Source organism: Schistocerca piceifrons, chromosome 5 (genome assembly GCF_021461385.2).
Source record: "Schistocerca piceifrons isolate TAMUIC-IGC-003096 chromosome 5, iqSchPice1.1, whole genome shotgun sequence".
In the NCBI taxonomy this organism is placed as follows: Eukaryota; Metazoa; Arthropoda; class Insecta; order Orthoptera; family Acrididae; genus Schistocerca; species Schistocerca piceifrons.
Window position 1 is genome coordinate 373,294,757 of NC_060142.1, and position 144,179 is coordinate 373,438,935.

Here is a 144,179-nt window from a genome sequence, read left to right on the forward strand (position 1 = left end):
AGCTTTAATCTATGGATTCAAATTAGTAATAACGGTACCAACGAAAATCAGTTTACCGAAGGACAATGTTAATTGTGATCGAACACTCTGTGTGTGGACAAGTGTTAGCTAGAGAAAATGGAGGATATGAAAACCCGAGTTAACTTAAAAATGTGAAATTAAAATACTTGTAACGAAATTAGTGTTCATATTATAGCAGAATTTTCAGCGGAAATTCGTGGATGGATTTTTTTCTGAGGAGGGCGGAATTGTAATGGAATGCAAAGTAGAGTACAAAGTGGAGCTGAAGATTGAGCCTAGGGCAGTAATTGGGCTACAGTTCGTCATCGTCACTTGCAGTTACCAAACCCCACAACTGTAAACTAACATCAATAAATAAGTCTATTGTCATTTCAGCAGGACGTCGTTCTGTTACACCTGCCTATATCTTAGCAGAAAACCACCGCCCACAACCAGTCACAATGTGATCCCATTATAAGTTCAATAAGAACAAGTCTTTTACCAATGAATTGTAGATACCGCTAAAATGACCCATGTGTGAATCTGGACATTTATTTATGGGATCTCTTTCAATTTTAACCAGCTTTACTTCTTGTAGGAATACGATGCACTATTGTTATTAAACACAATAGCTGCTAACACAGCAGTGATCTGTTATTTTTTAACCCCAGTCTTATGAGGTAGAAAAGGTGTAATATGTCTATGGCGTTATCCTGACAGTAAGCAATATGTGTACCAAGTCTGAAATTTTCCACGCATTCGACAGTTATAACTTACTTGTCACGTCTTTCGGTCCCCAACTAACTGCCTTGTGTGTCCGTTGTTATCACTACAAATACCGCTAAGTCCAAGAACCTCGAATCGAAGGGATTCGACTCTACTATTGCCTTAGTTTTTGCTTAGTTCTTGGTTACTGTTACATTTCAGTTCCTTCCTGACCCCATCCCCATTCGTGGCAGTGCTAAGTGTTTGAACTGTTACTTCCGTCTCTTCCTCAGAGCTTCCATGGATCGTGCCACCTCTAATTCGCGACCATTGCGAATTTCCATATAATCTTAGCGATTTGCGAGACATTACGTGACCCATGATTCAGCCGTTTTAGTCGAAAACGTTCATTGGGAAAAACATACTAATTACATGCCTTTCTAGTATTAGAGTACAAGACAAAGATTACCAGCAGTGGTTTCTCCTGCGAGATAAGGTTGAAATCGTTACTTCTCCTTCATCGCTAACATACGGCTTGTAGCAATACAACTGCCTTCAAAAAGTTTCAGACTTCCGACCAGTAGAATAGTGAATGCAGGTCAGTCTTTTTCTCCTCCTTTTCCTGGGGTTACCCGTGTCTTCACGCGGTCGGCATATTAATCTTTATGTGCCTACGTTTGTGGCAGGGTGTAGCCGCAAGCTGTTCTTGTCGCCCTCCCCCTTCCCCTCTGGCGTCTACCCAATGTAAAAACGTGAAAATGTTTTTGGTTTCCAATACCGTAACTGATGCTGGACGTAGGTACGAGCCCTGTCTCACCTAGTCAGACGTGAGAAATCGCGTAAAAACCACATCGACGTTAATTCGGCGAATGGATTCGAATCGGGGCGGCGCGTCTCCAGAAATCCCGGAAGTTGGGGGCTAACGCTTGCGGTCGTCCGGGCGGATCTTTAATGCACACCGATGCACACCAATGGTTCCTATCAACTACCGAAGATAATTTCCACCAAAAACAAAACGTTTCAATTTCCTTATGGAAAACACAAAATACCACACTTTAAAGTTTCCACAGAATCAATCGTTATTTACTGGCTTCAATGAGACGTCACCAAATCTGTCTCTTTCAATAAACACCGCCGCTACACAGTTGAACTTCAGGCATCTGCTACTGAGAAAATGCACATTCGTTAAAGTGCAACTCTTGCTCAGAAAACTGGGAAAGACTCAATCAGAATCCCACGCCCGGGCACGAGAGGGAACTTCCGAGTCTTATAGGTTCTCCGTATTTGAGAATTTCAACCAGGCCTAGCGACAGAGCTGGAGATAGTTGACGGGAGGGTGTGACATTAAGCGTAAACATGGAACGCTCGGAGACGTTTCAGTGCAACATTGTAAACGCAGAAACTCCTGGCATTTCTTTTTGCAGGCAAGGCGAAGTTGTGACATGTAGCCATAATTCTGAAGCGCATGTAACAATTTCAATCAGACTTACTGTGTGCATGATTTGCTGTCTGGAAAGACGTATTGCTATAGTGAGACACTCCTGGCAAACTTAGAGGTGAAGTGACAGGACAACGTCGCCCATTTATCTGGTTTCCATGAAAAAATTAATATTTATTCCATGTGTATAGACTACGAGTATTAGCATAGTAGCATCATGCTTTCATTCCCAGTGTCGATCATCCAGAACAGTAACAGAAAATGGACAATTCCCTTCAAGACCGGATTCTCGTCAATAAAATCATCCATCTGCGTGTCCGTGATGGAACCGACCTTAAAGGTACAGTTTCAGATAGCCTACATTTGTATGAACTCTAGTGATGTACTATGCTGTGCAAGTGCTTCTCAGTTCTTGCCCCTCCGTTTAATACATCATAAGACAGCCGTTATCGGCAAAGTGTTCATGGAACGACAGAATCTGAGAGGAAGACGTTTAAATACAATTGGCCTTTTGTTCGGTGATTGGTAACTACAGTTAAATGTTACAATCGTCATCGCGCAAATGAAAGTTTTACGTGCCTCCGACATTTCTCTTGCTACATAATGCCACCGATCTGTTAATATCGCAGATTTATATGCAACTGCCGTTTTCTGCCAGACGCGTATTGCGGGTTACTCCGCCTCCCCATTTCAGATCTCTCATTTTTTTCCCCCTGCACTGTCCTGCACGTATGGTAATCGACGAATTTGCCTCTGTTCTTCATATGTTTACTCTGGAAATGATATGTAGCTCTTTCAATTCCAAAACGATTACCATTGCTGCTTCAATTCTGATTTCTAACGATACAGCAAAATTACTGTCACAAGCCACCATATATTTGTTTGCACGTCCTTTATCAGGTGAAATGTGGCATGTGTGTTGTGTTATGACTCTGGACTAACCTGTGGCGTCTGCAGTGATCGCAGGCTTTTTTCCCCTGTCATGTTACAGTACATACAGCACCATACTTCCAAAATAGTGAAGGAAAAATATTTTGTGATAGGTATAGCGTAGTGGTATTTTACTGTAATATGTGATTTCCTGAGCACGCTTAGTACAAGTACGCCGTCTCATATCCTATACTTTTACACATTAAGGGGAGCCGGAGGTGCCTATGCTGCCCATGTTAAAATCACTAAGTTTGAGGAACATTTATGAATAAACTACCAAATAAAAATATTTGAATTTTTTTTTTTACATATAGAGTGGTTTAGTATTGCAGTTATGACAGAGGGATTTTGGAGTATCTTTTCTAGTTTCCTTCCAATTATTTTTTATTAATGACCCAATTTTTTTTACAAATAATTGCTTTATAATTAAACTGAAATGAAACTACTGAATATATTGCCAAATGGCTGTGCTACAATGTAAGTTTGACCACAAGGAGTGCTGTATAAAAATTTCATCTCTCTAACTTGAGTGGATTTTGAGAAAATGTTCCTTATATTCGAAAAATTCTAATTTACAGGAAATGGCTATCAAAGTTGCTCAATACATTCTTGCACTATAGGATGGATTATCAGGGTCTTCTTCTTCATCCTCCAAAAGTTTCCTCTTCTGTCTTCTTTTCTGGCCTGTTGTTCCATCACACGTCACATGCCTTTCTCTTCTTTCTGCTCCTCTTATCCTTTCTCTGTCAATATTTCTTAGTGCTCGTACAGTGTTCACCCCAGCTGTAAATCCTAATGCCTTCAGAACTTCACACTTCACACTGTTACCTTGGTTGCAGGTTGCTATTGCATCATAAATGCCAAAGTGCAGTGTTTTTATGCGTACAAACACCCTTTTAGGAATCACTTTCCAAATCAAATTGTTTACGGTCTCATTAGGATTCTGCGTCTTTCTGTGTAGACATTTGTGTAACAATTCTGGCTGTGCTAAGTCATGAAAAATAGGTTTTATTGCATTTATCACAGCTGCAGGCAAACCGTGTTTGTGATCATAGTCCTCTTTTGCATTATATTTGCACCAGGAATCTTTTTGGCACAGGCTGTGTTGAGGGTATTCATTGGAAGAGGCAGTATGAACGAACAATGCCCACACTGCTTTTCGCATGTCACTAACATTACTAGTATTTTATCTTATAGCATACCCATAGTAACTCGTAGACGTTCAATCACCTCATCAGTAAGCCTGCCTCTCCCTCCTATTGTCTTTCCATCACTGAGCTTACTTGAACCCAAAGTTTGTTTGAGCCTTCAAAGCCGTGCACCCATACGCTTTTGCACATGCCCAATGCATTCCAACTTTTCAGCTACAAAATCATTTCCATATGGTTTCAGTTCCTCTATAGTCTTGAAACCTTTGGAGTCATCATCCCCAAGGTAGTATTTGTACCTAACGTTGTATCTGGGAACTGAACTTTCAAAAATTTGTTTCACTCCATCCACTTCCATTGCTCCACTTGATCCACTAAAATTTGCCTCACAGGTTCCATTGTGCACTCTTTTGATTTTATTTTTGCACCTACAATGTTTTGATAACATTGCAACATCTATCACTTTTGCACTATCACCACAAGTAGCAGTTACAACCCCATTCAGGGATTTATGACCCCTCTTTTGCCAGGAACCATCTAATGCCACTACCAAATCCCTATAACCACCGTTCATTTCTACAGATTCCTCCACTGCTTCCTTCATGGTTTTCAAAGCCACATCTTCAACAGAGGATCCTACCAGTTCACAGTAGTACCCAAATTTGCTTCGAGGCGATGGCAAGTTCATAATACCACAAAACAGTTTACCAGCAGCAGACCCTTTTCCAATGGATCGAAGACCATACACAAGTCGAACATTCACATCAAACACTCTAGATCGTCCATTTTCACCAAATAGACTGGCATTTGAATTGTAGAAAGTCACTTGATACTTGCAACATGCACAGATTATCTTCATCCCACAAGCTAAACCAAAGTGCTTTGTTATCTCTAGTCCCACTCCTACACTTGAACACATTTTGCACAGAACACTTTCTTTCAGCACAGAAGATAATAATCCAATATTCAGTACTTCGTTAATATCATCACTGTCACTAACATATTCACGAAATCTGTCACTTCCACCAGTCAGCTTCTTGTTAGAAGATGTCACAGGGCTATGGCCGGCCATGTGTTGCTTAGCAGAAGAACGCACTGTTTCAGTAATTGTAGTATCGCAACTTGGTATTAGTGTTAATTTTCTTTTCCCTACGTTCTTCATCTTCTTATATACACGGTTACTAAAACGTGGCATCGTAACCAGAACAACGCTTTACACAAGAAGTATAATACTACTAACAACAGGCGCAACACTGAACTAATTCGAAACGGTAAACAGCAAAGAGACGATGTTCCGCGCTCTTAGCGCTTCATTTGTCACAGAAAACAATGTAGACAACCCTTACACACTCGCTGTATGCGTAACATAAGGCGCTGTGTGCGTAACAGGCCGAGAAAATCCCAAGAAGTTCGCCAGGAAGTCACTAGAGGGTGTTAGATGCATTCATCAGCCGCCCATTTCCTCTGCAGGCGTGGGGGAAAATGGTAATAACTCCACTTATAGGGCGAGTAGAACAATAATTCAAAGTTTACATTAAAGAGGAATGTTCCAATTCATATTCGGTAGCAAAAAAAAATCGTAATTTTTTGGATTTGACCACCTCCGGCTCCCCTTAACTAAAAGTATTATATCGTTGTAGATGGTCTATCAGTTGCCTGTTGCCATGTTATTTGTTATGAGCGTTTGTGTGGCGTATACTGAAATAGTCCTAGCTGGTGTATCATCCATATGAGGTAGTCTAATAACAACTGTGGCACGTATGAGAAGGTAAACGGTGTGAATAGATACTACTTTGCTTAGAACGGCGGATAAAGTTACCGATATCAATTTTAGTTAAGAAATCTTGGTCTTCAACTATTTCCAGGCCATATGAACCAAGACGACTGGACTGTTTTTTCACGGAGCCGTATACTTAATCGTAAATGCAATAAGGAGGAACTGTCATACATGGTATGCCCAAACCATGTCTGCGAAGCTATTCGTCGAATATAGGCAACTTCACATTCATAAGGACGTACGTAGTTTCGTAGCTTGTGAAGCTTAGCTAATTTACTATGTTCACTTTCCAAGAAGTGTTACCACACACACACACACACACACACACACACACACACACACAAACAAACAAGCTTGAACGAGTAACACAAGTAGTCACATCCAGCAGCTACGTCAGTCAACTCTTATGTAACACGACTTTTTCCGACATTCTTGACCTGTTCCGGCATCATAGGATTTATTACCATATTTCACACTTGTTCTTCCGTCTGGTTTACATCTACTTGCTGCTTTTTTCCTCTTCTTTCCCTCACACGTGACTCCCTTTAAAGTTTTATCAGAAGAAGCTTTCGCATTAGCACACTTTCAACCACATGTAACCCGATACCATGCTCTGCACATTCATCTATGGTTGCAGTTTCCGAACATTCAATTGGTGCATCACACAACAATTCTTTGCTGTTGGAAGTAAACTAGCTGGTTCTCAGTCAACTTTCTTAAGAGTTCGATGAGTTGTATCTACAAGGTTTTTCAGTTTTCCCGTTTGCAATAAACACACACAAGACGGCCTCTTTAAAAGAAACATTGCGCACAAGCTGAGGTATTTTCCACTCTCTCTTATATCGGGTTGTTCAGATACATTTAGAGATGTCGCAATATTTAAAATCTACCCAGTCGAATCAAGATTACTTTCCAAGGAAACAAGACGTCGTAAGCTCTCTCAGTGCCAAGAACGGCACCAGTATAGCGACAGGCGGCTGCAAGGCGCTTGTGCCGTTGGCGGGCGGGCGGTGGGCTGCGGGCGTCCTTGCAGAACTGGGGAGCGACCTTCTCCAGCACTGCCGTTATCCAGGAAATGTGCCAGTGGCTTCGGTGGAACAAAGAAAGTTTGATCTGCAGCTCACCACTAAACTGGAACAGTAAAAAAGACGTATCCAGCACTGGTTTAACAAACTCTCGTCAGTGACATACACACATCTATCAACAGAAGAACTACCTCCTGCATCTAGAGAACACATCCAGAAATATACTCTAAGCTCTGTTAAGAGATCATAGCTTATTTCTCTGACATTTCATAACGGCCATTCCTTGCAAACCCGTTCTAGGGAAACTTAAATCGCCATGTCTGATCCGGAATTGTTCTTGTTGTTGTTGTGGTCTTCAGTCCTGAGACTGGTTTGATGCAGCTCTCCATGCTACTCTATCCTGTGCAAGCTTCTTCATCTCCCAGTACCTACTGCAACCTACATCCTTCTGAATCTGCTTAGTGTATTCATCTCTTGGTCTCCCTCTACAATTTTTACCCTCCACGCTGCCCTCTAGTACTGAATTGGTGATCCCTTGATGCCTCAGAATATATCCTACCAAACGCTCCCTTCTTCTAGTCAAGTTGTGCCACGAACTCCTTTTCTCCTCCATTCTGTTCAATACCTCCTCATTAGTTATGTGATCTACCCATCTAATCTTCAGCATACTTCTGTAGCACCACATTTCGAAAGCATCTATTCTCTTCTTGTCTGAACTATTTATCGTCCCCGTTTCACTTCCATACATGGCTACACTCCGTACAAATACTTTCAGAAACGACTTCCTGACACTTAAATCTATACTCGATGTTAACAAATTTCTCTTCTTCAGAAACGCTTTCCTTGCCATTGTCAGTCTACATTTTATATCCTCTCTAGTTCGACCATCATCAGTTATTTTGCTCCCCAAATAGCAAAACTCGTTTACTACTTTAAGTGTCTCATTTCCTAATCTAATTCCCTCAGCGTCACCCAACTTAATTCGACTAGAATCTATTATTCTTGTTTTGCTTTTGTTGATGTTCATCTTATACCCTCCTTTCAAGACACTGTCCATTCCGTTCAACTGCTCTTCCAAGTCCTTTGCTGTCTCTGACAGAATTACAATGTCATCGGCGAACCTTGAAGTTTTTATTTCTTCTCCATGGATTTTAATACCTACTCCGAACTTTTCTTTTGTTTCCTATACTGCTTTCTCAATATACAGATTGAATAGCATCGGGGAGAGGCTACAACCCTGTCTCACTCCCTTCCCAAGCACTGCTTCCCTTTCATGTCCCTCGACTCTTATAACTGCCATCTGCTTTCTGTACAGATTGTAAATAGCCTTTCGCTCCCGGTATTTTACCCCTGCTACCTGTAGAATTTTAAAGAGAGTATTTCAGTCAACATTGTCAAAAGCTTTCTCTAAGTCTACAAATGCTAGAAACGTAGGTTTGCCTTTCCTTAATCTTTCTTCTAAGATAAGTCGTAGGGTCAGTATTGCCTCACGTGTTCCAACATTTCTATGGAATCCAAACTGATCTTCCCCGAGGTTGGAATTCTACCAGTTTTTCCATTCATCTGTAAAGAATTCGCGTTAGTATTTTGCAGCTGTGACTTATCCGGAATTGTAACAAGCTTTAATTGGTAAACAGTCGATCTAAGTTGTGACTAACGATAATTTTACCGCAGAGCGAGACGAAGAGCTCAGTCGCCTACAGGCCCTCTTTTACCAGGTGGCTATAATTAAAGGACAGCTAGTCACGGAGGTCCAGTATGGGCTGTTTTTATGCTATGACAGCGAAACCTGATAAATATACTAATGTGGTAACATGAAATCGATTTACACTGAAAAACATTTATTTCCAATTTGGGCCAGCAGGTTCAAAGCTGTCGACGTAACTGGTGCTCTTATTGAAAATACTGAGTAAGGGACGGTTAATAGTAATATTAGCATTATGCCCTTCTCACTCGTTTGACCTCTTCTCCCACGCCCCGTTCCTAATTCATTACATGTGGAAACATTTCTATGCGACTTTTTTTCATTTTCAGCGTCAAATTTGATCCTGGTGGCAAAAATTGGAACTAACTTTTTTCTTTTTCGGTCGTAAATATGTTATGCATTAACGCATCAGAATAATTATTAAGTTTCGCTGTCTTACGATAATTACAGCGCACACTTGACCTCAGTGAGTAGCTGCACTTTAATTATAGCCACCCTATTTGTAGAATCTGATAGAAGTATGACAGGGTGTATTCCAGCACAGGTTTGACTGTTGCCAGATTTCAATGATGTCATCGATGATGTCACTATGCAATGCAGCTGGTCCCCTCCCCTCTCCCCAGCCCTCCGACGCCACTGCCAATTACCAAATGTATCAACTGACAGGAACTTCTAAAATGCTGGGAAATCAAAAATAAGCCAATTGTGCTGAAGGGTTTGAGTCACTTCTGTGAGGTCACAGTGGTACTAAGCTATTTGTATTAAGTACGAAATAGTGGAGCATGCAAAAATCCAAGGGAGGCAAGTGTCCTATTGGTGGGAAATTAAAAAATTCTAAGTAGTTAGACCTGGAGATAGAAACAAAACCGGCATGGTCGCCACATAACTTTTACTACTGGATTTGCCCCAGCCCTGTGGTGTAACAAACCATGATGGTGGACCTGGGCACACAAGCATGCCTGTCATGTCTGCCAAGTCGCTTGCGCTGAGTATATAATTCAGGATGGCGGACCTGGGCATACAATCACAGGTTTTGTGGTTGCCTCACGACGTGTTCAAAATATGAACTTCAAGGAGGCCGCTTGTAAAACTGACAGCACAGTCCCTTGTCAAAACCAGGAACTGAGTTCAAAACGGTGATAACTCACATGTCCGAAGTTAAAAAGTTAACCCTACCGCTTTCATGTCACTAACAAAGTTGGCATGTTTAACCATTTCCCCCGCAACATTTCCAACCCTCTTGTCCTGTTTAAACATTCACCAAATGTGCAGCAGGATAGGAAAGCGAGGTACAGCTTTATTTAACAAATGCCATGCCAGGAGACCCCTTTTATGATCACAAAGTTGATGAGCGCCACTCTGCATTGTGCTATCATCTCCCGTCCTCCATGCACTGCTGCCACGAAGTCCCACAAAACGTGTGGTGGCCAAGCCACACCAATAACCAACTCCACTGAATTCCATGGGGGCAATATTCCCATCTGTCTAAGGAACGTGTCTCAGAAGAGTTTATCACTACTGACAATCCTACCACTGCATTACTGAATTCACAAGTGACTCGGAACTCCTGCAGCCTGCCCAACTGGGAAGTATACTTCACATGATTCTGTCGTCAGTTTAAGACACATCAAGACTCGGAATAGAAGAATACCATATCATGCAGTATGGAATGGAGCCAGATGCCTGTCGCCACATGTTTGCTATTACTAGTTTCAGCAACAGCAACAGAGCTTCCACGAAACCTTAATCTCATCTAACTATGAGGAACCCGAGCCATTGCAAACCTTCGAGGGACTATTGCCACGACACATCAAGTAGCAGTGCAGTTGCATTATAATTTCAAACCTAACCCAGCTCAATTTCTAAATGTACAACAGCTATTACGTACAGTTTGTGACCACCAACAATTCGTGAGAGTATCCATCAACCTCAGCACTGAGTCTGCCCAAACCGATCATACTGATATGAATCTCTTTCCAGTTGTCGGAATGAAGCACTAAAGCACTAAAGCTACACCTCCGACTATTGGAAATCGATGCTGTTTGAAGCAATATGCAGCCCCAAGTCAGCTGCAGAAAGCACAACCGTTCAACTTTCTAGCAAGACACTCAGACGATAGATATTTGAGCTATTTCCAACACTTTCTTGCGATATGCAGCACAGCTATTCATAGCAATATTCGCTTCCAAGCAGACGCCAGAACTCGTACGACTCAAAGTTAGCTTTTTTGTCAGGAATGCGTATTAGTGGCATTATTTCTTTGTAGTCGCACCTTTAAATTTTAGGAACTACTATGAAAATAGCATCTCCACTGTGGCTGTGTTGAAGAACCATCGGTAGATGATAGGCTCTGAGGCAATGATATGCCAATTGTATCAACTGTCCTGCTTAATTACTACAAGGCGTGCAAAGCTACCATATTAATCCTGGTGAAGTAGTAGAAGTGTAGTGCAACAGCGGGGAGGGACAGGGAATTCCTATGTTGTTGGCCCACGAGGGTATTGATTTGCAAATGGTTGGAAGCGACGCATCGGAATAACAAACATGTCATTAACCAGTATAAATACACTGCTGGCCACCGTAAATGCAACACCAAGAAAGACAAGAGGTAGCACAACAAGATTTATTTTGTAGGTAGCATGTTGACCAAGTATCAAATGATTACGTTTACAGACGTCTGTGACATGTGGTTACTGCCAGGATCAGTAGCCAGAGTAGCCGCCATTGTTGGAGATCACCGCTGCCACACGTCTCGGCATTGAGTCAAAGAGACGTTGGATGTGTTCCTGGGGTACAGCAACCCAAGCAGCTTCCACACGTTGCCAAAGATCATCTGGTGTGGCAGCTGGGGATGTAATCTGGGTCACTCGTTGAGCAATCATGGACCACATGTTTTCTATCGGCGAAAGATCCGGAGAGCGAGCCGGCCAGGGAAGCAATTAAATCTGGTTATTGACGAAGAACCTTTGGACAATGCGTGCCACGTGTGGTCGCGCATTATCCTGTTGAAATATGGCTGTGGCCGAGCTCTGAAGGTAAGGAAGGACAACTGGCTCCAGCTCCTCGGATATGTAGCGCCGGTTATTTTAAGTACCGGCAATGCGTACTAGAGGCGTGCGAGAGTAATATCCTATACCGCCCCATACCATAATACCCGGTGCAAGACCAGTGTGGCGGTGCATAATGCAGCTGTCCAGCATCCTCTCTCCACGGTGTCTCCATACTCAAATCCGACCATCGTGGTGCTGCAGACAGAAGTGAGCCTCGTCAGTAAAGACAACGTCATTCCATTCTGCCGTCCACATCCGTCTGTCATCACACCATTGGCGACGGAGACGTCTGTGGTTCTGCGTCAATGGTAGACGAAGCAATGGACGTCTTGCGGACAGACCACACTGCTGTAAACGGCGTCGAATGGTACGCGCAGACACTGGATGATGCGTTACAGACGCAATGTGCTGTGCTATGGTTCGGAATGTCACTGAGCGATCCGCCACTGCCATGTGCACAATTTGCCTATCAGCATGTGCAGTGGTGCACCGAGGTGAATGCGATCGACCACGTCGGTCCGTCGTACCCTCCTGCATCCAACGGTCACATATCCGCATTACAGTTGTTTGGTTTCGTCCAACACGACTAGCGATTTCTCTGTATGATAATCCACTATCTCGGTAAGCCACTATCCTTCCTCTGTCGAACTCGGATACTTGATCAAAAGATGTTCGCCGTTGTCTACGAGGCATAACTGATCGTCTTGTGAAACAACCACAAGGTAAACACACGTGCCGAACGTACACTCGTCGAAATCGCCAAGCCTTAATTGGCGCTATGAGGTGGCGCCACAGGCGCGCGTGATGTGCGTCTGCGCTGAAATTCTAATCAGTTGCATATCTCATCGCTGCAAACCCATGGTGTAAAATTCACTTGAATCGGATGCTTCCTTCAGGGTGTTGCATTTACGGTGGCCAGCAGTGTACTTCTTGATATTAGCAGAGATATGTGCAACCTGGCAGCAATCACTATGACGCGAGGGTTTATGTCAGTCACCACATTATGAGTCAACTAGCGGCTGTCTCCGGACATGGCCATCACCTCTGACGAGATCAGCTGCGAGTGCTATGTCCGCCACAAGTGTACTTGGTGTTGTCCGACAGATAAGCTTCTCCTAGCCTCTCTACAGCAGCAGCCAAATTTATGGCTTGGAGGGCAGTGGTGCGTAGACAGGGCGGTATGGGCTTCCATGCTCAGCCACTTGGGCAAGGGTTCCGTCACATGCCGTTGTCCTCTGCAGGGGCGAGGTCTTCTTCCAGATCCTGACGTCTCCGAGGGAATTCTGGTAGACATACGCGCCACTGGCACTTGTTGCATGCTGTCACAATGTACAAAATGGGATGCACATCGCTGACTGGGCAAAACAAGTGCCAAAAACGTTCGTTACAGACATCACAGCCAGACATGCCATTGGCTGCTGTGTTCCATAGCGGCCGGTGAGGCCTCCACATCAAACACCTGAGTGCACATGACCACAGCGTCACTGCGCTACAAATGTTGCAGCGCAATATGTATAAAAGAGTTTTATCTTTCAGCTGCAGTTTCCCAGCCGCCTGCAGTCAGCAGCACCATCTCCATCCGCACTGCACATCAACGCCTATGCTGTATTGGTTTCTCACCCTAGACCTGCTGTAGTTTGATGTCAGAAGTTGTCGGCTGGCGGCTGGTACCAGAAGCAGAGTCGACCCAATAATGATTTGGGTAGTGAAAGAGTTTCCAATTCATAGGAATCGAAAGTAATTACAATCATTTTTGGGTTTACCAAATTATTACAAAAAAATTGCTGAGTTGATACGACCTGTTATGTAGACATTAAGTGAAGGTGTAAAGTTCGAGTGGACGAATAGATGCTAGGATCCATTCGAGGAATTGAAGAAAATACTGAAAAGGAGTCCAGTGATAGTTTTTGCAGATTTTCGTTTTTTGCTTCCATGTGATACTTCCCATCAGGTGTTCGCGTGTGTTTCGAATTAGGTGGTAAATCGTAAAGAATATCCAGTAGGATATGCTTGACAGTTGAATACGTTATTCATAAAGGAACATATCTGAGGTGGTAATTGAACACGCAGCTTTTAAATGGTTATTAGGACCTCATTCTCTTGCTACTAGGCTCACTATATTGACGCTAAGACTGAGCGAGTTGGAATATGAAGTAGTACACAAACGAGGTAAAAAACACAGGAATATGGATAGTTTGAGCAGAGATGGCGCTAATACAGGTACTGGGTCACAGTTTTGCACATTGGCAAGTGGTGCAACATGTTTATGCTGACTACAAGCTGTATGCAGCACCTGTAGTTTCTTATATGTGACATCCTGTTAAACCTGTTATGTAAGGCAGCAAGTTTGGGGATTCAAATGGCAGCGTAAGCTAAGTGGAAGAAAGAAGAACGAGGTAACCGATGACATACCGTCTAGGCAAGGAGAACTTAGAGCAACGTGTAAGAGAGTGGCAGAAGGCTACCTGTAAAGACGAGAAGGAAGTTGTGAAGCCGTATATAAGAAATTATGTACAAGATGTGCAATGAGCAGATATGAACTCTAAGCTAGTATCACTGTAAATGTTGCCAGAGGGAACTACACATTTTCAAATAATTTAGATGGATATCTTGGGACCAATAACCTGACTCCTGCAGGATACTGTTGGGTGTTATTTTACTGGTCACTTTTATCGGTACATGGAAATGATAGCCATTCCCAGTCATCAAGCAGCAGTAGTGATGCAAGCATTTGTTAAAAACTGGTTGCTTCAATTTGGTGTGTTGGGAACTATAATCATGGTTTGGAAATTAAGGACTAGTCCACTGCATCCACAAACTAAGCTAGGACGAAACCTGTGCATCGTATCATTGGTAGGGCAAAACTTGTGCATCATATCATTGGTAGGATGTTGTGTCAATATTTAAACCCACACCATAAAGACTGGGACACATATTTATTTTATGGCCGCTTATAATTCGAAGGTCCATATTAGTACTGATATATCTGTATCAGGTGGTTTATGGAAGGAATGAGCCTTCACCATTTGACAAGATCAGCCTAAAACGCAGTACAGAGGCTGTTAACCAATTTGCCCAAACATTGAGAGAGGTATGAACGAGTGCGCAGGAGCAAATATTGCAGCCTTTGGACGTCAATAGCTGGTAGGGAATCATATGGTAAAGTTATCACAGTATAGCTTACGACAATGGGTAACGTTATCGAGCTCAAAAAAATTTGTTATCAGGTACTGGGGACCGTATCAGGCAGTTGAAATGTCACCCCCTAACGGCAATCTTCAATTAACGACTCATACAACGATAGTTAATGTTGGATGCGTTGGAGAACGATTGCCTTCCACAAAGAGGAAAGTGAGGGGTAGTAGGAAGAAAGTTGAGAACAAGAACCTCAAGTGACCTGCACATGAGGATAGTTTATTTAGTGTCAAACATGGTGATGTGTATAATTCAGGGTTCAGTTGAACTATAGTAATTGAAGTGCTTCTTCGTTAGTGTCAGGTAGTTGATGTGTTTGGGTAGCAGAATGTGGTTGTCACAGTATTGCTTTTTTGTTTTTGATATATATTATTTAGATAAATATGTATTTCTTTATGTGTTTGCTGGACGACAGACCTTTCAAAACGAAGGAGTGGGAATGACTACAGTTCTCCGTTCTGACGTTGCTACATTCCAGGGGTAGAGATGGTTGTACATTGTTTAATCATCAGGAGGGGAGTATGGACTCGGCAATTACAACCGACTCAGAGCTGAGTGATTTACGTTAGATAAGAGGTTGTAGTTATTAGCAGTCATCGATTGACGCTGGAAGTAACATTAAATGTTGTAAGATGTTACTGGAGCTGCAGAGCTATGCCAGCAGAATCTACCGTTGTACGACAACACAGCAGCAGCAGAGTCTAAGACCGACCATGTGGTGACCTACCTACTCGTCTCTTATAGGGTGCCTAAAGGACGCTGCTTTCTCGGATAGCTATATAACAATTCAAGGAAATCACATTAATCGTTTTTATTGCAATAAAGTAGATCGACAATATCTAACTTTGGATCGCAAGCAATTGGCGACACAGCGCCGGTAGCGGTGGCCGAGCGGTTCTAGGCTCTTCAGTCTGGAACCACGCGGCTGCTACGGTCGCAGGTTCGAATCCTGCCTCGGGCATGGATGTGTGTGATGTCCTTAGATTAATTAGTTTAAGTAGTTCTAAGTATAGGGGACTGAGGACCTCAGCTGTTAAGTGCCTTAGTGTTTACAGCCATTTTGAACCAATTGGCGACACGCAAATAATCAATGTACTTCGCTGAATATACAATGACCATACAAGTAATACACACAAGTTCATATGGGTCACTAATCACGGCCCTTCTAGTACCTCTCTTCTAGTGCGTGGTTTCTAATCCGGGTCTGCTAGTGCGTCTGCTAGTGAGAGTCTTCTACTGTCGGGCCGAGGCTGGCAGGAGCGGCCCTTATATTATCTTCGGATAGAGGCCGCTCCAGTCATGGTGCGGTCCTGGTCAGCGTACTACTGGCTGACGTCGTCTCACAGCCTCCTATACGATTACATTCTTGATCTTCATGCCGGTGCTTATCGTTACCCCGGAAGATTCCTCCCCCCCTCCCCCACCCCACCCCATCCCAATAGCGACGGACCGACATCGTATAGGGAGTGCGACAACGGCATGGGGGGGGGGGGGGGCAGGAGTGTAGGCGCATCACTGGACAGGAAGCTGTGGCTGCAGGGTCGCCAAGCTTCCAGTTGTACCCCACAATCCGGCCTTCTCTCGCGCGAAACGTCCCCCAGAAAACGATCGCAAGGGCATGCAGACACCTCCTGATGCCATGAACCAGATGAAGGCAACGCCTGCTGCGGCGTGGGCGGGTCCAGCTCCATCGGTAGATCGAGAGGAGGTGGAGGAGGCGAAGGCTCTGTCTTCGTGGGGTCGTCCCGCGGTGTCGTGATGACACCCTCTAGCGGCTGCTGTGGTCGCGCTGTCCTCTGGATACGTGAATCTGGAGGAAGAGACACTGAAAGATTATCGTGCACATGTCAGAGGCAAAGTTGATTTTGATGGCGCCGCTGCAAGCCATCTGGACCTGAAATAAGATACATGCAAGCGCCAAGTCGACGGACGATCTCGCCACGCACCCATTGTCTGCTCCGCTAAAAACCCAGTAAAAGACAATATCACGCAGCGCGAAGTGATACTTGCGGCATTCCTTCGGCGCCGGATGCTGAGGAGGGTGGAGCAGGTGCAGCAGTGTCCGATGGCGGTGGCCGTGAAGCAATTCAGCCGGCGATAGTTCATCTCGTAGATGTAACGATAGGAGGCGAGAAACAGTTGCATTGCTTGATCCCTGGTGTATGTGGAGCGATGTTTGGTCACCTGCCGCTTGACTGTGCACTAATTTGATGCTGTATGCCGTTGCGTTTACAGAATGTTTCAAACTCATTTGACGTGAACAGAGAGCCGTTGTCTGACACTATGACCTCAGGTAAACCTTCGAGAAAAAACAGAGGACAACACATGAATTGTGCTACGTGACGTTGTCGAGTTCATCGACACAGCAAAAGGAAATTTGCTATACGAGCCAACCACAATCAACCAACGAGTATTCCAAAAGAGCACCGCAAAGTATATGTGCACGCATTGCCATTGTGATTGCGACTTAGGCCATGCAGAGATCTTCTTGTGGCAGAGCAGACTGATTTTCCGCACATGTATGACACTGTGACGTCATCTGTTCTATTTGGGTGTCCATACCCTGCCAAGTACAGTGTTAAAGCACTAACTGTTTCGTACGAACAATCTCTGAGTGTCACTTTTTAAGGAAATGCAACACTTCCTTTTGCAAAGTTTTAGGGATCAACACACGTCACTGACCATTGTCATTTTGAAGGCTATGCCGACGGGCAAAGTATCGGCCATCGGCCCACTACAGAGTTCTTTATGCTACGCAAGGAACGAGGCCAAGATATGCAAATGTATGTTAGCAAAATGTTCAAATCTGAATCAGCTTCCATGGCGTGTGCAATTTTCCTGTAGTTCAGCGGAAAAGATTGAAGTAATTCAGTATCGTGAGCATCGAAGTGACAACAAGATGCAGGAGAAGCGTCAGAGTCTGTATCACGGCCAATCGGAAGACGTGAAAGTGCGTCCGCATTACGATGTTGAGCCGTCGGTCGATACACAGCCCGGCCGCTATGGCCGAGCGGTTCTAGGCGCTTTAGTCTGGAACGAGGCCAAGATGTGCAAATGTATGTTAGCAAAATGTTCAAATCTGAATCAGCTTCCATGGCCTGTGCAATTTTCCTGTAGTTCAGCGGAAAAGATTGAAGTAATTCAGTATCATTGCTCACTGAGCAATGCATCTTTAAGTTTTTCAAAACTACTTGGCACTCATTTATCCAAACAAAGTGGACAGTCTTGTGACGTAAGCTATGTAATGGAGCTGCGATTTGTGCAGCATTCGGTATGAACTGAATATAATCGTTCATATCCCTAAGACTGACTGCAATTCCGTGACACTGCCAGAAACTTGCAAATATCGCATGGCTAACAAATGCGACTGAAGAGGATGTACATCTTGACTGTTTATGACATGACCAAGATACTGCAACTCAGATTTCAAAAAGTCACACTTGTCCAGTCTACTCTTTAGTCCCGCATCAGGTAACATACGAAACAAAGCACGCAAATTTGCAGTACGTTTTTCAGGTGTAGGGCTGCTACGACAATATCGTCCAAACAATTTGAACAGTTTGGCAGTTGTGTAGTCAACTGATCCAAATACCGCTGGAAAATGCCAGGTGCGGAAGCACAGCCAAAAGGCAAACGCAAAAATTTAAACAAGCTCAAATGAGTGTTCATTACACACACTTTTTGAGATTCTTCATCGAGCGGTATTGGGATATACACGTCGCGCAAATCAGTTTTTGAAAAATAGCGTCCAGCGCCTAATCTGTCCTTGAGATCCTCTGGGCGTGGCAATGGATAAGTATCAACCACAGTTTGTGGGTTGACTGTAGACTTAAAGTCAACACAGAGGCGAATGTGACCTGAAGGTTTGGGGAGCAAAACCAGTGGACTTGCCCACTGATTAGCTTGTATGGGCGCAATAGTTCCGCTATCTTGCAATTCCTTAAGTTCTGGCGTGGCTTTGTACCGTAATGCAATGGAAACAGTTCTGGTTTGGCAAAATTTTTGCTGGGCATTGTCTTTCAGAGTAATATGTGCAACAAAATTGTTATCCTTGCCGAAACCTTCAGAAAAGAGTTCCAGGAATTCTTTTAGCAAGCTAGCTACACCGTCTTTGGCATGGGAAATGGAGACACTGACAACACATTTCCTGAATGTTAAAGCCCAACAAATCAAATGAATCAAGACCAATTAAGATCTCACAATCGTGTGAGTGTAGCACTGTAAAAGTCACTGTTCACGTATGCTAGCAACACATGGCAGGCAAGGAGCACTTTATCTTCTGGTAAACCTTGCGGGATGTAAGGTCGTGGTCCATGAAACTCTTCAGCTCCTAACGTTTCGTCCAGTGCTTCGCTGGACATCTTCAGAGGGGTGTTTCTCCTCTGGTGAGTCTTGCCGACTGACGGGTCGGACGTCTGAGAGTGACTTATGTATCGTAGAAAGTGGGCGTGACCAGAGTTACACGTGATATGCAGAGATAACCTTTGTCAGAGATAAAACTTAACTATCGATCGTAATCTTGTCACGGATAAAATTGTCTAGCAATTCTGTAGTGCTACTGTCCAAATATCACTAAGTTTCATGGTCTCTTCTTTTCGATTAAAATTATCCCTATGTTTATATATTTCAATTGCTTCTCTACAAAGCCGTGGGTAATAGTTCGTCGTCGTAGATAAAATTTTTGTTTCGGAAAACTTCACTTGATGATTTCATGGCTGAAAAGCGTGTTCTGCTACAGCCGATTTATCGGTTTTTCCTAATCGGCAAAGACTTCTGTGTTCTTGTAACCGTGTATTTACGCTTCTTTTTGTTGTTCCAACATAAACTTTACCACATGTACACGGAATTTTATATACGCCACTGGCTGATAGAGGAGCGCGTTTATCTTTTACAGACCGAAGAACATGACAAATTTTCTTCGTTGGTCTAAAAACAGGTCAAATAATGTTTACTTAAAATCTTTCCAATCTGATCCGTTACTTTCTTTATAAAAGGGAGAGAGACTGTATTCTTCCATCGTTTTTCGGACTTGTCCTTAAGCTTTTTGTTGTTTGGGTGCAGAATTCTGCTTACTTCTTTCTTTGAGTAGCCATTTCTCTCAAAAGCGTGCTTCAGATGTTTTAATTCGTCGTCTAGATACTCCGGCGTGCAAATCGGTCTGGCTCTGTCAACGAGACTTGTAATCACACCTCTTTTTTGTTTTGGATGGTGGTTAGAGTTTTTATGTAAGTATCTGTCTGTGTGCGTTATTTTTCTAAAAATCTGTTGTTTCAAGCTTCCATCCGTCTGTCTCATAACTAAAACATCCAAAAACGGTATTTTGTTATCATTTTCTCTCTCCATGGTAAACTGGATTCTTGGATTTATATTATTAAGGTAATCAAAAAGTTCGCCTAAGGCTTCTCTACCATGTGGCCAGACCACAAATGTATCGTCTACATACCGATACCAGCGAGATGGTTTCTTATCTGCTTTTTCCAAGGCTGACTGTTCGAATTTCTCCATGTAGAAATTAGCTACTGCAGGACCCAATGGGTTACCCATTGCTACGCCATTAAGTTGTTCGTAAAACTCATTATTCCACTGGAAATGACTGGAAGTAAGACAGTGTCTGAAAAGAGCAGTCAGATCTTCTGGAAAAATATCCGTTATAAAATCCATAACTTCATTAACTGGAATCATAGTAAATAAAGATACTACATCGAAACTTACTAAAATATCTTCAGGAGTCACAATTAAACCTTCAATTTTCTCTATAAAATGACGTGAGTCCTTTATATATGAGTCCGTTTTTCCTAAATATGGTTGTAAGCAAGTTGTTAGATATCTTGCTATTTCGTACGTAGGAGAATTGATAGCACTAACAATCGGTCTCAGAGGAAGGTCCTTCTTATGTACCTTGGGTAGGCCATAGAGTCTAGGACACATAGCTTCAGTCTTCAATAAAGCTCTTTTTTCTTCTTTTTGAATAGAAGTGGCCGATTTTATCAAATTATTTGTTTTCCGTAGTACGCTGGCTGTAGGATCTTTCTTAAGTTTTTTGTATTGCCCTGCCGTTAAAAGATTCAAAATTTTGCTTTGATAATCTTCTGTATTTAAAACGACCGTAGCATTCCCTTTATCAGCAGGAACAATCACTATGTCTTCATCTGCATTTAAATCTCTCAGAGCCTTTCTTTCGCCATTGGTTAAATTACTTTCCAGAGGTTTACTGCGGCATAATACTCTGGTGGTTTCGATCCGGATTGCATTTGCAGTTTCTTTGGGGAAAGTACGTATACCTGCTTCTACATTTGCAATAATATCCTCAACAGGAACTTTCGGAGGTGTTATAGAGTAGTTTCCTCCTTTTGCAAGAACTGAAATTTCGTCTTGGGATAAAACTCTGTCTGACTTGTTAATAACAGTTTCGGACATCACTATATTATTTGTAGATTCTGCATAAGTTGGTAACTTTTCGAACTTCTTCTTATGCCTTCTAGTAGTTGTTTCCATCATGGTTTCCATAGATGGAAATGTAAGGCAATCTATTTTATTCCATAGGGCTCTCTGTATCTTACTAGCAAGGAATAAATGTAACTGCAGTAACTTACGGTCAACAGAATCCATCTCTCGTCTTGTATAATGTATCCTCTCTCGAAGTAGTGCTGCTTCTGTATAATCAAATATCCGATGAACGCAGGCTGTCTGAAACATCCTCTTCAACTTTAGAAAATTCGGTATGGTAGACGAATCCCTACAACGCAACAAGAATGTTAAAGTACAAATTAAATGCGCTCTCTTCTTACGTAAAATTTCCAGGCGTCTAACTGATTTTGAGAATTGCTCCCCGTAGAGTCTTCTGATCATACTATGAAGGCTTTCACGACCGGATGACATGTCTTCTGGTAAACCTTTCGGGATGTAAGGTCGTGGTCCATGAAACTCTTCAGCTCCTAACGTTTCGTCCAGTGCTTCGCTGGACATCTTCAGAGGGGTGTTTCTCCTCCGGTGAGTCTTGCCGACTGACGGGTCGGACGTCTGAGAGCGACTTATGTATCGTAGAAAGTGGGCGTGACCAGAGTTACACGTGATATGCAGAGATAACCTTTGTCAGAGACAAAACTTAACTATCGATCGTAATCTTGTCACGGATAAAACTGTCTAGCAATTCTGTAGTGCTACTGTCCAAATATCACTAAGTTTCATGGTCTCTTCTTTTCGATTAAAATTATCCCTATGTTTATATATTTTATCTACGACGACGAAGTATTACCCACGGCTTTGTAGAGAAGCAATTGAAATATATAAACATAGGGATAATTTTAATCGAAAAGAAGAGACCATGAAACTTAGTGATATTTGGACAGTAGCACTACAGAATTGCTAGACAGTTTTATCCGTGACAAGATTACGATCGATAGTTAAGTTTTATCTCTGACAAAGGTTATCTCTGCATATCACGTGTAACTCTGGTCACGCTCACTTTCTACGATACATAAGTCGCTCTCAGACGTCTGACCCGTCAGTCGGCAAGACTCACCGGAGGAGAAACACCCCTCTGAAGATGTCCAGCGAAGCACTGGACGAAACGTTAGGAGCTGAAGAGTTTCATGGACCACGACCTTACATCCCGCAAGGTTTACCAGAAGATATGTCATCCGGTCGTGAAAGCCTTCATACTATGATCAGAAGACTCTACGGGGAGCAATTCTCAAAATCAGTTAGACACCCGGAAATTTTACGTAAGAAGAGAGCGCATTTAATTTGTACTTTAACATTCTTGTTGCGTTGTAGGGATTCGTCTACCATACCGAATTTTCTAAAGTTGAAGAGGATGTTCCAGACAGCCCGCGTTCATCGGATATTTGATTATACAGAAGCAGCACTACTTCGAGAGAGGATACATTATACAAGACGAGAGATGGATTCTGTTGACCGTAAGTTACTGCAGTTACATTTATTCCTTGCTAGTAAGATACAGAGAGCCCTATGGAATAAAATAGATTGCCTTACATTTCCATCTATGGAAACCATGATGGAAACGACCACTAGAAGGCATAAGAAGAAGTTCGAAAAGTTACAAACTTATGCAGAATCTACAAATAATATAGTGATGTCCGAAACTGTTATTAACAAGTCAGACAGAGTTTTATCCCAAGACGAAATTTCAGTTCTTGCAAAAGGAGGAAACTACTGTATAACACCTCCGAAAGTTCCTGTTGAGGATATTATTGCAAATGCAGAAGCAGGTATACGTACTCTCCCCAAAGAAACTGCAAATGCAATCCGGATCGAAACCACCAGAGTATTATGCCGCAGTAAACCTCTGGAAAGTAATTTAACCAATGGCGAAAGAAAGGCTCTGAGAGATTTAAATGCAGATGAAGACATAGTGATTGTTCCTGCTGATAAAGGGAATGCTACGGTCGTTTTAAATACAGAAGATTATCAAAGCAAAATTTTGAATCTTTTAACGGCAGGGCAATACAAAAAACTTAAGAAAGATCCTACAGCCAGCGTACTACGGAAAACAAATAATTTGATAAAATCGGCCACTTCTATTCAAAAAGAAGAAAAAAGAGCTTTATTGAAGACTGAAGCTATGTGTCCTAGACTCTATGGCCTACCCAAAGTACATAAGAAGGACCTTCCTCTGAGACCGATTGTTAGTGCTATCAATTCTCCTACGTACGAAATAGCAAGATATCTAACAACTTGCTTACAACCATATTTAGGAAAAACGGACTCATATATAAAGGACTCACGTCATTTTATAGAGAAAATTGAAGGTTTAATTGTGACTCCTGAAGATATTTTAGTAAGTTTCGATGTAGTATCTTTATTTACTATGATTCCAGTTAATGAAGTTATGGATTTTATAACGGATATTTTTCCAGAAGATTTGACTGCTCTTTTCAGACACTGTCTTACTTCCAGTCATTTCCAGTGGAATAATGAGTTTTACGAACAACGTAATGGCGTAGCAATGGGTAACCCATTGGGTCCTGCAGTAGCTAATTTCTACATGGAGAAATTCGAACAGTCAGAATTGGAAAAAGCAGATAAGAAACCATCTCGCTGGTATCGGTATGTAGACGGTACATTTGTGGTCTGGCCACATGGTAGAGAAGCCTTAGGCGAACTTTTTGATTACCTTAATAATATAAATCCAAGAATCCAGTTTACCATGGAGAGAGAAAATGATAACAAAATACCGTTTTTGGATGTTTTAGTTATGAGACAGACGGATGGAAGCTTGAAACAACAGATTTTTAGAAAAATAACGCACACAGACAGATACTTGCATAAAAACTCTAACCACCATCCAAAACAAAAAAGAGGTGTGATTACAAGTCTCGTTGACAGAGCCAGACCGATTTGCACGCCGGAGTATCTAGACGACGAATTAAAACATCTGAAGCACGCTTTTGAGAGAAATGGCTACTCAAGAAAGAAGTAAGCAGAATTCTGCACCCAAACAACAAAAAGCTTAAGGACAAGTCCGAAAAACGATGGAAGAATACAGTCTCTCTCCCTTTTATAAAGAAAGTAACGGATCAGATTGGAAAGATTTTAAGTAAACATGATATTAGACTTGTTTTTAGACCAACGAAGAAAATTTGTCATGTTCTTCGGTCTGTAAAAGATAAACGCGCTCCTCTATCAGCCAGTGGCGTATATAAAATTCCGTGTACATGTGGTAAAGTTTATGTTGGAACAACAAAAAGAAGCGTAAATACACGGTTACAAGAACACAGAATCCTTTGCCGATTAGGAAAAACAGATAAATCGGCTGTAGCAGAACACGCTTTTCAGCCAGGAAATTATCAAGTGAAGTTTTCCGAAACAAAAATTTTATCTACGACGACGAACTATTACCCACGGCTTTGTAGAGAAGCAATTGAATTATATAAACATAGGGATAATTTTAATCGAAAAGAAGAGACCATGAAACTTAGTGATATTTGGACAGTAGCACTACAGAATTGCTAGACAGTTTTATCCGTGACAAGATTACGATCGATAGTTAAGTTTTATCTCTGACAAAGGTTATCTCTGCATATCACGTGTAACTCTGGTCACGCCCACTTTCTACGATACATAAGTCGCTCTCAGACGTCCGACCCGTCAGTCGGCAAGACTCACCGGAGGAGAAACACCCCTCTGAAGATGTCCAGTGAAGCACTGGACGAAACGTTAGGAGCTGAAGAGTTTCATGGACCACGACCTTACATCCCGCAAGGTTTACCAGAAGATATGTCATCCGGTCGTGAAAGCCTTCATACTATGAAGGAGCACTTTCCAAGAATGGGAATGTCTTGCCTGTTATAAGCCATCAGTTACGTGCTAGTTTTAGACAGGCATAGGGAGCCTAACAGTTCATATGTGTGACGATTTAGAAATGTGATGGAGGCACATGTGTCCAACTGAAATTTCACATGTTTCCCACGAAGATGTAAATGAATAAGAAGTTTGTTTGGTTGCCATATCCTGATGAAACTGCTCGCACACCTCCATTGGTTGATTAGATTTCTGGCTAGCAATACTCAAATGGAAAGTGTTTCACCATTCACCCTTACCCATTAATGCGGAGTGGGGGAGCCTTTTGGGAAGTTTGTAAAGTTTGAAGCAGGGGAAGTATTGCTGATTTCAGAAGATGGGGAACAGCATTATTTTGTGTAATCCCTATTACATCAAACAAGAATGTAAATTCGTAACATGCTAATTGGGAACGACTCTGCAATCATCACGAAACGTTATACAGGGTGAATTAATTAAAATTTGCACCGCAAATATTGCGGAAGTAGAAAGTGCTGTTGATTTGGGGTTGTCACAGAATGGATTCGTTATCAGTCGCTCGTATTTCTAGCTGATCAACAGATTCTGAAAATAGTTAGAAAAAATATTTTTTGTGCAAATAGACACTTTTTACAAATGAAACAATGCCTATTGACATTAACAAACTAAACTTAGATTAAATGTCAGTGGTGTTTGTTGCAGGATTCTAGAACGAGTCGTTTACGAGATATCGTATTTTGAAAAGTTCCCACACTGGCAAATGTACAATAATCTGTGGTAGCACACAATAAAGAAAAACACCAGTGCATACAGTAGTTATTTCGATTCTGAGCAATAATGAGACAAATGACCGCCGCTGCTGGTGGTCATTCTGAACAAGTTGTGTTCATAATAACCACTAGCTGCGGCAATACTTGCTTCGAGCCTGGTATGAAACGATTGCTGTACACATGCTAGTATGGCACTGAAGATGTCCAAGCCGGCTGCATATCATCGCGTGTAGATAATAAGTCTCCCAGGTCTCCCCACAGAGAAAGTCTACAGCTGTCAAATCCCAGGAATGGGCTTACCTAGGTACAGGTCCTCTGTATCCAATCCAACGGTCTTGAAACAATTCGTGAAGACATGCTGTAGTAACTGGTGCACTATGGGCTGGATAGCCATCATGTTGGTGCCACAGGTTCCTCCTAATCTGAACAGGAACGACTTCTAGCATCCTTGGAAAATGATTTGTTAGTAGGCTGCGAAACTTGTGCGCGTTTAGTGTTCTGTCTATGAAAAACGGGCCTGTGAGCTGATCGTTCACCATCCAACACTACACGTTTACACTCCATGGACGCTGACGTACCACCTGGCGAAGCCAAAGGGGATTGTCGACAGACCAATAGTGCATGATTTGGAGGTTTACCTCGCCATGATTGGTAAATGTGGCTTCATTAGCAAATAAGATACTTCTGGAGTATCCTGTCCTAATGCCCATGTAGAGAAGTTAACACCACTCTCATGTTTCCATGCAGCTCTTGATGGAGAGATGTGTGATAGGGACGGAACCTTTATCGATGAATAATACGTTGGACACTTTCGTGACTCATGCCACTTTCTTGTGCGATTCCACTCAAGAAACACACAAATTCACTCTAAGCAAACGCAACAACATCGTACCTAGCAACTATGCAGGTTAATGGCACAAAGAATTGTTGGTGTGGAAACAGCACAATATGCTGTCTCGTAAACAACTGGCAGTAAACTCCCATAATAAACGTTCTAATTTCCCCTATTTTTAGTTTGCTAGTGTCAATAAACATTGTTCCATTAAAAAGTGTATTTTTTGCCAGAAAATACACTTCCTAAGTATTATTGCAATGAGTTTATTGGCTAACAATATGAACACATGACTAACAATCGATTTTGTGAAAACCACACATTAATAGCACTTTCCTGTTTCACAATATTTGCGGTGCAAGTTTTAGCTGATTCACAGAGTATACATATTATTATTTGTTACCATTAACACCACGGAAATGATACAGCAGTGCGACAGAAATCAGCTTACATGTAAAAAAATTTATCTGTGACATTAGTCTACACCCAAGATTCTTTTGTACTTTTCGTTCTTCTTTTCATGGATTCTGAACAGAATATATGTAAGTGTTATGTATATTAGTATTATTATTTGAAATAATAATCATTGTCTGAGGTAAAACAAATTTCATTTCAGTCTTGATCATAATAGCATTCCTTTCCTGAATGGAAAATGAAAAGACAATATTTGGCTATTAGAGATCGCACGTTTGATGATGCAATAGTCAGGCACCTTCAGCACTTTATCGTTAAATGTTCTGTTGCTTAAATTGAACATGCGTTTTCTGCAATATCCGATAAAAACCTTGGTAAGTACTTTTGCGTGTGTGCGGTAATATTGGTTTCTTATGTGGTTAAGTGTCATGCGCACTTCCGATCGTGACTGCACTTTGGACGGTACTACCTGGAACTCACAAAATTTAATACTGGGGATTAACTTAACAGGAGATATTTGAAGTAAAACCATATATTTAAATGATTGCACCATTCTGTTCATCAAAGAAAGTTAGTTACATAGAATGAAGCATTTCCTTTCGATAGTTAATTTAAATTTCGTAAATTTGTTAAAAGCTAACTTCATGAAAGGAACGCTTCAGCTGTCGACCCAGGTGCAAGGTCTCGGTTTAGGGAAACTATTGACTTATTTGTATGTACAACAGTTTTCATGTCACATGAATATAAGTTCATGTTCTATGCAACCTACTGAGACGAGTTATTTGGGAGCTGTAAAATTGAAATAATGAATAATATAACAATAAAATACCACAACGGAAGAAAAAATGAAAATTTTAATAAAATTATTTTTCAAGGATTTGCATATGAAACTCTTTTACAGTACTGAAGGTAAGAAAATCATGGTTTAGGTACTTATCTTCGTGTGCTATAATTTCGTGTCAGCATAATAGGTGATTCATAGTCGGTAGTAATTTTCAAACATTTTTACATGAAAATTGTGATTAGTAATTACGTTAGATAGCGAGCTGATAACTAGAAAAAGACTGGCTTCATCTGCTGCATGAGCAACATGGAGATGCATAGCACGTTTCCTGTTAAAAATTCTGAGTAAGAGTTACTTACTGGTTTACGAACCTCGCTGGAGTGGAAAGTAATTGATCAATTGCCACCAAATAGGGCATAGTAAATACAGGAAAAATGGCACTCATAGAACATATCGGACATAGTGGTCATGAGTCACCAGCCAATGGCAGAAAATTCACTGATCAGGTGATACTTGATCAGGAAACTTCAGCTTGTGAATTGATGAGAATCCGTCTGCGGAATTGTACCAGCACTAGAGGCAATGACGAAGCCCTATTTCAATAATTTATTGGGAAAACCGCGACGAATATTCTCAAACCAAGATGAAGTTATATCTGCTCCGGACTGATTTAAGTCAAACCAAGGCGAATTTACGTTCAAACTGAACAAGCTTCCGTCCAGGCAGGATGCATCAGAATACAGGGTGTTACAAAAAGGTACGGCCAAACTTTCAGGAAACATTCCTCGCACACAAAGAAAGAAAAAATGTTATGTGGACACGTGTCCGGAAAGCTTACTTTCCATGTTAGAGCTCATTTTATTACTTCTCTTCAAATCACATTAATCATGGAATGGAAACACACAGCAACAGAACGTACCAGCGTGACTTCAAACACTTTGTTACAGGAAATGTTCAAAATGTCCTCCCTTAGCGAGGATACATGCATCCATCCTCCGTCGCATGGAATCCCTGATGCAGCACTGGAGAATGGCGTATTGTATCACAGCCGTCCACAATACGAGCACGAAGAGTCTCTACATTGGGTACCGGGGTTACGTAGACAAGAGCTTTCAAATGCCCCCATAAATGAAAGTCAAGAGGGTTGACGCCAGGAGAGCGTGGAGGCCATGGAATTGGTCCGCCTCTACCAATCCATCGGTCACCTAATCTGTTGTTGAGAAGCGTACGAACACTTCGACTGAAATGTGCAGGAGCTCCATCGTGCGTGAACCACATGTTGTGTCGTACTTGTAAAGGCACATGTTCTAGCAGCACAGGTAGAATATCCCGTATGAAATCATGATAACGTGCTCCATTGATTGTAGGTGGAAGAACACACTGACGAAGCTAAAATGAACTCTGACATGGAAATTAAGGGTTTCCGGACACATGTCCACATAACATCTTTTCTTTATTTGTGTGTGAGGAATGTTTCCTGAAAGTCTGGCCGTACCTTTTTGTAACACCCATTCTGGATGTGACTAAAAAGTTAACCAATGCCGTTTGTTCTATGCAGCACTAACAGACTAATTTAAAAGGCACTGTACAGCTGCTATCATAACACGTTAACAGTTTTTCTGCTGAACAGGAGAGGAAAATAAAAGAATGTTTAGAAATTCAGAGTCACCAATTTGCATATGATTTTTCGAGGTGGATTGATGAAAAGGATAATTAAATCAACGAAAAGCTGGACTCTGAACTAAAGGTAGTGCTACAACAAGCAGGTACTGAACCTTTATCACAGGGAGGAGATGTAGGGCAAGTAATCCAAAGGAAATTAAATTAGATTAAAGAAAAGAAACACTTAGTAAAGGTATCCCCAAATTCCATAACGAAATAATTACCAAGATTAATGCAGTAGGAAAGGAATTATCTGCGGTACCAGATGTAGTGCATGATACACCACCCCATAGTCCTAGGGAAGGTGACACATACAATGTCAATAATCAGTTTGAACAAATAAACACAGACGAGATGGAGCACTGCAGCTTGCCTTGTCACCATCATGTAGCGTACAGGACAACAACTGCTCCGACTTTAACGTCGATCTTGCTAGAAGAAATTTTTCTCAAATACAGGCAATTACACTATTGTTCGCTTCATAAAATATCGGCACACCCTGTTCATTACCCAGAACATGGACCGACGAAGAGAAAACATAATTCACGACAGCTTACATTCAAGGAGATCCATCATTATGGGCGACGTAAACCGTCGAATTTTATCAAACGCGCGAGCGATTTGAAAGAACACTCTTGGCAAAATACTGGTCAATATGTGTGCAAGGATGACTGAGAAATGAATTATTTAACTCTGAGGCAAATAATAGCAGGGAGGGTACTTTGCGGAAATAGTTTGAGAGTTACTTGAACAAAACTCTATATTTGGACGAGCTAGTTTCATATCGTGATGAACAAAGAAGTTTAGAAGCCAAATTACCGTATGGTAACAGACAGAAACTCACAAACTATTAAGGAATATTTCATATTAATATAAGAACAAAGTGACCTGATGCGAGAGGACTCGAAGACAGGTAATGGGAATGACATTACACATGGCATAATTGAAACAATCACCAGCACATTAACTGTGTGCCACAGCCAGTATAAAATATCACAACTAAGTGTATACTAGATGGCCACAGTTCTCCGCACTTTGGAATAAGAAGGTGCCAGCGTAGTGGGGTAATAGGTACACTCCTGATCACCAACCAAATAATTCACATAATCATAAGAATACGTGGGACCACAACCATCATAGTAGATGGAATCCTAATACAGCCCCCCCCCCCCCCCCTCCAACACCGAGATGAAATTTTCAACCATGGCAATCATCATATGCCAACTGGCATGACTGCGTCAATCTGGCATAAACAGAATCTAGCAGTAAGAGTAATCGAAGTAGCTGAAGACAGCTGGTTTGGCAAATTAAAGTCAAACCCAATTAACTCATGAATGTTGGTCACGGGACGGAGAGAGAGTAACAGAAAATGAACCTTTAACCTGTTGTCATGCAACGAAGGTACAGGGATTAGAGAGGAACTATGTACTAATTCCGACATATGTGATGAGCAGTGTGGGAAGCGATGTTGTGTTCCCAGTGCGTGTGAAATGCTAGCGTGAGGCATACTATCGTGGAACACTACCTGTTTGAAGAAGAGTCGTGCGTTTGGCTCTGACGTCACAGGCAGACAGGAGGTTCAAGCCTCAAATCAAACGTGTTTCATTATTGGTTGTGAGTTTTCCTCATCTATGCTTGCATCATATCACACCCCTGGTGTTAGAACAACAAAATGACAATTAATGCCACTAAAATTCGTGTGCTCAAGTTGCAAGAAAACAAAATATGCTCTTCTTCGACTTCATGAAGGCTGCAGGCCCACAGGAAAGGAAATTGTCGAATAAAAAAGTCGCAAAGTGTTCGGATACAAGCACAAGTTATTATAAATATGGTAAATGGAAGCGTGAATTGCACGTCCCTTTTAATAAAAAATTTAACTATATGTTGCACTCTATAGATTGAGTTTTTATGAGTAAGGAGGGAAAACATCGACCTCTCGAGTGACACGTGCTTCGTCTATACTAATTATAAGGACACTGTATTGGACTTGATAAGAAAAAAAGCCAAGCATGGCAAATTCTGTCAGAAATTCAAGGTCAAAGCTAATGGGACTAAACCCTAAAAAAAGCAGCCATTCGTCTCATCCAAAAGATACAGATCAAGAACTAATTGTAGTGACATCCATTAAACAGAGTTCATATTAATGAGAAGTGTTCTGAAACCCGAAGTCTAAATCTGTCGCAGCAAGCAGAACTAGTTCGTATGTTAACAAGATACACAAGTATAATTGCTGAATGGCATGGCATTATTAAAGGTTATAAGTACCGCATAGAGATAACACCTCATGTAACATACTGTCATACCAATTTCTCTGCCTGTGATCAAACCAAGATGAAGTCACAAAAGTACACAGAAAAATAATAATAATCAATTTTTTATACATGTTGTACAGTTATCACATAGATATAGAAGTATTTATCTTGCACTAGATTTATTCATGTTTGCAGTACCTAGACGAAGTTCCTAAACTTCAGAAATGAATACCAGTATGTAAATAATGAAAAGTAATTAGTTTATGTTAGCATATATTATGTAAGACACTATCTGTAGAATCTTAATGGAAACTCAAGCCTAACGAGAACCATAAGCCATATGTGTCTCTTAGCAGTCAAATTACTGCTAATAGTACTGGTAAGCCACAAAACAAAAGTTTAATGTAAACTATAATGTATGCTGGGAAGAAATCTTGACCACTCCTGATTTAGACGTTCACCTTACTGAATGAAAGCACTGTCACCTCTTGATAATGTCCATCATAGCATTTGTCTTGCGTTTCGCTTGGGTTTGGACATTGTCCATTTGTCCCCAAATGGAAATGAAATATATTGCATAGATTACAACTTCACTCTTTACATAGCCGGCCGGTGTGGCCGTGCGGTTCTAGGCGCTTCAGTCTGGAACCGCGTGACCGCTACGGTCGCAGGTTCGAATCCTGCCTCGGGCATGGATGTGTGTGACGTCCTTAGGTTAGTTAGGTTTAAGTAGTTCCAAGTTCTAGGGGACTGATGACCACAGATGTTAAGTCCCATAGTGCTCAGAGCCATTTGAACCACTCTTTACAGTATGTACATGTTATGTAATCAAAACAGATTCTCACTTCTAGTCATTTCTGTGACCGTTTTAGTTTGTCTTTGACCTGTAAGCGCACTGCCCTGCTTTACATTTACCCCACTGCCACACCATGCTCTCTGGGCAGAGGAGTGGAAAGAGGGAAAAACAGCGAGCGCGCCGCATTTAAATAGCAGTACAGTCGTACTGCATATTACTTGGTTTGATATTTCACATTTCTCAGCAACATACGTAGATCACAAGAAAAAAAAGTTTTTGGTATTAATTAATAATTGTTGGAACACTGAAAGCATAATACAATTTTTATCTGATACAAACTGCCGGCATACGGACAGACGCAAGCAATTTCAGAGCTCCGCACTCAAGTTGCCACGTAATTGTGACTCAATTAGTTTCATAATCGAAACAAGATCTTTTACACAAATATTTCGGTCGAAATATTGTAGCACTTTTGCAACCACGTTATGGAGACTTGGAAAATCTACCTGAGAAAAGCAATGTAGACGACCTGCACAATTTTAAAGTAAAAATATTTCTAATAGAAACTGGAGTTATCTTGCACGTCAACCAGTTACATCTGCATACGCACAGGGGCGCTTTCAATTGAAATGGCTAATGGTCTCGAGAACAGCTCGAAAACAGATATAAGATTGATATGTCCTCAAAACCTTTATAAAACCATCGTTGTGATTCTAGCAAGACCACAAGTAATTCTTCAAACCAAGCTCTTTCTTTAAAGTCAGTGAGCTAAGGGAACTGGATTGTCTTTCACAAAATGTGTTTCTTCTACAAAGCTACTTTTTTAAATGTATGTCCATCAAATCAGAAAGCAGTTGCCTTACAGTGTCTTACTGTGGTTAGTGTGCAGTCAAAGTTCAATTAAAATACGAAGTCTGCAATCCATCCGAGATGTTCTAATTTTCGTTCCTACACTCTTTTCCCCTTCATAGAGTCAACAATAGCGAGATCCGCATTGAAAAATCGTTCCGGGCATGCCCCCTGACTTATCAAACGCATTTTTCAGTAATACATGAAGTCTCCATACTCTTCATTCATTTCCATTGCAAAATGTAGCAACTGGAATCGGAATAATGGGTGTAACTTCAGAAATTTTACTATTCATACCACCAGTTTCTTCAAGCGCTCTATGCCTGCAAATTTAGCACTGAGTGCTTCTTTATACATGGAACAATGAACCCCGTTGGTCGATGGTTGTATTTTCTTTTTTTTTTTTTTTTTGCCCTTTCATTGTCACCTAAAAGTTAAATTCTTTCCGCATGCTACTATAATGTCGTTACGCAGCAAATAAGCAGTACCCGTCGCTTATGCGAATTGAGAATTCTCATCCGTCTCTTCTGTCATTCCCATTCATTTTTAAGGATTGTGACGATAGGTTGCTAGCAGCCTCATTTCGTGTAAACACCCACTGGACCAGTGAATGTCGTTTATACCACAACGAAATAGTGAAGTGTAAACAGGGCTGACACCACGATTCTACCGAAGTCAGAGAGTTGTGCCGACCGCAAAATGCCGCATCGCAGTACTAAATGAAATGCCACACTGTTTCGGATACTTCTGAGAAAGACCGAACACAGCCGAGCAAAGCTTGCACGCACCCCACACATGCTGTGCGTGTAAAGTTTGGCACGCTGTGACTAGCCCTGGTCTGGAAGAACTGATACCACAAACATGCACGAGCGAGTTCCCTATGAAGTACAGGAAGGACTCCGACCACTGTCTCAAGCACAGTAAAATGTTTATATTGCTCCTCCTGATTGCCGAGATGGTGCGCTAAACGAGAATACCAACAGTGAAAATATGTGGTGGCACGTTTAAATCTTGTCCTACAAAATCCAGTAGTTGACAGTGAAAATACACTAATCATGGTCTGCAGGATATACTACCGATTATTAACAGTGCGATTAGTTTAGACTGTCAAACAAAGTACATAGGTCAATGAACTGTGGACAGGCCTAAGAAAGAACAAAACAGATCGTAGTCCCCACAAAAAACATGAGTTTGTTTGTATATTGTATAATATAAAGTTATTCATATACTGACAAGATTCTCTTCCAGAAAGGCGTAATGTAAGTTTTGTATCATACACCACTAAAAAAACCGCACAGGTGTTTTATGCATCCCTGTTTGATGAGCTGCACAACCAACCTGTTCTGACACTTGTAACCGTTTACCACATCTCAAATGCTTCGATCCTCTTCTGTTCTGGTTTTTCCGTTGTCCATGTCTTACTACCCTACAATACTGTCCTCCAGATATACATTCTCAGAAATTTTATTCCTCAAGTTCAGAACTATGTTTCATACTAGTAGACTTCTTTCGGCCCAGAATGCCTTTTTAGACAGTACTATTCTGTTTTTAATGTCCTCCTTGCTTTGTCCGTCATGGACTTTTTTTTCTACCTAGGTAACAGAATCCCTTGATTTTGTCTACTTTTTGATCCCCAACTGCAATGTGAAGTTTCTCGCAGCTCTCATTTCTGCTACTTCTCACAACTTCGGTCTTTCTTCGATTTACCCTCAATCTATATTCTCTATTCATTAGAATATTAATTCCATTCAACACATCCAGCCATTTCTCTTCACTTTCACTGACGATAGCAGTGACATCACGGAATCTTATCATTGCTATCCATTCACCCTGGATTTTAATCTCTCTGTTTAACCTTCTTTTAATTTCCCTCAATGTTTCTTCGACGTATAGATTCAACAGTAGGGGCGAAGGACTACATGCCTGTCTTACACAGTTTTCAACGAGAGCACATCGTTCTTGGACTTCATCTCTTATTGTTCCTTCTTGGTTCTTTCACATTCACTATGTGATCAAAAGTATCCGACCACCTGGCTGAAAATGACTTACAAGTTCGTGGAGTCCTCTATCGGTAATGTTAGACCTCAGTATGGTGTTCGCCCACCCTTAGCCTTGAAGACAGCTTCCACTCTCGGAAGCATATGTTTAATCAGCTCCTGGAAGGTTTCTTGGGGAATGGTAGCCCACTCTTCACTGAGTGCTGCACTGAGGAGAGGTATCGATGTCAGTCGTTGAGGCCTGGCACGAAGTCGGCGTTCCAAAACATCCCGAAGGTGTTATATAGGATTCAGGTTAGGACTCCTTGCAGGCCAGTCCGTTACAGGGGTGTCATTGTAGTGTAACCACTCAGCCACAGGCAGTGCATTATGAACAGTGCTCGATCGTGTTGAAAGATGCAATCGCCAGCCCCCAATTGATTTTCAACAGTGGGAACCAAGAAGGTGCTTAAAACGTCAATGTAGGTCTGTAATATGATGGTGCTACACAAAACAACAAGGGGTGCAAGCCCCCTCCATGAAAAACACGACCATGCCATAAAACCACCGCCTCCGAATTTTACTGTTGGTACTACACACGTTGGCAGATGACGTTCACCGCGCTATCGCCATACCCACACCCTGTCATCGGATCGCCACGTTGTGTACCGTGATTCGTCACTCCACACAATGTTTTTCCACCGTTCAATGTTTACGCTCCTTACAGCAAGCGAGGGGTCATTTCGCATTTACCGGCGTGGTGTGTCGCTTATGAGCAGCCTCTCGACCATGAAATTCAAGTTTTCTCACCTCTCGCCTAACTGTCAAACTACTTGCAGTTGATCCTGATGCAGTTTGGAACTCCTGTGTGATGGCCGGATAGATGTCTGCCTATTACACATTACAATCCTCTTCACGAGTCAGCGGTCTCCGTCAGTCAATAGACGAGGTCGGCCTGTACGCTTTTGTGCTGTACGTGTCCCTTCACGTTTCCACTTCACTATTACACCGAAAACAGTGCACCTAGGTGTGTTTACGGTTGTGGAAATCTCGCTTACAGACGTATGACACAAGTGAAAAAAATGGTTCAAATGGCTATGAGCACTATGTGACTTCTGAGGTCATCAGTCGCCTAGAACTTAGGACTAATTAAACCTAATTAACCTAAGGACACCACACACATCCATGCCCGAGGCAGGATTCGAACCTGCGACCGTAGCAGTCGCTCGGCTACAGACTGTAGCGCCTAGAACCGTACGGCCACTACGGCCGGCGACACAAGTGACACCCAATCACCTGACAACGTTCGAAGTCCGTGAGTCAGTTCCGCGGAGCACCCTTTTCTGCTCTCTCACGATGTCTAGTGATTACTGAGGTCGCTGATATGGAGTACCTGACAGTAGGTGTAAGCACAATGCACCTAATATGAAAAACGTATATTTTTGGGGGTGTCCGGATACTTTTTATCACGTAGTGTAATGTGTATTACCAGCCTTTCCCTATTGTTTTCAGAATTTCGGACTTCTTGCAGCATTTTATAACGTCGAATGCTTTTTCCAGGTCGACAAATCCTACAAATGTGTTGATTTTCCTTTAGTCTTGCTTCCATTATCAACCGCAATGTCAGACTTGCCTCTCTGGTGCCTTTACCTTTCCTAAATCCAAACTGATCGTCATCTAACACACTCTCAATTTTCTTTTCCATTCTTTTGTTTATTATTCTTGTCAGCAAGTTAGATGCATTAGCTGTTAAACTGACTATGCGATAATTCTAGCACTTGTCGGCTTTTGTTATCTTCGGAATTGTGGATGATGTTCTTCCGAAAGTCTGATGACATATCACCCGTCTTTTACACTCTACACACCAACGCGAATAGTCGTTTTGTTACCACGTCCCCCAATGATTTTAGAAATTCCAATGGAACATTATCTATGCCTTCTGCATTACTGGATCTTAAGTCTTCCAAAGCTCTTTCAAATTCTGATTCTAGTACTGAATCAACTATATCTTCCCTATCGACTCCTGTTTCTTCTTCCATCACGTCATCAGACAAGTGTTTCCCATTATCTATGCCTTCTGCCTTACTGGATCTTAAGTCTTCCAAAGCTCTTTCAAATTCTGATTCTAGTACTGAATCAACTATATCTTCCCTATCGACTCCTGTTTCTTCTTCCATCACGTCATCAGACAAGTGTTTCCCATTATCTATGCCTTCTGCCTTACTGGATCTTAAGTCTTCCAAAGCTCTTTCAAATTCTGATTCTAGTACTGAATCAACTATATCTTCCCTATCGACTCCTGTTTCTTCTTCCATCACGTCATCAGACAAGTGTTTCCTCTCATAGAGACATTCAAAGCACTCTTTCCACATATCCGCTCCCTCTTTGCATTTAACAATGGAAAACCGTTGAACTCTTTAATGTCACCGCTCTGCCTTTTAATTTCACCGAAGGTTGTTTTGGTTTCCTTGTAAACTGAATCCGTCCTGCCGACAATCGTTTCTTTTTCGATTTCTTCAAATTTTCTTGCAACCATTTTGCCTTAGTTTCCCTGCACTTAATATTTCTTTCATTCCTAAGTGGCTTGCATTTCTGTATTCCTCAATTTCCCTGAACATTTTTGTACTTCCTTCTTCCGTCGATGAACTGAAGTTTTCCATGGTTTCTTCGCAGGTGTCTTCCTTGTACCTATTGTTTTATTTGAAACTTCTGAGATTGCCCACTTTAAAAATAGCCTTTCTCTTCACCAGTACTTCCTACTGAGTTGTTCATCATCACAGTGTCTATAGGCTCAAAGAACTTCAAACGAGTCTTTTCATTTCCTAGTACTCCCATTTCCCGTGTCTTCGGCAAGAGATTCTTCCTGCCTAGTCTCTTAAACTTACTCTGCTCTTCATCATTACTATATTGTGATCTATACATGCTCCTGGGTACGACTTACAATCCAATATTTGATTTCGGAATCTCTGCTTGACCGTATCTCCCGGCCGTTTCCAAGTGTGGCTCCTCCTCTTGTGATTTGAACAGAGTATTCGCTGTTACTAACTGATATTTACTGCAGATATCAGTTAGTCTGCATTCCACTATTAGATTTTCATCTCCCTTTACGTATTGAATTACCCGTTCAGTATCCTCATATACTATCTCTATCCCTTCATCTTCTGCTTCCGACGTCGGCATGTATGCCTGAACTATTGTGTCGGTGTTCGTTCTCTGTCGATTCTGATGAGAACAACCCCGTCACTGAACTGTTCACAGCGTAACGTTCTTTTAAAAATGTTAAATAATAAAAGCTTTACGATTACGTTGAATGAAGTCTGAACTGTGGAATGGATACAAAACTCGAATTGTCGTGTGGCGTGTTGTAACTGCAAGTGGTGTGTTTACTCTGTGTTACTGTTAGCAAAACTTTGCGAATCGATTGGACAATGCAACTCCCAATACCAATAAAGAAATAGTCAATGCAAAATACATACAGCCCCTTGGGCACTGAATCATGTGGCCTTGTTCAAAACTAGTAAGTATGGTCCATGTGCACATAACAAATAAATTAAATTGTCTTACCTCTAAAGCAGCAACGGAGTAACGAGATATATTCTGGTCTCTCATAAAAGATACGAATATGCTAACTACAGGCTCAGCAGTGTGCAATGCTGGCCGTAATACTTTAAATACACATGAAATTCATTTGACTGATAAAGGAGAACATTTAAGAAAATCCAACTTCTTTGAAAAATATACGACCTGGACTGGGAGGCGGTACCGATTACAGTGAATTACTAACACTCAGTTTTTTAGCAAAAGTATATTGTGAGTTAAGCCTGGCTCTTCAAAAACATCTGACAATTGAAGTTATATTACTCGCAGTTGGTTCACAAACAATGAGGCTGAAACAGCAAGTATTATCTAACTTCATTAATCCAACATAAATGCAAATCATCAAATTACACATAGGCTAAAAATGGTTCAAATGGCTCTGAGCACTATGAGACTCAACATCTGAGGTCATCAGTCCCCTAGACGTAGAACTACTTAAACCTAAGGACATCACACACATCCATGCCCGAGGCAGGATTCGAACCTGCGACCGTAGCAGCAGCGCTGTTCCGGACTAGAGCGCCTAGAACCGCTCGGCCACCGCGAAATTACACATAGCTCTGTTAACAAACCTTAAAAGCATTACAAAAGTGAAATATCTAACTATCCTTTTAATCAAAACCCTTTACGTACATTCTGCGGTTACTCAACAATTACAAATTATCAGTCAACTCATCTATATTAACGCACTGGCAAAAACAGAAATTATGCTTATTTAACACGTTTACCTTGGTTGCATGAAGACTTCTGCTTCCATGTTCAACAATATTGACATACCCACATTCATCTAACTCTCGGTGGCTTCACACAGCACACCCCACAAACTGCCTACTCCATCGTCTTTCCCTCACAGACAGCTGCCTACAACTGTGCGCCCAGCGCTCTCTTACTCTAACGCTGGCAGGACAGTATCTTTGGCTCTGCGGTCGCACACAATCAGCGATCCGCATTATCGAGCCTATCAGAGAAATTCATCCTCTATAGTATACTAGTTTCATTTTCATTTATTAATATTCTTGTCTTATTCTGGTTCCACATACATGTGTGCCCCAGTATACTCTCAACAGTAATTCACTCTCTGCTTTGCTTCCTCATTCAAAACGAATACTATTCCCATTATACCATTTTCTACAGTTATTAATATTACACTATACTCTTCTGACCAGGAATCCTTGTATTCCTACCACTTCACTTCATTGACCCCCAGTAGATCTAGACCGAGCCTTAGCAATTCCCTTTTCAGATTTTCTAGCTTTCCTGCCACGTTCAAACGTACGACATTCAACGCCCTGACTGGTAGAACGCTATCCTTTCGTTGGTTATTGAATGTTTTTCGTATGGTTGCGTCCGCCTTGGCAGTCCCCACCCGCAGATCCGAATGGGGGACGAGTCCGTAATCTTTTGCCAGTGGAGAGATTATCACAACGCTGTTTTCCAGTTACAGGTCATTATGTTCTGTGAATACATGTTTTCATTAATGAACTGGTTGTAATTGCCTTCTGCATCCCCATGCCGTTGATCATTGCTGACTCTTCCGTCCTTAGGGGCAGTTCTCTACACCAAGGGCAAGATGGTTCCCTAAACCTCTATCCGCTCTTCACCTTTTTTGACAAGGCCATTGGCTGAATCAGAATAACTTCTTATGCCGGGAGTTTTCGGCCGCCATTGGTGATGATTTTTATTCAAATTTTGAGCTGTGGCGGGGTTCGAACCCGGGCTCGAGAACGTACTGATTACTATTCAAAGACTCTACCCCTATACCACGTCAAATTCGTTAGGGATTTCATATTTTGAAATTCTTAGTGTCGAAAGTGTGTCGAGAACACCAAATTTCAGACATCATCTCTCACCACGATCAACACAGTCGCCGATGGCCTTCACTTAATGAGCGAGTGCAGCGGCGATTGTGTGCAGTTGTCTGTGCTGACAGACAGGGAACCCTGTTGAAATAACACCTGAAATCAATGTTGGACGTACGATGGACGTATCCTTAGAGACAGTGTGGTGAAATTTGGCGTTAACGGGCTACGGCAACAGACGACCGACGCGAGTGCTTCTGCTAACAGCTCGACTTTGCCTGCAACGCCTCTACTCGTCTCGTGACCATAGCAGTTGGACCGTAAACGACCGTGAAACCGTAGCCCGGTCAGATGAGTCCTGGTGTCATTTGGTAAGAGCTGATGGTAGGGTTCGAGTGTGGCGCAGATCCCACGAAGCCATGAACCTATGTTGTCAACAAGACACTATGGTGCAACCTGGTGAGGGTTGTCTTTAGATGGAATGGTATGCGTAGTTGGTCCAAATGAACTGATCATTGACTATAAATGCTTAAGTTCGGTTACTTGAAGACCATATGCAGTCATCTTCCCAAACAACGATGACAATGCGCCATGTCACCAGGCCACAATTTTTCGCGATTGGTTCGAAGAATATTCTGGACAATTCGCACGAATGATTTAGCCACTCACATCGCACAAGTGTTATGTGACATAATCGAGTAGTCGATTCGTGCACAAAAACCTGCACCATCAACACTTTCGCAATTACGGACGGCTAGAGAAGCAGCATGGCTCAATATTTCTGCAGGGGACTTCCAAAGACGTTTTTAGTCTATGCCACATCGAGCTGCTGCACTACGCAGGGAAAAAGGAGGTCCGACACGATGTTAGGAGGTATGATTTCTGTCACCTCAGTGCGCTGGCATGAACTATGTTTACGAAACAATCATAATATAATACTACTGATTAATGCATTCAGAATCAAAGACACTCTCCAATCATTAAAACGTTTTTACCATAGTAGCTGACAACAAGTTATGAACCGTGTAAACTACGAAAAAGAATCTAGCACAGGAATTATCAAACGAAAGCCACGTATAACCAAATCACAAATATCAGGCGAAATGTACTCATTGTACGATCATATATAAATGGTAACTACAGAAAATGTAAAGTGTGAAGCCCATCCGGATTTTGAGCTCGAGTTTCTCTTGGACAACGGCTAAACAGAGGGGCAAAATGTTAAATTTATTCCCGATAATTGCAAAAACTATCAGGGCAATGTAAATATTTATAACGTATTGTATATTCTAAAAATTGTCAATAACAACCTAAATGGAATATCGGACCAGATTTGTGACTGGATTCAAGACTTCCCTGCAGATAGAATCTGCAGTTCTTTAGCGACCAAAAGCGACAGATGTAAAGGTAATTTCCGGTGTACCTCAGCGAAGTGTGATAGGAGCTTTATTGTTTACAGTGTATATAAACGATCAAGTAGAAAGCGTCGGATGCTATGAGGGACTGTTAGCACGTGATGCGGTTATCTAAAACAAAGCAGCATCGCCAAAAGACAGTATCGATTTGCAGAATGCAGTGAATTGCTGAATGTTGCAGGTCCTTGCATTTGACCGCGAACGTTTGTGGATGTAAAATATTGCTCGTGCCGGGGAAAGAAAGCCGCAAGTGTACAACTACACTATTGATGAGAAATTGCTGGAAATAGTATCTACCGTAAAATATCTAAGAGTAATTGTTCACTGCGACCTTAACTGGCATGAGCACATATAGGAAACAATAGGAAAAGCAGATGAGATTCATACGAAGGATTTTAAGGAATTATAATTCATCCATAAAGGAAGTGGCTTGTAAGGCGCTTGTTCGACCGACTCATGAGAATTTTTTTATAAATATGGGGATATTGCTAGGTAGGACTGACAGAAGAGATAGTGAAGAGCAAACGAAAAGTGGTGCGTTGCAGAGATATTCAACAAACTCCAGTGGCAGATACTGCAAGAGAAGTGTTGTACATTACAGATAGGTTTACTACTGAAATTTCAAAAGAGCACTTCCCGGAAAGAATCGGACAACAAATTACTCCCTCCCACATACATCTCGCATAATGTCCACGACGAGAAAATTCGAGAAATTAGAGCCTAAACAGAGGCTTACCGCCAATCATTCTTCCCACGCACCATTCGCGAGTGGAACAGTATACCGGGGGGGGGGGGGGAACAGTTAGTGGTACCAAAGGTACATTCAGCAACACACCATTAGATGGCTTGCGGAATATGATTTACATGTAGAAATATGAAAGTAAAACGGGTGTTGTAAGTGAGATAATAGTATGTATACCCTTTCCAGGATTCAAGGAGGCAATATGGCGTTATTTTATAGGTAATCTCCCTTACGTCGAACAAGTACATAAATTCATAACAATTCTCATATGTAGCACTCTAATTGGGTACCACTCTGTATTCATTACGAAATAATATCTACATAGTTGCCACCAAGGTTCTCTGGTCTACTACCTGGCCGAGTCGTTGAAGGTAAACTTCCTTCTTTTCTTTTTTTATATACATGATTCGGCGAACAACGGTTCCACCATCATCAAGTGGTGCTGATGGAATGAAGTGTCTGCGGCGTGCTGGCGGTATTTATATCTACCGGTCCAGGGTTCGGGGCCTCGCCGGCCCTCGCCTTGCTCGATGGTGGGGAGGAGTCTGGCTGCGATGGGCTGGGCTAGGGGGGGGAGGGGGACAGTCTCAGATGCCTTTCGCTCGCCGTCACTGTCGCATCTTCCGTTTGGATGTAATATTCTGCTTTAAATGGAGCATAGTATTGGCTCCGATGTCTTGCTCAGTTGGTAGCCCGTGTCCCCGTTGATTAAATTATCAGTTATACGGATTTAAATTACTTTTTTGAAAATGCATTCCCAAAATTTACGGGTGGCAAGACTTTCGTTTTCTAGTAATTCATTATATGACCATGTACAATGCAGTGTTTTGCTGTTGCAGACTTTTTGGGCTGCAGTACTGGACTGTAAGGCGTACCCAGGAGCAGATATACACTCAGATCACAATGTAGTAGTGATGAAGAGTAGGCTGAAGTTCAAGACATTAGTCAGGAAGAAGCAATATGCAAAGAAGTGGGATACGGAAGTACTAAGGAATGACGAGATACAGCAATAAGGAATAGCGCAGTAGGCAGTACAGTTGAAGAGGAATGGACGTCTCTAAAAATGGCCATCACAGAAGTTGAGAAGGAAAACATAGATACAAGGAAGGTAGCTGCGAAGAAACCATGGGTAACAGAAGAAATACTTCAGCTGACTGATGAAAGGAGGAAGTACAAACATGTCCCGGGGAAATCAGGAATACAGAAATACAAGTCGCTGAGGAATGAAATAAATAGGAAGTGCAGGGAAGCTAAGACGAAATGGCTGCAGGAAAAATGTGAAGACATCGAAAAAGATATGATTGTCGGAAGGACAGACTCAGCATACAGGAAAATCAAAACAACCTTTGGGGGCATTAAAACCAACGGTGGTAACATTAAGAGTGCAACGGGAATTCCACTGTTAAATGCAGAGGAGAGAGCAGATAGGAGAAAAGAATACATTGAAAGCCTCTATGAGGGTGAAGATTTGTCTGATGTGATAGAAGAAGAAACAGGAGTCGATTTAGAAGAGATAGGGGATCCAGTATTAGAATCGGAATTTAAAAGAGCTTGGGAGGACTTACGGTCAAATAAGGCAGAAGGGATAGATAACATTCCATCAGAATTTCTAAAATCATTGGGGGAAGTGGCAACAAAACGACTATTCACGTTGGTGCGTAGAATATATGAGTCTGGCGACATACCATCTGACTTTCGGAAAAGCATCATCCACACAATTCCGAAGACGGCAAGAGCTGACAAGTGCGAGAAGCTGCTTACAAGAATAATATACAGAAGAATGGAAAAGAAAATTGAGAATACGCTAGGTGACGATCAGTTTGGCTTTAGGAAAACTAAAGGGACGAGAGAGGCAATTCTGACGTTACGGCTAATAATGGAAGCAAGGCTAAAGAAAAATCAAGACACTTTAATAGGATTTGTCGACCTGGAACAAGCGTTCGACAATATAAAATGGTACAAGCTGTTTGAGATTCTGAAAAAAGTAGGGGTAAGCTATAGGGAGAGACGGGTCATATACAATATGTACAATAACCAAGAGGGAATAATAAGAGTGGACGATCAAGAACGAAGTGCTCGTATTAAGAGGGGTGTAAGACAAGTCTGTAGCCTTTCGACTCTACTCTTCAAACTGTACATCGAGGAAGCAATGATGGAAATAAAAGAAAGGTTCAGGAGTGGAATTAAAATACAAGGTGAAAGGATATCAATTATACGATTCGCTGATGACATTGCTATCCTGAGTGAAAGTGAAGAAGAATTAAATGATCTGCTGAACGGAATTAACAGTATAATGAGTACACAATATGGTTTGGGAGTAAATCGGAGAAAGACGAAGGTAATGAGAAGTAGTAGAAATGAGAACAGCGAGAAACTTAACATCAGGATTTATGGTCACGAAGTCAATGAAGTTAAGGAATTCTGCTACCTAGGCAGTAAAATAACCAATGACGGACGGAGCAAGGAGGACATCAAAAGCAGACTCGCTATTGCAAAAAAGGCATTTCTGGCCAAGAGAAGTCTACTAATATCAAATACCGGCCTAAATTTGAGGAAGAAATTCCTGAGGATGTACGTCTGGAGTACAGCATTGTATGGTAGTGAAACATGGACTGTGGGAAAACCGGAACAGAAGAGAATCGAAGCATTTGAGATGTGGTGCTATAGACGAATGTTGAAAATTAGGTGGACTGATAAGGTAAGGAATGAGGAAGTTCTATGCAGAATCGGAGAGGAAAGGAATATGTGGAAAACACTGATAAGGAGAAGGGACAGGATGATAGGACATCTGCTAAAACATGAAGGAATGACTTCCTTGGTACTAGAGGGAGCTGTAGAGGGCAAAAACTGTAGAGGAAGACAGAGATTGGAATACGTCAAGCAAATAATTGAGGACGTAGGTTGCAAGTGCTTCTCTGAGATGAAGAGGTTAGCACAGGAAAGGAATTCGTGGCGGGCCGCATCAAACCAGTCAGTAGACTGATGACCAAAAAAAAAAAACGGGATTCTGGCACTTATGTTCTGAACATCGGTCTTGGACTGTGCGGATTTTTTTCACCTGTATATGATTTCCCACGTTCACGTGGAACTTTGTACACCTCCGATTTTTTGAGACCCACGTCGTCTTTCACTGTCCTTAATTGAGCTCGTGTTTTGGATGGCAGGCAGAAAACTGGCATTACCTGGTGTTTTTGCAGTTGTTTGCCAATTTTTGACGATACATTACCAGCAAACGATATGAAAGCGGCCTCCTTATCGTCTTGTTCCGTGTTTGCAGTCTGCGTGTTGTCCTTGGGGATCCTGCTTTGCAGGGCCGTCCGAACCTGTCGGTAGCTGTAGCCATTCTCGTTAAAGACGGAGCTCGAATGCCACAGCTCTTTGCACTGTGTACTAGAGAGCTGAGCACGCTGTACTTCTGCGAGGGTTTGTGGCAGCTGGAGGTTTGGAGTATAATCGGTATGCGGTGGCTTACGGTGTAGGCCTACACTATGGGCAAGCGAACCGTCGAGCCTACGTTGAACTAGGACAAAGAGAAAAGGTAGTTCTCCAGCTTCTTCTGGACGTCACCATGGATGCAATACTGATTTCTGTTGTTTATCGGGTCCAAGTGGACCTTCGACAATTGGATTCGGAAATACACGGGAGAACGTTGGAAGGAGGATAGAGTTCGGGAAAGCCTCCTATCACAGTATACACATCTTGTAATGTTTTAATATAGACGCCAAGCAAGCGATACAGCGATACAATAGAAACCAACCATCGTATAAAAAACTGACACTCCGAGATGGTTTTGTAGTTATCCTCCTTCTCTTACATGGTGCCGAATAGAGTAAGTGGTAAGTAATTTGTTACTATTAGAAATAATAGTCATTGTGCGTCTTAAAACTTCTTTCATTTCAGGTTTGATCATAACAGAATTCCTTTCCAGATAAATGGAATACCAAATGATAATATTTAGCCTTTCAAACCGAGCTTGAAACGGACGTTTGATGACGCACAGTTCAGGCACCTTTAGTACTATCTACATCCACATGAATACTCTGCAGTCACATTTAAGTGCCTGGCAGAGGGTTAATCGAACCACCTTCACAATAGTTATCTATTATTCCAATCTCGTACAGCGTGCGGAAAAAACGATCGCCTATATGTTTCCGTGAGATCATTGATTTCCATTAGTTTATTATGATGATTGTTTCTCCCTACGTCGGTCGGCGTCGACAAAATATTTTCGCATTCTGAGAAGAAAGTTGGTGATTGAAATCTCATGAGAAGATTCCACCGCAACGAAAAACACCTTTGTTTTAATTATGTTCACCCCAAATCTTGCATCATTTCAATGACACTCTCTCCCAATTTCGCGATAATACAAAACGTGCTGCCATTCTTTGAACTTTCTCGTTGTAATCCGTCAGTCCTATCTGGTAAGGATCCCACACCGCGCAGCAATATTCTAAAGAAGACGGAGAAGCGTGGTGTGGGCAGTCTCTTTAGTACATCTTTTACATTTTCTAAGTGTCCTGCAAGTAAAACGCAGTCTTTGGTTAGCCTTGCCCACAACGTTTTCTATGTGTACCTTCCAATGACCTCACACGTTTCGTTATTTAGGGTCAATTGCCAATTTTTGCACCATATAGACACCTTCTTTAAATCTTTTTGCAGTCTGTTTTGATCTTCTGATGACTTTCTTAGTCGATAAACGACAGTATCTTTTGCAAAAAATCTAAGACGGCTTCTCAGATTGAAGGAACAGCAAATGGTCTATAACACTACCTCGGGGAACACCAGAAATCACGTCCGTTTTACGCGATGACTTTCCTTCAGTTACTAGGGAATGTGATGTCTCTGACAGAAAATCACTAATACAGTCACATAACTGGGACGATATTCCATAAGCACGCAATTTGACTACAAGCAGTTTGTGTGGTACAGTGGCAAATCTAGAAGTACGGAATCAATTTGAAATCCCTTGTCAGTAGCAGTCAACACTTCTTGTGTTTCACAAGAACGATATTTTCTAATTCCTTTTTGACTGTGTGTCAATAGATCGTTCTCTTCGAGGTAATTCATAATGTTCGAACAGAATATATGTTCCAAAATCCTACTGCATATCGACGTTATGATATGGTCCTGTAATTTAGCGGATCACTTCTGCACCTTTCTTGAATATTGGTGCGACCTGTGCAACTTTCCTGTCTTTGGATACAGATCTTTCGTCGAGCGAACGGTTATATATGGTTGTTAAGTATGGAGCTACTGTATCAGGAACCTAACTGGTATACAGTATGGTCTGCAAGACTTGTTTTTATTAAGTGATTTAAGTTGCTTCACTTCTCCTAGGATATTTACTTCTACGTTACTCATGTTGGCAACTGTTCTTGGTTCGAATTCTGGAATATATACTTCGCCTTCCTTTGTGAAGGCATTTCGGAAGGCCGTGTTTAGCAGCTCTTCTTTGGCAGCAGTGTCTTCGGTAGTATCTCCATTGCTATCGCGCAGAGAAGGCATTGACTGTGTCTTACCGCTAGCATACTTCACATACTACAAGAATCTCTTTGGATTTTATGCCAGGTTTCGATACAAAGTTTCGTTGTGGAAACTATTATAAGCATCTCGCATTGAACTCCGCGCTAAATTTCGAGCTTATGTAAAAGATCGCCAACCTTGTAGATATTGTTCACTGTTTCTGCAACAGGGTTCTGATCCGTTTTGTGTGTCAATGAGGATCAGCTCCGTTGTTTGTTAATTTATTTGGTATAAATGTCTCAATTTCTGGCGATGCTATTTATTTGAATTCAAGCCACATCTGGTATACACTTCATTGTTAATGAACTATATTTTATTGTTAAAACTGACGAAGTTCGATAATCTTCTTAAAAACTATTTTTACATTTGTGTGGTAATATTGGTTAGATTAGTCGGGGAAGCGTGGTTGAGCGTACTGCTGATTGATATTGCACTTTGGCCTATATTTTCTGGAACTGATAAAATTGAATAAGGAAGACCAACTTCAAAGGAAATATTAGAAGTGAAATTCTGTATTTAAAAAATTCTGCCATTCTGTTCATCAAAGAAAGTCAGTTCCGTAGAGTCACGTAAGTGTTTTCTTTCGATAATTATTTTAAATTTTATAACCGTATGAAAAGGTCACTAAACCATGAAACGTACGCTTCAGGATATTGGTACGAAATGATGTTATCAGGAGAACTTCAGCACCATCAAGGGGAAAGGGTTACAAGCTGCGGGACCAGGGTAATTCAATCCGCCAGTGATACTTACAGTTGTACTGACGTAAGACGAACGGCCAGGTTTGTCCGCGTAACATCCTAGAGCCGCGACCGTAGTTGCCAAGGGGGCCACACTGTGGTTTTATGGAGAACCGTAGCGTAGTGGTGATAACTGCAATTGCTGCGAGCAGGGGAGGCTCACGGTAGCAAGCGATTAGAACTGCAAGGCAATGGATTAATAATTAACAGAGCAAGCTGCCACCTTACGCAGCAACAGTTGCACGGGCCAGATAAGCCGCTGAAGGTGCTCCCAACGATAAATTTGACCTATCTGAATGAAATATCAGATTCTGACGTAATCCTTTCCTTAAATAAGGTAAAAGACAAGCGTCGGAGACGAATTTCGGCACAGTGGATGCTTCAGCATGTGGAGCAATATCGAGAGAGGTAACGACGTAGGTCGAGACTATGACTGTGACAGTAAACGACGCAGTGGTAGCTTTGACTCTGTTTTGTGCAGCCTGTGTCTACCTTAGGTGGATTCTGCTCGTCACTGTGATCCTCCAGTTTTTCAAACTATATAGGGTACAGGGTACAGGGTACAGGAACTTTCCGATAAATGTATGTGCAGTCTGGTAATAAACTAGTGTAAAACTCTGTGCGTATGGCGCCGTGCGTTAATATGTGGGTCTTACTCTGTTGGTAGCTAAATGAAAAGGAGTCGTAACGATGATTGGAAAATACTGTTAATAGTTCTTACATGTTTATATAAGGGGTTTGCGTATTGTTTAGTTAGCAATGAGAGAGGACTTTGGAATTAATAATGTACGAAAGTTGAATTAACGTGGAAGTGCAACAGCCAATAAGATAGACCCGTAAACTTATTGTAGAATCTGTGAACCATGTGGTCCAAGACGCGTAATTCTAAGACGGAAACTGTGAATAACATGTGTTCATGTGCGTGGTGTCTTTTGTTACAGACCGCTCACAGGCAGAGACCCGGGAGTCGGGTCCAGAAGGGACTGCCGCTTAATTTTGGGCACTGCTCTGGAAAAAGCAGCCCCTCAACGGCTGCGTAGAAAACCATGAGCAGTCGATGGAAGCTGAGGCTCTGGTAAGCCAATTTGATCAACAGGCCTGTTTACCTTCCATGACTCGGGCTGTGTCATGTCCTGAAATCCGGACGACGTAGCAGAAGTGCAGTGCAACAGAGGGATTGGGCCGGGGCGTTTGGACATCTCTAAGTCACAAGGGTGTTGATTCATGCGTGGCTGGAAGGCTGTATCAGCGTAACAAACGTGTCATTAGACGGAATAAACACGTCCTGTTTTAGGAAAAATTTGCGCAGACTTGCAACACCCAAGATGACGCGACGACCCAGGTTATGGGCAAAACAGCGCCTCTTTGATTCAATACCGAGGCATGTAGCAGTGGTTATAGGCAGCAATAGCGGCGTCAATACTGATTTCATTATCTTCCTCACTTCACATGGAGCTGTATTTTTAATTATGTAATCTTTTGTGTCCCAGATCAATTTGGCCGTGACATCTCCGGTCCTTTTTGGTATCCCATTGTGGATGGTCATCGGTGTGCATTCTCAGAAAATTCTTCCTCAAGTTAAGGCCTATTTTTGATGCCACTAGACTTCTCTTGCGGAAAATTGCTGTCTTTGCCTGCACTGGTCTGATACTTACGTACTCCTTGCTTCGTCCATTACAGGGTATTCCGCTTCCAAGCTAACTAAGTTCCTTAAATTCGCTTTTTGATTATCAGTTTCGATATTAAATTTCTCGCTATTTTCATTTCTGCTACTCCTCATTGTTGTGTACGAATTTGTACAAAACGGTAAGGTGAGATGGACAACAGAGTGGTGTGCCAACTGACGTCGCAGGAAAGATTTACAGGAGCAGAATTACTTCTACATCTACATCTACATTTATACTCCGCAAGCCACCCAACGGTGTGTGGCGGAGGGCACTTTACGTGCCACCGCCATTACCTCCCTTTCCTGTTCCAGTCGCGAATGGTTCGCGGGAAGAACGACTGCCGGAAAGCCTCCGTGCGCGCTCGAATCTCTCTAATTTTACATTCGTGATCTCCTCTGGAGGTATAAGTAGGGGGAAGCAATATATTCGATACCTCATTCAGAAACGCACCCTCTCGAAACCTGGACAGCAAGCTACACCGCGATACAGAGCGCCTCTGTTGCAGAGTCTGCCACTTGAGTTTGCTAAACATCTCCGTAACGCTATCACGCTTACCAAATAACTCTGACGAAACGCGCCGCTCTTCTTTGGATCTTCTTTATCTCCTTTGTCAATCCGACCTGGTACGGATCCCACACTGATGAGCAATACTTAAGTATAGGTCGAACGAGTGTTTTGTAAGCCACCTCCTTTGTTGATGGACTACATTATCTAAGGACTCTCCCAATGAATCTCAACCTGGACCCGCCTTACCAACAATTAATTTTATATGATCATTCCACTTCAAATCGTTCCGTACGCATACTCCCAGATATTTTACAGAAGTAGCTGCTACCAGTGTTTGTTCCGCTCTCATATAATCATATAATAAAGGATCCTTCTTTCTATGTATTCGCAATACATTACATTTGTCTATGTTAAGGATCAGTTGCCACTCCCTGCACCAAGTGCCTATCCGCTGCAGATCTTCCTACATTTCGCTGCAATTTTCTAATGCTGCAACTTCTCTGTATACTACATCATCATCCGCGAAAAGCCGCATGGAACTTCCGACACTATCTACTAGGTCATTTACATATATTGTGAAAGGCAATGGTCCCATAACAATCCCCTGTGGCACGCCAGAGGTTACTTTAACGTCTGTAGACGTCTCTCCATTGAGATCAACCTGCTGTGTTCTGTTTGCTAAAAGCTCTTCAATCCAGCCACAAAGCTAGACTGATATTCCGTAGGCTCTTACTTTGTTTGTCAGGCGACAGTGCGTAACTGTATCGAACTGCTTCCGGAAGTCAAGGAAAATGGCATCTACCTGGGAGCCTGTATCTAATATTTTCTGGGTCTCATGAAGAAATAAAGCGAGTTGGGTCTCACACAATCGCTGTTTCCGGAATCCATGTTGATTCCTACAGAGTAGATTTCAAATAATGCGACAAGAAGCAGAGTCCAGATCTCAGCATCAACAAGGAAGAGGCCCTCTGAACTAAGGCACGAACGATCTTGTTGGAGCTGCAACTAGGCCGCGTCTGCACAGTGTCACGTAGTGAAACTAGCTGAGAGTGCGAGAGAGCTGTTGAGAACTGCTGCCAGCCGTCCTATATTGCGGCAGCAAAGGGCGCTCGTGGTCCAGAGCCACTGGAGATACAGCTCAGCAATCACGCAGCATTGGGTTTGCCAGACAACTGATGGCGTCTGATGAAAACTTGCAGTACCGTTGCCTACTTTATGACGCCCAAGGACTGTTATCGATACGTGATGCCACATTCATCACTTGTGTCTTTTCACAATTTAGTCTCTCAATGAGCCTAATTTATTTATGTTTCTGTATTCCTGTCTTTTCCTAAACACTTTTCCGCTTCCTCATTTCGTCGATCAATTGAAGTATATCTTCTGTTACCCAAAGCTCATTTCGAGCTACCTTTGTTGTACCAATGTTCAGTTGTCCAGCATCTCTGATTGCCCTTTTCAAAGATGCCCACACCTCTTGAAGCGAACTGCCTCTTGTGATATTCCTTACTGCTGCATTCAGATCTTTAGCGTACTTCAAATGCATCTGATGCGTAATGTTTCAATATCTCACTTCCTTCCACACTGTTTCTTCCATACGATTCTCTGAAACTTCAGTCTCCTCTACATCATTACTAATTTACGATCTGAGTATATATCTGCTTCTGGGTGTGCGTTACAATCCAATATCTGATTTCGGAATTTCTGTCTGACCATGATGTAATCCAGACGGAGTTTTGCCAAGTCACTGGACACAATACATGTCGAGTGAGGAATCAGTGCAGCAAGATATTCAAGAACTACAGAAGCCATTCATTCGTGGTAGTGCTGCTATTGTCAAAACAAGAGAATACAAAAAAATTGTTCTGCAAGACTGGAAGCATTAATGTCTGAGATTAGTTTGGCGATTGTGAAGTTGGAACAATACATCTTCTCAAATTTGTTTTGAATCTCTCAAATTTTTCCATACATCACTATGGTACAGCAAAATTGTCGCAAATTACACCATGTTAGAGCAAAATTAAATCAAATTCCTCCATACGCCAATATATTACAAAAAAGCACAACAAACTGTCACATATATTGTTATATGTTACAGGACAAATTACCCAATACATCGCCACGTTACAGAGAAATTCACTGCACAGTTGCTAGCTATAGAGTTCCGCAAGTGCTGTAACGTGGACCATGACAGGTCTGGCCAAGTGCATCATCACTGAAATACTGAACACACTGATGTGGGTGGGGTCAATAATAAATACAACGTCGTAGCTTTCAATGTGTCCAGTGCTGTTAGCAAAGTCGTCTAAACTCCAACACCAAGGCATTCAAGATGATCAAATGCAAGATATTAACTTCTCCTACTAGTATTTTCTCACATGTAATGTGACGGTTGTGTGACATAACCTACACTCCCTATGCAGATTTGCCACCAGAAAATAGTTGTAACAATTTTTGTGGCGCTGCAGTCGTCTATTCCTTACAAGTCTTCCACAGACGAGGTGTACTAATCACCTGGTGAACACGACAGGCATACTCTGTACCTTATAGTGAGAGGTTGATTATCATGAAGCCTCAGAGATACACCCGGTAAGATGTCAGACTGAGAAAACTTGTCACACCTCTAAGTATTAACCCACCTCGAAGTTTCGTCTTCTTCTTTTTCTTCTTCTTCTTCTTCTTCTTCTTATTATTATTATTATTATTATTAATTGTGCTTAGGGGTATGTGTGCCTTCCTTTTTCAGAGAAACTAATTGATGCAGCACCTGATATATTTGAGCAGGAATGACTTGTTTCGAGACGCTGAGTTTCCACTGTCTCCACAACTGCACCAATCGTTAAGCCACTAGCATCTGTAACACTTATATCGATTAGGAGCAGGTTTATTTTAAGTAACAGTATATCTGCAGTTTATGAAGTGTGCAGTCTGCGTGTCTGAACTCCTTGATATACAACAAGAAAATTAGGGTTTTGAAATGTATATAAGAAAAGACCAAAAGAATATGTTGAAATTTTTAACTATTGTAATATGAATATGTTTGTGAAAGACGTATGTTTGTTAAAAGCTGGTTCACGCTTAGGTCATTTGTATTTGTAACATATAAATGCTGTAGGGATGTCCCTCAGCAACGAAAGTGGCATGGGGCAATGTAAAAGGTGGGTTTGGAGGTCGAACTGAGCGGCTCCTTTGTGCGAACGACACGCAGTGTGTGGCAAGTCTTAGCACGGTACACCCCGACGGTGCTAAGAGAGGCAATTGGAAGCTGCAGTAGAAGGGTTTTGCCTCGGATGTGGATGTGGTTATTATTTGGTATTCACGGAATAATGGAATGGCTCTAATATGTTGAAAATCCGACGCAAGAAGAGATTTTATAGAGCATTCGCACATCAAGAGTCGTGAGTACAGTTAGCCGCCATTTCGCCTGCTACTAGTCTACGCCAATGCTTAACAGACTTCATACATTGTTACTTACTGTATACTGGCATGTACCAGTTAATTTGTGTGTTGTTTCAGTAATAATCACATAAAACGTCAGTTCGTGTTCGAAACAATACCTTCAATACTGATCACGAACCTACGCAGGGTCCTCACTTAAGTGCTACTAAAACCGAGTATCCTGATTTAAATGAACAATTCTGGCATTCATGTGTTTAAATATGGTTTTTGTCTTAAGCAAAATGAGCAGCAAAATTTAAAGTAAGAGTAAAGTTTGGATGCTTTGTTTATGGACTACTCCAAGTGAAATTGTTAAGGTAGGAAGTTTAAGTACAAAAATTTAACGATCAATCAATACGAAAGCGAAAACCTTAATCATTTGAAAGCTAAAACCATAAAAGTGAAGTTGGATAGGCTTTTGCTAAAGTATGCTTACTTTACTAAAAACATAGATTTGTGAGATTACAGTTCAAGGTTGTGTAAATATTATTGCCTGGAATACCTGCTTCACAGATGATTAAAAGCACAAGTATATATAAATCTTTAATGAACCGATTTGCGGTAGTACTATTAGAAGTGAAGTTATGCACATTTTCAAAAATGGTGTAGGTTTGGTACCCATCATGAATGAGTCCTTTTGAAGTTAATTAAGCCCAGTGTTGTAATTTATTACCTTGCAAAGTAATTTAAGTGAATTATTAGCCTTTAGAGATAGTTTATACTTTTTCAATAATCAAAGAACCTTAGCTAGCGAGACTATATCAGTTTATTGGTCCTCATCATATTCTCCTCCTACTAAGAAAAAATGAACTGTTACTGTTACTAAGGAAAACTGGTATATGCAGAGGAGCTTAAGCAGTGTATTTAAGATATTATTCACCTTTATTTGTGTTATTCATGTCAGTCAAAATACAAGCCCCTCACGTCCAAAATTAGTTCTGCACTTCATGCAGTGATGTTCAGTATTTTGATGAAGTAATGCTATTGATTGTGGCCATCGTTAGTATGAGCTCGGTACAATTTTGCTCCCCATAATTTACTGGTGTGTATGTTATTCGTAACTGCTGCTACACACAGTACAGAGTGCACTGTATCAGTTTGTATCCTGTTTGCTATTCAAAGGGAAATCTCAACAAAATTAACTTCAATAACTAATATTCAATTTTCTTAAATATATGTTTCCAAATTAATGTGCCTAATTACGCTGGTGACTGTCCATATTTTTTCATTCACTTATAATTTTACCACTTCAGTTAACTCTCAATGTTAAGGCCCGTTTGGTTTTATTTTTAACTTCACGAAATTCGAAATTATAGTCCGATACTCCTTTCCATTAGACACACGCATGGTCGAACTTTGAAATCCTCTCAGAGGGTAACATTAGCGAATTTCACAACCCGTTAGTGTTAAATGTGATTTTTCCTGTGTCAGAACTAAAGGTTCAGTTATTAGGGAATAGTTTTACACATTACGCAGTGCACTGACAAATCTAGTGTTAATTTCCACAACGTACAAGCTGAGTCGTGTTACCGAGAACTTGTTGTTATGAGCTTTTCATCAGAATGAGAGTTCAATGAATGGTAAGTTTTAAGAATTCACGATTTATTGACATGAGAGTAGTGCTATTAGTTTATAAATGCTACCAGTTAACGTCAGAATTCAGCACAAAAACTGCAAAGTTCAACGGTTACAGTGATACTGGATTGCCTTACAATCTGTGTTGGGAACCATCCAAGAACAATGAAAATATACGGGAACAAGAATACCACACACTTAAGTAACTTCCAGGAACCTACATTCACAAACTTGATGTATGCTAACAATGTCATCCAGCGTATGATGGATGGGCGTATTATGTGGCAGGCTTAGTAGTACCGGTACAGAGTTTTGTTTTATGACAATGTTTGGTATTGTCTTACAGAGCTTACACATCAGTATTTGCTCCGCAGTGTGCTCCATTATGCAGTATGTATGATGCATCATCATCACTGCTGGCCATTGGTATAGTATTACATGCATGTTTCAAATTTTTTGCGTACCAAATATATTAAGCCAAAAAAAAAAACAGTTCACTCAGTTTCAGATATTGTTGCTGCGTTAGAGACTATTATGAACTGTTGTTGTTGGACTGTGCAGCTCATTATTAGAAGATAAAAAATGTGTGTGTCATTTTAGCCCAGCCAGTTAGGGTGAATGGTAACTAAACTTAGGGTAACAGTCTCCCTAACAGCCTGGGCCGTAACGACCACACACGTTTTGCCTCTTCTAAAAATTAACTGCTGAATCCAACACCAAAAGTGAAAATTCATGAACTGTCCTGTATCTCTGACATAGCAATGTCAACTGTAAATGCATGAATTCTTAAATCTCACTCTCTCTGACATTGCAACAGCCGATTTAAGTATCCTCTTATGTAAAATGTGCTAAGTCTCTTCATAATAGTAACAACTGGAGTGTAAAGTCTCTCCACAGATATAGTCTTATGCTTTTGCATGCATTATGGATGGCCTATAAGATCAAGAAATGCCCTACTACATACATACTATGTGGTTCTTTTATGTATTGGTTTTTATACGTTAAGAAAAGTTGGTGTTAGTGTTATTCTGGCTGCTTCTCAACTGAAAATTATTTACGTCAGTGACTCAGTTGTGGTACTTCTCGCAGTTAACTTGCCCGACATGATTTTTTTATATTAAGACACACTACTACTACGATTGCTATAAGGTATTCATTACTTTTAAGACATTGCAGTGCTAAGGAGTTACGCTTAATTTCGTTTAGCGGCATCGATAAAAGTTTCACTGATTCAGAGGAAGAGCCGCTAATCAAAATTCCCCTACATTTACGTTTATTTTTCCTTGTCAAAATTAGCGGATACAAAGATGTTTATTACGACTCTGGGCCGTTATCATTTAGAACAATGGAGCTGACTCTGTGCCAATGTTCCCCTATAAAAGTTAAAATAAAGCATTGAAATACATCGCTTCATGAATATACGAGTTGTTACAGAAAAACTTTAGCGACATTTTTAAGCAGCATTTGGTTATATTCAGGCTAAATATTACGTGAAACTTACACGTTTTCGTGCCTCGTCACAAAACGGCTTCTTACTCTACGAAGAAATAAAAAAAAACGGAGATTGCAATTACATTCGCAGGTCATATAAACTGATCACAGAGTGTTTGTGATTTTTCTGCGATAACTTTTTGTTATGACGTCTGTTTTGGTATATTTTCGAATTAATCAATATAGTTTTCTCACGTTATGTGGCGAACCCAAATATTTCCAATGTTGAGTCTCACTGCTAGACCCGATCACTTCACTTGATTTTTAATGTCTTCAGGCACACTTGTCACTGGCAAGCATAGTTTCAGATTATTCAAGTTATTAAGCAAGTAGAGCTATAACTTACACCTACAGTATTTGATTACAATGTATTTTCAGGTTTAAGATTATTTTGTCAGGGCTTGTGTTTAACTTACTCTTTGCCCTGTGTCTGCACACGAAGGCGAACAGTTAGGAATAACGTATGGCACGATAACAAAAGGCTTATACTCCACCATTCGGGTTACGAGCGTATGGGAAAAAACGGGTCGAAAATAACCCCGCCCGCAGTCTTCGAACTGTTTACTCTCCTGTGATGTCTAATGTTTTTTTCGAATGATAGACGTTTAAACATACATATACACAACAATTATGATAAAACAGTATTTACATCAACATAAAAGAAAAACAGTTCATGTAGAAGTTGGTCATAGTGCAAATTATTTTAGGAAGGTTTTCATTTCCACTGGTTAAGAGTGTCCATGACACGTCTAGTCTGTAACAAGTTATATATAGTTTCACATATAAGTCAAAAGTCTTTGTCAGTTTAGCAATATTAGCGAAAGAATTGACGTTTATGATGTTTTAGCACATCAAGTTCATTTGACTTTACACTCATGAGCAAAATGTTCCATGTTTTCTCAATTACTTTCGTAAAGTGTTCATGTCAAATCGTCGCGACGGCAGTTGACGACGGTGTCTGCGAGTATTCAGCGCAGGGCAGCGGCATAGAACGACAAGGCGCACGGAAAGCTGGTTCGACGACCGATGTATGACATCCGCCAACAAGTGAGTGCCTGGCGCCGATCAGCTGAGCGGTCCACAACTGCTACGCGCCCGCTCGCCACTCACGCGGCGTGAAAAGTAACCCGCCGAGCATTAGATTTCTCACCACTACTGCTACAAAATACACTGGCTGTAAGGGAAACGTTATTAGGCCATACGCTCCTCAGTCACACGTGCATTTGTGTCGGTAGTATGTTGGTCGAGAACAAACAATAACAGTACTTCACTTGGGATTTTTGCTTTTTCAGGTCACTCTTTTACTTTAACGTAAGTAGTGATTCATAATACAAGTGTTCAGTATGATTTTCCTGTACGTCACTCTGGTGGGCGTCCGTACAAGTTTATTCGTTCTGACACTTTCACATTGCTCCACTATCACTCGTGCCACTGAAAGCGTTCACTTGGGATTTTAGCTAGCGTTTGGCGTTTTCTTAACCACACAATTTCCATTAACTACGATGTATAGGTTCACAGTCTTGCAGTAAACACCACTGTTTCTGGTTATGCACAGTTCAGTGGAACTATAACAACCATATAGCACTTTACTTATTACAGTTCAGCAGTACTTGACGGGTATTTCCGTTTACTTTATTACTGCTGCACGTTGGTACAGTTTATCAATGTTTTGCCTAGCTGTAACACCGACAATCTGTTTCACTCTTTATTTATTTAAAGTTTGTACCGTGTAACTTCTTTCCTCATGTCACTATCTGAGTGTCCGGAAAATTACTTCACATTAAAGGCACATTAAGCACATTTTGATCCTTTTCATTAAAAATATATACACATTTACATTCGATATTGCATTTTTCGTCGGCTTTACCGACAGTAATTTAGTCAGTAATATGCTTTGTCTATTACAAAATTATGATGTTCTTTGCCAAATCCTATTATTCATGAAGTATCAGCCATTTGGCCGCTCTGATATAGTGAATTCATTAAATTTTGTTCATAATATTATCATTCAACACAGAATAATTCGACTAACGTAGATTGCTCGCTTGGATGTGAGAGTGCAGTCACAAGTACTTCTAGCTGGTATTCGCGCTAAATCCATAAAGCTGTACTGTCAATGAAATGAGAAATATGAACGATCTGGTCCAAAGAATGAGCATTATCAAAATTTCAGTGGGACAAATTTTCGGGCGCACGCAATGTGCTCAGTGTTAGTATGTCATTTATGGACACGTACGTCCGATACATTTGCTAATGTGTTAATTCACGTACATACATGATGCACACATTCAATTCAACTCATTCAAGACTACACATACTTACACACTAGACAAGACAAGAAAATTTACCCACAAAAATGATCAAAGCACACATAAATCACAAAAGGACATATTCAGACTAACCTAAATTTGTTGAAAGTATGCTTGCTTATCAGGTACGACTCTATTTACAATTTTCCCTTCCTACCGCCGGTTCTTTCGATCAGGAGACAGAATAGTCGCGTGGCAGAACGTATCGTGAGCTCTGACTTGCATGTTGTACTCATACCCTGTGATAATACCAGGTCTTTCTGTAATCACATCGGCAAATTGATTAAGCAACTGTGTCAGTTCACTTTGTTGCTGGTCATTCAAATATGTGGATTCGGCTACCTTTTCGAAAATATTTTGCTTAATGTTCCGTGACTCCTGCACCCAGGCATCTTCGATATCATTTTTCACTCTCTACTGAGAGCACTACGCTAACGTGCCGACCAGAGTTCAAATGGTTCAAATGCCTCTGAGCATTATGGGACTCAACTTCTCAGGTCATTGGTCCCCTAGAACTTAGAACTAGTTAAACCTAACCAACCTAAGGACATCACACACATCCATGCCCGAGGCAGGATTCGAACCTGCGACCGTAGCGGTCTCGCGGTTCCAGACTGCAGCGCCTATAACCGCACGGCCACTTCGGCCGGCGACCAGAGTTCGTGCACGCATCTGGCGTCCTGATTAACATTAATCCGATCTGCTTATCACGGTGTATTAATGCGCAGACGCCCCACACCAGTCAATTTTCGCCTTCATTTCACGGAGAGCATCTAAACCCAGGATACAGGGTATGGCGAGATTTCTAACTACCAGGAATGAGCTTGTAAATCCTTCTTTTTCCAGTGTTAGCTCTACCTGAACCTGGTTTTTTATTAACTACCCCTTCCCTCGTAGGGCTCCTACCACACTACAGTTTACCACTGGCAAGTTTCCTGATCTCTTCCACACGACGGAACAATTGTTCATCTATCACGAATGTGCTGGCACCGGTGTCCAGAGTCACTGTTATTAAAATATCGTTAATTTTAGACTGTTGGGCAGCCTGTATTAATTCCACGTCATCCGTACTTCACTGTTGCGGTTCAGTTATTAGCTCGTCCTTTACATGCTGGCCGTCATTGTACCTCAGCATACGTACGTTTACATGCCGCGCGCCCCCTACCCCTCCACTGCCGACAGACTAGAAGGGGCCTCAGCGGTCGGCCGGTGTTTGACGGCCTGTCTCCCGCTTCAGCTGTCTCATCTGTGACGTCCACAATCCTCACGCTCTTGTTTTGAGCGCAAGACTGACTCTGTGGTACATACACTTGGGCATTGGGGTTAGGTGGATGCGGCGGTGGCGGTGGCATGGGTATAACGTTTACGTGATAGATCGGTACATTATTACTTGACATTTGACTTTAGGCTTTCCAGTTTGCAGGCCCTGAGCGTTGCCAGCGGTCGTTGGCAGTGCATGTTCTCATCTGGGAGAGGTTTCTGTTACCCCCTCTTTCACCTCTCCTTTTACGGCTGTATTATTCATTATAACTAGGTCGTGAATATTGGTTTTCTTCCGCATGTTTAGGATGCCAGTTACACGGCTGTTGGTTATATCCTGCTTGCCTTTTATTGTACGCTTCACTATTTGAAGAGTCATTATTTTTCTCGAACCCTTTCTTTCTTATGCTGTTACTGTTCGACTGTCGCTATTTATTGTTGTTTTGATTACTCCCCGCTTTGACATATTCGTTTCGTCGTGCATCTTCTTGGATTAAAACCAAAGAATCTGGTTCATTCCAATAGCGTGTCTTATTAATATACTTCTCAAAATAATTTCTTAAATTCCCCTGACGGAGCTTGAACAGTTCGGGGTTGTAGACCTGTTTTCTTTAACGTTCTCGTACAAATCGGGGCCAGAAACTTCCAAGAAATTGGTTTTCAAAAGCAGAAACCGACGAGCACTGTTACGGGCGTTTTAGTGCCCACAGCGCTGCATCTCCTGTTATTAAAGATGTGACAAACTGAATCTTTTCCTCTCTGTCCATGAGAGAGGCAAAACGTTTTTAAAAGTTTTATAAAGGTGACAGGATGCGCAACCTTTTTCTCATCATTGTATATCTGGAACTATGTTTTATCAACGATTCCTCAAGTTTTACTTGAGCAAGGGTTGGTAATACGCCTGAATCCACGGCACCAACAATGCCCGTAAAATTATGTGGAGTCTGGCTTGGCTGACTCTCGTAGACAAATTTCTCGTCACGGCGGATATTAACTGGAAAGTTGCGATATCGTTCGTTTTTTTCTGTGGCGCATCTTCCACCTCATTTCACGAATATCTCGCTGGTAACGTGTGATGTGATGGCTGGATTGATTTTTAACCGGCCCATAGCTTTGGAGATACGGTCGTGGATGCGTTGGTCGAAGTTTATGCCAGGTCATTAACCGTACGGCTGATGACCTTTTCTTGCCCTTCGAGAACGGCATGAGTATTGTCTAGTTTATTTATTCTAGCGTCAAGGTCAGTTATTTTTCTGGACATCTTTGATTTGTTGTACAAGTTCCGAAACTTGATGTGTTATCACATCCATCTCCTGCGACAGATGTGAGAAGATAGCCTTGTGTCATTCCTCTAAAAGGTCGTTTAATTTTTGAACAAGAAGGGCATTACTGATTTTCTATCTTTCCTCACGTTCGTTACGTTTTCATGGTTACACGTCTTTCACCTGACGTAATAGTGCTTGTTCGCGTTGTCTGTCCCGGATATATAATTGTGCTAACAACATATGCAAGAAAATCTGGACTAGGACCTGCTGCTACTGATGCACCATTAGCTGTTGCTGTGACATCAGTCTTCGTTTCTGGCCTAATTTCATGAACATGTTTGCTCACTAGAGCTTGTTCAGTATTTTCAGTAAAATCATGGGATTTTGGTATCTTTTCTAGTTCCTTTCGAGGAATTTGCGAACGGGTGTACTCCGATGGGTCAGTTATTTGGAGCTCGTGGACTTTATTGTCCATTTCTGTATTAGACAGAGCCTCACTCTCCGTACGTTTCTCTTTACGTCGCCTACCCATGCTTATTCCATGACAACATACACAAGACACACAAGAAATATAACACACACGTTAAGTGAAATTGTCTCATAATATACTAAAAAAGAAACACACAACAATTAGAAATTTCTACTTAAATTCACCTATTGTTAGTTATGTAAGATTATGTAACGGTAAGACAGAGATTCAGGAACCAGGTTTTAAATTGTAAGACATATCCAGGGACAGATGTGGACTCTGACCACAATCTATAGGTTATGAACTGTAGATTAAAACTGAAGAAACTGCAGAAAGGTGGGAATTTAAGGAGTTGGGGCCTGGATAAACTGAAAGAACCAGAGGTTGTAGAGAGCTTCAGGGAGAGCATTAGGGAACGATTGACAAGAACGGGGGAAAGAAATACAGTAGAAGAAGAATGGGTAGCTTTGAGGGATGAAGTAGTGAAGGCAGCAGACGATCAAGTAGGTAAAAAGACGAGGGCTGGTAGAAATCGTTGGGTAACAGAAGAAATATTGAATTTAATTGATGAAAGGAGAAAATGTAAAAATGCAGTAAATGATGCAGGCAAAAAGGAATACAAACGTCTCAAAAATGAGATCGACAGGAAGTGCAGAACTACTAAGCAGGGATGGCTAGAGGACAAATGTAACGATGTAGAGGCTTATCTCACTAGGGGTAAGATAGATACTGCCTACAGGAAAATTAAAGAGACCTTTGGAGAAAAGAGAACCATTTCCTTGAATATCAACCCAGTTCTAAGCAAAGAAGGGAAAGCAGAAAGGTGGAAGGAGCATATAGAGACCCTATACAAGGGCGATGTTCTTGAGGACAATATTGTAGAAATGGAAGACAATGTAGATGTAAATGAAATAGGAGATATGATACTGCGTGAAGAGTTTGACAGAGCACTGAAAGACGTAAGCCGAAACAAGGACCTGGGAGTAGACAACATTCCACTAAACTACTGATAGCCTTGGGAGAGCGAGCCATGACAAAACTCTTCCATCTGGTGAGCAAGATGTATGAGACATGCAAAATACCCTCAACTTCAAAAAGAATATAATAATTCCAATCCCAAAGAAAGCAGGTGTTGACAGATGTGAAAACTATCGAACTATCAGTTTAATAAGCCACGGCTGCAAAATACTAACACGAATTCTTTACAGACGAAAAAGTAGTAGATGCCGACCTCGGGGAAGATCAGTTTGGATTCCGTAGAAATGTTGGAACACGTGAGGCAGTACTGACCCTACGACTTATCTTATAAAATAGATTAAGGAAAGACAAACCTACGTTTCTAGCATTTGCAGACTTAGAGAAAGCTTTAGACAGTGTTGACTGGAATACTCTCTTTCAATTTCTGAGGGTGGTAGGGGTAAAATACAGGGAGTGAAAGACTATTAACAATTTGTACAGAAAGCAGATGGCAGTTATAAGAGTCGAGGGACATGAAAGGGAAGCAGTGGTTGGGAAGGGAGTGAGACAGGGTTGTAGCCTATCCCCGATGTTATTCAATATGTATATTGAGCAAGCAGTAAAGGAAACAAAAGAAAAATTCGGAGTAGGAATTAAAATCCATGGAGAAGAAATAAAAACTTTGAGGTTCGCCGACGACATTATAAGTCTGTCACAGACAGCGAAGGACCCGGAAGAGCAGGTGAACGGAATGGACAGTGTCTTGAAAGGAGGATATAAGATGAACATCAACAAAAGCAAAACGAGGATAATGGAATTTAGTCGAGTTAAATCGGGTGATACTGCCGGGGATAGATCAGGAAATGAGACACTTAAAGTAGTAAACGAGTTTTGCTATTTGGGGAGCAAAATAACTGATGATGGTCGAACTAGAGAGGATATAAAATGTAGACTGGCAATGGCAAGGAAAGCGTTTCTGAAGAAGAGAAATTTGTTAACATCGAGTATAGATTTAAGTGTCAGGAAGTCGTTTCTGAAAGTATTTGTATGGAGTGTAGCCATGTATGGAAGTGAAAAGTGGACGATAAATAGTTCAGACAAGAAGAGAATAGAAGCTTTCGAAATGTGGTGCTACAGAAGAATGCTGAAGATTAGATGGGTAGATCACATAACTAATGAGGAGGTATTGAATAGAATTGGGGAGAAGAGAAATTTGTGGCACAGCTTGACTAGAAGAAGAGATCGGTAGGTAGGGCATATTCTGAGGCATCAAGGGATCACCCATTTAGTATTGGAGGGCAGCGTGGAGAATAAAAATCGTAGAGGGAGACCAAGAGATGAATACACTAAACAGATTCAGAAGGATGTAGGTTGCAGTAGGTGCTGGGAGATGAAGAACCTTGCACAGGAGAGCTGCGTCAAACCAGTCTCTGGACTAAAGACCACAACAATAACAGTCTATCATTAACTAAAATTCTTTCAAATTGTCGCAAAACTTGACTCTGTACGTGAATTGAGGTAGTACACCTATACAGGTTTTCCTGCAAATGCAGTGCAATTTTACCTACACTAAGTTGTTAATTATCAAAAACACTGCAAAATTCTCATGTGATCTATGCCCTGAAGTTGACTTTGTGTACACTTTAGTTTAAATTACTTTACACTAAATCTAGCAAGCAAATTCGTATGAAATTTGCCCTATACGTTCAGTCTATGTCAGACACTCAAATTGAACACTACCATTCAGTACTTTTAGTAAATGAATCGGTTTGACTTCACTGCAAGAATATGCAAATGTAAATTCAGTAAAATAGGTGCACAATTTAAAAATTTTTACTGTGCAGAGTGCCTGGCCCGCTGCCTCATTTATGTCTTGTCGTCCACCAGCCAGCAGCTCTTGTATCTGAACTCTTACCTTTTGTAGTTTTGGTTTATTGTTCTAGTTATTTGTATTTTTCTCGAAGCTGCAGCCCAAGGATCGGTTCCTGGAGCCACTTCTCACACATTGATAGGTTGCTTGTAGGATTTTGATGGAAGTGATACAAGAAACAGTTTATTTTTAGAACGTTAAAATATGCACCACCTAAAATTTCTACATACACAAAATATACATTCTAAATTTAACCATAACTACGTGCAGATATATATCTGTCTGCACACCGTTTTCGGATATATTTATGTAAGTGGTCCGAGCTGCACGCTTTGGGCTCCAGTTGTGGTGGTGCTTCATGTACCTCCACAACTGGTATATTTATGTAAATCGGCTGTTTGTGTCCCAGGCTTTGGGAGCCACTGTGGTGGATCTCTTATGTATTGGTTTTTGTTTGTTATGAAAAGTTGGAATTAGTGTTATTCTGGCTGCTTCACAACTGAAAATCAAATACGTCAGTGACACAGTTGTGGTACCCCTCGCGGTTACTTTTCCCGACACGATGTTTTTATAAGAAAAGACACCACCAGTAGCCAGCATAATACTTGTGGCTGTATTTAAAATTTCTAATGATTATTGCAAAGTGTGCTTTACTATTGCGACAATGCTTGCTAAGAAGATTTTCGTAATTTCGTTAAGCGGAGATCGAAAAGAGTTTGCTGGACTTACTTTACTTAAATATGATTCAATATTGGAAAAACTGATTACTTTTAGTGTTTCAAGGAAAGAACTGCTAGTCAGTCGAATTCTCCTAAATTTAGATTTATTTTTTCTTCTCAAAATTATCAGATAATAACATATTTATTACGACTCTGGGCCGTTATCATTTAGAACAATGGCGCTGACCTCTGCACCAATGTTCCCCCTATAAAATTTACATAAAGTATTGAAATATATCACTTCATGAATATAGTAGTTGTTACAGAAAAACATTAGCAGCAGTTTTATGTAATATTCGATTTTATTTAGGCTAAATATTACATGAAACCTACACGTTTTCGTGCCTCGTCACAAAATGGTTTCTTACACTACGAAGAAACAAGAGGGAAATAAGTGCAATTCTTCAGCAAGAAGAACAGAGATTGCAGTTACATTCGCAGATCATATTAATTGATTACAGAGTATTTGTAATTTTTCTGTGATGATACTTATTTCGTTATGACGTCAGTTTTGGTATATTTGCGAATTTATTCAATATAGTTTTCATCACGTTATGTGACGTACCGCCACCTTACATATCCCATATATGATCAACTACTCATTCAAACTTAAAATTCTGTATGCTCCTACCCCTCAGTAAATGTTTTCAGTTCCTCCTTGTAATACTACTCGACCGTTTCTCAACATACATAACTGAACATGCAAATCATTCTCGTCGTTTTGGTTGCCCTTATTCCTTAAGTAATGATGCATAGGTATTTTATTCCAAATGTTGGTGGTTTGGTGCAATGAAACACAGAGATAGAGAGTCATTCAGCACTAATAATTATTTGTTTCAAGATATTTGGGTGTAACGTCCAATATGTGTACATTCTGCTCCACTGGCCAACCATAATGCTGTGGTATCGTACAATTTGCAACCCCAGTAAAACAAGCGTAGAAATTCGTAACAAATACTTTTTCTGAAGTAAATTATACTGCACGAAATACTGCAACCAGCCACAAGTATTTTTGAAATGCTTTTGTTGTGCCATTAATAGCTTTGGACCTGATCCCTTCGTCAGATTCCCTTCAGTTAATTGATCAGTATGGACCGTAAAAGAAAATTAGGTCTGTGGCTTATAATATGTAAAGGAAGGCTTTTGAGGAAGACACAAATGGAAAACTTGCAAAGAAATCAACGCTACCATCTGTCAATGGGCTCAGCCACGAAACTAGTGAGGTCCAATAAAATCATTTCAAAAGAACGTATGGCTGGAAGCCGTGTTTTCTACAGTGTAATTTACGAAAACAGCTGTGGTGTTCTGTAACTAAACAGGGTAAAATTATTTTTCGAAAGCGTTTCGATGACTAACTCCGTTTTGCATTGTTCTTTGGTATTCCACAACATATATTGTGTGGCAGTCTAGCGATTTAGCCAGCGTTGAACTTGCAGTTATTTGTGCAGTGTTCTGGCACAGCTGAGACCATTTATAAACTTATAGCACTAAATTGTATTTTTTTCAAAAATTACAATTACGTCCAACTCTCTCTGTAATGACTCGCCCTTAACGACACATTTACTGTCACTCGCGTTCAGCTCATTCGGTGTGGTGAAAAACCACATTAATCAGTGCATTATGAAACCCTAGTAGCTCGTCTGGTGGTACAGGCGGTGGAAATAGTTGAAACTCAAAATCAGTTCAGTGTTCTGCTTCGATATATCTGGGGCTGCATTAAGTAGTTCGTCTGGAAACAGTTCTGCATGCTGTTGCAGAATATCACACAGTAAGAGAGCGTTTGCAAGTTCAGTTGATTTCTGCAGCAATACATCAGGGAGCCATTGTGGTGAGAGAGAAATCAGTGAGAATCATGAAAACACTTATTCCCAAACACACGATGAATAATAACAATAATAAGCTTTGAAATGTGTTAATACACTGTCCGAAAAAACAGCAGTACCAAAAATAATTAATATAGAGTAATGAAATTTCGGGAATACATTTGTCTAGGTAACATACTTCAGTAATTAACATTGCAAGACCACGGGTTAACGTAAGTGCGAGATAAGCCATTGCAAATGCGAAATGCTGTTACATTAATAACGGGTGTAGCCGCCAGAACGCTGAATGCAAGCATGCAAACGTGCATGCATTGTGCCGTGTAGGCGGCGCATGTCAATATGTTGGATGGAGTTGCATGCCTATTGCACTTGGTTGGTCAGTATAAGGACGGCCAATGCTGGTTGTAGATGACACTGGAGTTGTCATCCGATGATGCCACATGTGAGCGCTATTGGAGACAGATCTCAACTCGTTATCGCGGATGTGCTGGCAATCACAGATCCAACACCTGCACACAAACACAGCCAAACCCGCGACGCTGTGCCAACTGCAGTGGGCCCCATGCGGTCAATTTCAGGCAGTGCAGTGCATACAAACAGGCGCTGAAGCGTAAGCAAGACAAGAATAGGGTACAGTACGACATTCCACGCCCAAGGCCAGCGCCGAACCCAGTAAGGAACGGCGTAACGTTTGCCACGGTTGCACGCCCTGGCGGAACGGCACAGGCCGCGGAACCTCAGCGCCCTTCACACACACTCGAAACAACCGCTGCAACAGCTACACAACAGCCACAGACAACACCTGAAAACCAACTAGCATCGGTTCCAACACCTGTGCCCCCAAACAACACGACCCCACTCCCGTAAGTCACGTGCTGCGAAGAAACGCACACTATACAGGAAAACACACCCACACAAGAACCGCCAGAGCCCCAAGCCCAGAGGAGGAATAGACGTACACGTAAACACAGGGTGTGGAACACCAAATCACCTCAACAGGCCACCCAGCAACAACAGACCGATAACACACAGGAAAACAGTCAACAACACATTGGACTGTAATCCACACTACCATCCCCCTCACCACAGAAGTAACACAGGCGCCACAACCTCTGTCACAAAACATAAACGCAAATGCCACTACTGACAACACACCAATACCCGCACAAGCGGCCGCCAAGTCTACAACAGCACCTCAGGCTGCCACACCCAACACATCACCTGGGGGAATACTGGAAACACTATTCCCTCGACACACGACCGTTCAAATCCTTACCAAGGTGCTGACGGCCGTCACTACACTCATCGCCCAGCTCATGAACGCCGAACCCTGGCTATACTGGGCTGTCATATACACTGCCATCACAACACTCTTTCACACTCTTACATGAATAACATACCACACCCGCCGGCCGCGGTGGTCTAGCGGTTCTAGGCGCGCAGTCCGGAACCGCGCGACTGCTACGGTCGCAGGTTCGAATCCTGCCTCGGGCATGGATGTGTGTGATGTTCTTAGGTTAGTTAGGTTTAAGTAGTTCTAAGTTCTAGGGGACTGATGACCACAGTAGTTAAGTCCCATAGTGCTCAGACCCGTTTGAGCCATACCACACCCGGCCCGTAACGCAAACCCGCACACACTATCACAGATCCTGTTCTGGAATGCAGACTCGATCCACAACAAAAGGGCAGAATCTGCCGCGTTCATGGAGCGCAAGGGAATCCTTGTCGCTCTACTGAGCGAGACTAAGCTTAAACCGCACAAACAATTAAATTTTCCTGGCTACTGCGTCTATTGTACCGACCTACCGGGCGACGCCGTTGCAGGTGGAACTGCAATCGTCATACACAAAGACATTGAGCACCCAAACATAGAGCTCCCGGAACTGGAAAAAATCGAGGCTACGGCCGTCAGAGTCAAGTTCAACGGAGCCTACACCACACTGATATCGGTACACAACTGTCCTGTAGGCAGTTCAACACGCGATATCAGCACACTACTCAACATCTCACTGTGAGTAATAGTCGCTGGAGATCTGAACGCAAAACACCCAGAATGGAATTCACGCATACGAAATCCCAACGGCAAAAAACTGTATGAACATTCACTAGGCAGAAACTACATTATACTAGCGCCGACTGAACCGACGCACATTCTCTATCAGAGGGGACACAGGCCAGACGTGTCAGATATGGCCCTCATCAAGGGTATTACATCGACACTCAACGCTGGCGTTGAAAACGATCTGCCCTCAAACCACCAACCTATAATACTATACATTGAGGAAACACTGCAGCACATGGAACAACGCAGGATGTTGGACTACGGGCGTGCGAATTGGGCATTGTTCAAGGAAACGCTCGATAGCCACATCCCACCCATACACGAAATTAACGAAACAGCACAAATTGACAAGGCAGTAGAAACCCTCACTAACGCCGTCCAGGACTCAATGGCAGACACCATACCTGATCGCACCTCACAACAACACAGTGCGGCCCTGCCCCAGGAAATCCTGAGCCTAATCTCAATGAGGAATCGCCTCAGGAGACAATGGCAGCGCACCAGGCGTCAGTACTTCAAACGGCACATTAATAGGCTACGGGGCATTATACTCGATAAAATACAAACACATAGAACACAACAGTGGAACCAAAAACTCGAAGGTCTGGACACCGCGCGACCTGGCGTGTGGCAACTAGCCCAACACTTCACCAGGGAGAAAATATATACCCCAACGCTTCAAGGGCCTGACGGACTTGCATACTCAGCGGAAGAGAAAGCAGAACGAATGGCCCGCACACTCGCAGCGTCATTCACACCGAACCTGGTACCATCAGATCCAACGTTCACACTTGCTACTGACCAGGAGGTTACACGCATTTTAGCCCAACCATCGCGCGACGACATTCGACATGCTAGCACAGCCGAGGTCTCCTGGGCTATAATGCATTCCGCTGCTAGGAAAGCCCCTGGTCATGATGGCATTCAAAACCGTGTCCTCCAGGAGTTCACCGATAAAGCTACTGAGTACCTAACACATATAACGAATGCCATACTAAAACACCAACTCTTCCCCGCCTTTGGGAAGACAGCCAAGATCCTGATGTTCAGGAAGCCGGGGAAATACCACAGCCTCCCACAAAATTACCGACCCATCAGCCTTCTGAGTTCGCTCAGTAAGATTGTTGAGAAGGTGATTCTCAAACGCATCACTAGGCACTGCATAAGAAATGACATCCTGAGACCGGAGCAATTCGGCTTCAGGAATGACCACTCCACAACACAACAACTCTTATGGGTCGTTGAACATATAAGACATGGCTTAAACAGAAACAAAGCAACAGGTGTGGTGTTCCTGTACATTGAAAAGGCTTTCGACCGTCTATGGCACAACGGCCTCATTCGCAAACTCAGCGACGCGGGATTCCCCGACAGGCTGGTGCGTCTAATACACTCATACCTCACAGACAGGAGTTTCAACACTGACGTGATGGGAAAACAATCAACACGACGCGGTATACACGCGGAAGTACCCCAGGGAAGCATCTTAGGGCCGCTAATGTTTAACTTCTACATAAACGATCTCCCAACCACACACAGCACAACGATGGCAATCTATGCGGATGACACAGCCATCCTCGCGCAAGATTGGAAACCATCAAACATTACGTCACGCTTACAGACTGCACTCAGAGTGGTTGAGTCTTGGTTGGAGAAATGGCGTGTTAGAGTAAACGTCGACAAGTGCGAAGCCGTTCTGTTCACTAGAAGACCGAAGCAACTGCGCAAACACCGATACTGCAGACTAATAACTCTACATGCACGCCCAATACGTTTCCGGGAGAAAGTCAAATACCTCGGTGTCTGGCTGGACCGGAAATTACTCTGGGGGGACCACATAAAACACATGACCAACCGAGCAAGCGCGAGACTCAAACAGCTCTACCCTATGCTCAACAGGCGTAGCACACTGAACAGAAGGGTGTCGAGGTCCATGTACATGACACTTATATGACACTTATTCGACCCCTGATGACGTAAGCAGCTCCTGTTTGGGGATACGACACGCCTGCGCCGTCTGCAGCTCATACAAAACAAAGTACTCAAAATCATAAGCAATGCTCCACGATACACACGCATCGCGGACCTTCACCGGGAATACCGACTTGAGACTCTCACGGAGGTAATCCACAAACTCACCACAAGACTATACAGAAACTCCAGACATTCGCAGAACCCGTTTATTCTGAATCTGGAGAACTACGACCACAACCATAGATGGAAACATAAAAGACCAAAAGACATACTTGTAAGAACCTAACATCTATGGCCAATCACACGCAAACACAACGGTACAGGTGAGCCCCTGTTAATCAGACGCCATTACTGGATATCCAGCTGGAACACACTGCCGAATAACTGGCACCACGCAGGGGAGCCGTACCGTACGCTGCATGCAGACAAGTTCCACACACCCCTCACAGAGTGAGATGATCTATGGCCGATCTCCCACTACTATATAACGATCTTGATTGTTCCAGGAATGTAGCGGCTGCAGCAACTGGGATACATCGCCATCGCTTGCCCCGGTAATGATGCATGATACCCATACTAACAAACCCAACCTTGCATGAACTATGGCAGCTAGTAAGCCACTACTGCTCTTACTACCCATCTCACTGTTGCAGAGGTTTTTTTCCCACGGCACGAGCCTTGGCACTTTTTTTCCTCTGCTCTTCAAATTGCTACCCTCACTCGCGTTTCGTCCACTATCTATCACCTGATGGACCGTGTTAATGCGCAATCTTGCCCAGACGCACGCATAACATCACAGCCCAGCATCGTGTGATCCCAGACGCACGCATAACATCACAGCCCAGCATCGTGTGATTCACTTATTAGATAACTAACATGTTGACGGAGGTGACAGTAGAACTTTTGGTCTGGTCACCACGTTGGTGGGGCGTGGAGGGGCCCCATCTCTATACCTGGTGATCAAGCAGGCCGAGGCAACATGTCGGCACTCTGTAGATCACGTTGGGTTAAAACAGTGGTGTGTGGGAGAGCGTTATCCTGTGGGAAATCACTCTCTGAAATGCTGTTCTTGGGTGACAGCAGGGCAGGTCGAATCACCAATCCGGTGCGTACCGTTTTGCAGTCACTGTGTATGGGCTCATCACGAGAGTGCTTCTACTGTCATACAAAAACGCATCCCAGACCCTAACTCCAGGTGCACGTCCACTACGTCTAGCAAGTTGACAGATTGGTTGCACGCCGTCAAGGGCAGTCCTTGTAACCAACATACAGCCATCGCTGGAGCCGAGGCAGAACCAGCTTTCATCAGGAAACACCCTGCCCTCCAACCCTGCTCTCCAATGAGCTCTTACTTGACAAAACTGAAGTCGCAAACGGGGGTGGTTTGGGGAAGGTGGAATGCACGCTAAAGGGCTTCTGGCTCGCAGGTGTCCTTGAAGTAATCGCTTTGCAACAATTCGTTGTGTCACTGTGGCCTCAACTCTTGCTCAAATTGCTGCTGCAGATGCAGTAAGATGCGCCAGAGCCGTACGTTGAACACGATGGTCTTACATCTCGGTAGAGGCACGCGGTCGTCCGGAGCCCGTTCTTCTTGCGACTGTCCATTCTCGTGGTCACCACTCCCATCAAGCAAGTACTGTGGCTTCATTTCTGTCAAGTCTTTCTGCAATAGTGCAGAAGGAACATCCAACTTCTTCTAGCTATATTACATTACCTCGTTCAAGTTTCAGACTCAGTGAGGTTTTGATAAGGGTGTCGTTATCGCTTTTAAGAAATTCCTGACTACCTTTAGCTCACCACGTCCAATCTCAAAGGTAACTAACGCTCACGACTGTTACAGCATATATTTAAAGCAAACCTGATTTTCGTCCTCATAGCAAAGTAACTGATCATGGTCGAAGTAGAGAGGACATAGAATGTAGACTGGCAATGGCAAGGAAAGCGTTTCGGAAGAAGAGAAATTTGTTAACGCCGAGTATAGATTTAAGTTTCTGAAAGTATTTGTATGGAGTGTAGCCATGTATGGAAGTGAAACGTGGGCGCTAAATAGTTTGGACAAGATGAGAATAGAAGCATTCGAAATGTGGTGCTACAGAAGAATGCTGAAGATTAGATGGGTAGATCATATAACCAATGAGGAGGTACTGAATAGAACTGGAGAGAAGAGAAATTTGTGGCACACCTTGACTAGAAGAAGCGATCGGTTGGTAGGGCATATTATGAGGCATCAAGGGATCACCAATTTAGTATTGGAGGGCAGCTTGGAGGACAAAAATTGTAGAAGGAGACCAAGAGATGAATACAGTAAACAAATTCAGTTGGATGTAGGCTGCAGTAGGTTCTGAGAGATGAAGAAGCTTGCGCAGGATATAGTAGCATGGAGAGCTGTATCAAACCAGTCTCTGGACTGAAGACCACAACAAAAACAACAACAGCACCACTATTATGGGAATGGTGCTAAATATGTATAGACATCATCCTTCAGATGTAGAAACATGCCTACCAGCTTTCGTTTACGTCGCACAACTACTTTTTGGCGTTGCAAATTATTTCTGCTCCATTGTATTTACATATGTGTTACACTCATCTCATTGTGACATCCCTCTGAGTGGATGCCTAACGATTCGTGGTATAAAGGGTGTCAAATCCACCAGCTGACTAGTAAGCCTGGACTTCGGAAGAGTGGTTGGGTAGGCGACTGCAGCAACACGGAAACTGGAATAATTATTTTGGGTGGTGAGTTGAATAGGGAAAGCATGTCGCTCACACAACCACTACACTACATACCGGCAGCGGAAACCTGTAGTACAAGTGACCATCCTGTATTTATCGAACTAGTACTCTATACTTAATACAAGTAACGTACATTCAGTGTGAGGGCATGGAAAAATCGACAAAAGAAGTGAACCGTCTTCAACACCTAGAATTCTCTACTTCCAGCCTCCTGGATTCTATGCCTAGCACAAGTGACACTTTTCCAATGTTACGTCAGGGATAAATCCAATAGGACAAGTGAAATACGACTATTATGTGGACTGAACCAGCCACGGAATGTTTGTGAGCGAGAAACGGACCACCCAACTGCTACATCCTATGCTCTCAAGCAAAAAGCCTGGCAGGAGTTAGAGATAAAAGATACATGGTAATGGCATTGAACAGTTACCCACTGCATCTATTAGATCGCTCCCCCCACCCCCTCCTCCACAACTGGCTGATAAGTTTGTGAGGGAACTGAACTTGTACACACCTACTGTGGCCCACTCCATAGCTCTCGCAGAACGCTGGAACTTGGAGGTCTTCTGCAAATTTTGGTTACTTGCTAGAATTTTTTTACTGTTTGATAGACTCACATATTCAGTTTCAGGCCTGAATTACATTTCCCCTGGTAATGTTAAGTTTAAAGTTGGAAAATATGTACTGTTTCAACCTCAAAAACATGTCAAAGTTGACTCAGACATTCGTGGTTCTAGAGCTGAGGAAGCATTCTCTTTGTACCCACCTGGTCTCTCAACAGCAGAACTACCACGAAAATATGCTTTCTGTAGTTCTTGGCCATCTTTTTTCCTTGACACATTTCACTGGACGTATATTGCACCTACATGTCACCTTCACAGCATAGGTGGCTAACATTCAGCTTTCACACAATCCTAAATTTAGTTATTCGTCCTATTTTACATTTAGAAGATGAGATTTTCTCCATGAACACCACTTGCTGCTGTAACACTAGACACACTAGATTTAGCAGATATGCGACATTACTTTCCTAATGCGGTTTATTAACGTCATACCAGTGTTATCAGATGTACTGACAGCTGCAGGGGCATGTTTATGCCTAACATGTAACCATGAATTGCGTTTCAGACGCTCAGTATAGCCATCTTTGGTTCTGCACTTACCAAAATTGGACTTGGGGAATTCCAGCTCAATTCTTGAATTTCCTGCCTTTTTTTATTTTTATATTTTTTCTATTCCAATGTTTAAAAGTGATGGAGAAACTACATTTAACTATTTAACGTTCTCTCCTTTCCTAAACTGGTAATCTTACGAAAATCGATAGCACAGATTTCCACAAAAGTATTTTACAAACTTTGCTGTCATCACAAAATTCACTGATTCCAAAAAATATCCGCTGATTTCGATTTAAATTAGCAGTTTCTCTCTGTTTAATTATAACAAGGACATTTTGTTACCGATATTATGTAACATGCCCATAATTTGCTATAATTTCTCTATATCATGTATGGGATGTAGTGGCATCTAGCACCTTTGGTGTGAGATAATAGGTTAGCACTATCAGTCCACTGCATTTATTAGTTCCTCAACATAATACCACAATGTGAGTAACATATAGTTTAAATGGCTAATGATTAACATATGTACTGTCCATCTTCCCACATAACATAAAATATTCAAATCCCAAACTTCGTCCAAAATATTTCAGAGTAGCCTTCACAAAATTAGAGTACTCATGACCTCAAGTAATTATAATCCGATTATTACCGGAAATACTTCAAAGTCTAACTACAGTTAAATGTACTGAATTGTATCATACTCGTAGAATTTCTCCAGCTCTGTATGCATTGTCGTTTCACCACTCATCTCTTGACACTCACATTAACGAACGTGTGGAACTTTGGCCAACAAAAGCCTTCCCACACAAGCAACCTTGTTGAAGGAACCACCGCTGGCTTCGTCAGAAATCATTTAGAAATCTTGTGAAAACATTTTATCACCATATCTGACAAGTAACACATAGCCTGTGTTGTGAAGTGCTTCCAAATGTGGGTACAGCACCAACAGTTATCTACCATCACAAACCTCCTGCACTTGTAGTCGTGAATCTGGTATATCTAGCCAAACGAGACTTCCAGCAGTTAAAAGGGCTACTCTGCCATATCTAAAACTTGTAGGAAGAAGACTTTCAAGCTACCTTCTGTCAACCTACAAACTGTGACCCTAGAAAAATATACTGTGTGATACAGACCACTGGAAAACGGTATTAAGTGTCCGAAATCATGAAGAGTTCACGCTCCCTCCCAATGGTATCTACATTCTAAGCAAGAAAATCCCTCAGATCTAATCCTGTGAGGTCTACCTAACAACCTGTCAATCGACTGTTATCACGAAAACCTTTCGCCATTACGGGAACAGACTTTGCATTCCCATTATCCACCACGTAAGTCAGCGCTATCAAGAAATGGTACCTCGCTCTCCACGACCGACGAGAAATTACTGTTGTACTAATCATACCTAAAGCGATAGTCATTGTTAGTTTATGAAAAGTACTGTCATTTATAAAAAGAAAGGTGTTCGTTTATTGTGGTCCCTACATATTTACTGGACAGGAGTTTCATCCCCTCGCTGTTCCCTCGAGTTCTGCGATACTCCCATACTCTTTGACAATCAGTATGCATTGTCAGCATGTGGGACCGACGAACTGGAACCTGACTATGGCTACACCTGCAAAACTTATTAACTATACAAACTGTATTACAATATGGGTGAGAGTTGAAACTCGAAATTCGTCTATTTAGTAAGGTGAGTGAATGCACTGTCTGATGTTGTGCCACATAGTGCAAGCATTGTCCAACTCTAAAACTGATGCCAGATTATTTATGAAATAGTGTAGCCTTAGAAATGTGACCGCATTGCTGTAAGAAGTGTCATTACAGCAGCCACTGTCAGAGTCATCGTGAACCATGCATCTCATAGACACACTTGTGAGTTCACGGAAGTTCTGGTGCTGAACTATTAATAGAGAGCATAAAGTTAGGTATCTATTAATGTTTTAAACTGCATGGCATAGCATTGCACAGCTGCAAGTTTCGACATATTTGGCACTGGTGAAAGCAGAATATGGGGTTTTCTAGGTCACTCGGCCCACACATCTTGACTGTTGGAGTGGACCAGCATGCACACACTATTCAGGATGCTGGGTGGCACTCCGGTATGTTGTTGGTGGTGGCACAGTGCAGCAGAATACTCACAAGCTTTGTGACTGCAGAAGAGGCATCCCGGCATGGCATTTGTTTAAATGCAGATGCAACCTCACATTCCTACCCCACTACACATATCGTAAATGTTTGCGCAGCACAACTGAAAGGGGGCGGGGGGGGGGGGGAGGAGCGGGGCGGGAGGCATGGAATGGAGTAAAATATTTAAACATGCAAGTTGTGTCAGTGAACTGCGACATCATTTTAAGTTGAGGCCTTGGATTTGACAAATTGCCTGTCACATCAGGGGAAACCAAGTGACCATCTTGGTTCAAAATGGTTCAAATGGCTCTGAGCACTATACGACTTAACTTCTGAGGTCACCAGTCACCTAGAACTTAGAACTAATTAAACGTAACTAACCTAAGGACATCACACACATCCATGCCCGAGGCAGGATTCGAACCTGCGACCGTAGCGGTCGCTCGGTTCCAGACTGTAGCGCTTTGAACCGCTCGGCCACACCGGCCGGCTACCATCTTGGTTTTTTACAAATTGTGATCTTGGGTTCAGTACGTAGCACAAGTGATCCAGTAGCCAAGCAGACTGTACTCGTACACCCGCATCTGCTACCTTGGATTTTGACATCATACATCTGGGAAAAACCCGACAGGACAAGTGACCAGGGATCCTTTCAGGTTTTGCTTGTATCTCCAGGTCCACCATCTTGGATTTTTTTATTTTCCTGCCAACAAAACAATCTCTCATCCAGGATTTTTTAGTTTCTTGTCGTACAAGTGGTCTACTTCTATCATGACATCTTAGAGTGGGGTGAAAGCCTGCAGTATAATTGGGCTCTTTGAATTTCCAACCAATTTAGAATTTCCCAATATTTTATATATAGAGGGTAATTATGCTGTGACACCAGAATGATAGTGGTAGGAAGGGGGAATCTGGCATGTTACATGGTGATGTCATCGATGATGTCATTGGAAATCAGGCAACAGTACTGCCTGTGCTGGAACATTCGCAGCCCCACAACTCAGTAGCAGCTTGTGCAAAATTTTACCCATGTGCTACTTACGAGGGTCGTAATCGTACTAAATTAATTACATTACTTTTATGTATACAAATTGAACTACTTAAATAAATTTACTTTATAATTAGTAGCTTGCAGTTGTGAGGAATAAGATAAAATGAAAAAAGGTTTCATAACATCAGGAACCAGATCCAGGTCGACGAGTTGCCAGTCTGTGCATTAGACCAATCGGCGGAGGTGTGTTAGTGACAGAGGATGCTCCCAAATCTACCTTATTTTACGTGTAAATCTTTAGAGAGCTTTTGTGTTTCCCTGCAGCACACTCAGGCGAAACGTTCTGTGAAATTGAAAATTGCGCCAGTCCACTTCTACCCGCATAGTTTTATTTTCTATATATATTTTTTATACACTCCTGGAAATGGAAAAAAGAACACATTGACACCGGTGTGTCAGACCCACCATACTTGCTCCGGACACTGCGAGAGGGCTGTACAAGCAATGATCACACGCACGGCACAGCGGACACACCAGGAACCGCGGTGTTGGCCGTCGAATGGCGCTAGCTGCGCAGCATTTGTGCACTGCAGCCGTCAGTGTCAGCCAGTTTGCCGTGGCATACGGAGCTCCATCGCAGTCTTTAACACTGGTAGCATGACGCGACAGCGTGGACGTTAACAGTATGTGCAGTTGACGGACTTTGAGCGAGGGCGTATAGTGGGCATGCGGGAGGCCGGGTGGACGTACCGCCGAATTGCTCAACACGTGGGGCGTGAGGTCTCCACAGTACATCGATATTGTCGCCAGTGGTCGGCGGAAGGTGCACGTGCCCGTCGCCCAGGGACCGGACCGCAGCGACGCACGGATGCACGCCAAGACCGTAGGATCCTACGCAGTGCCGTAGGGGACCGCACCGCCACTTCCCAGCAAATTAGGGACACTGTTGCTCCTGGGGTATCGGCGAGGACCATTCGCAACAGTCTCCATGAAGCTGGGCTACGGTCCCCCACACCGTTAGGCCGTCTTCCGCTCACGCCCCAACATCGTGCAGCCCGCCTCCAGTGGTGTCGCGACAGGCGTGAATGGAGGGACGAATGGAGACGTGTCGTCTTCAGCGATGAGAGTCGCTTCTGCCTTGGTGCCAATGATGGTCGTATGCGTGTTTGGCGCCGTGCAGGTGAGCGCCACAATCAGGACTGCATACGACCGAGGCACACAGGGCCAACACCCGGCATCATGGTGTGGGGAGCGATCTCCTACACTGGCCGTACACCACTGGTGATCGTCGAGGGGACACTGAATAGTGCACGGTACATCCAAACCGTCATCGAACCCATCGTTCTACCATTCCTAGACCGGCAAGGGAACTTGCTGTTCCAACAGGACAATGCACGTCCGCATGTATCCCGTGCCACCCAACGTGCTCTAGAAGGTGTAAGTCAACTACCCTGGCCAGCAAGATCTCCGGATCTGTCCCCCATTGAGCATGTTTGGGACTGGATGAAGCGTCGTCTCACGCGGTCTGCACGTCCAGCACAAATGCTGGTCCAAGAGGCGCCAGGTGGAAATGGCATGGCAAGCCGTTCCGCAGGACTACATCCAGCATCTCTACGATCGTCTCCATGGGAGAATAGCAGCCTGCATTGCTGCGAAAGGTGCATATACACTGTACTAGTGCCGACATTGTGCATGCTCTGTTGCCTGTGTCTATGTGCCTGTGGTTCTGTCAGTGTGATCATGTGATGTATCTGACCCCAGGAATGTGTCAATAAAGTTTCCCCTTCCTGGGACAATGAATTCACTTTGTTCTTATTTCAATTTCCAGGAGTGTATATTCAATATTTTATGTATATTTTTGACAACGGAATAAATGACTATTCGTAAATCAACAAACGTACTTTCAATTCCGTAATCTGTGGCAAACGATTGACTTGAGATTAAATATTTGCGTAGAAAATGATCTGCCCTTCCTAAAATCACCTTGATATTTACCAAATTTACTCTCCAGTGTTATTCCTACTCTGCTTAGTGCAATCTTAGGAAATTTTATATGCAACAGATTACAAAGAAATTCCTCTGTAGTTGTTAACATCTTGTTTATCGCCTTGCTTACTTACTGGCTGTATCAAGGCCACTTTCTATTCCCTTGTGTTTTTCACTTTTTCAGATCTTCTCTAAGATTAATTTTAGCTCATTTTTTATTTTTGGTAGAGACCATTTCAAAAGTTCTGCTGTAGTAGAGTAGAGTTTCTCGTTCCAGCCCTTTCTGTTGATAGGTTTGCCGCGCGGAGTGGCCTCGCGGTTTAAGGCGTCATGTCAGGAACTGCGCGGCCCCTCCCGCCCGAGGTTCGAGTTCTCCCTCGGGCATGGGTATGTGTGTGCGTGTGTGTGTGTGTGTGTGTGTGTGTGTGTGTGTGTGTGTTTTGTTCTTAGCATAAGTTAGTTTAAATAGTTTCTAGGGGCCTATGACCTCGGCAGAGGAATTCACACACATTTGAACATTCGTCGTCAGGTTTATTTTTGAAGTGGTTCTACGTAACTCCCTAAATCTCGCATTCTCCTCCGAAGAGCCACCGATAAAGGGCCTTTTTAGCAGATCACCTGCATAAAACACGTCCATACTAAATCCCCCCATAAACTCGCTTTTTTTACCACCACCTAGCTTACAGCCTTTTGAATTTCAAGGGTATAATTCGTAACTTAACTGGATGTATCAATTTTATGTATACAAATTGAATTTTTCAAATGTGTTTAAATTTTATAATTAAATGTTTCACATAGTGAGAACTCAAAGAAAATGAAAAAAAAAGGAAACATTAGTAACAACAAAAATCAAATGTGGGTCTGTGTATTAAACCACTCATTCCGGTACAGTTTCAACATTGGTTCCTCATAAATCCCTCGTGTTGTACGCTACTCGCAGTTTCAAAGAAACGTACTGACCTTCTGCTGTTATCAGCGTAGCATTCGTACTGCTGGAAGGGATGATGCCACATCACAACATGCTTAATCGAAAACAGACAGCTGTGTTCCTTGTCTGAGGTGACCTTAGCGCATCTAACCATTTCAGCACTCGGCACTGGTTTCTGGAGAGAGCGAAACAAAACACGTTGTCGTCCGTTTTAATTGGATACCAGCAGGCATTCTAAGCGGAAAATTGTAACGTTAGTGTGATTTTCGGCTTGCATTCGAAGAGAAATGGCGTGATCTTAGTGGGCTTTTTACAGCTCGCATTCGAAGAGAAACAATTAAAATCTCTCAAAAGAGGAAAGGCCGCTGGACCTGATGGGATACCAGTTCGATTTTACACAGAGTACTCGAAGGAACTTGCCCCCTTCTTACAGCGGTGTACCGTAGGTCTCTAGAAGAGCGTAGCGTTCCAAAGGATTGGAAAAGGGTACAGGTCATCTCCGTTTTCAAGAAGGGACGTCGAACAGATGTGCAGAACTATAGACCTATATCTCTAACGTCGACCAGTTGTAGAACTTGGAACACGTATTATGTTCGAGTATAATGACTTTTCTGGAGACTAGAAATCTGTAGGAATCAGCATGGGTTTCGAAAAAGACGATAGTGTGAAACCCAGCTCACGCTATTCGTCCACGAGACTCAGAAGGTCATAGACACGGGTTCCCAGGTAGACGCCGTGCTTCTTCCGCAAGGCGTTCGATACAGTTCCCCACAGTCGTTTAATGAACAAAGTAAGAGCATATGGACTATCAGACCAATTGTGTGATTGGATTGAAGAGTTCCTAGAAACCAGAACGCAGCATGTCATTCTCAATGGAGAGAAGTCTTCCGAAGTAAGAGTGATTTCAGGTGTGCCGCAGGGGAGTGTCGTAGGTCCGCTGCTATTCACATTATACATAAATGACCTTGTGGATGACATTGGAAGTTCACTGAGGCTTTTTGCGGATGATATTGTGGTATATCGAGAGGTTGTAACAATGGAAAATTGTACTGAAATGTAGGAGGATCTGCAGCGAATTGACGGGTGGTGCAGGGAATGGCAATTGAATTTCGATGTAGACAAGTGTAATGTGCTGCGAATACATAGGAAGAAAGATCCCTTATCATTTAGCTACAATACAGCTGGTCAGCTACTGGAAGCAGTTAATTCCATACATTATCTGGGAGTAGGCATTAGGAGTGATTTAAAAGGGAATGACCATGTAGAATTAATCGTCGGTAAAGCAGCTGCCAGACTTAGATTCATTGGAAGAATCCTAAGGCAATGCAGTCCGAAAACAAAAGAAGTAGGTTACAGTACGCTTGAATACTGCTCAGCAGTGTGGGATCCGTACCAGATAGGGTTGATAGAAGAGATAGAGAAGATCTAACGGAGAGCAGCGCGCTTCGTTACAGGATCATTTAGTAATCGCGAAAGCGTTACGGAGATGATAGATAAACTGCAGTGGAAGACTCTGCACGAGAGACGCTCAGTAGCTCGGTACGGGCTTTTGTTGAAGTTTCGAGAACATACCTTCACCGAGGAGTCAAGCAGTATATTGTTCCCTCCTACGTATATCTCGCGAAGAGACCATGAGGATAAACTCAGAGAGATTAGAGCCAATACAGAGGCATTCCGACAATCCTTCTTTCCACGAACAATACGAGACTGGAATAGAAGGGAGAACCGATAGAGGTACTCAAGGTACCTTCCGCCACACACTGTCAGGTGGCTTGCGGACTATGGATGTAGATGTAGATGTAGATGTAGAACTGACTTTGCAACATCAACGGAAACAGCATTGCTGTGCTGGTGCTGCGAACGGCTGAAAGGAAGGGAAAACTGCAGCTTTGATTTTTTTCAAGGGAATGCAGCTTCACTGTATGTTTAAATGACGATAGTGTTCTCTTTAATAAAATATTCCGGAGGTAAAGTAGTCCCTGATTCGGATCTCCGGTGGGGACTAGTCAGGACGTAGTTATCAGGAGAAACAAATCTGGCTTTCTACGGATCGGAGAGTGGAATCTCAGATCCCTTAATCGGACAGGTAGGTTAGGAAATTTAAAAGGGAAATGGATAGGTTTAAGGGTGATGTAGTGGGAGTTAGTGAAGTTTGGTGACAGGAGGAACAAGACTTCAGGTGAGGAGAATATAGGGTTATAAATACAAAATCAAATATGGGTAATGCAGCAAAAGGTTTAATAATGAATAAGAAAAGTAGGAACGCAGATAAGCTAGTATGGACAGCATAGTAAACACATTATTGTAACCAATGTAGACACGAAGCCCACGCCTACCACCGTTCGCCGGCCGTTGTGGCCGTGCGGTTCTAGGCACTATAGTCTGGAACCGAGCGACCGCTACGGTCGCAGGTTCGAATCCTGCCTCGGGCATGGATGTGTGCGATGTCCTTAGGTTAGTTAGGTTTTATTAGTTCTAAGTTCTAGGCGACTGATGACCTCAGAAGTTAAGTCGCATAGTGCTCAGAGCCATTTGAACCGCCTACCACCGTAGCACAAGTTTATATGCCAACTAGATCCGCAGATAATGAAGATATTGAAAAAATGTAAGATGTGATAAAAGAAATTATTCAGATAGTTGTTGTTGTTGTTGTTGTGGTCTTCAGTCCTGAGACTGGTTTGATGCAGCTCTCCATGCTACTCTATCCTGTGCAAGCTTCTTCATCTCCCAGTACGTACTGCAGCCTACATCCTTCTGAATCTGCTTAGTGTTTTCATCTTTTCGTCTCCCTCTACAATTTTTACCCTCCGCGTTGCCCTCCAATACTAAATTGGTGATCCCTTGATGCCTCATAACATGTCCTACCAACCGATCCCTTCTTCTGGTCAAGTTGTGCCACAAACTCCTCTTCTCCCCAATCCTATTCAATACCTCCTCATTAGCTATGTGATCTACCCATCTAATCTTCAGCAATCTTCTGTAGCACCACATTTCGAAAGCTTCTATTCTCTTCTTGTCCAAACCATTTATTCAGATAGTTAAAGGAGACGAAAATGTTATGGGGGATTGGACATCCATGGTAGGAAAAGGAAGAGAAAGAAAAGTAATAGGTGAGTAGGGATAAGGAATGAAAGGGAGCCACCTGGTAGAATTTTGCACAGAACATAACTTAATCATAACTAAAACTTGGTTTAAGAATCAAGAAACAAGGTTGTATACGTGGAAGAGGCCTGGAGGCACCGGTAGGTATTCAAAAATTCAAATGGCTCCAAGCACTATGGGACTTAACATCTGAGGTCATCAGTCCCCTAGATTTAGAGCTACTTAAACCTAACTAACAAAAGGACATCACATACATCCATGGCCGAGACAGGATTCGACCAGCAACCGTAGCAGCAGTTCGGTTCCGGACTGAAGCGCTAGAACCGCTCGGGCACAGCGGTCGGACCGGAAGGTTTCAGATTGATTATATTATGGTGAGACAGAGGTTTAGGAACCAGGTTTTAAAATGTAAGACACTTGCAGGGGCAGATGTGGGATCTGAACGCAATTTATTGAATATGACCTGCAGACTGATGCTGAAGAAACTGTGGAAAGGTAGGAATTTAAGAAGATGGACCATGGATAAACTGAAAGAACCAGAGGTTGTAGAGAGTTTCAACAGGAGCATTACGGAACGACTGATAAGAACAGGGGAAATGAATACAGTAGAAGAAGAATGGTTAGCTCTGAGAGATGAGAGAGTGAAGGCAGCAGAGGATCAAGTAGGTAAAAGACATGGGCTAGTAAAAATTGCTGGGTAACACAAGAGATACTGAATTTAATTGATGACAGGAGAAAATTTAAAAATGCAGTAAATGAAGCAGGCGAAAAGGAATACTAACGTCTGAAAAATAAGATCGACGGGAAGTGCAAAATGGCTAAGCAGGAATGGCTAGAGGACAAATATAAGGATGTAGAAGCATATATCACTAGGGTTAAGATAGATGCCGCCTACAGGAAAATTAAAGAGGCCTTTGGAGAACAAGTATCACCTGTATGAATATCAAGAGCTCAGATGGAACACCAGTCATAAGCAAAGAAGGGAAAGCAGAAAAATGGAAGGTGTGTGTAGAGGGTCTATACAAGGGTGATGTACTTGAGGGCAGTGTTATGGAAATGTAAGGAACGCGGATGAACATGAGATGCGAGACATGATACCGCGTGAAGAATTTGACAGAGCACGGAAAGACGTAAGTCGAAAGAAGGATCTGGGAGTAGATAACATTCCACTAAACTACTGATAGCCTTGGGAGAGCGAGCCATGACAAAACTCATCCATCTGGTGAGCAAGATGTATAAGACATGCAAAATACCCTCAGACTTCAAGAAGAATAGAATAATTCCAATTCCATGAAATCAGATGCTAACAGGTGTGAAAATTACCGAACTACAAGTTTAATAAATCACGGTTGAAAAATGCTAACACGAATTCTTCACAGGGAAAAGGAGAAACTGGTAGAAGACAACCTCGGGGAAGATCAGTTTGGATTCCGTAGAAATGTAGGAACACTCGAGGCAATACTGACCCTAAGACTTCTCATAGAAAATAGGTTAAGGAAAGGCAAACCTACGTTTATTACATTTGTAGACTTAGAGAAAGCTTTTGACACTGCTGACTGGTACACTTTCTTTCAAATTCTGAAGGTGTTAAGGGTAAAACATAGGGAGCGAAAGGCTACTTACAGTTTGTACAGAAACCAAATGTCAGTTATAAGAGTCGAGGGAAGTAGTGGTTGAGAAGGGAGTGAGATAGGGTTGCAGCCTAGCCCCCATGTTTTCAGTCGGTATATTGAGCAAGCAGTACAGGAAACAAAAGAAAAATGTGGGGTATGAATTAAACTGCAGGTAGAAGAAATAAAAACCTTGAGGTTTGCCGATGACACTGTAATTCTATCAGAAACAGCAAAGGACTTGGAAGAGCGGTTGAACGGAATGGACAGTGTCTTGAAAGGACGATATAAGATGAACATTAACAAATGCAAAACGAGGGTAATGGAATGTAGTCGAATTAAATCAGGTGAAACGGAGGGAATTAGATTAGGGAATGAGACACTTAAAGTAGCTTTGCTATTGGGGAGCAAAATAACTTTTGATGGTCGAGGTAGAGATGACATAAAATGTGGACTGGCGAAGGCAAGGAAAGTGTTTCTGAAGAAATAAAATTTGTTAACATCGAGTATAGATTTAAGTGTCAGGTAGTCTTTTTTTAACGTTTTTGTATGGAATGTAGCCATGTACAGAAGTGAAAAATGGAGGATAAACAGTTTAGACCAGAAGAGAACAGAAGCTTTTGAAATATGTTGCTACAGAAGAATGCTGAAGATTAGATGGATAGATCACGTAACTAATGAGGAGGTACTGAATAGAATTGGAGAGAAGAGTAATTTGTGTCACAACTTGACTAGAAGGAGGGATCGATTGGTAGCACACGTTCTGAGGCATCAAGAGATCACCAATTTAGAAACGTTGTGAGTGAAGGCGTTGTTTAATTCATACCTCCACCTTAACTTCATGAGTTGCAGATAATTGATTTTCTTTTTAACATATTTTGAGTTTTATCTATTATTCATAATACTGTAGAGCCTGTTAGCAGGAGTTATGATTCCTACCTGCATATTATCATGAAACACTGTGCTTCTGACTGCCTTTCCATTGGAAAAAGAGTCACTGTACATCTTTTTGGCCTGGTGTAACGGAACGTGTCTGTAAAGACCGTTTCATTAGCATTATTAAGACAGAAAATCTCTGTACATACGATTCGCACATTACACATTGAATCATCTGTTCGAATGATTAACGATCATCTGAAAAAAGGATATTCAAAGTCAGCCACCTCCTTCCAGTCTTATCAGTTCGATGATTTTTGTGATATGAGAATGATAAAACGTGTTGGTTCGAAAGTACTGGTCTAAACCGGGGTTAAGTACGTGGGATGTAAGGTTTCCGAAGTTTGAAGCTAGTTTCTTATACAGGTGTGTGAAGGAGGTTGATCAGTCGCCATCAAAAAACCGTTATTTTAGTAAGTACGTTAAACCTTCTCCAAATAAAGAAAACCCCATTAAACACATCTGCAGACTACCCTGGGACATGGAAATGGACACTTTCATTTGAGCCCTTAGGTTGTAAATATGTAAGATTGCTCTCGTAACATTCTTGCTAGTTATTAACAAAAGAAATTCGAATATTTATTTCTCAGCTCTGAATGTAACGTAACCTATTTCCTTTCAACAGTGCTATAGGAAGTGTTTGCATTTCAGTTGACTTATATTACATTTAAATGTCTTGCATGCTGAATAGTTTAGTTTATTCAGCTACGTTCTGTCTCAAGAAAGGCCACGTGCTATCAGTAACTGCAACATTCAGGTTTCAACTCCTGGTTCTGCTCTCATTTGTGAGCGTAGATTATCGTGTGGTATGTATAATGGGCAAATAATTGGTTCAGTCATTAAGAAATAATCAGAATTATAATACAAAAACCCACCCATACATTTCATCAAGCTTCTGACTGGTTAAATGCAGACCTCCACGAATTCCTCACACGTGCCAACATCTTTATCTCAGATTAGCAATAGGAACCTACATCCTGGATGTATTCCAGTTTTCCTCTACAGTTCTTGTCCTCTACCGCTGCCTCCAGTACGATGCAGGCTATCCCCTCATTTCTTAACACATGTCCTACCATCCGGTCCATTCTTTTTGTCGGTGGTCTCCTTATATCCCTTTCCTCGCCGATTCCTTATCAGTCTACATAATTTTTAACATTCTTCTGTAACGCCACATCTCAAATGCTTCGATTCTCTTCTTTTTTCGTTTCCACAGTCCATGTTTCATTATTACACAATGCTGTGCTCCATACATACATTCCTAGAAATTTATTCCTCAAATTAAGGGCTATGTTTGATATTAACAGACTTCTCTCCGTTACGAATGCCTTTTTTGACAATGCAAGTCTGCATTTCACGTCATAAGCGGTATACCACACCCCCACAAAACACTGCGGTGTTAAGAGAGAAGCGGGTCATGTCATGTTTAAGGCTGGTACTGAAGAGGTGCAGGACACAATCACACACACTCCTTGCTCAGTCCGTCGTAAGTTATTGTACTACCTACACAGCAGGATTCCTTATCTTCTTCTACTTCGTGATCTTTATTCCTGATGTTAAGTTTCTCGCTGTTCTGATTTCTGCTACTTCTCATTACTTTCGTCTTTCTTTGATTTACTCTCTATTCATATTCTGTACTCAATAGACTGTTCATTCCATTCAACAGATCGTATAATTCTTCTTGTCTTTCACTGAGGACAGCAATGTCATCAGCGAGTCTTATCATTGATACCATTTCACCTCAAATTTTAATTCAACTGTTGAACCTTTCTTTTATTTCTGTCATTGCTTCTTCAATGCAAAGGCTGAACAGTAGGGATGGAAGACTACAATCTTGCCCTGCAACATTTTTAATCCAAGCTCTTCGATCTTGGTCTTCCACACTTATTGTTCTTTCTTGGCTCTTGATCATATTGTATATTACTCGAATTTTCCCAGTAGCTTATCCATATTTCTCTCAGAATTCCGAGGATCTTGCATCATTTGACACTGTCGAATTCTATTTCCTGGTCGAAAAAATCCTTTGATCGTCATTATCATTATTTATTTACACAATTATTTTCCGGATACGCAGCAATTATAAGCGTCTATTTCAAAATAGAAGCTTGCTTGTAAAATACAGTCGTCGACCTGTACACTTAAGAGCAATTGATAGGGAGACCTTGTGGCATGCTCTCCATGAGACATCAAAGGCATTAGGGTGCTATCCTCGGCGATAACCGTTCAGCTGGTGTCTTCGAATGAAGCAGCGTGTCCGCGCTGGCTCACGGTGCAGACTTCGGAGTAAGGTGATGTGTGCCCACTTGCTTTCTCTCTCCCACAGGTATCCTCATGTCCTTTGAGTCTCCTACAAATCACTTTCATAAACTTCGTAAATTTCCCGTACCTGAGCTTGGGAAACGCTGGAAACTAAACATAAACAAACATATCAGAAAAGAAGGAAAAATTTAAGAGGACATGAAAGCATTGCCGTCGGTGCAGCTAGGAACAAGTCTGCAATCATAACGAAGCTAATAGTTCGTACCCCAGCACATTCTGGAGTGATTTATTTCCTCATCTGACGTCCTTTTATGAAGCCATCGGAGAAGGAACTGTGACATATTTTGCTACAGGGCTTTGAAATTTTAAGTGCTCAATATAGGCAGAGTCGCTGTGCTTTCAGATCATCCACACTTATTAGCAAGGTATCCGTCTCACGAATGGTATCCATCCATTACATATTACGTCAGTTCAGCTGTGACGTATCATCCGAGGATGTTGGGTCCGTTTGCTTCTCATCACGATCGAGGACGAGATAAGCAACATGGCTGAGATTGTAACCCTCATAATCGACGTTTAATGTGTACACCATCATTAACGCTAGTCACTGTCAACAGCCTAAATATCAATCTCATTAACCGGGAAGCTTTATTCTCAACTTCATTTGTAATTCTTTTTAATGAATATTACAAATGTTTCTCCTAATAATAAGTACAAAGTTATGAACAGTCAACTGCTCAACTTAACATAGACCATCCCCATTCAATTTTATACTCTATAAATTCTGAAATTTCATGCAATTACAGTAACTTGTTGCACGAGACACTCTTAGCCAATAAACAATTATCATCTATTTCATTATTAAATGCATTTGCTTATCATTGTCCCTCACTCCTTTCCCGACACACTACTGCCGCACAATATATTATGGTTGAGTTCGTTACATTCTTTCTTTTATTACAGTTCCGAATGTATAAATTTGAAGTCAGTAAATATTCTTGAGAAAAATCGAATCGCAGACGGTGTATAAGCTTGCGCAAATCTGCAGAAATGCTAGTCAGTCTCATTAATTGGCAGCTTTATTATCTTCTTCATGTGTAATCGTTTGTAATGTATGTTACAAATTGTCTCGATGAAGAAGTGAAGTGCAATAACGAGAAAATTCTAAGGTATCTTGTTAGCAATGGGAATAATTAGAGACACTGGTAAGGATGTTAAAGTAAAATATCCAAACAGCATCCAATAACAGCATGAACAATCAAGCGAATAACAGGCAGCATAACTCACGTCCGTCAGCTGTATTTGATCCTCGTGTTGGCCTTGCATCCGCCTTTATATGTGTCAATGTGGAAGAATTTTCGGTGATGTATTGAATTTGACACCTGTGGCAGTCACTTCCTGGAATTCCAAGGAGACTTTGGTACCAGTTTCATACCTTTAAACACATTATGTTTGGAATGACAAGGGACGTGTGGTGTCTTCAGTGGTGGTGGTGGTGTTGCCTGTGATGCTAATAGGTGAGTGACGCCTAATAGTGGGATCAAGTCTAAAGACGATCCCAGTGGTGGTTGTAGTGAGATGGCCGCACCCTCTCCAGGTGACAATGTCGAGGCTTCTAAATGTAGCAGCCGTTCCGTCCCTACATTTGGACATTCGCCTAAGTGCCTTAAAAATTCAGATTGTGTTGAGAGAGGCGGTGGTCCAAAACGCAGGTGCCCCTCAACTGCTGGCGCTGATCCAACCCTTGCCACTGTAGCTTTCACTTTGTCCGTGCTTTACACTACTCACCTGTATCTCCAGTAGCGTCGTCACTGCCGCAATCGCTAGTCGCGTGGTCACCAGTATCCAGCTTACGGCCTTAGAGGGGGAGCCAGAATGATTGTGCGTGGGCAACACATCCCGCTTCTGACTTTGGAGGCAGTGAAGGAAGACTCCTGTCTTCAGATAACACTGGTGTAGGTCGTCTTCCTACAGTCGAGTGGATACTGTGTGAAAGGTATTCCGTAAGTTTTTCAGCACCACGTCGCAGTTTACTTTTTGGGAGCTATACTGTAATGTTTTATGGAATCTGTATAGGTAATGATACAACGACGTGACTCTTCTTTGAATGCTAGACAACGATACAAAAGTCGTTCATTTGATCTATGAGTCACGTTAAATGTCTGTAAAGTTTCTCCTACTTTCTTACCAAGTCATTTCGCAGAAATGCTCCTTCCTCACACAGTGTGAAATTCTTCCAACGTCGTTTCATAGCCATTTTGTTGTATCTCTTCTTTTCATGGACTGTGTCTCCTAGATTTACAATACTCCTTCCTATGAAGCACGAAGGTTTCTGTGGAGTTGTTTCTGTGGAGTTACAGAGCCGAAGAGCACCCAACGGATAGCATACCAGCCGCAGAGTTCTATCTGGTAAGTACGTAGGTCATCCTTTTCTTTTCTAATCACCAGTACCGTGTTCAGAAAGGCCCTTAGAATGCACGTTCATTGGTTGTTGATAGCCGATTAGCAATTTTTTAATCACGCATCATTTTTCACTTGATATAGCACTACAGAATTTAACACATATGGTTTTTCACGTAGATTTTGCCTATAACTTTTAATCATTTAGAATTTTCCTAGCTATTGAACATTGTTTTCTCAAGAGTACATTACTATATACCATAAATATCACAATAACTACAGCAAAAAGTAATATTTTACACCACTACCTACAGCTGTACATTTAAGAACTATGTTTCTATCTTAAAGGTAAGCCCAGGTTTCCCCATCCCGTGTGTAACGTCTGCGTGCCATAAGAAGATTCTGGAGGCCACAGAAGAATTATCAGACCCATTTTCACCCACTGTATTTATTACAGAATATACAAATTTCTAGGAAGTTTAGTACACGAGACTACATACTACACAGTGTAGAAAGAACAGATAGGTTACACTTACAAGGAAGTATTAAACTATCTCAACATGAAGTCACTTTTCCAGGACAGAACGCCTAAATGCACCCCCCAGCACATGAAAACTAGGCAGATGCAGGGGAGGAAGGTTAGGTTAGCGTATTTTATTTATTTTGGTTGGAAAACTGAAATAAAGATGGGTCTTAATTACGTAATTAATCACAAAAGTCGGTCATAAATACAAGACTATATATATATATAGCGCTACAAAAAGAGTCGCTAAAGTCTCAATACAGCTCAAAAATTGACGACGCCATACGAATGGCGTTATCTTGTTGGGAAACAAATTTAAAAATATCCCTCTACTTTAAAAATACATCTCGAAACTAGTGACAGATATACTCAAACTCCACCCTGTATCTACATGTTGGCAGGAAAAAGACTCGGGTAGAAACGACTAATTCTTCTTTTTTTGTGGGAATTGTGTTCAACTGATGAGATGCTGGTGTTTGACAGAGAAGTTTAACAAGTGTGTTACCTGTAAGCATGAAGCTTAGGACTATATATTGCCGTTCGAAGTCAGAGTTCGCTACAGACGCCTCCCCCTGCATTGCTCGACAATCATCCTGCAGCCTAAGTAATTGAGGCCAATACATACTACCACAACTGATGGAAAATGTTTCATTGTTCCAAATACCCATCGAAATTGTCGTGACAAAAACCAGCACTTGTAGTCAGTGGATCGCACGTACTGGGGAAAATCGTCATCCCAAGAAATTGCATCAGGAGGCAGGAGCGGCAGTTGCAGCTATGTACTCCACATGTACCCTCAATCACACTTCACTCATCAGTCATGCTTATTGTCAGTAGTAGTAGCTTTTTACGGATGCGGCAATGTTTCACCAGGATACAGAATGGGGAAAAATGATATTAATGTTTTCGGTAGCTGATACATTGCCCTGGCAGCACGAAAATACATACGAAGAAGCAGCAACCTCTTATGAGGGAGTAAGCACCACAGTCAATGGCCAAAGGAGATTTAACAGTCTTACTGCTGTTTACAGTAGCATCATCAAGGTTCTGGTAGCATCCCCCTTGGGCACAAAAAAGACCCTGTCTGATGTTAGGTAGTTTTGTTCAAGTTCAGGATAATATAGCAATTCCGTCCTAACACCACATCTCTTGAGTACACCCCCCTCACAGTATTAAAGATGATATATGTGGCATCGCTTCACTCTCCTACAGAACATTCTAGAGAATGGTTTAAGTCTGATCAACGTATTTATTCTTCTCCTCAATACTTAAGACATAACTTTGCTTGTGAGAACCAACCATAACTCAGTAATATCTATATTTGACTGCATGTGTTAGCACACAGTTATGGACTAAGATACATATGTTTCGCCTGCTTTAACATAGTGCCTCAGTGTAATACTTATGTCGCCTCTGTTGAAGTATGTGTTACGATACCAACGTAGTTTACTGGGGGAGGGTTAAAACTGAGTGGAGCTAGAACATAATTTTTAAGCTTTTCTCGGTCTTGGGTGTCTGCGCACCCCCAAACCACCTCAGCTCTCCGTATTTCATGGTAATTTTTCTCTAATTTTATGCATTCTCAGTCAGTTTACGTAATATTGCAAGTTTTTCGCAATGTTACATATTTAGTCGTATTTCCCTCAATTTCAGCTATTTCCCATCAATTTTTCGTAATTACACCAGGTTTTCCTCGATTTTTACCGATTTTATACCATTTTTTTATATTTTTTCCATAGTTTTCCGTTTGTAAATGGTCATATTGCAGTCATATACCTACGTTGTTTGATTTTAATGCGGATATTTGCGTGTCCTATACACCGGCCTAGTAACAAATGCTAAGAATTCATCTCTTCCCGATGACCTACATGCATGCATATTTGACAGGAAAGATCATGAAAAGTATAGTAACACTCGCCTCGTAACTAGTTGAGACTCATCGAGTGGTGCAGATTGGAAACTTGCAGTCTGGAAACAAATCCGTGTATTGCTACGATACATCAGACAGTTTGTCTGAGACTCATGTAGCGATGCACTTGATGGAAACTCAAAATCTGTCACAGTTCTACACGGCCATTTGACTTCCACCCTACCGTATAGGGGTCATCAACAGGAAGTTGACACCTGTACAGAGTTGATTTCTTCTGATGCTCTGATAAATTTTCACCGTAAGTGTATGCTCTTATTGGTTAACAGATGAGTCTCGCTACTTATGTTTACACCTTCCAACTCTAATACGTCCCCATAACCGTGTCAGAACAGCTACAAACTGTAGATTGCGCTTTTTTATGCCAGTAATGAGTTATTCGTCAGTTGACAGTGTGTCGACTGCACTTAGCATCCTCGAATGTGAGAGTTTCCCTACTCCATACCTACAGAGTGCGCACTACCGGCAACGTAATTTATAGACGAATAGTGAGTACGTTATACATTCGAACAGGAACCGTTCGCCACTGACAGCTCCACACTTATGTATATTGAGACTATGCATGCATGTTACCAATCGCAGAGTCTCTATTGCAACCGATTGTACGTCATTTTAGACAGGGTCACGGCCTCACAAATAGCGAAAACTCTTCGCAAAACGATTTTGTAAGGGATGTAAGCACATTTAAATTCATGCTGCTAAAGAGCATAAAATCATCGCTGCAAGTTATATTACCGGTATTTTTTAACAATATGGTCTACATTCTCCAGTAATAACAATAAACCAAGTCGTCAGTTGCGCCTCTCGCACTCTCTTTTATACTTAAAGATCCACGATGACAGCACATTATCGCCTCAATTCGCCTACTGTGTGTGCTTGAGGTCCTTTGCAAGAATGTAGACAGTCTCTATTGACGATTATTCTTATGTACGAGATAGAGCAGATAATTAGTCGGGCGGTAAAGTATGTCAATGTCCTCGAATGCACCCAGTCACCCACAACCAAATAGTCTACATATGGATTGCATTTGCTCTACTTTCCGTTTGTCTATGCCCATGCGTGTGTTGCGGATGGATCCCATGATCCAGAGTAGGTCTGAGTTAATGTTAGAAGTGGATCCATCCCGTCTTATATCCGGAACGGTGTCTAGATATGGATCCACAGTGCTCTACGTCCGGGACAGGGTTCGAAGGTAGATCCACCATAAATTATATCTGGAACAGTGTGTAGGTGATGATTCGCAATGCTGTACGTCTGGAATATGTTTCGAAGTTGGATCCACCAGCGAAAGGACTAGGTCGGGTTTATTTGTAGGCATCCATGACACACACATAGACATAAACAAACAGAAAGTAAAACAAATGCAATGAATCTGTAGAATAATTGGTTGTTAATGACTGGATGCATTCGAGTACAGTGCTACACCTTACCATCCGTCCGCAGCTCGTAGTCATGCGGTAGCGTTCTCGCTTCCCGCGGCCGGGTTCCCGGGTTCGATTTCCGGCGGGGTCAGGGATTTTTCTGCCTCGTGATGACTGGGTGTTGAGTGCTGTCCTTAGGTTAGTTAGGTTTAAGTAGTTCTAAGTTCTAGGGGACTGATGACCATAGATGTTAAGTCCCATAGTGCTCAGAGCCATTTTTAGCCTTACCGTCCGACTAGTGTACTGTAGTACCCTGTATATAAGAATAGTTCTCACGAAGGACTGTCTGCATCCTTCCAACGGACATCTAGCACACAAAATAGCTGAATTGGGATGATCATGTCCCAACATCGTGGATCCCCTAGAGTATAGAAGGAAGTGTGGCAGGCGCGGCAGGATGCCCTGGTTTGTTGTCATTGCTGGAGAATCCAGACAATATTATTACGAAATATCAGTAACATAAATTGCATCAAAGATGTTAAACCCTTTAACAAGATGAATTTAAATGTGCTTACATCCCCCACAAAATCGTTTGGCGAAGAGTTTTTCGCTATTTGCGGGGCTGTAGCACTGTCTAAAATAACGTACAAATGGTTGAAATCAAGACTTTGCAGTTGGTAATATGCTTGCGTAGTTTCTATATGTATGTGTGGAGAGCTGTCGGCGGCGGAAAGTTGCTTATAATTTAAATTTATTACTAACTGTTTAGATGTTTACACACTTTTACCTATTCTTCCAGGCCTCGTGTGTTCAGACATTCATTGGACAATCTTTTTCATATATTTGTGTGGGTACAGGCCTTTGATCTGTCTCAGTTTGGGATACTATAACAAATAGCATGCTGAACGCAGAATTTCCACTAACAAGAAATGTCCTGAATATAATATTTCCCACTTTATGTTCATTCTTTTAACTTCACTAGATTTTTGATGTGTCTGTAACAGCATCTGATCTCCTCTTTGGAAGGTGCAAGACCAGGCTAAATACTTGCACTTCGCCTATTTTGTGCTTGTTCATTCAAAATAATTGCAGCTTGTTTTCTTTTCTCTTTAAGTGAAGGTTCGTATAGTGGTATACGTGGCAAAGGTCCATTTTGCCATAACATTAGTTCGGTAGGCCTAAATCTGGTAGATGGGTGTGATAAATTATTAACTATGTATTGAACTGGAGCACTGCGAGCTGCCTATTTCAGTATCTAAGTCCTAAGAAAGTGATTAAATTCTTTAAATTAAGTGCTACTGGACTTGCTTCTCGACGAAAAGAGCCTACTACAATATATTGTACTTGTTGTTCTTGGAGAAAGGTTTTCCATTTGGGATTTGTAAAATATGATATGTTGCTGGTCAATATGACATTCGGTTTACCTATAGTAGGAAAATAGTCCTCTGTTATCCTCTTAATAATTATGTAAGTTACAATGGTTCTCGTAGCATATATATACACATATTTTGTGAAGATATCGCATATAGCGATCAGATTTTTTACACCTTCCTTTCCTCGAAGAAAGGGTCCAGCTGTGTCAAGTGACACTAATTCTAATGGTTATTTTCAGTGATAGGATGTAACTCATTCAGATGACATCTATTCGAGTACTTGATCTATTGGCATATGATACAAGTTTTTACTACTCATTGAATCTATCAGTGCAAATTTAGAAAGTAACAATAGATCATAATCTCCTCACTGCACTTTTTTATTCCATAATGACCCTACATGTGGCTTGTAAACATAATAAAATTCGTTACATAATCATTAGGTATGCGGATGCACTAGTGGGTTGATTCTGGCGCTCGTTGGTGAAATAGCACACCTTTGTATATTGTATAGTACTTACCTATACTATTTCCATGTTCAGTATGTCTTTTACATTCCTCCAACAATTATCCTTTTCTTTAAACTGCATTCCTCGATGCACTTTAAGTAATATGGTCAATAGTTTACATAGCAACATTGATAACCTTACTAATTACGAAAGGCAAATTAATGAATTACCTGAATAAATACAATATTTTAAGCGAATCACAGCTGACTCAGTTTTTCAGGATAGCAAATGGGCCGTTGTGGTACAGAAAATAGCCCAAGGATCACCAGTGTGTGTGTGTGTGTGTGTGTGTGTGTGTGTGTGTGTGTATGCAGTGAGTGAAGTGTTATGAAATAATGTGTGTATAGTGTGTGTAGTGATTGGTAGTGACATGTGAGTGAACAATGTGGCATTACATTATTTAATAAGTTATTTGTAAAAAAAGTATTGTATACCAGGAGTAAATCTAATGATTGTCTCTAAGTAGAAGTCTGTAAATATATGTGTATACGATTTAGCTTATTTTAAATTGGTCTAAGTTTGTAAATACTTTGACATGTCCTATATCCTTGTAAAAAGAGATCTACAGATGAATAAAGCTACTACTACTACTACTACTACTACTACTATCTGATGTGGGAATATATCCTTATTTGGCACACTAGTTCATATAGTCGTTTACACGCCAAAGATTTTGTACCACTTAACATAACACACACTTTAACTGAATATCATTAATTACTAAACTCTCCAACAAAACATCTAAGAAATTCAAACCACACAATATCAGCACCATTGTGTGGTACAGCTTCTTTTGCGTTGTGGAAGGGATATTGATATTGTGTGTACAGCCCACATCTGCAAGGAAATAATCCTTTTATTCCGGACAGGCTTAGGTTTTGCTGTAGCAGTAGCTCCTTGTGTCGAATCTATGTACTACTTTTCAAAGCTGAGACTACAGCTAACATCTGCTGAGTAAACTAAAAGACAAAATATTGGGGAATACACAAAATTAATGTTTACCACAATTATCTTTGTTGATGTAAAGTTTTCTGTCTAAATTTAGGTGTTTCATAAAATATTAATTGCTTCACTGAAGTAATATTAGGTGTAGTTTAAATTTTTCAATGTGCAGAGGCCTCCAATAGTATGAATAAAAAATTCTGCTAGACAAACTCAAATGTTATGGCGTTGGAGGCTTCCCCATTGCATGAAGGGAGCCATATCTCAATAACAGAAAACAGGGCGTCACGGAGTCATGGCGTTAGTGAATGATACCACTCGATAAGACCAAATTCACTGCGAGAAAACATCAAATATTGTGTCCTGCAAGATTAACTGATTGAATCGTTTCTGTTTTTGACTGATGACACTTTAATATTTTCTTGTGATACAACTAATAAAGAGCGCAAACACATGTCCAGCATGATATAAAAATCAGTGGGCACAGACTGTACTACATCTGTGTGATTTCTTGGCATCCAGAAACATTAAACTGATGTAGTACCTAAGTGTGGTTACCTTAGCTAGAAAGCTCACTTCTGACTTTTTCAGCCAGAAATCCCTCTATTATGCTACCGCTCAGATGGTACTATGCTTAGTTTGCTAATTTTCATTTACCACTGTTCTACGGAGTGATCTTCGGGGGGTAATGCAGCTATTGTCAACAATTTATTTGTCGTACAAATATAGACAGTATACATTATGTGATCAAAATTATCCGGACACCACCAAAAACATACTTTTATCATATTAGGTGCATTCTGCTGCCGCCTACTGCCAGGTACTCCATATCAATGACCTCAGTAGTCATTAGATGTCTTGAGAGAGCAGAATGGGGCGCTCCGTGGAACTCACCGACTTCGAACTTGGTCTGGTGATTGGGTGTCACTTGTGTCATACGTCTGTAAGCGAGATTTCCACACTCCTAAACTTCCCTAGGTCCACTGTTACCGATGTGATAGTGAAGTGGAAACGTGAAGGCACTCGTACAGCACAACAGTGTACAAGTCGACCTCGTCTGTTGACTGACAGAGACCGCCGAAATCAAATGGCTCTGAGAACTATGGGACTTAACTTCTGAGGTCATCAGTCTCCTAGAACTTAGAACTACTTAAACCTAACTAACCTAAGGACATCACACACATCCATGCCCAAGGCAGGATTCGCACCTGCGAGCGCAGCGGCCGCGCGGCTCCAGACTGTAGCTCCTAGAACCGCTCGGCCACTCCGGCCGACAGAGACCGCCGACAGTTGAAGAGGGGCGTAATGTGTAATAGTCAGACATCTATCCAGACCATCACACAGGTATTCCAAACTGCATCAGGATCCACAGCAAGTACTATGACAGTTAGGTGGGAAGTGAAAAACCTTGGATTTCATGACCGAGCGGCTACTCATAAGCCACACATCACGCCGGTAAATACCAAACGATGCCTCACTTGGTGTAAGGAGCGAAAACATTGGACTATTGGCCAGAGGAAAAAGTTGTGTGGGTTGACGAATCACGATACACAATGTGGCGATCCGATGGCGAATGCCCGGTGAATTCATCTGCCAGCGTGTAGTACCAACAGTGAAATTCGGAGGCGGTCGTGCTATGGTGTGGTCATGTTTTTCATGGAGGGGGCTTGTTATTTTCCATGGCACCATCACAGCACAGGCCTACATTGATGTTTTAAGCACATTCTTGCTTCCCACTATTGAAGAGCAATTTGGGGATGGCGATTGCATCTTTCAACACGATCGAGCATCTGTTCATATTTCTCGGCCTGTGGCTGAGTGGTTACACAAAAATAACATCCCTGTAACGGACTGGCCTGCAAGGAGTCCTAACCTGAATCCTATAGAAAACTTTTGGGATGTTTCGGAACGCCGACTTTGTGCCAGGATTCACCGACCGATATCGATACCTCTCCTCAGTGCAGCACTCAGTGAAGAATGAGCTGCCATGCCTCAAGAAACCTTACAGCACCTGACTGAACGTGTGCTTCCGAGAGTGGAAGTTGTTATCAAGGCTAAGGGTGAGTCAACACCATACTGAATTCCAGCATTCGGATGGAGGGCGCCACGAACTTTTGATCACATAGTATCTCAAAGAACATTTTAAACCAGAGGCTTCGATGGCGACTATATTTAGTAATATTTGTGTCAATTAATTCAATCCAATACAAGATTTTCTACTGTTTACGAAGGGAAAGAATAGCAAAGAAGAGCCGATCTATGTACACGGTCTTCCAAGCTATTTGCTCTAAAAACGTAATCTGTCTGGTCTTTCTCTCCTGCTCGAAACCAGAGCAACCTTTATTCCGTGCCGGATGTCAATCTGAGTAGTTGCTAATGAAAAGACGTTAAGCATTTCATTAAAGTAAATTATTTATTACATCCTAAGATAACGTAGTAGATTCTGACGTCGTTTTAATGTTAGACATGCTTGGAACTCATTCATATCTTATTACAGTGGTTCAGTTTATGGTTGATTTTTAAATTTTTTCTTTAAATGGGTGGTAACCGTTATTTAGCAGATACACGGAGAATAAAACTTTTATGCACAATGAAAACGATCCACGTGGAGAGACTGGTAAATCTTGCTCCATGAATCACTTGTTCGTGTGCGTTATAAATAAGTAAATATATTTATTTCCTTCACGAAATAACGTAAATGGAACATCTTAACAAGACGCTACCAAAATGATACTTCAGTCGTTCCATGCCTGTGAGATTTATACCATATATATAGAAAACTGGACGGCCATTGAAGGGAGTTGTGAGAAAAAAGGAGAGGACGAAAGTTCTACAGTTCATGTCGGAGGTGAATGTCGCACATGTGAATCACGTCAGAAAAAAAAAAAAAATCAGCGTAAACTGAGAAGTTATGAAAGCTCATCGAAGACATGAGTGTTAAGATGTCAGTATGTTGGCAACATAGTGAAGACAACTCCTACGAAGAGAGGTAAAAGAATAACGTCCTATCGTAATAGTGGGAATCGTCAAACACGTTAATGAAAGGTTTTACTGTACAATGCCCCAAGGCCCGATGTTCCATTTGTGCCCGTGAATTCTCTGTGCTTCATGGTGATGAATCAGATCTTAAGCAACATGCTAGACCTGACGGCCATAAAGGAAATACAAGATCAGAAAATAAAACGAAAAATCTGGGTTCGTATTTTTCTAATCAAGTGATCTCTCAAGCACAGAAATATAAAGTGAAGTGTTGTATTTCACACCGTAAAACGTAACCACAGTTACGTCTACAGTGATTGTTCGAATAAACTGATATCTCTCGTTTTTCTGGATTCCAGTGTTGTCAAGTGCTTCGTGTGGAAGAAGGAAGGGAGAAAGTTCGGTGCAAGATATATAGGTTCCGAAGTCTCTAAAAGGTGCTATGAACGCATTCGTTTCTAAAAACTGTTTCTACGCAACTGCGACAGATTCCAGCAGTAAAAGTAACAGTAAAAAGTTTCCTCTCTACGTAAGATACTTCACAGCTACAAGTGGTGTTCAGAACAATTTACTGGACTTTTACGAAAATGCCAATGGCACCGCAAGTTCAAGTCATGGGGTCTAGTGTAGCAGGGGATACAACCCGTCGGCTTTGAACAATGACGTCACAAGTCGCCAGAGAGCATGTATTACAAAGATGAAAGAGCTGAGGAGAATGTTGAGAAACAAAGGAATGCGAGAGAGATGAACTTTATGTCACATATGTAAGGGCCAGTAGTATTTTCACGTTAACGATATCGCGTGTTTGTATCTTAGTATTTCTCCGCAAAATACAATGGAAAGAAATGAATGAAATTACTAGCAAAGAATACATCACGTTACATGTATGTCAGTTGTATCTCGAAAGTCTTTCGAACTGTATTGCTTAAGTGCAGTACGGGATACAAGTTCAGCGTAGTCGATTTCTTAGTTTCAACTAGCATTGCTGTCCTGTTGTTCACTTGAACTATGTATCCCCTGCTTCACTAAACCACAAATGAAACCCGATACAAATTAAAAGATCATTCGAAGTGTGTTGCTTAAGTACAGTCCGGAATACGAGTTTGTCGTAAGGCGATTTCTTCGTTTTCACTAGCATTACTGTCCTGTTCTTCACCTGAACGATGTATCCTCCGCTTCAGTAAACCCTAAGTGTAACACGGGATACAAATTGTAGATGTGCTGTTTATTTCGTCTCCGCTATTACAAACAGAAAGTAGTATCAGTTTATTCTATCTCGTGAGTTTTTTTTTAAAGCCAAAAAACACTTATCAGCTACTGAAGCATCTGTATCTTAGGATCAGTTTATTCTATCCCGTGAGATTTTTTTTTTTAAGCCAAAAAACACCCACCTCCCCAGGAGTCGGAACTCCCGTACCCTTTAGAAGATACAGATGCTTCAGTAGCTGATAAGTGTTTTTTGGCTTTAAAAAAAAACTCACGAGATAGAATAAACTGGTCCTAAGATACAGATGCTTCAGTAGCTGATAAGTGTTTTTTGGCTATAAAAAAAAAAATCTCACGAGATAGAATAAACTGATCCTACTTACGAATAGGTGGAAATACACGTACGTTACATTTGCAACCTGTTTCATTTTATATCTTTTGATTGTTTATTTAACCTTTGTGTTTCACTTGTCTTTTGCTGTTATATTTTAGTTTAGTTTTTTATTGATTGCTTAATAAAGTAGGATCAGTTTATTCTATCTCGTGAGATTTTTTTTTAAAAAAACCAAAAAACACTTATCAGCTACTGAAGCATCTGTATCTAATATCAAGCGATCGCTTTTAGATTCACATTCAATTATTTTAATGATAGCGCTTATTAGAACACAGAACTGCTTTATTATCTATGCCTCGAAGTGAAGACTTACTATCTATGACTAAGGAATGACGTCATTGTTCAAAGAAGACTTGTTGTATCCCCTGTTACGCTAGACCCAAGTCATGTGTGTGTCATTAAGGTAGCTAAAGAAAACATCCGAGATTTAGACAAGATTACTGCCTATACTGTAGATAACCTTAATGTCAATCACGGTAAACACAATTCTGTTTTTAAGTGTCTTCATGATGCACGTATCAGAATTGTGAAATTCATTTGCTTAATTCATGTTTACGGTAATACAAGGAAGCGTAGAAGTAATTCCATGATATAGAAATAAAAAATGTTATTCTGAAAATAGATAGTCATTTTTCCATGTCTGAGAAGCACCACGAAGATTTGAAGAAATATTTGGAGTTTGTAGATGTGAATGAGGATGTTGAGACACGCTACAACCCGCTGGCTTTCCTTATAACGTGCAGTAGAAAGAGTAATCCCCAACTGCTCTGCCGTTAATGGCTACTTCAAATTGCTGGGAGGGGATTGTTCCAAAGTTTGGAACAAGTACCATATTTTGATTCAGAAGATGAACTAAAGTATGTATTGCTAGAAATCTACTATTCTTCAGCGATGTATCAAAGATTTTTGTTCACAGCATCAAGATCTTAGAAGGATACACTGTCTCTATGGTTGAAGCGTATGAAGAAATATACTTACTGAAGAGAAAACTGGAACAAAGGAAGGAAGATCAGTTCTTCGAACTGTAGTTAAAATGCCATGAAAGCTCTATTTCCATCAGAAAGAACCAAACTGGAGAGACGTTGTATCTAAAAGCGTTACACTATCTTAAAAACCGTGCGATTTCTGAGGACCGTTTTGCAGCGAAACTAATATATATTTTGTTGAACATATTTTCTCCTTATGTCCAAAAATGGTCAGACAGTAGAAAAAGGTGTTCAGTAGATGTGATTAAAATTGAACTACTACGCTACTGGCCTTTAAAATTGCTACACCACGAAGATGACGTGCTACAGACGCGAAATTTAACCGACAGGAAGAATATGCTGTGATATGAAAATGATTAGCTTTTCAGAGCATTCACACGAGGGTGGCGCCTGTGGCGACACCTACAACGTGCTGACATGAGGAAAGTTTCCAATCGATTTCTCATACACAAACAGCAGTTGACCGGCAGTGCCTGGTGAAACGTTGTTGTGATTCCATGTGTAAGGAGGAGAAACGCGTGCCTATCGCAATTGCGGTTTATCGTATCGTGACATTGTGGCTCGCATTGATCGAGATCCAATGACTGTTAGCAGAATATGGAATCGGTGGATCCAGGAGGGTAATACGGAACGCCGTGCTGGATCCCAACGGCCTCGTATCACTAGCAGTCGAGATGACAGGCATCTTATCCGCATGGCTGTAACGGATCGTGCAGCCACGTCTCGATCCCTGAGTCAACAGGTGGGGACGTTTGCAAGACAACAACCATCTGGAATAACAGTTCGACGACGTTTGCAGCAGCATGGACTATCAGCTCGGAGACTATCGCTGCGGTTACCCTTGACGCTGCGTCAGAGACAGGAGCGCCTGCGATGGTGTACTCAACGACCAACCTGGGTGCATGAATGGCAAAACGTCATTTCTTCGGATGAACCCAGATTCTGTTTACAGCATCATGATGGTTGCATCCGTGTTTGGCGACATCGTGGTGAATGCACATTGGAAGTGTGTATTCGTCATTGCCATACTGGCGTATCACCCAGCGTGATGGTATGGGGTGCCATTGGTTATACGTCTTGGTCACCTCTTGTTCGCATTGACGACACTATGAACAGAGGACGTTACATTTCAGATTTCTTACGACCCGTGGCTCTGCCCTTCATTCGATCCTTGTGAAACCCTACATTTCAGCAGTGTAATGCACGACCGCATGTTGCAGGTCCTGTACGGACCTTTCTGGATACAGATAGTGTTCGACTGCTGCCCCGGCCAGCACATTCTCCAGATCTCTCACCAACTGAAAACGTCTGGTCAATGGTGGCCGAGCAACTGGCTCGTCACAATACGCCAGTCACTACTCTTGATGAACTGTGGAATCGTGTTAAAGCTGCTTGGACAGCTGTACCTGTACAATGCCCAGGCGTATCAAGGGCGTTATTACGGCCAGAGGTGGTTGTTCTGGGTACTGATTTCTCAGGATCTACGCACACAAATTGCGTGAAAATGTAATCACATGTCAGTTCTAGTATAATATATTTCTACAATGAGTACCCGTTTATCATCTGCATTTCTGCTTGTTGTAGCAATTTCAATGGTTAGTAGTTTAATTAGTGTAAACATGAACATATCTTGTAGAGAGTACGATTTCATGATAAGTTAGATAGCGCAATTTTAAATTCAGCTAGGTCAAATGTGAAGTAAAGATGGAAAAGTAAGGTAGTTCTCTTCATGTTTTTTCTGCATGTTGTTGTCATACGTGGCGCAGTATAGTGTATGTGCCGTTAAGAGGGTGTAAGTTACTTTCTTTTGCGAATTTCAATTATCAACTCATTCAGTTAATGGAACTAATTATAATGTAATTGAAACTGGTATGTAACGTTTGATTTCCAAGTATTTGTGAATTATTCCTCATATTTGTGAAAAATCTCGTATTTTTGGATAAATGTTGCTCATTTCTTATCTGAAAAAGTGGCAACCCTAGTGGTAATGAGATGTTGAGTTCAGGAAGAGGAAGAGGTGTTAGTATTGTGCTATGCGAAGCTTCGGGGTAAGTACTTCTATAAAGGAAGAAAGAAGGAAAAAACATAAAGTGAAGGTGTTATGTGGAGTGTTGGATATTTTATAAATATTATTATTATTATTATTATTATTATTATTATTATTTATTTGTATAACATTTTTTATCAAACCCCTACTCTGTTTTGGCTAAGTAATCCTTCAATGTATAAAATGTATTGCATAACAGGTACTTTTTAGCTGCTTTTTTAAATAAGCGTATTTTTGCAATTTCTTTAATCTTTTTTGGTAATTTATTGTACAGTTTTATTCCTTGGTAGAAAATGCTGTTTTGAGTGTTATGATTATTTTGTCTTGGTAAATATACGTTAAATCTATCTGTTGTTGCATGGTCATGGACAGAGCTGTTTGTGTAGTAGTTATCAATGTTATTTTCGATGTGTACAACTGACTGGTAAATGTAGTCACATGGGTGAATTAAAATTCCCAGTGTTTTGAACAGATCTTTACAATGAGCTCGACTAGTATTTTTGGGCATTATTCTTATGGCTCTTTTCTGGAGTCTGAAAGTTGTGTTCATATTTTGTGCATTTGCTCCTCAAAAAAGAATGCCATAGCGAAGAACTGAGTGTACATATGAATAATATGTAACTAAAAGACACTGCATGTTACACACTGATGATAGGATTCTAAGGGCACAACATGCTGATGACATTCTGTTCGCAAATACTTTCGTGTGTTCATACCACTTCAACTGCGAATCAATATTCATTCCTAGAAATTTTGCATTTTTTACACAGTCTACAGAGGTGCCATCTACATTTAATTTAACATTGTCATTTTCCCTCTTCAAACTGAAATTCATGGAATTAGATTTCTTTATGGTCAATGCCATTTTATTATTTATTGACCAATCATAAACTTCCTTGAGAGTTTCATTTGCTTTCTTGGCATGGAGTTCTCTTGTTTTCTCAGTGACTATAATATTGCTGTCATCAGTGAGGAAGATTTTTTCACCATGAATAACACTACAGGGAAAGTCATTGATATATATCAGGAACAGTATTGGTCCTAATATGCTACCATGCAGAACCCCTATATTAATGTATTTTGGTTCTGATAAGTGTTTTACTAAATGTTTAGATCTATTTGAAGTATGTGTTATCTCTACTCTTTGTACCCTATCTGTTAGGTATGATCGAAACCAGTCATTAGCCACCCCTCTTATTCCTAATGCTTCTAATTTATTTAATAGAATCTTGTGGTCGACTGAATCAAACGCCTTAGAAAGATCCAAAAGTGTGCCTGTGACACACTCATCTTTATCAAGAGCATCAAGTACAACTTTTGTGAATTCTACTATGGCTGACTCCGTATTTTTGCCACTTCGGAAACCAAACTGTGATTTTCTTAAAAGATTTCATTTATTCAGGAAATTCATTAATCTGTCTTTCATAATTGCTTCTATAAGTGGTGGTGAAACTTGGACTGTACGAAAAGCGGAACAGAAGATACTGAAGCATTTGAAATGTGGTGCTACAGAAGGATGTTGAATATTAGATTCACTGATAAGGTAAGGAGTGAGGAGATTCTGCGCGAAAGAAACATAAGGGAAATACTGACAAGACGAAGGGATGGGATGGTAGGACGACTGTTAAAACATTAGGGAATAACTTCCATGGTACTAGACAGAAGTGTATAGAGTAAAATCTGTAGAGAAAGAGAGGGATTGGAATATATCCAGCAAGTAACTGAGGACGTTGGTTGCAGGTGCTACTCTGAGATGAAGAGGTTTTACACAGGGTAGAAATTCGTGGTGGGCCACATCAAACCAACAAGACTGATGACACACTGAATGATGGCCCACATCATCCCAGTCTCTAGGACTCGTTGCGTGTGCAGGTCTGTACTTTAGCAGTGATGGTGTGTCACCCATGGCTTTTTGGACGCTGCTCCAGCAATGTGCCGAGAGTCACCAGGCCGACTCTTGACACAAATTCTCCTTGGCATCTGGTATTCGACAATAAGTCAGTTGTGACCACTCTGATGAAATCACGTCTTAATAGAGGATGCATTCTCATATAGTGTGCTCTTGACTTCCTTCTCCACAGCCGCTTTCGTTTGTTTCTCTTCATCTTATCCGTGGTATATGGATCACAGTCCAATGGAAGGTGGGACACTGATCCTTAAGAGTTCAGGTATGACCATCGCCTTTGTGATGACATTTGGAAGAGGTTGTAGGTTCGCTATTCATTTTTCAGCAGCATCACACCTGATACCGCCCTGAGGTTGTCTCTTTATGCAGCGCTGAGCTCCGGGTTCCGTGACGGAATGGCGCCTTGCGCATGAAAAGGAAATGAAAGAGACAGCGCATGCACTGGACGGGGAGAATGCTGCTACGGACCAGGACGTAGGTGGAATGACGCCATGTGAAGGTAGTACGCAGGACGGGGCAATTTTCAAAAGGCGGCTTGCTGTTCGGTGTATAAGGAAGGCTTCCTAGAGGAATTCACAGAGATTGTCAGTGGTGGAGGTGTGTCTTGGGGCGATCCAGAAAGTGTGAGTACTGTCTATTCCTGTTGCTCATCTACAGGTGCGTCAGCACATATGGATATCTGTTTCAGAAATGGTGAGCATTGTTGTTAAGTTGTGCTCCAAATTTCTTGACAGTGTGATAACTGGACATCAGTAATGTGTGGTTGTGAATCGACCTGCTAAATTACTTTGCTGACATTCCATCCTTGCCAGTAGTTAAAGTGTGCTAAGTCTGAGTTGCGACCTATTGCAGCTTATTAATGATTTAGACCTCTAAAGGCGGTTCTTTATCGAAGTCCATTCAGTGGCATTGTTCGTTAAGTTTTTAAAGGTGCAGCGCTTTTCACCACATCTCTGAATACTGTCTCGATTTTTTCAAAGAAGTTTAATGCTAGTTGTAGAGTAAGCTGTTTGCTTTTGTGCCATGAATGATTGCATTTCTCGGGTAAAGAATGCTCACATTTGTAGAGACAAGAAACTCGCCACTGGCAGAATTAACTGTGAAGCATTTCTTTTCATGCACTTGGCAGCTGTAATTAATGTCCACATTTGAGGCAAAGTCTAAGTGCAAGACATTTGAATATGCAACCCTCCAGTAATTTTAACTGTGAGTAGTGGATCAAAGACACCTTCAGCGAATTTTGTTAGTGCAAATTGCCTACATTAGGGACAGATATGCACTCAGGGGCAAACCCATTGTTCTCCTTTGATTGAAAGGTCATTAACCTATTGTTCTCCTTTGATTGACAGGTCTTTAACCTATCGTTCTGCTAAGAGAATCTTTCCTTTTCACTGACAGGTCCTTAACGTATTCTTCTGCTAACAGGATCCTTCCTTTTGATTGACAGGTCCTTAACCTATTGTTCCCACAGCCCTGCCCACCACCTGACCCCTTAGAAAAACTCCAATCCACGTCCTCCCCCTCGCTACTACAGGTACATTTTCAGGTCCTGCAGATTGGAATAGGGTCTCCCACTCTCATTAGTGACTACCAAAAAAATCAATCACTTAATGAACCTCTCCCCATCTGATAAAACCCTTCCCTCCCCTACACTTTCACCACCCCCTTCAACTTCCCCCTCCCCTCAGCCCTCCCTTCCACCTCACCTTCCTCAAAAAATGGCAGTAAGTTCAAAATTTGGTGGGAATAAAAAGGTCAGTCGGGTTACCACCACTAACCTAAGCCGCTCCCCTACCCCTCACTGCCCCCAAAAATGGCAGAAAGCTCAAATTTTGCAGGAGAAAAAGGTCAACTGGGTACCTCCACTAACCTAAGTCATCTGACCGCCACCTCTTCCTTGGAATTGGTGGGGAAAGAACTCAGCCTGTGCTGGATAGGATGGATGTAAGCCTTTATTTTACAGGCAGCCTTTATTTAAACAATTTGAGGCAGTAGCTCCATCCAGTGTGTTCACCATGAGGTCTATAGTCCAACTGACCTAGTACATAGTACCGCCACCAGAGGGCGCTTTCATCCCATGGCGGTCTGGGGGAATAATGGCGGGAAAATGACTACGCCTGCGCTGGGCTGCTGGAGAGAGGAACGAGTGTATTTTATTTATTTGGGAATAATTTATTTAGTCATGGATTACTCATAGTGCTCTAACGTGTGTGGTGTCACAAACACAGCCTACAGACCTGGAAACAAGTCGTTATCTACCAAAATAATGCAATACACAGCATACAGACCTGCAAACTACGTGTAAATCACCAAAATAATGCAGTACACTTATGTACAGACACTAAAACAACTCGTAAATTGTCAAAATAATGCTTGTATAATGCCTTGCAAACACGCTTGCTAATTGTAAACTGTCGAAATAATGCGTTGCACAGCCTACAGACGAGCAAACTAAGAATAAGTCACCAAAATATTGCAGTACACTGATGTGCAGACATGAAAACAACTCATAAATTTTCAAAATAACGCATGTAAACCGCATTGCAGACACGCTCACTAATTCTAAGCTGTAAAAATAATCCAGTACATAGCCTACAGACCTGCAAACGACTCATAAATCACCAAAATATTGCATATATAATGCTCTGCCAACATGCTCACAACTCTTAAACAGCTGAAAATAATGTAGTGCGCAAACACCCAGTGCACATAAAGAACACTTTCGAACCATCGCCAACAACGACGTATTAGCAACCAGTTCCAATATGTTCACCACTGCTGGCATGATACATCTCTACCTGCGGATACTGACGTCACACGGCTATCTAAATAAGAGACAAGTCGACTTCTCGGAAATTGTGAAGCGTTGCAGTAATAGTAAATGGTTGCTTTTGTAGAAGCTTTCGTGATGTCTCAGCTGGTCTGCATGGAAATTCTTCTCCTAACAGTACCTGTTTACGAAAATACCACAGAATAATGCTGAATGCATTCCTCCTGATGGTCCTAACGTGGCACGTCGTCCATCACGTGGTACCCTTCGTGGAAATCGTTATGCCCTGCTTTCAAGAAACATCTCCAAAATGCAGACGTTCTCACTGATATATATATATGTACTGGCATAAGGGATTTCTAGTAAATGAATGGGGCATTATGCTTGGCTCTTACTGAATTTACCCCCCAAATTACGGATGCTGCCTGTGTGGGAGCACTGTCCACCTTTTTCTTCCTGCAGACTAGATTTTCAGAGGCAAAACTATTTTGTACAGATCGCCATACTGCGCTGACTGTTAAACCATACAAGAGTGACTTACAATTCGTTAAGTAGAGAAAGACTCTTACTAAATTACCCGGTTCTTCCAGTGAAAGAAGCTTGAATATTAGGGCGTGAAACCTATCTCCAAACCAGTAATATATCACCGTGTAAAGTATTGATGTAGTAAACAGACAATTCGTATCCTGCGCCGTACAAAATCGACTCTTTTGCATCATTCATGTAGCTATCGACCGCCAGACAGTCGTCAATACACTGCAAAGACAGGCAGCAACATATACACTCCTCGTAGCACTAGATTTTTTCAGGGAGGTCAGGTGGTCACATCAAAAAAGTTCAAAGAAGGGTGACTCTTTTTATATTATAGCGAAATAGGGGAGATAGTGCCACAGACAAAACGAAGGATGAAACCAGAATTTGCAACTCCATCATGCCACCACTAGGTATTTCTCTAGTATTTGTAACACACTCTGTCTCGATGGCATGTCAGAGATTCTGCGATATATCCACTGGGTTATAGGCGAAGGTTGATTGAGAAGGATCACAAACAGTAGATGGTGTGCTGATTGACATCATAAAAAATGTACACTAGCTTTACAGATCTCTAGTGCTATGCTTTCTGGTGGATATGATATCTGGGATTTGGAATCAAGTCTTTCAATTCAACCACATAACTGCATTAGATATATGGAGATGTCCTTTAATGATTACCGCCACTAGCGAATCATATTTATGGCACTCTCATATCCTGAAACGAGTCTCCTTTTTCGATTATCAGCTACAGTAAAATTTTAGATAGTCCCTATGTACCTTGAAACTGGTGCTATTTAGGCAGCTTTGTGCATGTGATCGTTCCGATATAAGTAGGAACTGAGCAGAAGTCGAAGGGAGCTGTATCTACCACCTTCTGCAACCCATGTAGAAACAGAATGACATGAGTTAGTGTGACAGGACCGTGTTTTGACCATTCAGTGGAAATGGGAACAAGTAGTTGTGGCTCTGCCAACAGTGTACAGTGTGTAAGGTCAGCGCAAAATGAGGCCTGCTCTTGTAACACTAGATAATATAAAAAACAGTACAGGAACTGGGAGAAGGACGAGGATTTTGTTACTGCAGTGTGGTGCATCCCCAAACTACATATAGATACTGCAGTCCAAAGCAGATCCGCATCCCTCAGGCCCCACCCACATCTATCATCCCAACATGCTACCATCATTATTCAGTACCATTAAACAGAGAAAAATAAAGAATTACAAAAGTTCCACTAACTTCATTCAATAGAGAACTCCATATGATTTTTACTGCATCTCTCTCCTCCCATACGTCAAAAACAAATACCGTGTGCATGCAGGCATCGAGCACATGTGACATTCCTATTAAATTTACAGGAATTGATCCATTGCACGGACCAGTGTAAAGTTGTGTCTCCTGTACTGCAGCAGGATGACCATATCCCACAAACTATACTGTAAGCCGCCAGAGAGGTCCCTGTGACCCTGTGTTGTTGTTTGAAACATTGTTCCTTCTACTGTAACACTCTTCGTACACTACCACGCATTTGTTTTTTCCACCATGACTTCGATGTCTTTGGCAGGTTCTAAACTGACATTAACACGTTCTGATTCATTGCTTCTCACAGAAAACTAGATGTCATAAGGTGTAAATAATGTTGTTACCGTTGATACCATAACACACCACACACACTGGATGATTTTAAATAAAACACACAATTACAACTTTAAAAACTGGAAGAGTATGGTGGCATTGTGTTGCTTTTCCAAATTGCAGTCCGAAGGTGATTGGCGACCTCATCTGTCACAGTGACATAATAGCTGCTGGCTCCACATCCCATTTCGACTGACACTATGTGGAAACCAACAGCGTACCAGCGAATTGATGGGATGGAAAATACACCATCGATGTACTTGAATAATAAGCATCACAGTATACTGAGAACAACTTTAGCAGTTACACTGTCTTTTATTTAAAATCATCCAGTGTGTGTGGTGTGTTATGGTATCAACGGAAACAACATGATTTACACCATTTGACGTCTAGTTTTCTGTGAGAATCAATGGATCAGAACATGTTAATGTCAGTTTAGAACCTGCCAAAGACATCGAAGTCGTGGTGAAAAAAACAAATGCGTGGTAGTGTACAAAGAGTGTTACAGTAGAAGAAACAATGTTTCAAACAACAACACAGGGTCACAGGGACCTCTCTGGCGGCTTACAGTATAGTTTGTGGGATACGGTCATCCTGCTGCAGTACAGGAGACACAACTTTACACTGGTCCGTGCAATGGATCAATTCCTGTAAATTTAATAGGAATGTCACATGTGCTCGATGCCTGCATGCACACGGTATTTGTTTTTGACGTATGGGAGGAGAGAGATGCAGTAAAAATCTTATGGAGTTCTCTATCGGATGAAGTTAGTGGAACTTTTGTAGTTCTCTATTTGGAGACGCACCACACTGCAGTAGCAAAATCCTCGTCCTTCTCCCAGTTCCTGTACTGTTTTTTATATTATCTAGTGTTACAAGAGCAGGCTTCGTTTTGCGCTGACTTTACACACCGTACATTGTTGGCAGAGCCACGACTACTTGTTCCCATTTCCACTGAATGGTCAAAACACGGTCCTGTCACACTAACTCATGTCATTCTGTTTCTACATGGGTTGCAGAAGGTGGTAGATACAGCTCCCTTCGACTTCTGCTCAGTTCCTACTTATATCGGAGCGATCACATGCACAAAGCTGCCTAAATAGCACCAGTTTCAAGGGACATAGGGACTATCTAAAATTTTACTGTAGCTGATAATCGAAAAAGGAGACTCGTTTCAGGATATGAGAGTGCCATAAATATGATTCGCTAGTGGCGGTAATCATTAAAGGACTTCTCCATATATCCAACGCAATTATGTGGTTGAATTGAAAGACTTGAATCCAAATCCCAGACATAATTTCTACTGGAAAGCATAGCACTAGAGATCTGTAAAGCTAGTGTACATTTTTTATGATGTCAATCAGCACACCATCTACTGTTTGTGATCCTTCTCAATCAGCCTTCGCCTAAAACCCAGTGGATATATCGCAGAACCTCCGACAGGGCATCAAGACAGCCTGTGCTACAATTGCTAGAGAAATACCTAGTGGTGGCATGATGGAGTTGCAAATACTGGTTTCATCCCTCGTTCCTTACCAGAATCACTTTCTGAATTCGGTGATCTTTTCAAGAGGTTGCACTGTCGGCGACATATAACCCCATTGTTGGTGTGATAATGTACACTCCGGCGATCAACGTCTATATTCAGTGTCGTGGTATTTGTCTTGAATAACCACTACATTCAGAGGTAATGCAATGCCTCGATTTACAAAGCCAGTATAGCTTTTAACATGGGTACTTGTGTGCACCTGTAGAAGCAAGACTGCTTGTGATAGTACTGTGGTCGTTGCAATTGTGTTTTTTTAACATTTGTCGGTTTGTAATACGACTACGCCACTCTTTCTGAGACATAGTGGTACCACTCGTAAGAAAACTTACGAGACATGTCCACCCATCGCTGATTTTCTCTGAGTATTATCTAATATTGCCAGCAATCAGCTATTGGCGAAGTATTGTACTTAGTAGTAGCGGATGCGTGATAAGTTCGCCTTGAGCATCACGCTTATAAAGTATGTATGTATATATATATATATATATATATATATATATATATATATATATATATGTGTGTGTGTGTGTGTGTGTGTATGTGTTCTGATATGTGCTAATGAAATGACATTGTCAAGTCGTAAGGATGGTATGCATTTGACTTGGAATACTGTGACAGGAAAGGGAAGAGAATGTCAAGATGTAAGAATGGTACAGACATTACTAATACCAGGGCCACAGCCATCAGCAGGATGTATTCACGACACTTTGCTCATTGTCAAAAGTCGTCCAATTGAGACTGCGATCATAATATTTAATTATAAGTACAGTGATAAAATATATGTAGCTGGTGACCTGTGGTGGGAATGATTAACGTTTCTGGCTAACGGTCAGAGCTGTAGGAATGGTGAGACCTGTTGGGAAGCAGGAATGTAGCTGACTTAACTGTGTCGTTCTCTAGACAACTGAATAGCGAACTAATACTCAGTATGTGTTGGAGAGTTTTCGTGATCGCATGGAAATTTGAATTGATTCAATGTGGACGTGTGTTTGCGCTGGTCCATAATTCCCTCCCAAGTAAATTGTCCAGCTGACTGCTTCTGCACATATAGCGCCTTTATTTAGTTGAGAGAACATCGATTGTAGTGTGTGCATCTAGCAGGTGAAATACAGATGGAAGACATGTTTGCTGGTTCTGTAGACAAGAGAAATATCTTAGCTGACTTTGTAAAGTATAAGAATGATTTGGGATCTGTTACATCACCGACATTGGTATTCACGATTGGAAATATCAGTTTATTTTTGTTTAAGTTATCACGTAAAGGTCTTTGCAGAGATGATTAGTTTCTAGATACTCAGTGGTTTACATCACGCTACACCTCGCTAAAGTTTCAGGTTTCTAGAGAAATATTTTTCAATCTATATCTTCGGAATTATACTGTGCAAGCGACACTACTGCTATGCAAGTGTTATTGCTGGGTGCATTCAGGTTTCTAGAGAAATATTTTTCAATCTATATCTTCGGAATTATACTGTGCAAGCGACACTATTGCTATGCAAGTGTTATTGCTGTGTGCTTTATATCGAGACGCATCGTGTAAATGGTATGATGTACAGGCAAATCATGTGAAATTAGATATTTTCTTGTAATCCCAGAGTCAGGAGGTGGTGTAGAAAGCAAGCAAGCATGCAGGTCAGGGCCAGTAACAGTAACATCTTTGTGTCAATGGGAAACGAGCCCATATTTGCACAACAGTTCAGAGAGTGACTTCGGTCCGCTGCGGGCGCTCTGGTCACACATCGAGAGTGGGTGACACCTACACCTACATCTACATGATCACTCTGCTATTCACAATTTAGTGTCTGGCAGAGGGTTCAATGAACCACCATTAAACTGTGTCTACCGTCCCAGTCTCTAATGGTGCTCAGGAAAAACGGGCAGTTGAATTTTTCAGTACAAGCCATGATTTCTCTTATTTTATCATGGTGATCATTTCTCCCTATGTAGGTAGGTGCTAACAGAATGTTTTCGCAATCGGAGGAGAAATCTGGTGATTGAAATTTCATGAGAAGATCCCGTTACAACGAAAAATGCCTTTGTTTTAATGATTACCACTCCAATTCATGTATCATGTCTGTGGCACTATCTCCCCTATTTTGCGATAATACAAAACGAGCCGCCCTTCTTTGAACTTTTCCAATGTGACTGCCTGACCACCCAGGAAATATCTACTGTTGCAAGGAGTATATATGATGCTGTCTGCCTTCGCGGTGTATGTAGAAGTGTCTGGTGTTCGATAGCTATATGAATGATGCAAAAGAGTCGATTTTGTATGGCGCAGGATACGAATTGTATGTTTACTACAGTGGCACAGTATGCAGTGATATATTGTCAGGTTGGAGATCGGTTTCACTCTCTAATATTCAAGCTTCTGTCTTCCCTGGAAGAACAGTATAATTGATTAAGAGTCTATCCATATTCGACGATCTGTAGGTCACTTTTGCATGGTTTAACTTTCAGTGCAAATGGCGATCTGTACAAAATAGTTTTGCAGCTGAAAGTCTTGTCTAGAGGAAGTGGACAGTGCTTCCACACTGGCAGCATCAATAATTTGGCGGGTAAACTCAGTAAGAGCCGAGCATAATGCCCCATTCATTCACAAGACATCCCTTGTGCCAGTACATAGGAGCCTCTATATATCAATGAGAACATTCGCGTTTCTGAGGTGTTTGTTGATAGCAGGCCATAACGATTTCCAGGAAGGGACCATCAGGAGGAATGCATTCAGCTTTATTCTGCGCTATTTTCGTAAACAGGTTCCATTAGGGAAAGAATTTACATGCAAACAAGCTTGGACATCACAAAAGCTCCTACAAAAGCAGCTGTTTACTATTTCCACAACAGTTTAAAATTTCCGAGAGTTCAACTTGGCTCTTAATTAGATAGCCATGTGACATCAGTATCCACAGGTAGAGCGGTATCATGCCAACAATGGTGAACATGTGTGCGCGGCCTGCAGACATAGAAATGTGACGTAAGTAAAACACTTGAAGACTTCTAAATTTATACCCGAAAATAGACACGACTTTCACTTGCTTGCTGTATGTGGCAGCGGCGTGAGAACGATGGCTTGCTCTCTGGCGCTGGCTTGCGTCTGCCTGGCCCTGCAAAGCACATGTGCGCATTGGAAGAGTTCGCTAATATGTCGCGGTTGATGATAGCTCGAATGCATTCTTTATGTGCACTGAGTGTTGTGCACTACATTATTTTTGGCTGCTTAAGAGTTGCGAGTGTATTGGCAGAGCGTTATATATGCATTATTTCCATGCTTTTAGAGTAGTTTGCAGGTCTGTATGCTGTCTACTGCATTATTTCGGTAGTTTATGAGGAGTTTCCAGGTCTGTAGGCTGTGTACTGTGACCCCACGTATGTTAGAACACCATGTGTAATCCATCCCTAAATAAACTGTTCTGAAATAAATAAAGTACACTCCTTCCTCTCTCCAGCAGCCCAGTGCAGGCGTAGTCATTTTCCCGCCATAACTTCCCCACACTGCCATGGGATGAAAGTACCCTCTGGTGGCAGTACTATGTAGTATATCAGTTGGACTCCAGACCTCATGGTGAACACACTGGATGGAGCTACTGCCCCAAATTGTTTAAATAAAGACTGCCTGCAAAATAAAGACTTACATCCATCCTATCCAGTACAGGCTGAGTCCCTACCCCACCAGTTCTAAGGAAGAGGTGGCTGTCTGATGACTTACATTAGTGGAGGTAGCCCAAGTGATCTATTTGCCTGCCATTTTCTCAGGTTAGTGGAGGTGCCCAATTGACACCAAAATTTGAACTTCCTGCCATTTTCTGGGGGAGGTGAGGAGGAGGGGAGGGGAAAGGATTTATCAGATGAGGAGAGGTTAATTGATCAATTTAATTGTTGGTCCACTGCTAATGTGCACTAAGGGAATATGTTAACTGTAGTTGTTTGGTTAGAAGACAAGGTTGTGGGGCCCATATGTATATGTTTTAGCTTTGTGCCTATTAATAGTTATGAGCCTTCAACCTGGTTGGCGTTTCTTTGTTATAGAAAGTGTATTTTCATCTTGTTATGTCCCAGTTCTGTAATGAGACGGCCTGTTTTGGGCTACCTGAGTCTCAGCAGTGCCGACCGCTTGCTGGGCCAGCGTGTATTTGATGTTATTGCAGGGTTTTTAAACTGTGTAATGGATTCACCTTCATTGTTTTGTGAGATATTAAGAGGTTTGCCCATGGTGCTTTTTCTGTGTGTATTTTTTTAACAATGCTTGCTAATTTTGGATTTGAAAATAAATATTAACCTTTGGATCTTTAATATAAAGCATTTGTGTAAAGGTTTAACTAAACAGTATTGGTATTGGCCCCCTGACGTATCTGATGATTACTGTGTTGCCTCATCATAAAGGATTAATTAATTAATTAGTATATGTGTCTTCATATCAGGATGTATTGTTTTAAAGCTGTTAATGACTTGTCGTTTTCTCTGATATATATGCTGTTTCACTTATTTGCTAGACTGCAAGCAATAATTGCTGTGAGAAATAGCATTTTTGTGTTTATTCTGTTCACTCTGTGGTTTCCGCTCTCGGATCCCAATTTCCTCTTAAAGCATTTGAAAATAGTTCCTGCCAAAAGAACAGAATCAGATTGCTTACTTGTTTCCGCTCTATGGCCTGTACTCTGTTGAGGTTCTGAAAATTGTAGTAGTCATTCCTGTTCGATCAGTACACAGCTGTTCTCTTCCGTATTTGTAGGTCACTTGAATGTATTACATGTATCATATAAAGTGCCGAAACTGATACAATTTCTCGTTGCACTCTGTGTATTGTTTGCTCTGGCGTTGCCAGCACCTGTCTGTAAAATTACTTCGTGACACAGACGAATTATTTGTATTGGTGGCTTACAATCGCGTCGAGTTAAGCTCATTATCTTTGCATGAATTTTCTGATCCTCTTGTTCACTTCTTGTATATGAGAGGTGAAGCTGATTCAGTCGTCCCAAAAGCTGCAAAATATCTGGATACAAGCGTTAATCCTCAACGGAGTCTTTCAACAGAAAGTATTTGTGCTAATAACATTACTCCTTGGTGCCAATCGTTGCTAAACACTGATACGAATTATTTAGAGAAGAATGGAATGAGTGGTAGAAGTCCACTTCTGGGAAGATCAGTTTTGGATCTGGAGAAATATAGGCAATGCTGATTCTATGACTTCTCTTAGAAGACAGATTGAAGGAAGGTTAACCTATTTTTATGATTTTCGTAGATTTATAAGAAGCTGTTGACAAAGCTGACTAGAATACATTCTTTCAAATTCTGAAGATGGCAGACATAAAGCACAGTGACTGAAAGTTTATTTAGAAATTGTAAGACAACTAGACTGAAATCGTAGGCAATGAAAGGGAAGCAGTAATCGAGAAGGAACTGGGAGACGGTTGTAGCCTATCAATACATGAACAAACAGTAAAGGGAACCAAGTAAAAAGTAGGAATAAAATTGAGATTCTGGAAGAAGAAATAATGACTTTGATGTTTATTGACGTTACTCTTTTATAGAAGGTAAAGAAGATCAACTCAGCCGAAAGACAATGTCTTGAAAACAGTTTATAAGATGGACATCAACAAAGCAAAACTAGATTGATGGAATGTAGTCGGTTTAAATCGGACGATGCTGAGGAAACCATATTAGGAAATGAGACACAAAAAGTAGTAGATGAGTGTTGCTATTTCGGCAGCAAAGTGACTGATGATGGCCAAAGTAGAGAAGATTAAATATGCAGACTGGTAGTAAAAAGAAAAGGATGTCTCAAAAAGTAAAATTCGTTAATATCGAATATAAATTTAATGCTACAAAGACTTTTCTGAAGGTATTTGTCAGGAATGTAGACATGTGCGGAAGTGAAAGGTTGAAGAAAAGCAGTTCAGAAAAGGAAGAGTAGAATCTTTGGAAATATGGTTTTCCTGGAGAATACCAGACAGATATATCGAATACGTTATGAGGGCGTAATGAACCGAAACGAGGGGAAAATGAATTTCTGGCATAATATGACTAAAAGAAGCTACCCTGAGGCACCAAGGAATCGTCAGTTTGGTAATGGAGAGTTTTCTTATGGGGGACGGGGGATATATGCCGTAGGAAACCAAGTCAGGTAGAAGGTTACGGTTTAATGTCCTGTCGACTACCAGATCATTAGGGCAGAGTGCTTGCCGAAGTACGGAATCATCTCAACACTCTCCCTGAGCAACTTAAAGAAATCACGTAAAACCTAAACCTCGGTTACTGTACTGGGATTTGAAAAGCTGTTGTACCGATCACGAGTCCAATGTCGTAACAGTATGCCACTTCGCTTGATAGAGGAAGCCCGAAGCAGGTCGAAATGGATGTACGTTGCAGAAGTTATGTAACGATCGAGAGACTTGTACGGGGCAGACTATTCTAGAGAGCTGCAGCAAACCATTGGTCCTGCGGAAGACCAAAACAACATCTGCACAACTATACTTCAGACTGAATTTTCATACATTGGTAAGGAATTCAGGATGTACAGAACTGTGATTGAATCTTACATAATACACAGTCTATGTACTTTACAAATTTAGCGGGAGCTACTAATCTTACCCTCGCGTAACAGTACATGGAGAACACGTGCGAGAAAGGAGTACAAGGTAAGACGGTCCGCGTTTTTTTAAAACTGAGTCATGACCTCGGCACGTGCGGGCGGCGGAGGCTGCCGACCCGAAGCGTGGACCGTTTGGCACATTTCTGACAGCGTGCAGAAATAAAGGGAAACTTTCGGCGTACCTTAAAGACACACAGCAGCTTACGTTGTTTCGTAATGTCTCCACCGGCAAGAGTAAACGCAACAGTTCGACTGAACTCGCAGTGAAAGTAGAATCAGTAAATTTCATGTGTCTCGTCGGCAGCGCCTGATAAGGACCACATCCTCGTCGCAGCTGCCAGGTCACAGCTTCACTGGTTACAAGGTCCCCGCTCTTCTCCGTCTACCACCATTTGATGAACTTAAGCACCGTGAATATTTCGACAACCGTAAATGTGTGTTAAACTAGCACAGATATCAGCTGCATTAACTGGTCGTAAAAAGATGCAAACTAAAAGAAACAATATATTTAACCTCCACTTTCGAGGCCTATAACATGCTTCGATAGGACATATCATTAAATGACACTCTTAGTACCTTGAGCCCTGTAGAGCCTTTGTTGCGTTGCAGCCTTATGATACACACTCAGATATTCTGGACTCTGGCTTGGCGTGTTGATAGGTATTAGGTGAAGGTGATTCTGGAATCAACTCTGCACTAATTGAAGGAGTGTGTTTGTGTGTGTTTATGTGTGTGTGTGGTGTGTAAGTGCGCGCGCTGTGAGTACGGTTGCGTGTTTTAGCTATCATTTAGAATGTTTAGGGATTTTGTCTTTCTTTACGTCATAAAAACTTGGAACGGATACTACATTTATATTATCTCTCTGTCCGAAAGCTAGTGACGTAAACAGAGTACCCAGCACGGGTGCAATACGTAATCGATTTCAGTCTTACATTAGTGAAGACAAAGAAAGAGAATAACTAAATTGTGCAACTGACAGCTTTGTTCGACAATAGATTTGATGAAGAATCCTTAAAGAATCAATCGATACAACCGTCGGGGTGTAAACCGTAATCTTCCTTTAACCTTTTTCTATCCGATGGGACTTCAGAGTTCCGTCCGTCATAAAGCAGCGTAGAACTGAATACATGCACTGGCATCCTATGGAGACATTTGTGTAACTCTGCTAGAGCACACAAAACCCCTCAGCTGTGATAGTTCAATATCTATGCCCGCAGTAGACAGAAAAAAGTGACAGACTGTTGTACCAATGTGATGTTCACGTCGTCAAAAGATTTTATGGAGCCCACTTATGTGAAATGATAATGTTGTTAGTATTTTGATGTTTATAATCTAGTTTCATCTTGTTTTAGTTGATGTAAACTGATATTACTAATGCAGTACGTAATAACGCAATCAGTTGCAATTAATTTCCTACTTTTGTTTTGCTCTTAAATTTCCCAATGCACTAGTCTGCTTTTAGTTGTTTGGCTAGTATTCTCCTCAAGTATTAAATCCTTTGGTACAGTTTTTCATAGTTTGTGCAGAAAAGGGTTAAGACCTCTCCTATTCGTTACTAACGAACTTAAGCGTTTTGAAAGCCTGTGATGGAATGGTCTCGTATCTCCCCACCTTATAGTGAAACCAGTTCTCAAACAAATCGAAAAACCCGTCTGATAGGTCTAATGCAAGTAAGTAATGACGTCCTTTTAACGATAATTCGTTAACTTTGTACCAACAGCGATAGATTTAAAGACAGTAACCTAAGGCAAAGGCCTCACTCGCTAAGCCTATTAGGAAATTCAGATACTAAATTTCTGGACTTGTCTTTAAGTTACAAAAATGTCTTTAAAGCTTTAACCATATTCGAACTTTCATTCATAAACAAAGATCTAAAATTTTTATGCTCTTCACGGACACGTTTATTCACTAGAACGTTAGTAAAACTGTACATAACCATTGAATGAAACTAAGAACGGAATACTGAATTTGTTATTAGTGATATATGTCTATATCGAATCATCCAACTGGACTCAGGAAAACGGGTATCAGCAGAAATTTATCCATGTGGCGTTGGAGGGGAATGGACAAAATTTTAAATTTGGTATTTTTGATACAAATAAATTGTTCAGTTTCGACACTCGGTACTCTGTACCCTATATCCCAAGACGGGAAAAGGGGTGCTCCTTTAGCACAACCACTTTTGTGGACGCCTTTGCTCAGGGTAACAAAGATTTTAATTTTACCAATCGAATTTGGGCCTCATATCTTGTCAACCAACAGGAAATTAGTGAAATTTAAAGCAAAATACCTAATCTCTTGCTGTGATTCTTCATATTATCCACTGAGCCTCTGTCATCATCCTAAAGAAGGGCATCTCTTCTGTCTATAGTTCCAACGTAATTATTGTGCAGCATCAAGTATCCAAAGAAGCACAGAAAATTGTAGCTAAATGTATTTTCACGTTATATGAGGGCTATAGCGTGTCCGCAGTGTAGCAGCTTGACGGGATTCATCTCCACCTTTACAACGAAGGCAAAACTCATCGACTTGTGACATCCCCTTTTGTTCATGCTGTTTACATTACTCATAGAAAGCGTCATAAGTAATCAGAAAACGTTCAAGGCTAATAGCTTTCACTGTATAGTACAGAAAACAAAATATTACCTCCACTGCTTTGCCGCAGTGGTAACACCGGTTCCACTCAGATCTCCGAAATTAAGCGTGGTCCGGCTTGGCTACCACGTGGATGGGTCACCGTCCGCATCTGTCCCTTCATATCAGCATCCGGAGGATTACATGGTGGTCGGTCAGTACCGTTGGGCCTTCAAGGCCTATTCGGACAGTATTTGTTTGTTTGTTTTAAAAATCCTGTAATTGTTCAACGATATTTGAACGATGGTGATGTGAATTACGTTAAACGGTACTCAGTCAGTATACTGTACTGACCAAACAGTCTTCGCAATGGAGACGAGAACGACAGCTGACGTATGTCTAATTTTGGAACATTAAGTGCAAGGGTCTGTGCGAAATTTATTGTATTTGCAAACGAAACACATCTTACACATGGCGACAGATGTAAAACGCTGTTTCTTCTCAATGCCTGTACTAACGAGTTGGGATTGTGGTCATTAATTCTTGTTTCCTCACGACTGTCTAATGTTGCTCGCGTCACTTTTAGTACCTACCAGGACTGCTTCTACCACACGAGCCTAAGACATGAAATATGACGAGTAAGATGTTCAGGGAAATACAGGAGTAGAGAAATAGTAGTCACTTGTAACGAAATAAATAGGAAATGGAAGGACGCAAAGGCGAAATGGCTACACGAAAATCGTTAAGAAATCGAAAGAGAAATGATTATCGGTTGGATGTACACAAGTCGAATCAGCCTTCAGTGAAATGAGAAGCAAGGACGGTAACATCAAGAGAGAATGGGAATTCCACTAATAAATGTAGTAGATAGATCTAATAGGTGGAAAGAGTACACTGAAGGCCTCTATGAATGAGATGATGTGCCTGATGAGTGTATATAAGAAGAAACAGTACTTTATTTTACAGGTCCGTCTTGATCACACAAACTTTTACACTCCACTATTAACGGTTTCGGCTACTGCCATCTTCAGATCTGTTACAAACAAAAACAGTGTGAAACCAACTAATTTCAGTTTGCACAAGCTATAAATGGACTGGTGCTACATAAGAAAGATGAAGGGTTTACATGATTAACAACCGTGTATACCAGCCATATATACCGTAAAATAATCTGATGGAGTATCAACGTCAAACTAAACGTGTAGGTACATAGTAAGTGATCAGAATGCGTCTGGAATTTATACAGAGAAACTGAGGCCAGCAGAGGGCACTACATCTAGGGTACATGATTAACAGTATCGTAAATGTAATGGTTAAAATGCGGTACATGTAGTCACTAATTAAAATTACTTCACACGGAAAAACGAGTGTCCAACAATGAAACATGTACTGACCTACTATACAAGGAATTAGATCCATACTTACAATCCATGTAAAAAGCGCAAATACTAGTAATGTGAAGCTCCTAGCCTGGCAAGGTAAAACACACAATAGTAAAAAAGCCAGTATAAAAAGTATAACATTAAAAACACATCCATAAAATGAAATCTTCCAGTCTGAGAGATCAATTACATAATTGTAAGGTAATTAACGATACAGTGACTATTAGTTAGAAGTGAAAGATCATCCGGAGTGTGGTCTGAATGGCGACACGTTGTGGCTTCTCTGTACGACGTTCTTGTTTCCCTGCGGTGGAACTTGCACAGGAAGACCCAGTCTCCTCTTCGCTGACGGCCGGTGCACACGACCGCACGCCAATCCACCGGGGGCGCTCGACGATGCTCAAACTAGTACATTTCTGAATACATCACAATAAGCATTTAGGTTAAACTCGTTGTGTTCATTCAACAGTAAGTCCGGTTGCCGTTTTCTGTCTACATAAATCACCATTTCCTCAAGTAGGTTCAATAACTGTCCCTTTGGCGCCCTATGCAACACTTTCATATTATTCTCTATGTTTCTTACCGAATGTTTTTCTTTGTCCAGATGTGTACCGAAAGCGCTCTTATTTTGGTTCTACGTATGCTCTCTAAAACGAGTCTGACCGATATGAAACTTGTCACAGTCTTGGCACCTGATCGTATGTTCACCAGATTACAAATATTTATTGCTGTTGTTGCCAACATTGTGGCGTAGCCTACAACTAATTGTATTTTTCGTTTGTCTTTTGTACTTTTCTTGTCCTACGGGTGGGAAACTGCCCCTAAAGGCGGAATAATCATCAATGATCAACGGCATGAGGATGCAATGGAGACACGTGAAGTGCATCCACAGGACATGCGGCCTGTAATTGAAGAAGTGTCACGATGATCTCTCCATAGGCAAAAGATTTCGGAATATCCCCCATTCGGATCTCCGGGAGGGGACTGCCAAGTAGGAGGTTACCATGAGAAAAATATCGAATAATCAACGGAAGGATAACGTTCTACTAGTCGGGGTGTGGAATGTCATATACTTGAACCTGGTAGGGAAACTAGAAAATCTGAAAATCGAAATGAAAAAGCTCAATATAGGTGTAGCAGGGGTCACTGAGGTGAAGTGGAAAGAAGTCTAGGATTTCTGGTCAGACGAGTATAGGGTAATATTAACAGCAACAGAAAATGGTGTAATAGGAGTGGAATTCGTTACGAATAGGAAGGTAGGGCAGAGAGAGTGTTTTTATGGATGTGTTTTTAATCATATACTTGTTATAATTGCTTTTATACAATTGTTTGTTTTACCTTACTAGGCTAGGAGTTTCACATTATTAGTGTTTGCACTTTTTACATTGATTTTAAGTATGCATCTAATTCCACGTATAGTAGGTCAGACATGTTTCATTGTTAGACTCTCGTTTTGCCGTGTGAAGTAATTTTAATTAATGACTACGCGTACCGCATTTTAACAATTACATTTGCGAGACTGTTAATCATTTACCCTAGATATAGTGCCCTCTGCTGGCCTCAGTTTCTCTGTATAAATTCCAGACTCATTCCGATCATCACCAGCACTTACTACGTACCTACACGTTTAGTTTGACGTTGATACTATATCAGAATATTTTACGATATGTACGGCTGGTATACATGGTTGTTAATCATGTAAACACTTTATGTTTCTTATGTAGCAACAGGCCTTTAGCAGATTTAGCTTTAGCAAACTGATATTGGTTATACACTGTCTTTGTTTGTAACAGATCTGAAGATGGCGGTAGCCGAAACCGTTAACAGTGAAGTGTAAAATTCTGTGTGATCAAGACTGATCTAACAGATCTTTAGATGGCAGCAGCCGAAACCGGTAACAGTGAAGTGTAAAAGTTTTTGGGATCAAGGCTGACCTGTAAAATAAAGTGTCAAAAATATGATCAAGGACTCATTTTCAGACTTTATGTCTTCAATTGAGAACAAACAGTAGTTGATAAGGAAGAGGTAGAAAATCCAGTACTAGAATTCAGAATTTGAAAGATCTTTGGAAGGCTTAAAATCAAATAAGTCAGAAGAAATAGATAACATTCCACCCGAATTTCTAAAATCAATTTGGGAAGATGGCTATTAACGTTGGTGTGTAGAATGTATGAGAATCTCGATATATCATAAGATTTTCGGAAAAACATCGTCCGCACTATTCCGAAGATTGCCAGAGCCGACAAGTGTTGGAATAATCAGCTAAATAGCTCATTCATCCAGTTTTCTGACAAGAATAATATAGAGAAGAATGGAAAAGAAAATTGAGGATTTGTTAGGTGACAATCAGTCTGGCCTTAGGAAATGTAAAGGCTCAAGAGTGGCACTTCTGGCGTTGTAGTTGATTATGAAAGCAACCATGAAGAAAAATCAACACTCGTTCATTGGATTTGTCAACCTGGAGAAAGCATTCGACAATGTAAAATGCTGTTAAGATGGTCAAAATTCTGAGAAAGATAAGTGGAATCTATAGGCAAAGTACTGTGTTATATAATACGTACAAGACGCAGAAGGCAACAATAAGAGTGGGAGACCATGAATGAAGGGTGTAAGACAGAGATGTACTCTTTAGATTATACTGTTCAATCTTTACATCGAAGAAGCAATGACAGGATAAACGAAAAGTTCAAGAATTGTATTAAAATTCAAGATGAAAGGATAAGAAAGATACGACTCGGTGAAAGTGAAGAAGAATTACAGGATCTGCTGAATGAAATGAAGAGCCTAGTGAGTATAGAATGTGGATTGAGAATAAACTGGTAAAAAACAAAAGTAATGACAAGTAGCAGAAGTCAGAATAGTGAGAAGCTTAACGTAAAAGATGGTAATCACGACGTAGACGAAGATAAGGAATTCTGCTATCTTGGAACCAAAATAACCCGTGTTCGACGATGCAAGGAGGACATGAAAAACAGATTAGCACTAGCGAAAAGGACGTTCTTAGCCACAAGAATCCTACCAGAATCAAACATAGGAATTAACTTGAGGGAGAAATTTCTGATATTGTACATTTGGATCACAGCATTGTATTGTAGTGAAACATGTGGTAAAACCGAAACAGAAGAGAATCGATCTATTTGTGATGTGGTGCTACAGAAGAATGTTGAAAAGAGGTGGACTGATAAGATAAGGAATGAGGACGTTACCCGTAGAATCGGCGAGGAAGTAACATACAGAAAACGTGGGCAAGAAGAAGGGATAGGATAATAGGTCATGTGTTAAGACATCAGGGAATAGCTTAAACGGTATTACAGGGAGTTGTAGTGAGTAAAAGCTGTAGTGGAAGACAAAAATATGAATATATCCAGTAAATAATTGAGGACGTAAGTTTCAAATGCAACTATGAGATGAAAAGTTTTACACAGGAGAGGGTCGCATCAAATCAGTCACATGGCTGATGACTAGAAAAAAAGTAGTAATAATGATGGTTTCCAAAACGGCTAACTTGGATAAAGTGTGACAAGAGTGAAGTGGAAAGTAACGTCGCAGATTTAGTCCTAGGGCTCACTTTAATAAACATTCGTCCATTTCTTGTACTTATCTTTTCATGGCACTCATCTGTGTCGTATAGGCCCAGAAGGCAATGCGCTGTGGCCTCGAGTACAATAGCAGCCACCTGATGCAGCATCTACCATACTGGGAGCTTCTTCAATAGCAACACGATTATCTGGGAATTACTGGCCTTCAAGAAGTTTCATTGGCGTTGCAGTATGCGGTAGCATTTAATACATACGCCTAGCCCAGCTGAGCAAGTTATCGGAACTTCTGGACTATGCATTGAAGAGGACCATGCTTCGATCATTTTGTGGGATCACCGACATTTTACTGATGCCACGAGCTCAGAGCCGACGAGCAAGGGCCGCGCGGGATTAGCCGAGCGGTCTAAGGGCGCTGCAGTCAAGGACTGTGAGGCTGGTTCCGGCGGCGGTTCGAGTCCTCCCTCGGGCATGGATGTGTGTGTTTGTGCTTAGGATAATTTAGGTTAAGTAGTGTGTAAGCTTAGGGACTGATGACCTTAGCAGTTAAGTCCCGTAAGATTCCACACACTTCTGAACAACGAGCAAGGCCTGACGACCAAGCCATCAGGCCGCCTTCACCCCGCTACCGTCTCCACGAGGCCGCCTGTCAGGAATCCTGCCACCGCCTCATGGTCCTCCCACAAGCCAGAGCAGCACCGCAGTCGTCGCTCCAGGGTTCCTCTCCCTATGCAACATCAATGTCTGTCACCTTCTTTGGCGCTGTCCGTCAATATTCCTCGGCCTAAAACCAGGAATCTGTCACGCCATCCTGATTCACTAACGATAGACCACTGGAAAGCACTGGTGGAAAGGGAACTTGCCGTGGCTGCCTATTCGAGAAACGCTTCAGCGGCACGTCCACACTGGCGCGCTTGGATCCAAGGTTCAACTCCCATCGCGTTTTCTCTGTTTACTGCAGGTACGCTACGTCACATCACTTTATGGTTAACAATAAAGAACCTTGACAACATTTGACTGCCCTCATCATCGATGTCTCTACCCACCTCATGCAGCCACCCACCAGCACAATGCATTCTTTCCTACACCTTTACTTTTCGTGACACATGAAGAGCTGTTGGAGGCTGAAACGGTTGAATAGCGGAGGAGGCAATGGGAGTGATTCGGCAGCAATGGTATTCAAAACAGGATTACAAGTAGTTGCTGACTTTAAATTGTATGTGTATGTACTGCTGTTCTTGCTGTTCCTCTCTTTTCGGATGAGATGTATCGTACACGTGTGGTCATAGTAGATGAGCTACTGCGAGTGTAAGTGTATAGCTCTGGGAAGCAATCCAGTACTTCCTGAACGAGGTTGCTCAGAGGTGAGCAGATGATGTTGAGTTATGTGAGACAGTGGAGAAGTTACGGTAAGCTGATGTAAAATTACCTAAGGAGCTTTACAGACTGACGGAGGAGAGAAGGAAATGGTCAATTCCTAACGTACCCCTGCCTTTTCCTGGTGCTTGTACTGCCTCATTGGTATTCCTACTTCCCGACAGAGCTGGGGAAGTTATTTTTTATTTATTTGATAATTTGCATACAGCTGCAAAGTTAGGGAACTGGAAAGGCAAGTGGTTAAGTGTAGCTCGGTTTAAGTTAGGAAGGGATGCTAGAACTTCCGTGATGTGTAAGAAGAAGTTACGGGATGCTCTGTCCTTCGACGACTTACAGGTAGGATTAGTAGTGCGTTACAGAAGAAAGAATACATCTAGATTTCATTGGGAACAGCTTAATGGCATTGTTCAAAACTAAGGGGATTCATCACAAATCTTCGTAGATCGTAAGAGGAAGATCAGAATGAATATGTATGGTCTAGGGTTTCCGGCACGGTCCTTCAGAGTGTTTGGTCAGAGGACTGCCTGCCCTCTGTAATAAAAAAAAAAAAAAAAAAAAACGAGGAAAGGACTCAACGATGAGCTTCACAGGCGTCACGTTACGTCGGCCCAGACCAATTGCAGCGAACAATAACAAAAAAAATGAATAAGAAAGAGAGGGAGTACCGTCTTTGATTAATAACCAAAACGCCTTCGGTCCCGGGTTCGAACCACGCCTACGCTTACATTTTGAATAAAACGCATCTGCAATAGTGGCCGGAAAATTTTCGGCATAAGTAGTAACCCTAATTCAATCAACGTCCTTGCCAATGAGGGTGGAGGAGCGCACAGAGGTTCAGGGAACTCTCTGGCCCTTGGGGTATGAAAATGCCCCTAAAGGTGGAAGAGACAGCAATGATCAACGGCAAGAGAATGCCGAAGGCAATGGAAACCACTGCATTAAAGATACGTAATGTGTATCTACAGAACATGTGGCCTGTAATTGAAAACGTGGCGTGATGATTTCTCCATTGGCAAAAGATTCCGCACTAGTCCCTTAGTTGGTTCTCCAGGAGGAGACCGCCACGTGGGAAGTGAATATGAGGAAAAGGTTTAATAACCACCAACGAAAGAATAGAGTTCTACGAGTCGGAGCGTCGAATTTCAGAAAGTCGAACTGGTAGGGAAACTAAAAAACCTGCAAAGAGAAATGCTAAGGCTCACTCTGGATACAGTGGGGACCAGTGAAGTGAAATGGAAAGAAAACAAGGATTTCTAGTCAGATGAGTATAGGGTAATATCAACAGCAACAGAAAAAGATATAACAGTTGCAGGATTCTGTTTGAACAGGGAGGTACGGCAGAGAGTGAGTTTCTGTGAATAGTCCAGTGAAAGCATTGTTCTCACCAGAATCTACAGCATACCAACACCATTAACGATACTTCAGGTATAAACACGGAAGTCGAAGCAGATGATGAAGAGATGGAGAAACTATATGACGATATTGAACGGGTAATTTATTCTGTAAAGAGAGATGAAAATCTAGTAGTCATGAGGGGTTTGAATGCGGTTGTAGGGGAAAGAGTAGGAGGAAGGGTTACGGGAAAATATGGGCTAGGTACTATGAGTGGGAGAGGAGAAGGACTAATTAAGACCTGCAATAAATTTCAACTGATAATAGGGAATACCCTGTTCAAAAATCACAAGAGAAAGACGAATACTTGAAAAAAGCGGGAGATGCGGAAAGATTTCAGTTAAATTACATCATGGTCAGGCAGAGATTCCGCAATCAGACACTGGTTTGTAATATGTACCCATGATCAGATATAGACTCAGTTTATAGTTTAATTGTGGTGAAGACTAGACTAAAGTTTAAGAGACTTGTCAGGAAGAATCAGCGTGCAATGGAGGAGGATGTGGTAGATCTACGGGATGAAGAGGTCGACTTCAAGCTCTCTGAGCTTATAGATACTGCGATAGTGAATAGGCAGTTCATTTGACAGGACTAGACATACCTAAAAAGAGCAATCAAAAAAGTTGGAGAGTAAAACATAAGCTCAAAAAATGTAGATGCGAAGAAACAGTGGGTAACAGAAGAAATACCTCAGTTCATCAATGAAAGAAGGAAGTACAAAAATGTTAAGGAGACTTCAGTAATAAAGAAACATCTGAAATAAATAGGAAATGAAAGAGAAGTTAAGGCGAAATGGCTGCATGAAAAATGTGAAGAAATCAAAAAAGAAATGACTGTCAGAAGGACTGTCTCAGCATATAAAAGAGTCAAAACAACCTTCTATGAAATTAAAAGCCAAATGGAAACATGGACAATATGCAATATGTACGAGAACCAAGAGGGAACAATAAGAGTGGAAGACGGAGGACGAAGTTCTCACATTAAAAAGGGTATAAGACAGAGATGTAGTCTTTCACACCTACTGTAAAATCTATACGTCGAAGAAGGAATGACGGAAATAAAAGAAAGTTTCGAGAGAGGCATTAAAATTCAAGGTGAAAGGGTGTCAGTGACAATATTAACTGATGATGTTGCTACCCTCTGCGAAAGAGAAGAAGATTTTGCTGATGATGTTGCTATACTGAGTGAAATTGAAGGAGAATTATATAATCGAATGGAATGAACAATCTACTGAGTACAGAATGTTGATTGAGAGTAAATCGAAGAATGACGAAAGTAATGAGAAGGAGCAGAAATGAGAACAGCGAGAAACTTAACAATCTGGATTGGTGATCATAAAGCAGATGAAGTTAATGAAGTCTGCTACCTAGGCAGCAAAATAACCAATGATGGATAGACCAAGGAGGACGTTAAAAGCAGATTAGCACTGGAAATAAGGGCTTTACTCTCCAAGAGAGGTCTACAAATATTAAATATAGACTTTAATTTTAGAAATATTTTTCTCAGAACGTGCGTTTGCAGCACAGGATTGTATGGTAGTTGAACACTGACTCTGAGAAAGCTAAAAAAGAAGAGAATCTAAGTATCTGAGATGTTTTGCTTCAAAAGAATGTTGAAAATTAGCTGAACTGATAAGGTAAGGAATGTAGAGGCTCTTCAAAGAATCGGTGAGGAAAGATATATAAGAAAAGCACTGACAGGAGGAAGTGACAGGATGATAGGACATCTGCTAAGACATCACGTAATAACTTATTCTACAAGAGGGTGCTCTAGGGGGGGGGGGGGGGGGAACAGAGATTGGAACACATTTAGCAGGTAATTGAGGACGTTGGTTGAAAGCGCTACTCTGAGTCGAAGAGAGAAAATCGTGGCGGACCGCATCAAACCAGTCAGAAGACTGATAACTGAAAAAAGAAAAGAGATGACTGAGACTGACACTGGCAATAAAGGAATTTTGCAAGAAGCAGAGCAAAGGGTGCTTGATGAATTTGTGCTGAGTTTATTGGCTGACACGTCGTGTAATGCGTACCTGGAATTACTGAGAATATGCACACGTCATATATTGTGCTGTCACGGTCACTTTCAACAGTATTGTAAGAAGTCACGGTGACAAAGCTGTAAGCAGGCTTGGCACTTCATTCAAGAATATCCGCGCTAGCTTCAGCAGATGCAAGGAAGGTGGACTCAGGATAAAGCTCGTACGTACGTTTAACAGGACAGTGCATGATGTGAGGACAGCGCATTACTTCCAGTACGAATCAATGGCAGACTTTTGTTCGAAATGGTTCAAATGGCTCTGAGCACTACGCGACTTAACTTCTAAGGTCATCGGTCTCCTAGAACTTAGAACTACTTAAACCTAACTAACCTAAGGACATCACACACATCCATGCCCGAGGCAGGATTCGAACCTGCGACCGTAGCGGTCGCACGGTTCCAGACTGTAGCGCCTAGAACCGCTCGGCCACCGTGACCAGCGCAGACTTTTGTATAATCGACTATGTAAGCGGGAGATCGTGCAGGTTCTTATTGGATGTGGGGTCACGGCTAACTGTGGCAAGTCACAGTGTATCTGGTGCAATAAATCTGAACACGCAACGTTGTAGCGTTAAGTGGCGTAGATGTGGGTAGTATTGAAGCACTCAGTTTGGCATTATTGTGTTTCCGAGTGGGTGGAGAGACTTCTGGGCTGACGTGGAAATTCTCTCTAATGTGGGAATAAGCTGCAATGTAATACTTAGGCTAGATTTCCTGATTAAACATCATGCTTAAGTTGAGCTGTAAGACAATCAGTCTAGTTTTAGTGCTGAAAGAAACAAACTGTTGTAAGGCGCGTAGGGAAACCAACTGCATGCCACAATGCCTCTTAGACTCGACTCACGGGATATGATACCAAAAGATATAGGGAACGTGATCCGGTGTAGCTGGTTTGACTGTTAGTTCCTCATGTGTTATTGAACCCTTATCAGAAAATGAGTAATTGGGTCATCAACAAAGTTCTATGACAGAAAATTGACAGAAGTTAGGTAGTGCCCATCATTGTAGACAGTATTGTTTTAGAAGTAATACACTGATAGCTACTTTGGATTTAAATTAATTGAATAGAGATTTCATTACAGAGTACTGGAAATGGAGACAGTCTCTCGATTTATTCGCACTAAGGGGGAAGGTGTCGCATTTAGAAGATGGTTATAGAGAGGATATGGATAAGTTATTAGAGGCATACACGGAATTTTTTAGTCCTACTGGACCATTGCCAGTCACACCACTAATACAGCATAGTATTCCCACTAGAAACGAACAAACTGTATTAAGAAAAATATACCAAGCCCCATACCATCTGCATTAACCAGCATCTCAGAAATGGAATTACAGAAAACAGTTTTTAGTCCTTGGGTATCGCCAATAGTCATTGTTCCAAAAAAAAGTCAGATTGCAGTAAATCTTATAGGTTTTTTATTGACTGAAGATATTTAAATCAGTCGACAGTCATGGATGTTGACCCAATGCTTAACATTATAGAGATCTTGGAGAATTACTGGCACTGCCATTACTTTATCACTATAGATTCGCTAAGAGGGTTCGACCTGTAAGAGGAAGCATTCAGCAATCGACCCAGGACGGCGTTCACAGGTCCTACTGGACAATTTCTGTGCTGTCAGGTGCCATTCAGTTTGAAAAGTGCTCCGCCGATTTGTCAGTCCCTCTTAGATTCGGTACTACAGGGTGTTACAAAAAGGTACGGCTAATCTTTCAGGAAACATTCCTCACACACAAATTAAGAAAAGATGTTATGTGGACTTGTGTCTGGAAACGCTTAATTTCCATGTTAGAGCTCATTTTAGTTTGTTCTTCCACCTACGCTCAATGGAGTACGTTATCATGATTTCATACAGTATACTCTACCTGTGCTGCTAGAACATGTGCCTTTACAAGAACGACACAACATGTGGTTCATGCACGATGGAGCTCCTGTACATTTCAGTCGAAGTGTTCGTACGCTTCTCAACAACTGATTCGGTGACCGATGGATTGGTAGAGGCGGACCAATTCCATGGCCTCCACGCTCTCCTGACCTCAACCCTCTTGACTTTCATTTATGGGGGCGTTTGAAAACTCTTGCCTACGCAACCCCGGTACCAAATGTAGGGACTCTTCGTGCTCGTATTGTGGACGGCTGTGATACAATACGCCATTCTCCATGGTTGCATCAGCGCATCAGGGATTCCATGCGACGGAGGGTGGATGCATGTATCCTCGCTAACGGAGGACATTTTGAGCATTTCCTGTAACAAAGTGTTTGAAGTCACGCTGGTACGTTCTGTTGCTGTGTGTTTCCATTCCATGATAAATGTGATTTGAACAGAAGTAATAAAATGAGCTCTAACATGGAAAGTAAGCATTTCCGCACACATGTCCACATAACATATTTTCTTTCTTTGTGTGTGAGGAATGTTTCCTGAAAGTTTGGCCGTACCTTTTTGTAACACCCTGTATATGGTACGAGACCGACACAATGTATTGTAGAGCTGCTCGACAGCAAACTACCTGTGGTATGTTCATGAGACGTCTTTGAACAATTAAGTGCACAGCAACTGACATTTAGCTTAGGAGAGTGTAATTTCTAATTAAAAGAAGTTAGCTATTTGGGCCATAATGGTATGCAAATTCATCCAAAACTTGTACAAGCGCCTAGCACAGGGAAGGAATTACACATTTTTATACAAGAAATGCATTCGCAGTTGCGAATATGGACTACCATCAGTTGTATAATAGATCTATAACAATGAGAGTTTCTGCCGGATCCGGACTTGAACCCGGATTTCCCGCTTATTGTGAGCAGTCCCATCACCATTAGGCTATCCGAGTACGACCCATGGTCACGCCCAAACTTCAATGTGTCGTCAAGCTTGTGTCTATAGTCTGTACTCGCACATCCGTTGTATATATTCCCCACAGGGGCGAAATTTTACATGAAGGTCGCTTGGCCAATATCGGCAGATACATACGATATTCTAGGGCCTGTGTTATTCCAAATTACAATGCAATGTTCCTTCGAACATGCATGCATGCATGAAGGAACATTGCTTCGTAATTCGAATAACACAGGCACTGTATTATCATATTCGTTTTCATTACAGAAGATTGGTTATAAAATTTTCAGATTTGTAAGATCCCTTACACATTTGTTAAAGAAGGGAGTGAAATTTCAATAGAATCCAGATTGGTAGCAGCCTTTCACTATCACAAGCACTTATACTAAAAAAGTGGTTCAAATGGCTCTGAGCACTATGGGACTTAACATCTATGGTTATCAGTCCCCTAGAACTTAGAACTACTTACACCTATCTAACCTAAGAACATCACACAACACCCAGTCATCACGAGGCAGAGAAAATCCCTGACCCCGCCGGGAATCTAACCCAGGAACCCGGCCGCGGGAAGGCAGAACGCTACTGCACGACCACGAGCTGCGGACGCACTTGTACTATCGTGTGATGCCAGCAATCATGTACTAGGTTGTGTATTGAGCCAAGAAGTAGATAAAATAGTTAGCTTATGCTTCTAGGCCGCTCAATAAAACAGAAAAATATCAGCAACAGAAAAGGAAATGCCCAAGTTAATCTAGGGCAACACCTATTTTCGTTGTTACTTGTATGACAATTTTAGGTGATAAGGGTCACTCAGTATTGAAATGGCTAATTAGTCTTAAATATCCTACAAGTCATATGACCTGTTGGGCTTAATGGCTAAGTGAATTTGATTTTGGGGTTGTACATCAATCAGGAAATCGTATAGTAAAGTACACTGACTGAGTCATAAAATACGTTGTGTAGAATGCATTGGTGTAAATGCAGACGAATGGAGCAAAGTTAAAGCTGGCTTGTTAGCAGTTTGCGAAGCAAGTGTGATCCAGCACTTATGATGTGGGCCTCTACAAACAAATAAAATGTTGTCAGTGGATTATTGGAAATTTTATGAACAAGGCCTTCAGAAAAGCTCGTGATTTCACTTTGGCAGGTGATAGTGGGTGACAAGGCATGAAGTGGAAGGTGTGTAAGTGATATGTGGAGCAGTACGTAAAGAACTGTATCCTTTGTGTGCAGAGAGTGTAGTTGAGTCAATTAATTTCGTTATTTAGGTGACGTGAGGCAAACTGACCATTTCAAATGATCGATAAGGAGATGATGCACAAACACCAGTAGGGAATCACTATATGTAAGCTATAACTGATCATTCCCCGTGTTTGGTGTCCATGATCGCTTCATCAGACCAACAGGCAGAAAAGTAATATGTGACCAAGGCACTAACTGTATTTGATTTTATGAAGGAATTATGTCGACTGTTCCAAATTAAAGAGTAATGGACTAGTGTACCACACCTGCAAGCGAATGGGAGGACTGAGACTGTACACACCTAAAATGGCGAGTTATAATGTGAATAGTCATTGTAATGAGTGGGATGCTCTACTCTATAATATGTAGTAAAACTAAAACTAAACTCCTCCCGAACAGGCCATGAAGGTCCAACGGTACCGACCGGCCGCCGTGTCATCCTCAGCCCATAGGCGTCGCTGGATGCGGATATGGAGGGGCGTGTGGTGAGCACACCACTCTCCTGTATGGGCGGGAGATCTACAGAAACATCAGGCAGCTCGAGTCATTGAGGCTGAAAAGAGGTATGTCAGTTTCCGAGACCGGAGCCGCTACTTCTCAATCAAGTAGCTCCTCAGTTTGCCTCTCAAGGACTGAGTGCACCCCGCTAGCCAACAGCGCTCGGCAGCCCGGACGGTCACCCATCCAAGTTCTAGCCCAGCCCGACAGCGCTTAATTTCGGTGATCTGACGGCAACCGGTGTTACCACTACAACAAGGCTGTTGGTCTATAATATGTGGTAGCAACCTAAAATTCACCATATGAAGTTGCTTTTCGCCAGTACATGCCCTCTACTTTCGAATTACGCAAACTGCCCCCTGATGAAGATCTAGCATATGTTCGAAATTTTGCTGAGACATTACAGTTACCAAGTTAACAAAAGTGGATACAAAACTCTGGAAGGGCGGGAAGGCACCTACAACAGAAAAGTTGAACTGACCACATACAACATTAGGCAATAGTTAATGTTAAATAACACAAGGGAAAACAAAGAAGTACGTTTCACATTACCAAGGACCATATCAGCTAGTTGCTTAATATCAAACTGCAACTTCCGACCTGCACCACATTTGTGCATTTAGGACGGATTTTCCTGCATAAGGGCACCATGTAAGCACTGCCTCAATTTCTGGTAACTCCTTCAGATTGGGTAAGAAAAATTGGTGAGAAAAAAGAGAAAATAAGTAAGGTCAGGCAAGTGAAGCAGGATATCCTTATGGTTACTCCAACCCATTCATACGCCTTGACATCGCGATTGGCCTTGTGTGCTAATTCAAGGCGCCATACGTTAATGAATGATTTGTAGTTTTCATATTAGTTGTTAGAGATATGTGAGTGCCTATGTTTTGGTTACGTTTATGATTTGTTAGTACCGAATCATATAGGGTGTTGCATTTATGAGAGAGGCTCGTTAGTGAGTGCAAATGAGACAGTTTATTTATTGTAAAAAGTTAAAGGAATTTTAGGGGGAAATGTTTATTCGTGGTGTTGTAATGGTCGTGGAACATTAGCTTGTAGGAAAACGCTGATGTTGTGTGGTCCAGTATCTCGGTTATTTTGTTAAATGATTTAGACAAGGTATCGGCATTGAGAGAAGAGTGGCAATTCACTCTCAGTAATGAGATGTTTCAAGACATCCACATGAGCACTACAAGGAATCCACTGAATTTCAGTCACATGATGTGTCACACAGATCTAAAGGCTGCAAAATCAACTAAATTCTTGGTTACTACGGTTACGAGTAACTTAAACTGGAACGATCACATACATAATGTTGTAGGAAAGCAAACCAAAGACTGTGATTCGTTGGCAAAACACGTAGAAAATGCAACGGGTTTACTAAAGATACTGCTTGTCTCCCCTCTTCTTGGGTACTGCTGTGTGGTGTGGAATCCGTATCAGCTAGGATTGATGGAGGACATCGAAGAAGTTCAAAGAAGCGCAGCTCGTATTGTACTGTCGCGAAGTAGGGGAGACAGTGCCATGGATATGATACACGAATTGGCGTGAGAATCATTAAAACGAAAGTGTTTTACGCTGCGGCCGGCCCTTCCCATGAAATTTTATTCACTAACTTTCTCTTCAGAGTGTGAAAATAATTTGTTGGCGCGTACGTACGTTGGGAGAAACAATCATCACAATAAAATAAGAGAAACCAGAGCTCGCAAAGAAAGATGTAATTGTTCGTTTTTCCTGACCACTGTTTGAGAGCGGAACGGTAAAGAAATAGCTTGAAGGTGATTCAATGAACTTTCTGCCAGGCACTTAATTTTGAATCGCCGAGAAATAAAGTAGATGTAGACGTAGATTTGTGCAGATGCGTAAAAGGAAGTGGGTTTCATTCTGCGCGAGTGTGTATGCAGATCTGTATAGCTTTTGGTATTTGGCTTCACGGTTAAAGATTCTTTATTTTTGCATCCCTCCTGGAAGGCGGCGCGTGGGTCTGCTCCTGAAAGCCGGCCGCGGTGGTCTAGCGGTTCTAGGCGCTCAGTCCGGAACCGCGTGACTGCTACGGTCGCAGGTTCGAATCCTGCCTCGGGCATGGATGTGTGTGATGTCCTTAGGTTAGTTAAGTTTAAGTAGTTCTAAGTTCTAGGGGACTGATGACCACAGATGTTAAGTCCCATAGTGCTCAGAGCCATTTTTTGCTCCTGAAAAATTGAAAGGTTGGCCGAATGAAGGAAGCGAGTAGGAGCAGGTGAGGTAAACCACGTCGGTACTGCAAGTAAGTAAAAGTGGTCTACTGGTTCATGAATATAAAGAGAAGCATATATAACTTTTTACAGATGAGCACGCAGATGAGAAGCCTTAGACCCTCGTAAGTAGTGCAAAGTCTCTATATGAAGTGAAGCTGAAGTGAAGTGTCCCGACCGTCTGTTCTTGATCAAATGGGCTGAATCTGGAGCGGAGCTCGTAGATCTGGACAGCGCCGGCTAGAGGGCGCTGTCGTCGGTGTCGGTGTCGTACTCGTAGTGCCAACCTAAGAACTTGCACCTACGCCGTGGCATCGTAGCTATCGATACCACATTTATAACGGCTCATTTTCCTCATTTGGGGTACCATAGGGGCCTGTGATCTAGTGTCCTGAGGTGTCAACTACAAATCGAACTGGAATCTTTCACAAGGCAGAGTCGCATTGACTATTCTCAGTGGCAAACTTGTCAGTCGTCGTTTACACTTGCTATGAACAAGGTCATTTCGATGGTGCTCAGAGATTCCAACTGCAGGGCCAAGGGATGTTGGTTAATGGCACACCATGCGAAAATTCAAACCCTACCGAACTGTTACTTATGACCATCACCGGAAACGCAGCCCCTCAGCGACACAATTTCGCGAATAATACACGGCTGGCGCCGTTTCCCGCTTCCCGTTTTCCACTTCTTCCGATCATGTCAGTCTCCTTTTTTAGTCGCCAGGCATCCATCGCGTACCGCTTCACGGACCTCTATACAACACCTTCCGCTAGTTCGTATATGTTTTTTCGCTGGGGTCCACAGGCACACTTTCTTTGGCCATCGGCTATCATCCATCCTTTCCAAATGTCCATACCATTTTAGGCGTCTCATTTTTATGGTGTCTATTACTGATTTATAGACGCTCATAACCTCTTTTATGTTGATATTTGGTTGCAATACCCCCTGAAGATGCCACAACTTCGTCTCCAAAAGGTCGTCTATAGTGCAAGCAGCATGATTCTCTGACACTTGTTTATTACCCACGTTTCTGCTCTGTACGTAGCAATGTTTTCAAAAACTGAATGTGGTCAGTAAAATTCTTCTGAACTTGGGGTCGCATTGTCAGCTATAAAATTCCGACGTTTCGGCGACTATTGCAAGACGCCTTCCTCAGGGTGTATCGCAGACTGCTGAATGAGTACAAGTTTGGTTACTTATATACTATGGAGGAGTGCTGTCACTGGATATGAGGGTGAGGAGGAAGGGTATAGGCGTTCTTTTATTGGTCTTTGCATTGCGTGTTGCCATTGGCGGAAATAGGCGTTTTCCATTGGAGTTTCCTTTATTGCATCCAATGCCGGCACTCTTCCATAGTATATAAGTAACCAAACTAGTGATCATTCAATAGTTGACAATGCGGCCCCAAACCCAGAAGATTTGTATTGACTGTGACAACTGCCGCGGAAGCCTACGTTTACATTTAACGAACCTGTATGGGCAGGAGATCTACAGAAACATCAAGCAGCTCGAATCATTGAGGCTGAAAAGAGGTAAACTGCTGAATGACCTTACGTTCCTGAAGAGATGCAGGGACACCAATGTTGTCCCAAAATTTTTACGGCTGACGTCCCACATAAAATCGAACAAGGCCAGGAATATCTGTACACAGGCCAGAAAAGCTTTGTGGTGGTAAAGGATCCGCCACATTCGTGGTTGTCTCGACGTGAACAACAGGAAACTATGTGAACTACACCTCTTCCTGAGTGCAAATCTGGAAGAGGAAGATTGGGAGAAGGTCGACAGGTTAACCTTCCAACAAGCCACAAGGTCAAGTGAAAGTACCATCAGCCGCCAGATGACGAAGTTCGACAAATTGCAACTGAAAACAATGGATGTAGGACCGATTCTGGACACGTGACTTTGTGCGAAGCAGCCACACAAATTCTGGTTAAAGAGATGAACTATGCAATCACACCAAAACTAGTTCCGAAAGAAGACATTATCGAATCTGTTGAGGCTTCGGTTCGGCATTTACCACAACCAGAGGCAGAGAAGATCCAGCAGAAACAGTACGAGTCTTGGCTCACACAAAGCCTCCTAAGCGAAACATCAGTAAGAAGGAACGTCATGCCATCAAGGAGCTGAAGGCCAACTCTCAGGTAGTGGTAATACAGGAGGACAAGGGAAATGCCACCGTATAGTTGGACACAGTAGATTACGACAAGCGGATGAAGGATCTTTTGAGTGAATCCATTTGCCATAAACCTAAGGGAGATTCAAATGGCTCTGAGCACTATGCGACTTAACTTCTGAGGTCATAAGTCACCTAGAACTTAGAACTAATTAAACCCAACTAACCTAAGGACACCACACACATCCATGCCCGAGGCAGGATTCGAACCTGTGACCGTAGCGGTCGCTTGACTCCAGACTGTAGCGCCCAGAACCGCACGGTCAATCCGGCCGGCCAAGGGAGATTCAACGGCCAAAATAATGAAATGGCCCAATTGCTGCTGAAGCAAACTAGGATGAATTTTGAAACGGCCCGAAGATTCATTCCACAAGTGCCATATACACGAAAAATATATGATGTACCAAAGGTCCACAAAGAAGCGTTTCATTTACGGCCGACATTGAGTAGTATTAACTCACCGACCTACAAACTAGCGAAAGAATTGGCTCCGAAGCTTAGACGTCTAAGGTACGTCTGAATTATCAATTGATAACATAACTCTGTTCTTCCACTGCTTACGGTAGAAGACAATTTGCTCTAACATAAATGCTGGCGACATATTCCTCCAGGCTCTTTAAACTGATATTCTATTTACCAATGGCTGTATATTCTGAGAAATTTCAGAGTAGTGCTATTCCATGCACTAACAGTAATTA